This window comes from Salarias fasciatus, chromosome 17, assembly GCF_902148845.1.
Source record: "Salarias fasciatus chromosome 17, fSalaFa1.1, whole genome shotgun sequence".
NCBI classification, from domain to species: Eukaryota; Metazoa; Chordata; class Actinopteri; order Blenniiformes; family Blenniidae; genus Salarias; species Salarias fasciatus.
Window position 1 is genome coordinate 12,733,268 of NC_043761.1, and position 142,586 is coordinate 12,875,853.

Below are 142,586 nucleotides of genomic sequence, written 5' to 3' on the forward strand. Positions count from 1 at the left end.
CTGAACATCAGTGTGTGTTAGCATTGTCAGTGTGAGCACGTTAGCACGCTGACACAAACATTTAGCCGTAACCGCCGCTGTGCTTTAAGAACTGCTTCACAAAGCCGCTGGATGATGGCAGTCTCCGTAGGGGTGGGTCATGCTTTAACTTTCTTTTCGAAATCCTTTAAAAGTACACAGAAACACATTCATTTTTGCACATTGCTGAATATTACGGTTCCCTGCTTGCTTCGGGAAACTTCGGTCACCTTTGTCCACGATAGCATGAAAGGAAAAAGCTTACAAAAACATGTTTTTTTTTTTCACTTTAAAGCCATCTTAAGACCTTATTTTTCTGCTTATCTGCTACTTTTCGGAACAGCCATGCAAAAGCTATTTTAAAATCCTTCCCTTTTCCATAGGACGGATACAACATACTTACTGTGAAGCTCTGGCTGTCATTCATCGCAGCACACGTTGGAGTTTGTCCTCGCTGCACTTCGATCATCAGACGATACATGCAGAGACAGATCTTAGATCTGCACTGGTATGTGTGTGAGGGGGGTGGGGGGGGGGGGGGGGGGGTGTAGTTTTTTTGGCTGTTACATTAGAGTTCAAGCTCTGCCAGCCCGCACTTCCATCTGCAGAGGTTGTAAACTATTCAGCCCTCAGCCATTCTGGCTTAGTCAGACCAGATGGTCGAATCACACAGGAATTTTCTGGAATTGTTTCACATTGATCTGATTTATTCTTTTATGTTATTACCATATTAATTCATGGTTGGAATACGCTCCCATGAGGGGACGTGGAGTTTGATGAATGAACTTGATGGAAGGTATTTCAATCTTTAAAGCCAAGAGAAAGTAGTTGTGTTTTAATGGGGTGTGCGGGAGTTGAGTGAGGGCAGATCTCTCTTTGATGTCGCGCTTATGAATTTGCACACGCTCATATATTATGCACGGGCACAGACAGACACACATGTATTCCGGGGCATGTGCAGATTAACAACCCCACGTAAAACATAACAGCTTGAGTGTTTTACTGTGTCTTCGGTAATGTGTTGAATATGTTGCTGGTAAAATTTGGAATTTGATTGCCTGCATGCAACATAAGCAACCAAGGCAACAGTGATGCTTAGTTGTATGACTGTTGTCACTCATATTTTTAGCACGGTGACCATCAAAGGTCATATTTAGGGTTGCTTTTTTCATAGTACCTCAAATGTTTTGAAATCCATGTCTTCTCAACGTATTTTATCAGGTCTAAAATGGCACAGACAGGTGTAATAAACGATTAAATATATCATATTATATGTCATTTATACATAAAGCAGGAAACATCCAGGCGCGATTGAAGTTTCTCTACCATCTATGCATCATTTCAGAAGATGCAGCTTTGCAGCCGACCTCTTCAACTCTAACTCGCAGCATCCTCTGTCAAGAAACAAAACAAAAAAAAGAGCAGGATTTCTATTTCTCAGAAGGTTATTTCGCCTCTATTTGTTGTGGTGAACAACTGCTGCTCTCTCTCCATTTAGTCTGCTTTGAAGATTCCTGTTGCTTTCACCCCTGAGGTTCATCTGTACGTCAGGAAATGAACCTGCTCCGCTTCCATTCATTTGAAATGCTGCCAAAGACCATCTTCTCTTTTCCACTCATTCACAGCTCTACTCTGATAGTGTTGATTTTTTTTAACATCCCGTCTGCCTCGTAGCCACAGTGCAAGTTTATTTACTTTGTCTCCTATTCCCTCGTATAATACGGGCGCGCCGGCAGACTGCCAGCTGCTGTCAATCAAACACAGACAACAACACACCCATCCAACCAATGAGACGATAAAAAAAAATTCTGATATGTTGACAAAGATCTTTCTTTTCATTTGACTTAATAAATAAACATGTCTGATTCTGCAGAAATGTAATTTTGATTCTGGTTTAAAATGAATCTTAAATCTGCAGGTGACCTCTTCTTCCTTTTGAACGCCTTCACGTTTGATTGTGGGAAAGCCAAACCTGCACTTAGCTGGGTTTTTCTTCTATTGTAATCTTCACGAGATTAGAATTACAGAGTCCAAACTGTGCGAAGCGCAACTGGTTCTGCAATGAGGAAAAAACTGAAAAAAATCCAAATCTGAAAGGCTGACTTTCCATTCTGGTGTCTGTTTTGACAGGAAACAAAAGCAGCTTTCAGGTCACTAAACAAATACAAAAGACACCATATTTGGCAGAGGATTTTCTTGGTGTTGTTGTTGTTTTCCATTTCTAAACAGCTGTGAACAATGTCGATACAACCAATTTCACGCATTCATGTTTACTCAGATGGCGAGTTAGTAGGAAGCTCTGCCGTGATGTGTGACAACAGATTATAAATATCTAATGCAAAGTTATTGCCGCTAATAAATGTATGTTTATCTGACAGTTTAAAAATCTCTTTGGAGCTTTAATTTCATTGGAATCAGTGAGTCTGCTGTGAAATGGTTTATTGGTGGAGCTCCTGTCTGGAGGTAAACATACTCATCCTCATCAATTCATTTTCTGTACGATGACTGAAGGAGTAGCAATCAACAGTCACCAAAGTCCCACACACACACACAGGGAGAACATGCAAATTCTGCTTCTAAAGGCTCAAACCCAGACGGCAACCGAAGATATTCTGACTCAGCAGTGTTGAACTGCTTAACTATTAGGAACAGAAAGCTTGACCTTCACAGAAGAGATACAAACACATGTTTTACAAATTAAAATGTGACTGTGTTTTATCTTTTGCGAGCCTGTAATTACTTTTTCTTCCCTGTGTTCGTTTCTGCTTTCAGATAGGACAAAAACAGGAGCGGGAATTGATGATTGTGGAGTGGATATTCAGGAAGTGGACTTGTGAAGAGAAGCACTGTGGGGAGGGGGAGGAGAGGAAGAGTATGGGCCCTTCTTCTCTTTGGATTTTCCTACTGTCCCTTTCTGTCTCTCACCAAAGTGTCGCAGCACAGGCTGAAGGTAAGTGATCACTCATGCTACTCTTTTTTTCTACATTTTTCTATTCACACGAATATTCAGGAAGACTCAGAGATTCTAATTTATTAAGTTCTTTTTTTCCCTCTCCCCTCTTTAAATTAAATGCGCCGTTATGCTGCTACCAGTTGCATAATTCTGTGTCGGGACCATATGTCGTATCATCAGTTATGTCAATTTGAAGATGATTTGGCTGCTCAGTCACAAAGAAAGGGCAGGTGTTGAGTTATCACGGTCTGTGTAAACGCTCCCGTCATTAAATCTCCACACCTGGATCAGTACGCGGGGCATACAGCAGCCCGGCTTACCTCCTCTTTCCGTCTAGTCAGGGAGTTTAAACATCTGCTGGCCTCATGTACAGTATGGCTCTCTGTCTGCCAGCTTGTCAAAACCATCCCCCAGATACTGAACCTTCGCCTCGGGCGCCGCTGAATGTCACTGAAAGGTCAATCAGCCAATCAAAAGTTAGACTTTCTCCACCTGCAATGTGATTGGCAGAGGGTGATTGGTGAAGTCGTTGAGCAGAATTGTGGAGGGATATAAATAGCTGCAGTGCTGCTGGTTGCTGCAGGTGTTGCTGTTGTATGTTATTGACTGCGAATTATTGAGTGTTAATTCATATGCCGTCGCATCATATAGCTGTCCGGAGCCGCCCCGAGGGCTTAGTGTTTCATATTACACACAAGAAGGAGCAAGCTGTTAACTGAGAATCTACTTCAAGCCTCATTAATCGATATTTTTAAATTAACGGTGAGCGTTGTCAGCCAAGTCTGTAGCGCCGGGTGGCTTTTCGGCGTGTCAGGTCAGTGTATTACAGCCTCCAGGTTTACTGTAGCAGCAGTCTGAGCCTCATTTGCAAGGATCCCTTTCAAAGCCTTTATTTTTGCTTTAATAAGCTCAACACACGCGTGCATAACCGGACCATCCGCAGCAACATGTAGAGAAAGATTGAACAACTGCTCAATTAAAGTGGTAAAGAATTTCCCTTGAACATTGTAGAGTTAAGACAAATAACACTTGAGGTTGTATAAATGTCTAAACTTTTCTCCCTACTACTCCAAAGACTGCAGTCCTAAGTGACTGCACTCAATTAATTGTTGTTCGTAACTTTCTCAGCATGGACAATGAAAGGTTAGGGTTTGCACTCCAAGGGAGTGAGGCAATGGAACAAACAGCGCTATAAGAAATTGAAAACATCAAACTGGGCGGCATGAGTCCTTCTGATTGACCGGAGTATCAGCTTAGCGGCTGCCAGCTTCACAGCTTGCGACAGAGGAAATCTAAGCTATTAATTTTAACAACTCACGCTGCATAAAAATTACAATGAAAACCATAAGAGGCAATTATTTAAAGAGATTTGAGACAGAAATGCAGAAATGATTGGCTTTCTTTGCCATTCAGATCCTCTGGAGGTTTGTGCCTGTCAGTTTACTCGTGCAGAAACTTGGTAGAGCAGCTTTGATGCCTGTTTACTTGGAAGATCATGAAATCTGACCCTGATGGCCCTTTGAGTTTCTTAGACATGCACCCTTTGATGGTTTACATCTTTTTTTCTTTTTTTCCTTTCTTGATCTGATCGCATCAGATTTGCAGCAGAGCATCATTATTTCTATGAGCGCATTTCTTTCCTTGGCAGAGTTTTCTGCAGCATGTGCTGAAGCCAGTGAGCTACATCTAATGTGCAAATCAATGGTGGTCCAACTCAGAGGTGGATGCAACCTTTGAGATATCAGCATAGATAACCTTCAAGAAAGCCTTTCCTAATCCCTCAGCATGTGTTGTGTCCTTATCCCGGGGATGTCGTTCTCGCCAGCCGGCCCAGACAGACAAACTTGCGGATAATTGATCTTGTTTTCTACCGTAGTCGGTGTCTATCTGACAGACACCAGCCTCCAGCTGTTTCCTTGCTCAGAGCCTCCACTGTGTTTTATGTGCTATTACAGAAATCTGTGAAGTATAAAATATCCTAATAAATGGAAAAAAACCACATGTGTATGCAAGGATGGCTGGTTGGCTGTGTGAGGCCCGAGCCAGGATGAAGAGGAGGAACGTTTATGTATCTGTAATTGCATCAGTGGTTTTAACTCATTACTGATGGTAATATTACTCCCAAATGGAGGGTATTGCAGCTTCCATCTCAGCACTGCACAAGCTTCAAAAACAGTATTTCTACAATTTTTTTTTTTTTTTTGTTTCTTTGTTGCATGGTCAGCGATGTATAGGCGTGTGAGGAAGAGGATAATGTCGGGTCGCCGTGGACTGGAGACATATGTCACCCCCGGTGAATCCTGGGACAGCAGCCAGAGGAAGAATGGGCGAGATAATAGATGAGAGCGAGCATGATAATGAAATAGGGGACAGCGAGAATCACTTATCACTTACGGGACAATCAGCGGTGCCTATCGCTTATTCACTGGCCTAATCAATGCTGTCCTCACTCTGGTTTATTGCATATGTAATGCTAGCATATTGACTTGAAGGGTGTTTGCAGACACGGCAGATTGTGCGCGTGTGGGTGTGTGAAAGTGTGTGCATGTATCCAGCGCTCCAGCTTTGTGAGTGCCTGAATATTTCCTCTCGACGAAATCCCACCAAACTCAGCAGATCCTTATGGTGAATGCATTTGTTTGCTTGGGCAAGGGGACTGACCCTGATTTTGGGTGTGTTTACCTTATTATTCTAAGCATTTCTCATAGCTGTACTAAAGTTTTATTGCTGGAGTGCTCAGAATATTGATAGTCTCTTTGGCTCACTTGTGTCTCATTAAAAATTCATAGGGATTTGTGCTGCTTTCTGGCTGCATGACAGAAGCAAATATAAGGAAAACCCCCAACGTGGTAGAACAAGACTGCTATCTGGTGGTCACAGTGGGAATGGAGCGTGAATGTGCCGCACATAGAGGAATTATTGACACTAATCAACTGGAACTAAATGAATATTTGAACATACAGGAGGGTGATGTGATTTTTTTTTTTTTTTTTTTTTTTTTTTGCCCACACACTAACTGGTCTTCCTCTCCCTGCAGCGTGCAGCACAGTGGTGCAGGCAGACATAGTGTTTCTGGTGGATGAGTCATGGACTGTGGGTCAGACCAGCTTCTCCCGAGTCAAAGACTTCATCTCAGCCATCGTCTCCTCCTTTCAGAAAAGTGTTGTGGGGGATGAGGGGCTCCGCTTCGGCGTCACTGTGTTTGGGGACATTCCGAGGTAAACGTCAGGCATCGAATTTGATGCATCTTGTAAAATTATGAAAACCTGTGACTCATTTAATCGTTGTTATTCCTGCTGAAAAATATCCACAAATGGTACCTTTTTACAGTGATATTCACTTTGACAAAGCCCAGATTTAACTCCTTGAAATGAAACCAGAAATGAATGTGCCAGCTCAGTGTTGTAAAGAGAGATGGAGCAAGGTGTATGAGCTGGGTCCCTGGAGGATATTGCATCAAATACAGATGGAAATCAAGTCAAATGTAAATTTCTTCCTCATTAAGTATGTATAAATGTACTTCCATTAGTTCCTCATCATTATATGTCTTTTTTCACAGAATGCGAATTGCTTTGACAGACTACAGTTCACTAGAGGAGGTGCTCAGAGCCATCAGAGACCTACCCTATGAGGGGGGATCCAGGAGGACGGGCGAGGCCCTCCAGTTTCTGGTCGACACTGTTTTCAGCCCTGCCATCACACGGGATCTTGCCCCAAAGGTACAATACCCCAACCACTGAGGACTCATTCAGAGAGGACTGTTTCTGTCTAAAAACGTGATTTTTGTCTTGTTTTTGTGAAATCTGATCCTCGTTGCTTTCAAAATCGAAGGTCTCAACACTTGTTAAATGTTGGACGATATGCTAATAACGCACAAGCAGCCGGGAACAGATTCATTTGAGATTACAACTCACACTGCAAGGATATGCATATTCTGTTTGCTCTGGCCCTGCGAGGAAGGAAATGACGAGTCGGGAATCTTTATTTCTACTCTGCGGGACAGTCTGGAGAAAACAAACAGAACAAACTGGTCAACAAGTTTTTTTACACCACCGCGCATCTGATCAAAATACACTCCAATGCGCCTGGAATACAAATTGTTGACAGAGCTCCAAATGCCTGGAAATGTTTTGTTTTGCTGGAAAAAAAAAAAAAGTTTTTAATGCATAGACACATGTTGGCCATGTGAAATGGCTGTTGCAACAGTTTCACAGAAATAAAGCTGAAATGAGCGTACTTAGCAAATCGTGTCTTCGATGGGTTCTTCTGGATTTCTCGAACCCTCAACCAAACCTCTGAAGTCAGCTACTCACTAAGCTCATCTCAGAAAAGTCTGCTATCAAATACACAAACGCCTTTCCCACTCCCAACTTTCCATCTGCTGCATTTTTTTTTTTTTTTGACAGTCCAATACTTTGGTGTAGTCTCAGTGTAGCACAGCTGGTTAGCATTCCAATCGTCTCTCCATCTCTCTGTGCACGCGTGAATCATCTCACAGCGGCACGCTCGGTGTGGGAAGGCAGAGAATTGAGGATTAGGCTGATATATTGAATTGTACAGCCTGAGCACATGCAAAGGAGCGGCCACGTTCTCATACTGATGCTTTTTAGCTCCCGTCTTCATTGACTGAGGGATGAACTTTGAATGAACTGAATACATTTTCCTTAATGGGCAAATTATCACTCTCAGCTGGCAGCCTGCATCCTTGAATTCCACTTTGTCTTTGGGTTTGATTCATTTAATTATGTATTCAATTATTAACTAAACCATGTCAAAGGCCCATGGAGCTTTCTACACTGATATTACAGCTGGGATGGATTCTCTTTCAACCCAAACAAATATTGCTTGAAGGTAGATTGAAGCCCACACCACAACAGAGAAATGGTTACTAAACTTGACCTCATGCACATTAACTAATATGTATTATTAGCTGAGTATTGTGCAACGATGGTAATAAAGAGATTGCAAGCATATCATTTTTTTAATACATCATTCCCATCAATGGAACATATAGTGCCACAGTGCATCATGTTATGAAGATGAAACTGCACAAATGTAAAATTATAGCTGCTAATGCTCCATTGAAGCTCCTGAACATCATGTTCTGTTTTGTCTCCTCGCACAGATTACTGTTTTGATCACAAACGGACCCTCGGACGACCAGGTTGATGCTGCAGTCACAGCAGTGGCTGACAATGGGATTTCTCTCTTTGCAGTAGGTGAGTGTACCAGGCGGTATTGTGAATTCCTTCAACATCCCCACTGCAGCGACCCGTCAGATTTTATCCCAGCGCTGCTGGCTTATCTGCAGTGTTTGCAGTTACAAATTCATGTCCTGTATATTTGAATTCATTGGATTCAGTGTGGGTGCTTTGTGTGTATGCGTGACTGTCTTGTTTGCAGATGTGTGCGTGTGTAGTTGTGTGTGTAAAGGTGCACTTTGTGAATGTGTTGCATCAGCTTCTGTTCAACCACATACCTCAACCCTTTTTGTTTTCCACACCGGCATATGCACACAAGCCCACAACTTACTCCCCTCAGCCGGCGGCGGTGCAATAATTACTGCTCATTAGCTGATGGTGTGCTAATCGCAGCCATTTTTCATTAGGCGATTCAGTGTGCCCCATTTGCCCCCCCTGACACTGAGGCCGCCTCCTCTCGTCCATCACTGCAGCAGAGAAGCTCCACACACGTCTTGTCCTCTCATGCAAAACCAATAAACCTGGGCGCCCTGTTGTAGCATGGATAATTCGAATGTCCTTCTGTGCGTGTGTGTGTGTGTGTGTGTGTGTGTGTGAGACATGATTTTTTGCACACAAACATAAGAAGCACAGTCACGTTCTAATTTAAATAAACAAGGATCGTATTAGATCAGATAAATGAAGGTAGGTTATTCATCTATCCTCCTCTTCTGCTATGAAGTCCTTTATTTTACCTAAATATGATATTATCAAGTGGTTTTCAGGAACATAACTCTTCAATTTAAAGTTTTAAGACCTTTACCAACCCAAAAAAAAACTAGTTAGTGAAAATATACTTGCTGTCATAAACTTCAACATGATACTGTACATGTGTTAAGGGTGTTTTCATGCTTCCATGACTCAAACTTCTCAAAATGCCACAGCTCCCCCTGGTGGAATTAAATATGTTGACATGATTGTGGGAGGAAACCGGCGCATTCAGATAATGCACTCATGCACAGCAAAACATGGAAAGTCTGCATTAAAAATACACATCTGCAGCCAAAATTATATAATTGAAAGACAATACCACACAATTTTTGGCTTTTTTGTTAAAATTTACATGCATGTCTTAATGTAAAAACATCTGGAAACCACAACTCATCCCAGTCTGCAGAAATCTAGTTATTCTCATCATTAATGACTTTTAATCCATTTTACTAGCTCTGGAAATTCCAGTCGACTAAATCTGCCCTGTCCTTTTTATTGTCTTCGTATTGATCTTGTGAGCAGGCGTGCGAGGAGCTGACGAGTTAGAGCTGAGGAGGATAGTGTCGGAGCCGTTCCAGGAGCATCTGTTGCTGGGCCCTGACTTCTTCCTCCTGGATACCATCCTCCCCAAGCTGTCCAGGAGAGTTTGTTTTACTGCCTCTGAACCGCCGCGTCCCGTGAAAACAGCCCAGACCCGTGAGTCTTTTAAAAAGAGTTTCCACTCAGAAGTTTCTCTGTCAGGTCTTTGCATATTCATATTTATGGGCTCTATTACAACCGAATGCTTAAAATTAATAATACAACTCAGTAATAGTTTAGTTTTATTTCACTGAGCCCTGCAGCTTCCTCACAGACATCATTCATCTCTGAGACAAATTTTATATTAAATCCCACGGAAACTTTCCGGCTCTCTTCCTCTTCTCCCGCCTTCTGTTTTATTCATTTCGTGTCAATGGCAGGGGAAGAGCGTGTGGTGGGTCCCAGAGACCTGCGGGTCAGTGAGCTGGCCCACAGCTCCCTCAGGCTGACGTGGAGCGAGGCCACGGGGGACGTCACCGGATACCGCGTCCTGGTCACTCCTCTCAACTCCAAGGGACACCTCCTCCCCCTGCAGCAGAAGCAGGTACTGATCACTTTCTTGGGTTATAGAAAAAGGAAGCTTCAGTTTCTTGCATATTGACGACATGCCGAGGATTCATAACAGCGGGTCGTCACTGTGACCGCTACATGTACTAAACCCAAAATGCAGTGAATCATCTCTCCTGCAGCCAAAGATATTTATGCTATTCCATCTCTGCAACACTTCAGAGACACTGTGGCATCTCTGACTAATGGAATCAACATGAAACTGACTTCTTTGCTTGGGCTTGTATATGTATTTTCATGATTTCACAGCAGACGAACCTTTGGCCAATTAAACTCCAGATACTTTGACGTGAGCGCCATGCTGTCACCACAACACACCACCTAATCTGAAAACAGTGGATAAAAGGGTTTTAGATTGATGTGTAAACAAACTATAACCATGATGATGGTTTACGACACGCATTCGTAGAAAAGTGATGATATGATTTTTGTACTGAGGACAGGATATGAAATACATCTACTTTCTGTGTATCTCTGTCTCATCTTCATCTTCATCAGTCATCCTCTTCACATTATTTACTTTCAATCTTTCTGTCTCACCCTCCTCTTTTTTCTCTCCACGTCTTGTCCTGTGTGTATGTGTGTGTGTGTGTGTGTGTGTGTGTGTGTGTGTGTGTGTGTGTGTGTGTGTGTGTGTGTGTGTGTAACAGATGGACCTGAAAGCAGATGTAAACACAGCCGTGGTGACGGCGCTGAGCCCAAAAACAGAATACTCACTCACTGTGTATGCCATCTATCCCAGCCTCATCGGAGACTCTGCATCCATCACTGTGAAAACAAGTGAGCGTCACATACATCTTCCAGATACTGTCAACACGTGTGCACGGATTGGACTTTATTACGCCTTCTTGTCTCTGTCTTTTAGCCCCTTTGCCCCTGGTGTCAAACTTCCGAGTCATTGAGGAGGGCCTGTTCTCTCTGCGCCTCGGCTGGACGCCTCCTATCGGGAAGATCAACGGATTCAAGATCCTCATCCCAAGATGTATGCGGACAGATCTCGACATAATTGCCGTTCTTCTTGCGCCTGACTCAAAGCATTTCGCACCAAACGTTCGATTGAAATTTGTATCGATTCTCCCCGGTTTATGATTCTCCTCTAGCCAACAGACCGGGATTAACGTACGAGCAGCTGCTTCCTGCAGAGACCTCTTCTCACGTGATTGACAGCCTGGAAGAGGATAAGAAGTACACTATCACCATCTACACCATTTTCCCTGAAGGGCCAAGCGCACCGGTTTCATTAGTGGGAAAGACATGTAAGCACATTGAATTCAGCTAAAATGTCATAATTATACTAACTGATACACACAGGATGACGGATCAGGAAGCTGCAGTACCCTTATTCTCAAAATGATCAGATACTTTTGCACAGGAAATGTTTTATTCTAATCGTATCTGATAAATCGGCTTTTTTTTTTTTTCCAGAGAATACTGTATGTTACACAAGCATTAACATGCAGTGCCAGAATCTGTCCACAGCAGGGTGATGTTGTTCAAAATATCAGTGACTATTTCCAATTGTAGAGCACTCTTTTATCTGCTCTTCATGGTAATATTAAAACAATATAGCTGCAGGCTTCACTTTGATATGAGCTGAATTAAATTAATGAGTTGATTGTGTTCATTTAAAAAATTTTAATAATATCCAACATGCTCCATCAAGGTTTAATGCATTTACTGTTTGTTTGAATGTTGTGCGTGACTTAATGAACTGACTGTATTTGTGTGTATTTGCGTGTGTGTTTTCATTTGCAATGTGTTTAACAGTGAAGCTGGTAACAGTTCAGCACTTCCTGGTCCAGAATGCCACCACTGACACTGTCCAAGCCCGGTGGGGCTCCGTCCGGGGGGCAACAGGATACCGCCTGACGTGGTCGGCCCCAGGTAGACGGGTTACAGGCTGTCTCACAGCCTTTTACACCGTTAAATCCATCATGCACACACACACACACACACACACACACACACACACACACACTAATACTGACCTCCACCAGGTGTTTAGCGTCTCACTATGCCACAGTAACAGTTTCTGTTTGTCTTGTAGATGGACACATAGAGAACATAAACCTCGGGGACACCTTCAACTTTTACATGATCCAGGGGCTCCACGCAGGCTCGGAGTACACTGTCACCATCAACCCCATCTTTGGAGACATCGAGGGTCCAGTCACCGCCACCAAAGTCAAGACATGTAATCCACTTATTTGTCTCACTTGACATTCGTCCTGTAATGTCATTTTATTCTTTAATTTGTTGGATTATGTGCGGATGCTCTGTTTTGTTTTGTTTTTTTTATTTCACAGGCTTGTGGAACAAATGGTCCCACTTGGGAATAATTAAGATACTTGAGAAAAAAAAAAAGCTAAAATTGCAACCATTACTGATAAAAGCAAGTTTTGACAGGATGCGTAACAGCTCTGTCTGTGTTTGTGGTTCCACAGTGGAAAGTAGTGCAGTCCAAACTCTGAAGGTGTCTGGCGTGAGCACCAGCGCTGCAGTCGTCTCGTGGAACAGCGTCCCCGGAGCCACGGGATACAGGCTGGCATGGGGACCCACCCCAGGTGACTTACTCTGTCTTGCCCGCTCATTTTTAACCTGCCGGCACTCTCACATGCACAACTGGAAGATCAGACTAGTCTCGCTTTAATCTTGGTCTTAATTTCCAGAGTTCCTTGGCCGGGATCGTCCCAGGCAGTTGGCTCTGAATGGCAGCACCACTGAGTACCAGCTGAAGAACGTCGCCCACGATACGGAGTATGTCCTGACTCTGTACGTGCTGTTTGGATCGGTGGTGGGGCCGGGCATCGCCACCACCTTCAGAACCTGTGAGTACAAGCACAGAATTCCTAAAAAGCAATTTGTATTTGATGTTTCTTCTGCATGTTTTACAGAAAGTAATGTGACTTTATAAATAATTACAGTTTGACTTTTCTTCTTTGTTTCTCAGCTCCTTTGGGTTATGTGTCCAACTTTAAGGTGACATCTTACACGAGTACCTCTATAGATTTAGAGTGGAGTCCCATTGTTGGAGCCACTGAGTACAAACTCTCTTGGAGCACAGGTAAGATTCATCAAAAGTGAACTGCGCTGATCAGACTTTATGTTTGATAATTATATGTGTTTGCATTCTTGCAGATAATAGCAAACCACAGTCGCATTACCTGGAACGCAGTGTCCTCTACCATCGCATCAAAGAATTGAACCCAAAGTCCAACTACAAAATCACCATTTGTGCAGTGTATGGGAACTCGGAGGGACCAGAAATCTCCTTATCTCAGATTACAGGTATACAACTGAAGTAGATCTGAATTTATTTACAATTTTTCATCAGAATTTCTGATTAAGAAGAAAGAAATGTAAGAGTTCACCCTGTGTCGCTGCAGCCCGCTGCTCCCTTCTCTTGACTGACAAGTCTTGCACTTCGGTCTTCCCGGTCTAACCGCAGATCTTGTCGCTGTCACTCGTACGACACGTCACAGAGTGAAAGTCGGCAGGGCTACTATCATTTTATCACCGTCACTGTCAAAGTTAGTCTGTTACACCAACCTCCAACCGCCACGTTTATTACACGGTGAAATGATAGGCTGTGCGGATCAGGTCACAGCAGCTCAGCTCAGAAAGTTTCTTCATTCTTTAGATCAATGTTTGGGTTTTTATTGAAGCAATTGATCAGAATGATAAATTGTGTTAACATCATTCCTTAGCTGAAGTCTCCGACTCGGAGCCCGTCCAGGCGGTGAGGGAGGTGAAGGTTGTGGACATCGGGGTGAATTCCTTCACACTTTCATGGAGGAAAACCCCAGGGGCTTCTGGGTATAAAATCTCCTGGATCCCCTTTAATGGTAAGAATCACACAAATGGAAAGCTCTGAGTTATGCTTTAACATTTACCCAATAAGTCATCAAATACAGTACAGTAATGTTGTTTGTCCCTCGTCGTCACTAATCGTCTGGATTTAATTGCTCCATGTTGCCAGGAGGTAAAGAGAAGTCCCAGGTTGTGTCTGCGTCCTCCTCCACCTTCACCATTCGTAACCTGCGTGAGAGCTCGGCCTATAAGATCCAGGTGTCGGCCGTGGTGGGCGACAGGGAAGGGAGTGCCGTCCTGGTCACAGCGCGAACCTGTGAGTCCTGCCGACAGCGAGGAACCGTATAAAACCTGTATCTGATCACAAGTGTCAGTCATCAGAAATACCTTGTATCCACCTGCTCAGCCGCTCTCATTAATAATCACCAAGTTCAAGACTTTGTGTTTTGTTTTTGTTTATGTTATAATTCATATTCAGGGGTTTTTCTTTGCGCGTTTCAGTGGATCTTCCAAAAGTGGAAGGATTTGCTGTTCTGAACACGACGGACAGCAGCACTGTTCTCAACTGGACGCGTGTGGCCGGTGTGTCCGGATACCTCCTCTCCTGGAGGCATATCTCAGGTCAGCGGTTAACCGCACCAGCATGAAGGCAAATTTAAATCTAGTCTGAGGAGCTCAAGCATTAAGTTTGGAAATGAGCCTCATGTGAAGCGAACCTGAAGCTGATAAACTGATTAGTGAAAGGACAGCCTCCTAATTCCATCTTTGAATAATCACACCTTTGTGTCTTCTCAGTGTTGGAGACTAAAACCGAGATTCTGGGCCCTGGTTTCTCCTCTTACAAGATCAGAGAGCTCCTGTATGGCAGAACGTATATTTTCACCATCAGACCTTTGTATGGAGAAGTGGAGGGACCCGTCAGCACAGTGTATCAGAGAATATGTAAGTCTTCATTCCACCTTCTCAGTTATCCAGTCGACAAGTTGAACACACGCTTTAAAGAACTATGATCACCTACATTACGGCTGTGTGCTTCGCAGTGGGGCCGGATCCTCCTGCGGGAACAGTCCAGCCTGTGCCGGTCACCGTGGCCCCGCTTCCCCCGCAAATCACGACCGCCGCCGCCGTCATCAACACCACCGCCGCTCAGACGGCCTCCAGGACCACTCGACACCCCATCGCCGTGCCGCCAACCGGATCCTTCACCACCAGGAAGCCTCCAGCTCCGCCTCGTGTCACCGAGGACAGAGCGGCTGTCACACACCTCCGGAAAACCACGTCCAATGTCGACGCAGCAGCTCCATCGCAACCAGGTATTACAGACACACTGTCTCCTACAGGTTATCATGTTCTAGGTCTTGATTTGTATGTTTCTGTCCTGTTTTCGCAGTGTGTGGAAAAGCCAAAGCAGACATCGTATTCTTGGTTGACGAGTCCTCAAGTATCGGCGCCAACAACTTCATCAAGATGAAGGAGTTCATCTTCCGAGTGGCCACGTACTTCCCTGTCATTGGTCCACAGGCCACACAGGTTAGCCGAAAGCTCCGTTCCTCTTGTGTTGCGTTAGTATCGTGTGGCGGTAACGGATCAGTGGTTTGGGAAGTGAGCGACCGTGTGTTCTGGTGTTGATGTTGCATCTCCTCTGTCAATCTCATCTCAGATAGCCGTGGTTCATTACAGTGACGAGCCTCGAATTGAGTTCCGTTTGAGCGACTTCAAGGACAGAAACTCAATGCTCCGAGCTCTGAGAGCGCTACGCTACGTGGGCGGCAACACCAAAACAGGTCAGTGAGACGAAAGCAGAGCTTTGTCTGTTTGAACCCTTTTATTTCACGGCTACTTTAACATGGCTTCGGTTGTAAGCTGCTCCGGCGGCTGGCGTGCTGATGGAAAGTGCTGTTCTTCATGCTGCCATTGAGGTGTGAGATTCCCTCTTTTCTGGGTGTATTTTAAGCTTAAAGAGGCCAAATCCACAACAGCGTTTTACTTTGTGAGCTAGTTTTTTATTGTACATTTTTTTTATTGAGCCCTATTTTAACTATTTCCTTTTTCAAAAAAATGATTTTTATGTAAAGTATTTTGGTTCCAGTGTTCTGAATGATGTAGAGCAGTACTCTAATGACTTCAGCTGACTTATCCGAGTGTCGTGGAACTGCCTTGATTTGCTCTCCACAGGAAAAGGCATCAGCTACGTTCTGCAGGAGCTGTTCCAGGAGTCTCTGGGCATGAGGCCGAACGTGGCCCACGTTCTGGTTCTGATCACAGACGGCAGGGCCCAGGATAACGTGGTGCCACCCTCAAGAATCGCCCGTGCTTTGGGTCAGTTCTGATGAACGTGAACCTCACCTTTAATGAGACGATGGCAGATCCGTTCCGAAGGCGTTTCTCTCTGCAGGCGTCAGCGTCCTGGCGGTTGGAGTTTCCAATGCGGACATGGAGGAGCTGAACAAGATCGCGGCTCCCACCAGCTACAAGAACATTTTCTTCTCGCCGACATTCGATGACTTCCCGTCCGTCGAGAGAGACTTTATCAACAGCATCTGTAGCGAGGAGCTCCTCTCTGAGTACAAGCTCAACGACGAGGTGAGACAAATGGGATGAACTAGATTATGTCTGCTGTTTCTAATTTAAACCCTCAGCAGTAGAGGACATGACTGCATGTTTTTTTTGTCTTTCATTTGTAGGATACTCAGTTGGACACTCCGACCGAGGATCCAGAGGAGACGCTGAAGCCTCAGGGTCCCTGTGCTGGCCAGTGTGTGAAGGTTGGCGCAAAAACATATTCAGATTAACAAAAAACATACAACTGAATTATCGAATTAGCCAGCAGATTGTTAATGTGACTCTTATCTGCTCTTGCAGGGCCAGAAAGGGGAGAAGGTGAGTTGATTTGTGCAGAAAGACTTCATAATAGAAAACGCTGAAACGGTTTTGTTTTATTCCACGATCTTTCATTTCCTCAGGGAGATGGATTTGGTCTTGGAGGTCTGGTAGGTTTTATCTCTTCTTTTTCATTCATGTTTTCTTTCTACTTTGTCAGATATACTTAATTTACTTCCAATTAAAAAAACATTTGGATGTAACAGTGGGATTTTGTTTTTCTTTATTGATACAGAGATTCAGGCAAAGTCCTGGACAGTTTGATCCGTTCACGTCTTCCAAAGGAGAACCAGGCGAGAAGGTAACGCCATCCACTTCACTGTTTTACTTTAATCAGAGCATCTTTTACAGTTAACATCAATCATTCTATGTAGGATTACATTAAATCCTCTACAAACTCCAAAATGTGCTGTGTTTTGTGAACTGTGTTGTCTTCTTTTTCCACAGGGGTCTCCTGGAACAGACGGCGTGCCGGGGTTACCGGGGCGACCAGGAAGAACGGGACCCCCGGGTTCTGCTGGCCAACGAGTAACTACAGCCAGAAAAATCCAAACCTCAGACGACCTGATCCTGAATCTCAGAGCGACATTACTGACTGTGTGTGTGTTTCTTTTTTTGTTTAGGGGCCTCCAGGTGTTCCGGGTGACATGGTAGGAAAACAGTTCTGATCAGGCACTCCGAACCTTTTAACTCTTTTCTTTATCTTTGTGCGATCAGACGTGCAGATGAAGTGATTCCACTTTTTCCTGGTCTTTTAAAATTACACTCTTTTCCACTGCAGGGTCTTCCTGGACTCACTGGTCCGAAGGGGCAGAGAGGAGAAAGAGTAAGTCTGCCTTCGGTGGTTCACATGCAGCCGACAGCAGAGCTGCCCGTGTTCGAGGATCTCAGTCCGTCACTGTTTCCCTTCAGGGGGAGCCGGGGTACGTCATCGCCGGTCCGGATGCAAACTTTGTGCCTGGACGAAAAGGAGAGCCCGGATCTTCAGTAAGTCCCCAAAAAGTCTTTTTTTTTTTTTTAAATTAACATTTAAACCTGAATTTTTGAACAATACACACTGCATAATGTGTGTTACAGGGTCCTCAGGGACCTTCTGGTGTACCGGGGGTTAACGGAGCTCCAGGCCGACCTGGCCAGCCGGGACCACCAGGGTCACCTGGGATATCGGTCAAGGTAACACAAGCCTGTCTTTTATTATGTAATCCTTTATTTATGTTTTTCTGGTACGTAACGTGACTTCAGAGATTTAAATTTGAAGTGACGTCGACACGATGAAGCAGCTGCTCTCATGTTTTGCAGGGAGATCCTGGAGAACCGGGAGAGAAAGTAAGAGCAGAAGGCTGTGGACTTTTTAATTCTTTTTTTTTAACCTGATGCCAATTTTCAAAGTTGCTGAACTTGATGTTTAGCTCTGTTTAAAAGAGTAGTTTTTTTGTTGTTTATATGTTTGTACGTGTGTGTTTTTATAATTTTCTTGATTGTTGAAAGGGTTTACGTGGGAAAGCCGGGTCAAAAGGAGACAAAGGAGAACAAGGAAGAGATGTAAGTCAAGAAATCTAAAGTCATGATTATTGTTAAAACTTGACTTTGACATAAAAATCCAAGTAGTTTCTTTTTGCTCACGTATGAACATTATTATAAATTATTGCAGGGCATTGCAGGCCTGCCTGGTCCCATTGGCATCGATGGCGTGCCGGGATCACCAGGCCAGAAGGGAAACAAGGTAGCAAGCAAACAAAAAAAAAAAAAAAACAGGCTTTTTGCACTTTAACTAGTGAACTTAAAATATGTGCATGTCAAAGTTTATGTGTGGCGCGGTGTCATGAGTTCGTCTTCTTCTCAGGGTGAAGAGGGAATTGGTGTACAAGGTATTCAAGGTCTTCGCGGGGAACCGGGAGAGAAGGTAAAACGATAAATTAAAATTATAGATTAATTCAGAAGCTCTGAAGCTGTGATCGTCTGTTCTGAGATTTAGAATGAACGACCGATATGTGTCGGAACCTTTCTTTTTGCAGGGTAATATGGGCTTAATAGGACCTGTTGGCCTAAAGGTATGAATAAAAATGGATTTTTTTTAATGTTTTTTTAGTGATTGTGGCGTGTTATTGACCTGAAGAGTTTATTTTGTGTGTGTAACTTCCTCTTTATAGGGCGAGCGTGGAGACCAGGGTGTCCAGGGAGTCGCTGGACCGCGGGTTTGTATTTTATCATTACTCTGAGTCTCTAAAACATGTGAATTAAGACCAGAAATTAAATCAAAGCTGTTCTAACTCAGACCGAATGCTGTGTGAGATCCGCTGATGAAAGGATCGGGAGTAACCGATTTATTCTCACCTGCAGGGGAAAAAGGGATTGAAAGGAGAGCAAGGCGAAAAAGTGAGTTCAGCTACAGAGAGATTCATTCAGTCTTTTATTAGACTGGAAATAGTCCATTTATCACACAGTTAGTATGATGAAGAGAATTAATCTGTACCATTCAGCTAAAGGTGAAGCTGATGACATTATATAATATATATAAAAAGAAAAAAGCTGAATGTGAGTTAATGTGCAGACGTGTTTTTCATCATAATAGTATTTATTTTTTCATTTTTAGGGAAACCAAGGAGCGACGGGACCGATGGGCCCTCAAGGACCCACAGTGAGTGACCCTTACAGCTTATGAAATAGAAATATTCTGGCAAATATTTCATATTTTGTGCCTTCAGGTCATTTCATAATGCCTTACCTCAACCAGCATGTTCACCTTGGCAAATTAAATTCAGTTTTCCTCACAAAATAAGAGAATATTGATCCATATTTGCTTGTAAACTAGCAAACTGTACACAAAATGCTCCATAGTATGTGTCTTGTAATCTCTAAGCAGGTGATAAATTAACATGATGCAGAGTAACATTGTTCAGTCGGCGCTCTATCAGAGATGGAGATGATTTCCTTTGATTGTGAGCCACGCTTTGTCGGGATTTTTCCTGCTTCAGTGGTTTTTAATTTGAAGCTGCGGCTTGAAAGTGGTTATCACGAAGAACGATCATCTCCAGGTGGCTCAATAAAACAAAACAAGAGAGATCAGTTTTCATTTGTTGGAAGCCAAATAAAAACAGGTTTGGGGTTTTTAATTTTTCCTTCTTTCTTTCTGTAGGGACTGACGGGACCCATTGGTTTGAAAGGAGATGAAGGTCCGAGAGGAGTTCCCGGTGATCCAGCGAAGGGTGTAAGAAACACTCCCTCACTTTGTTCTTAGATTCGGTCACCTGTTGCTCCGCTCTGAGCTCCGGTTCTGTTTCACTACAGATTCTTGGACCAACTGGGAAAAAGGGAGCCAGGGTGAGTCCTCATTTCTGTTTTCACCTCAGATTGTTTCAGTCTATTGGAACACATCCACTCTCTTGAGGAAAGTATAGTTATTTTTAGAAGAATGTTCAAGAAGAGGGTTAGTTTTTCTTGCTATACAATAAGAAACAATTAGAATTTTTTTTTGTATGACAGTCTTTTTGCCATGATAACTAAAATATTGTAACATTTTGAGAGATATTCTTGTAAAACCTTCTTAAAATTCAGCCCAAATCTCTTTTCTTGCCATGCACAGCACAATTTAACCCTGAATAAACCAGATAATAGTCAATACAAATTCATGCACAATTCCACCTTTTCTACTGGTTGTTGATGCTTCCAAATTTGGACTCATTACTGCCACCAAATGGGGAAGAGTGTCATTACATCAAATTTGCACACTGCAACTTTATTAAAATAAAACACGCATTCAAAAATCTAGACCTTGTACTTTTTTTTTCTTCAGAGATTCTTGACTGAAGAACGGAAAAGTTTTTCTTTTTTTGAGGTATTAGTAAAACCTCACCGGAGTTGAACCGACAACCTTCCTGCAAGAGGCAAAGCCAGAGGCAAAGCATTTTTCATGTCACCTGAATTTACTCTCAATAAAATGGGCAGGATTCCATATGGATAAACTGACATAAAAAATATATATATAAACTTCTTGAACTTTGGAATTCTGCAGTGACAGAATGTTTTGTCTCACACTGACGTCCGCGTCAAAGTTATTCGTGAGCATTTATCTTAACTCGCGCTGTAAAAGCCAGCGCGCCGGCGGGAAGTGTTTCCCTTCATGTTATTTATTTTTTTACCCCACAGAAACATTTTTAATTAATTGTTTGGGTTGTTGACGCTCAGACTCAATCCTCTGGGTCTGTTTATCAAATGCTATTAAGATTTTCTCTCATTAACCTTTCCAGAGGGGCTGAATGGCGGATTGGACGGGTTCACTTTAATCCCCGTGTGTGTGTGTGTGTGTGTGTGTGTGTGTGTGTGTGTGTGTGTGTGTGTGTGTGTGTGTTAATGTGTGTGTGACAGGGCGACGTTGGTCCAGTTGGTCCAACAGGCCCACAGGGAGTAAAGGGATCGCAAGGAGCCAAAGGAGAGAAGGTTAATAGTGAGAAATAATCTTCATTATTTTGTCTGGAGTCATTTCTAATGTTCTAATATGGCCGTGCTGCCTTGCCATGGGTTATAGGGTAGTCCCGGATTTGGGATTCCTGGACAACCGGGACCGAAAGGAGAAAACGGCGAGCGGGTGGGTCATTTACTCCTCCTCTTGTTATCCTGGAGAGGCAGGAAGCGGTGGTTGATTTCTGTTGTGTGTTTCGTAAATGATTGTGTTGTGATTGGGTTGTGTGTGTCCTTCAGGGAAACGTCGGTTTATCTGGAAAACCGGGACCCAAGGTCAGCCCTCAGCGCTTCATTTCATTTAATCCGTCACCCGAGTGACGAATAACTAGCTGAGATTGTTTTCCAGGATCATAATCAGTCTGTCGATGTCAATAATCAATCATCAATAATCAATAATCGCTGTGTCTCTGGGTTCAGGGGCTCGACGGCTTCAAAGGAGACAAAGGAAGCGCCGGCCCCCCCGGCACTCCGGGAGATCCAGGATTAAGAGGTAAAGATGTAAGTAAATCCTGAGTGGTTGTTCCAGAAATGATTTAAGCCGGTCTCATAGCGAGGCGTGGCTCACGTTTGCTTTTTCTCTTGGGACTTTTATTTTGAAAATATGACGACGCTTCGGGCGAAGCTCAGGAGAATGATGTGCTGATTTATCCATAGGTTTTGTGCGCTGATCATGTGGCTACTGGTGACGTTATGGATCGTGTGTGTGTTCGTGTGTGTGTGTGTGTGTGTGTGTGTGTAGGGTACACCTGGGGCTAAAGGAGAGACAGGATCAAAGGTACAATCTGATTTTTTTTTTTTTTTTTGCCATTTCGCCTGACTGACTGACTCGGCCTCGTCGTGTCCAGAATCACGCGTCGCTTCTCAAATCATTGAAACGATTCTCACCTATTTTAATCCACTCACAGGGGGAACAAGGACCAGCTGGAGAACCTGGCGACAGAGGAATAAGGGTATTTCTTTCAAAAATCATCCATTTATTCTGTTTCTTTAGCAGCTTTGAATGTAGTTGAGGAGAGACAACCCCATGGTCTGCACACACACTCACACACTCATATTTGACCACATGCGGTCCCGAGTCTTCAGTCTTTCTGCCTTCGGCCCCTGAAATGCCTCCAGACATCAGAAGTTTTCACTCGCAGATCGATAACATTTGATCTGAATCCTTCACATTTCATGAAAACACACTGGTTCAAACCTGTTTGCTTTCTTTGATGGTTCTAGTTTTACTGCATATTTCATCATTTTGAATTTTGGTTTTCAGTTTTGCTTTAACTGCCCTTTTATAATGTCCTTTGGAAGGAAATCTATCAGTAATGTGATTGAGAGGCATTATAGACTCAGTTTGATCAGATATTCTGATTTTAGATCTTTGTGCTGTGAATATTTTGAGGAAAAAAATAGATCAGTTTGATTCGTAAATTTAACGTGAAAAGCAGGTGGTCAGTTCTCCCGTCGTGACTGTTCAGGGTCCGCTGGGATTACCAGGAAGACCAGGAGACCCTGGAGAGAAGGGGGGCACCGGGATCTCCGGCCTGCCCGTAAGTTCACTGAAATAATCACGCAAATGAACTGAAGGAGTATTTTTTTTTGGTAAATAACTACGCGGCTTTGTAATTAACTGATTTTTGTTGTTTTCTTTCGGATCTGAAGGGTATTGGTGGGAATAAAGGGGACAAAGGAGAGCCGGTAAGTTCGCCTCTCGCACCGATTCTCCTGCTTGGCTGAATCCCGATTGCATCTTGGAATCATCTTTGTCTCTCTTCTTTTTGTTCATTCTGCCATAAAGGGGAAGCCTGGACCTCCCGGAGCACAGGTCAGTAAATCTGTTAATAAATCAGTTCAGCCACGTTTCAAGTGACGCGTGTTTTTAAAACGAAAGGAAAATAAGTAGTTTTTCCCTCCATCGGCTGGTCGGCAAGCTAAGTTTCGGTTTGATTTCTTCACCCAGATTGGCGTCGACAACAACGTCTTGACCAGAACAATTAAGGTAAAATAAATAAGAGTATAGAAAAGAATTTTCAGGGATTGTTTCAATCTGTTTTATTCTGTTTATTTTTTTTTTCTTACAGGGTGATCCAGGAGAGCCGGGTCAGCCTGGTCTGAGAGGAGAAACTGGTCTTCCTGGACCAAGAGTGAGTATGGAACTAAAATAATCCCTGGAATATAAAATGGTTTTGGGTTCATAACCCAAGAAAATCCACCATCTGGAAATACAGCGTCATACAGAATGAGTGTGTTGCAGTTTAGCCGTTTCAATCTGGTTCAACCACACTTACAATTCACTTTAACCACAACCCATCCTCTCTGATCTTTGTCTTTTTTCCAGGGTCCAGAAGGGAAACCTGGATTACCAGGATCATCTCGGGTACTTGTTTTAATATTTTCAAATTTGCTCTGCTTGGTTTGGATGAATCTCAACAAAAAGAATAATAAAGAAGTGGGTGAAATATGAAACGTTTTGCTCTGCAGGACGGTGCAGGAAGAGACGGACTTGACGGTTTACCAGGAAAACCAGGGATTAAGGTGAAGCACGGTCACACAACATGTTTCTCAGTTTAAGGAAAAACAGGTTTTGATTTAAATTAGATTGATTATCTTGGAATATTTGCATGTTCACACGTCCACAGGGTGACCAGGGTCAAAAGGGACAACCTGGTTCGGTGAGTGTTTTATATAAAATTATAAAAGTTTAATAAAACAGAATGAGGAATAATGAATTCAAGATGTAAACGTTTGTGAGCAGAAGGGCGAGAAAGGAGATCTGGGCCGAGTGGGGATCGCGGGGATGCCGGGCTTACCGGGGAGTCCTGTGAGTGTCTGTCTGAGTCACACTGCCTCCACAATCCGAGCCCGTGTGTCTGAATGTATTTAGTCACTGGCCGTTTGTGTCGTGTCGTCTCTGCAGGGAAGACCGGGGATTGATGGGAAACGGGGACTGACGGGAAAAGATGTGAGGACGATTTTTATTCCACTGTCCTCCGTGACTGATCCTTATTTTATAATTGTTGAATATAAATGCAGTTTTCTTTCCACAGGGAGAAAAAGGCCCAAAAGGCGACGACGGCATAAAGGTCAATCAAATCAAACTTTTCATGAAGCCTTTTTTTTTTAAATTCATATATAAACTTTACTTTTACTTTCAGGGTGAAAAAGGAGACGCTGGTGAGAATGTAAGTGTTTCTGAATGTCACACATAAAATCTGTAATTGTCAGAGATTACTCATCCCTTTTCTGATTTTCAGGGTAAAGATGGGAGTAAAGGGGAACCAGGACCTCCAGGTCTGCCTGGTCAGCAGGTTCTCGTCACTTCAGAGGTAAAAATGCTCTCCTGATGCAGAAGGATTACATTTCTGATCTATTTTCAAAGCAGTGCTCTCGTAGTTAAACCCGTCATCAGTATCAGTTTGGCTCATTTCCGTTTTGTGAACATCAAACAGGTCCACTTGGACTTAAACGACACTTTGATTTTATGTGGATTTGCTCTCAGGGCGCCACCGTTGACGAGATCCGACAAGCGTTCCCGCTTCCGATGGGTCCTCCAGGAGCCACTGTGAGTTTAATACCGAAAATCAGCGCGTTCCTGGCTTGTTTATAGCGATCAAATAACGGCACATCATTCCAGCTTTTTGCGTGGCTGAATTCCCAAATCGCCTGCACAGAATCTGAGTCATCAGTCAACAATAGTGACTCCGGAGCTTTATGTTTGTGGGACGCCGCGCGTCGTGCCGTTATATCTGCAGAGAGATACAGCAAGCTTCATGCCATGCATCATAAATGCATGTTCAAATGTGTCGCTCCTCTGTTTCTGTGTGCTTAGGGTTCTCCAGGAGCAAAGGTAAGATGAACCCGACACTGAAACTGAAGCTGAGTTCTTAAAAAAAACAGAAAATCATTGACATGGTCGCTCATTTTTCTTTTTTTTTGTTGTCAGGGTGATAAAGGAGAAAGAGGCCAGAGAGGAGAGAAGGTAAAATACAGTTAAATCTAAAAAAAACAGTGCAGTAGAAATGAAAATAGCAACGTTATTATCACTCCACCTGCTGTCACGTTTCTGCAGGGCGTCGCTGGAACGCCTGGGAAGTCTCTGGAGATGAAGGTTGAACACTGGAAATAACAAATCCTCCCTCTGGGACGCATCGTGCTGTTTTAACTCTCTGAACAAACATTTCCTCTTCTTTAGGACATCGAAGTCATGTTTGAGGCCTACGGGATCAGGGTGAGTTCAGACAGCGAATCCTGAAGTTTACAGAATCTTTACCAGCGCTGGGGTTTGATAGTGAAAATCTTTTTGTTTTCTGTTGTTCAGCTGCCTTTGCTGAAAGCTCTGATCGACAGGCTGCTGCAGGACGGGATCGAGGAGCTGCTGCACGTGCTCGCCACCTCCAAGAAAGTGAAAGACAGCGCAGAAACACACACCTCCAACGTCATCTCTGACGGCGCAGTACGTGAACGCTGGGGTTTCTGTATATTCTAATTAACAAGTTCATCCTTGATGGATTCAAAAGACCGTTCAGTGTTATCTCATCATGTGTCAAACATTAGAGAGTCCAGGTTGAACTAGAAGTTACTCTTTGATACGATATTGATTGGTCACAGTATGATCTGAACTCCTCGTCCTCGTCTCATGATTGTGTTTTCTCTCCAGAGTTCTTTAAAGTTCGATCTCAGCAGTCAGTCGCTGTCTGAAATGGACACCGTGGAGGAGGATTTAAATGGCCAGCTTCCTAAATCTCTGACAGCTGTACGTTTTATCCTGTATCTCCGAGTGTCGCATTCACCAAATATTTAAGATCTGTGCTGTAAAGATGAAAATAATTACCCTGTGTTCAACTGTGTTCATCTTTTTCATTGTTGTGACGTGAAGGACCCATTAAATGAGACAGCGGAGGATCCTTCCTTATTGGCCGTCACCAATCTGAAAGGAGAGCCGAAGTTCAACACGATAAAGAAAACTAATCGGACTGGGAGCAACTCCACTTTCAGCCACACATCGACCAAGGAGGTAAACACTTAAAAACAAACATGCATTTTGAGCGTTTATAAGGCTTTAATTGAGATTGTTGTCGTGTGAATGTGTGTGTCAGACGGTTTCAGGGCTTCCTGAGTCTGTGGTGGAGACTGTTCTCCTCACACAGGAAGAGTCGGTGAAGTTTTCAGGACCAAAGAAGAAGAACAGGGAACGTGGGAAAGTAAAGCTGCTTTGACTTTTTCACATTAGACAAAGTTTTTATAAGAAAGCTAGAATCAACGAGTCCACCATAATGTATTATTATCATACCTTTGTGTTTCAGCTCACCTGTTTCACTGGAAAACTGTATCTTTATTATTCAAAGTGCTGAATGAAAAAAAATGATACATTTAAACCAGAACCTGGAAAACTTTCTGTATATTAAGATTCCATTGATGAAGCGATTTAAAAACAGCTGAGCTGAAACATTTAATAAAAAATCTGGTGTGTCCTTGTAAATTTCCACAACACTCATCTGAACTAAATGGTGTTTTTGTTTTTTATAACCATTAACTTCTTATCTCTCTTAACATTTCAAACATAGTTTATTAGATCAACAACTTCTGAGGCATGAGAAACTTTTCTTTCTCTCTCCCTTGTTTTTCCCTCTCTGACTGTGAACTTCTTAACCAGGGCAAAGGAAATAAAGGACGACATAAGAGGCAGAGACACCGCCTGGTAAATGTCCTTTGTAGGGTTCAGACTCACGAAACTAACACGGCTGCCTCATCAATACTGATTCTAACGACACATTAACATACCATAAACTGTGCATATATTACTGCTTTCTCACTGAAATTAAACATAAAGATGCTTAGCAAACTGAATTAACCGGTAATTACGGCTCATTTAACTAAAAGCGTGCTTTACTGTGGTGGCTACATGCGTCCTTTTGTATGAATGGCTCGCTTTGTAACTGCTTGGCTTTGCTGTCCGTCCATTTTCCTGTGACGTTACCTTTCTGTATTAACTGCCATTTTTCTTTATTTGCTTTAAGACAAGTGAAGATGGGGAGGAGGAAGAAGCGGAGGAGTTTCCCAACACCGAAGGAGAAGAATACGATTATGAGTACAAGGTAGGCAGCTGCCGCCAATAAATGACTAATCCAGGCTCTGCTGGAGGCTTCATTTCATTTCTGTGGTTGTCACATCTGCAGCAGTGAGCGCCTCCTCGTTAGCAACCCTGTCAAACTCCTGATCGGTTTTAGTTTTGAAGCGTGATCTCCGGGGACAGAAACGTATCTCTGTCCCGAGCCGATTAATGACACACCCAGTGGACGGATTTAATTATTAGGAATTAATGAGTTTGTCACTGCAGCACGCCGCGTCCTCTCTCTGCTCAACAGCCGTCATGTTTCTAATTGTTAGAAGTTACAACTTTATTTCTTCAACAGGAGGAACTTTTCCCAGATGATCCCTCAGTCTCTGAATCCAGGCGGGAGTACAAAGAGGTACATCTGCTTCAGACAGAATGCCGGGCTACGTTTGAGATCATGCTTCACTTTTAATATAAAATGCATTTGATGGGTTTTTTTTTTCAGGTGCAGGTTGAAGTCCAAACAGATGAATCCTCTCTTCTAGTGGATAAAAACGTAAGCATTTAAGATTCTGCAGATTAAAGTATGATTCACTGGAGCAAGAAATGAAGATGAGCTGAGCTCAGGAAGGTCCTGTAACGTTTTATGGGATTGAAGATCTAGTTCAGTGTGTTCCCACTTCTGAGAATCTTTTTTTTTTTTTTTTTTTTTTTTTAATCATTTTGTATTCATAGTATCAAAAAATGTGGTTATTGTTGGACTTCCTAAGAAGTCCTGACCTTTTTGTAGCTCCATGTTCAAAATAGTGTTCATATAGAATTTAAGTCTAATATTAACACACCAGTTGAATTAAAAATTGGTGCATGTAAATGTTGCCTCAGGTCTTGATGACTCAAACTCTGGCTGATCCTCCTTTACATAATAATCTCTCGGAGGTTTGATGGTGACTATTCATCAGCTGCGTTATTTTATATTCTTAATGTTAAAAAATTGTGGCATTTTTCGTTGCATTTCAACCGACAGCACATACAATCGGTTTAAGGCCACTTCTTGTTTTTTAGGCAGTTTTGACAACCGCAGTTTCTCTACCTCAAGCTCTGACTGATGTCGATCAGGTGAGAACAGGGCTTTGTCGGTGTTCATTTGAAACGCGATCTGCACGTTTTCACCGATCGTCACCTCTCCTTCTCTCTCCCGACCAGGATGACTCTTCACTGCCGACACCTCCCGTCCCGACAGAAGAAGCAGATGAGGTACAGTTTGGTTTCTGCTTTACGTTAAGTCTTGAATGATCCCTGCATGCCTGCGAATGCAGCGTTCTTTCATTTAACACAAGGGGGCTGGAAAGTGTCGGGCAGGTGCTTGAATAAAATCAATTCAAGCGCAAAATAAATCAGTTTGAGTGATGCAGGATGAGCTCTTGGCATCGTGCTCTCAAAGCTTCTCTTTCCTTCTGCTTCCTATACTGAGATTTCACCAGTGCGAAACAGTGTTTGTACAAGGCGAATGAGAATTCTCTGGGAATGGAAATAGGGCATCGCAATTACCGAAGCATGAGCGTGGACTGCATTTTTGAGCAGCATGCATTCAGCATGATCCCTCTGAAGCTTGTCTGAATGGAAATGAGCAGATTTAAGCTGATTTAGTGAGAAGCACTTCCAGAGAGTTACTCTTAATACTGTCTCTGTCTCTCGTTCTTTTAAACAGGGTGTCTCTTAATTCCCAAGAGACTGAGACTTTTACAGTCCTAATCATTCATAGGGAAGCACTACGACGGGGGACGTCTTTTCCACACGTCACGTCACCCTCGTGTTCTGATTCATCAGTGGAAACACCAGTGTAGCCTTGACATAACTCGTCTACAGCAAATAATTTATTTATTACAGATGTTTCTCTGTAACTGATGCAGCTACAAGCTTTGTCATTTTAAGTCCTAATGTCTTGTGTCACGTTGTATGAACTTTTTATTTATTGAAACATGGAAATGCTTCTGTTTCTGACACCAAATCTTTGTTATTATTCAGAATATAACGGTACTATTAACCATGTAGCCAGGTCAAGCACTCTTTTCACTGGTGAAATTTTCTTTGTTGCGACGGTTTAACCTCCCTGTGCATGTGTGCTTCAGTAAAAAGAAAAGACGTTTTGAATCACTTTCTCAGAAAGTCTGTGTCTTTCTTTCATCACTCACATCCACACGCCTCTGCACTGCATTCAAATCTGCTCATAAACATTCGGCGGGTAATTAACAGGAACCGCGACCACAGATCAGAGTGAGAAGAGGCTCTCCGTGGCCTGACTCCACGGTAAGTGGCATCTAAATTTGTAGAGCACGGGTTATATATATGGTGGCTTGACATGACCGCAAAGCTGACCTTTTTATTTTAGGTGTTCATGCCAGGTGCAGGAGGAGGAAGAAATCGCTTTAGAGAGGCAGATAAAGTAATTGTTTCCACAAGATATTTGCTTCAGATAAGTTCGATTCATATAAATTCTAAAAATGTAATATTAGAGTTTGTTTTGAGTGGAGATTCTGTTTTATTTATTCTAGCATCCATCCTCTGGAGCTCAAGGTTACAACAGCTGGATTGTAAGTCTGAAAATTTAATGTACAGAAAAAAAAAAACAAGATGGTTAAAAAATACACTGATTTTATGTAATATACTGTGTTTTTCTAGAAAAGAAAGCAAGACATTCTTGGCCTTCAGACAATTCCCAGAGGCCAGTGGCAAGAAGGAAGACAGAGTGAGACATACAGTCATCCAGAAAAAGACATTCATACAGAGACACAGGGTGTGGGAGAGGTGGAGGAGGTGGAGGAATATGCAGAAACAGGCCCGGATCCAATCTATGAGGAGGAGGGGAGTGGAGACTACGACTGGGAGACCGAGGAAGACGTGGATCGAGAAAGAGACAGGGAGGAGGAGGAGGAGGAGGAGGATCTGGAGATGGAGAGAGAGAGGGAGAGGCTAGAGATGGAGAGGGAGAGAGAGGAGCTGGAGAGAGAGAGGGAGAGGGAGCTGGAGCTGGAGAGGAAGAAACTGGAGAGGGAGAGGGAGCTGGAGAGAGAGAGAACAGAGGAGGAGAGAGAGGAAGACCAGGAGAGAGAGAGGGAGGAAGACCTGGAGAGAGAGAGGGAGGAATGGGAAAGGAGGAGGGAGGAGATGGAGAGGAGTCGAGCGGGGGGTTATGATGAAGAAGCTGGACCGCCCTATCCATATCCTCCACAGTATTTTTTCCTCAAGGTGAGACTGCAGAACTCTAAACTCTAGAGTTTATTTACAGTGAGCATCTTGAACGACTGCAGAGAGGGAAAGTTCATTTAACTCGCTTTTTTGTGTGTAACAGGGACAACCTGGAGAAAGTGGAAAACCAGGACCAAAGGTGAAAAATCAGGTTTTCAAAAAAAGAAAGCATTAAAGCATTCCTAGACAAGCCTTTTATGTAATAAACAGTTTCTTTGTATTAATATATACAAGTGTGTGTCATCAGCGTAACTGTGAAACAAAAGCTGTTTAATGAATTAATCCATTGTAGGCATTTTTTTTTTTTAGAAATTTGATCAATTATGTCTTGAAAGATAGAACAATTAGTCCTCCCAGAATCATAATCACGACTGTATGGAGAGTTAGTTTTTCTACTGAGTCTCTAATAGACGTCACATTAATTACACCAATTAAAAGCATTATTGTGATCATCCCACCGTCACGAAGCGGGGCTGACAGTCGCCACATGAAACGCTCCAACACTTCATGGCAATATCACGGCTGCTGTCCTGCTTTTTACCCATGTTGCATCAGGAAACGGCTTCAGAGCTCAGAGGGAACTCCTCCTGCCTGAAGTCCAGACCTCTGATATTCACACTGATCTACTTCCTCATTACTGTAGATGGAATGTTTAATGAACTGCCACATCTGACTATTGCTTTACACACTTTCCAGGGTGAAATTGGTGAGAAAGGACAAAAGGTAAACATGTTCCTGAGTTTTTCCTCTCGGTGACTGTCACTGTGAAGCCATGTGTCGGTCTTCGTGTTGCAGGGAGAACCCGGCATTGGCTACAGAGGACCAGAGGGACAAGCTGGGCCTCCTGGGCAGAAGGTAGAGTTTATCTCCCTTCAGACTGACTTTATGTGTCCTTACTAAATGAATTAATCACCAGTTTCCTGTAACATCCACACTGATTGACTTTAGACACAATTAATCAGAAGTAAATGAGGAGCTGAAGGCGATTGGCCCGTGACCGTTGATCTCTCATTCTGTTTCATTACATCCCCTCAGGGTGAGCCAGGTGAGCCGGGACCACCCGGTGCTCAGGGCATTCAGGGAATCCCCGGTAACGTCGGCATGCAAGGCTCTCCAGGCTTTCCAGGCCCCCCGGGGGACCACGGAGAACCAGGCAGAGAAGTACACAAGCTCGTTTTAGATCTGAAGCCATGATGAAAACACCCCAACATGATGTGAAAAGAAAAAGTGGATTCACTGAAAGCTTCTGCTGTGTCGACGCAGGGCGATCGGGGTAAGAGAGGGAAGAGCGGGTCATCAGGAGCTCCTGGACCTCGAGGAGCGGCAGGACCTCTGGTGTGTAAATATTCCCCACTTCTTCTGTCTCTATTCTACAAATCCTAAATACAGCTTAACCATATTTTTTTCTGCTTCATTACGTTTCTGTTTTTCTGTTGAAGGGTCTTCCTGGCTTACCTGGAGCAAAAGGGGAAAAGGTGTGCGTGAATATCAGACATTGTTCGATTTTTTTGGATCAAAAACATTCTGACAAAATCTCACTGAACCTTCTGGTACGGACTCAGGGTGACAGTACTCCAGGTGAGCCCGGTGCCAGGGGGATGGTCGGCCTTCCAGGGAGAAGGGTGAGCTCCTTTTATTTATTTACTCCAGGCCGGGAAAATCATACCCGATGCTCATCGTTCAAGGTTTTGCTAAAAGACACTCAGTCACATCAGGATGGTGTTCACAGGGGGAAAGAGGCCCTCCGGGCGTGAAAGGACTTCCTGGGACTTTAGTAAGTTCCTGCTATGATTTAATCTGCTGGAATTTTAAATTTACTTTTATTTTACCAATTCTTTTCTTTCCTTCAGGGTCCAAAAGGCTTGCGTGGCAACAAAGGTGAAAAGGTGAGTCACACTTGCTGTTATTTGGATGTTTCATCCCTGTAGAGATCAATATATTGATACTAGATACTGTTAGGTGTGTTCATCTCCTCACACACTGTCATGGTTTTGTGTGTCAGCCGTGTGACACGATGTCTGACTGAAGAGGTCAAGAAAGGCATTTAAATGTGAAGATCCGAGCTCGTGCTCCTCCCGGAAGGCAATCTCCCCTCCTTTTAGACGTGTCAGTGAGTTCAGGTTGTCATTTTTCAGTCGGCGCGGTTTTATATTTGCTTGTTTATCGAAGCGTCACGACCGAGTTGCCGCCGTGTGATTTGTTTATCGCGCCCGGCGGTGTTTGTGTCCACGGCGTCCTTTGATGACACTTTATGGATGACGCTGTTAGAAGAGGGGAAATAATTACACTCGCAAACTGGGCCTGAATGTTAATATCCTTTCCAGGGAGATCGTGGATTACCTGGACTCAGAGGAGAAAGGGTAATTATTATTTTTTATGTCTTCCTGTCAGTTTAAACTGCTGTATGAACAGTGAAGGAAAGAGTGTTTCCTTCAGTCAAGTGTGCTTGATTTCAAGCTGCAGAAACACGTGTGTAAATCCACTTTCTTCCATTTATGATCTGATTCCTGAATCCAGGGGAGTGTTCTTCAGATCGAAGGGCCTCGGGGATTTAAGGGCTCTAAAGGCGATGCGGTGAGATCTTGAAAGTGGATCTTAAAGTAAACACAAGTTAACAAAGCTGTGAAGGACTGAGCGAGTGTTTTTTCTTCAGGGTGAGCGAGGTCCTCCGGGGTTTGACGGAGATAAAGGAGAAAAAGGAGAAGACGGTCCTCCAGGAGTCAAGGTGATGAAGCCAGACGCAGGAAGAGAAAGGCTTACAGTGCATAGAATCTGTTAAAAAAGGTAAACTCTGTGGTAATTATCTTTTTTTTTTTAATTGTAAAAAGGGTTTAAAGGGAGATGCGGGCACAAAAGGAGCTTTAGGACGGTTTGGAGCTCGAGGACCAGTTGGCCAGAAAGTAAGAAAGTAATTCAACATTATCTGAAACTGGTTTTTTACATGAATCATATTTATTTATCTGTGTGTTTACCAGGGAGATCCAGGAGAGCCGGGACTGAACGGAGTCATGGTAAAGCCTCCAGAAATATTATATTATATATAATATCATATATATATATATATATATATATATATATATATATATATATATATATATATATATATACAATATAAAATATACAAATGTTGTTTATTTTCTCCTCGTTTGGTTGTGAATGTGTTTCATGAACGTCCTGAAACGTGTGTCGTTACGTTGGTGTCTGCAGTAACCAACTGCTACTCTGCACGTCAATGGTGGATTGGCTATTTCAGCACCATGGACAGCGCCTTTTATTTATTTGTAAACAGCAACCCAGTGTTAAACTTCACCACAACATTCAATTGGCTATATCAGCAGCATGGACAGCAATTGGAATTCATCAGTGAATAAAGACCCACTGTTAATCTTTACTAAAATGCTGCATTTCAGTATTTCAGCACCATGGACAGCGTCTTGGATTTTTACCGATAAAATGACCAACTGATACTCTGCACCACAATGGTGGATTGGCTATTTCCGCAACATGGACAGCGCCTTGGAATCATCATGAAAGAGCGAACTACTGATATTCTGCATCACAATGGTGGATTGGCTGTTTCAGCACTATGGGCAGTGCATTGGATTTATCTGTAAACAGAGACTTAATATTAATCTTTCCCACAACACTCAACTGGCTATATCAGGACCATGGACAGTGAATTGGAATTCCTCAATGAATTGAGACCCACTTTTGATCTTAAAGTGGACCTATTTTTCAGTCACGTCATGTAGGTCACAGAAGCCCAAAAACATAGTATATACATTTGTTTGCTTCAAATTAATCTTTTGTTCGGAGTTTGAGCGGTCTAAAAAGTGGCTCTGAGGAGCCCTCCTCCGAACAGCCTGATTTTCACAGCCTACTTTACGGAATGCACTTGGACGCATCTGGCCACTACCACTTTCTCCCACGGGGTGGGGGGGAATTGGAATTCATCAGTGAATAAAGACCCACTGTTAATCTTTACCAAACGCTGCGTTTTGGTATTTCAGCACCATGGACAGTGCAATTCCAATTCCACTTCCTTAAAAGTGGAGTGCGCAATTGGTGACTGAATTTTTCACTTCTGGGGGATCATACAGAGACTCTGGGAGCTAATATGACTGTAAAGACACCTTTTTAAAGTGAATTTTGCATAATATGATTCTTTTAAGCAAAACGGTGGATTGGCTATTTCAGCACCATGGACAGTGCCTTGGAGTCATCATGAAAGAGTGACCCACTAACATTCTGCACCACAAAATTGGATTAGCTATTTCAGCACCATGGACAGTGCCTTGGATTTTTACTGATACAGTGACCAACTGATACTCTGCACCACAATGGTGGATTGGCTTTTTCAGCACCATGGATAGCGCCTTGGATTTATCTATAAACAGTGACTTAATGTTAATCTTTACTACAACAGTCAATTGGTTATATCAGCACCATGGACAGCAAATTGTAATTCATCAATGAATCGATACTGACAAATAATCTTTACCAAATCCGTGGTTTGGCTATTTCAGCACCATGGACAGCGCCTTCAAAAAACATTTTGAAAGGGTGAACTACTGATATTCTGCACCACAACGGTGGATTAGCTATTTCAATAGCATGGACAGTGCCTTCGATTTTTAATGATACAGTGATAAAGTCTTTGAATTGTGGGCTTGTTCTGACTGCAGGGTCGTAACGGGGTCGACGGGGTCGACGGCGCCAAGGGGGACAAAGGGGACGTCGGGCTGCAAGGCCAGAAGGGAGATCAGGTGCAATGGAAACTTAAAAAAAAACTGCATTACTTCTCATTTCAAATATACAGAAGTTTTATATTAAATCCACTGTTTACTGTGTTTATCGTGTTTTCTTTTTTGTTTTTTTTTTCAGGGAGACCCAGGAGAACCTGGCATACCAGGAGACAAAGGAGAGAGAGGAGAAAAGGTGTTGTTGTCCCACTGATGGCTTCTAGTGTTTTTATTTTTTTTATACCGTTTTTTTCATTTTGTCTGTCATCATTACTCTCAGGGTTTCAGAGGTTTTCCTGGTCGTGTCGGGAGTCCTGGGCTGGATGGAGAAAAGGTAGTTAACACAATTTAAAATTGTCTGGATTTCTAATAAGATTGATTTTCAATCAGTGTTGTGTTATACTACCAGGGAGATACGGGGCCACACGGAGCTCCAGGCATGCCGGGACTCAACGGACTGACTGGCCGTAAGGTAATGGCTCAGGGTTTCTCCCTCGGTCAGCTGCATTTGCCTCAACTCTTTTCTTACTGTGCGTTCATGGTGTGAGTCTTCAGGGTGACCGGGGACAAGCAGGGAACGATGGCGTGGAAGGAGACCCGGGACAGAAAGGAGACAAGGTTTGTCATCAAATCAAATAAATACTTCTTTTTTTTTTTTAGTCTGATAAAAAAAGCAGCTACAAACTGGGTGTCTCCACTCAGGGTGCGACAGGCTTCGCAGGTTTTCCGGGGTTTAAGGGCTCGGCAGGACATCCGGGACGGGACGGTGACGAGGGACCCCCGGGGCCACAAGGTGCTCGCGGTGATGTGGGGTCAAAGGTGAAGTCAACCTCAGCGTAACGCAAATCTGCTAAAGCTTCTCAGCCGCTGGAGAAAATCCTTCAGCGCTTTTAAAACAAAGTATTCCTCCCAAAAAATGTGTGTATCTCCATTCAAACTTCAGCAGAGGCTGTAATGAGGATGAGCGCAGCTCCTTTATCTTCATCACTACGTCTTTGTGTACACACACACATGTGTCTATTTCTGACCACGTCCTTTCAAGTGTTATCTAAGTCAATTAGCGCCTTTCAGCCACAGTTATCACACTGTGAGTGTCGACAGAGTGGAAGTCTCTAATGAGGAGATTCCAAGGATGGACTCAATTAGCTCGTCGTCCTTATTGTTCAGAAGTGATGAGATGAGCTGCAATACACTCTTCTTTTTTCATGCGTGTGTGGTCACACAGGGGGAGAGGGGCAGAAGAGGCAGATTGAAGCCGTGCCAGAGGGGAACGCCGGGAACGCCGGGGCAGAAAGGAGGCGCCGTGAGACTCCATACCTGCTTCCCACATCTCCACACACACCTCTTCTTGACAGTCCACTCTGTTAATCAGAAACATCTCCGTCGTCGTGTTTCTCCTGCAGGGCGCAGTGGGCAGTGAAGGAGTAAAGGGGGAGAAGGGAGAGCCTGGACTCTCAGTGCGTCTTCATCACGCCAAAACACAATTTAACTAACTAAAAGAAACTCTGGATGTGTCATTTATTTGATTTTGTCTGCTTCCAGGCAGAAGAAGTGAAGGAAATCGTCACCCAGGAGGTGACAGAAAAATGCGGTGAGACTCTTCGAATGATTTGAAATCGAGGATAAACACGTGCCTGCGAGCTGGCCTACATATTGCCCGTGAGCGTGTGGTTGTGCCGCTGCCGCGGAGCCCCCCGTGGCAGCGGCACGGCACCCGTGTGTGTGGAGCCATCTGTTGTGTTCTCTCAGAGGAACACACACGCCGCGGTGCCGGCAACAGGAGAGTCATTCACAAACACGCGACCGCCATTAACGCGGGGGACGCTCGGCCAAAAACCACGAGGCAGGACGCACCGAAGGCTGCCGGTCAACTGGTCTGCAGCACATTAAACTAATCATGATTTAAAAACGTATTTCCTCTCGTGTCTTTTGTTGTTTATGTATCCTTTCAGGCCTGGAATACAAGTTTCTGGTCAAGTCCGTCGATCCAGACGCAACAAAGATGGAGGAGAAAAGTGAGCAACAAGAAGTAGTGAATCCCTTCACCCATGACGCGCATGAAAAAAGGATGAAGGAAGGAGTGGAAGAGGAGCGGTACGACCCGGGAGAAGTGATAAACCCGGCCTCTGTGAATCCTGAAGAAGAAATCCTAACAAACCGTACTGGTAGGAAATTAAAGAAAAAAGGAAGAACTGCTCTCTTCTCTGAATGGTCTTTATAAATTCACCTCTGACCAACAGGAAGAAGCATAAAAACACAACTCCAACTTTCTGCAGATTCTCATAAGGAGGGGGCTGTGAAATGGGGGCAGAGGAAGAAGAGGGGGGTGTTTGGAGCGCTCCAGTCTGGTGAGTGGGACAGTTTATGATGGCCGAACCATCTCATTTATGAAAAAAGAATTGAAACGATAGAGAACTCAAAGTAGCGTCAAAAGAGCAAAAATAATAATAACGGTTGCTGTTTTATGCTGGATTTTCAGCAGTTTTTTACTATAAACATATAGTGAAACATGGCAAATGAAAACTCTTCTCTTGAAATCAACACCACCGAGGAAGGCGCATTAGGTTTTGTCTGCGTCAGATTTCACCGGGCATATTGGTGTTCGTACAGAAGTCCGCAGCCTTAAGAGGCAATCTGTGGGCGGCCCAAGAAGGAAAGGATGGAAACCACTTGTTTGGCTTCACAGTGATGTTTTAGAAAGTCAGATGGCACAGCAGGGGGTCGGCAGCCATTCTGAGAGGCAATGTGTGGGTCAGGAGGGCAGTGAGTCAATGAAGTGTGACTTTGAGCGTCTTCCTCCTTCCTGTCATGTGATTTCAGCGGCGGCCCGCTGCCTGCAGCCCATGTCAGAAGGAGGCTGCTCGGACTTCGCTCTGTTCTGGTACTTCCACGCCGGCTCGGCAGAGTGCCGGCCGTTTGTGTACGGCGGCTGCGGAGGCACCCAGAACCGGTTCTCCTCCAGACGGGAATGCCAGAGTTTGTGTGAAATCGACCGCAAGACTAGAGGGAATCAATCCGATCACGTAGGAAACATACCTTCTCACATTTAAACGAATGTATTCATTCCCGTATCCACAGGAGATGAAGCCAAACAATGTTTGTACATATCTGTATAAAAGGTTATTGTTTTGCATTTTGTACTTTGTGTATTTATATATTTTGACATAGCAATCCGCTCGTGATGAAATTGTGAATACATCATGTCAGCACATCCCTGAAATGGACTGGGTGTGTTTCTGAATGTCAGCAGTGATCAAAACAAACACCACCGAAAAATAAATCCATGCGTCACTGCATTTGAGTCACGCCTGTCTCTTCCCTTCCAGTTCATCTCTTTACATAACAGTCACCTTTCTTCTCTTTCCTCAATTGTCCTGCATCCTGTGTGCTGCGAGGATACGGGGCTGCGAGCGGATCGCCCGCTGACTCCTCCATCACTGCATATGTTTCTCCGGCGGGGGGTGTCAAGGGTCAGGCTGGGAGCCAGATGAGGGGCCCACAGGGGTCCTGAGCGGGAGATCACACAGAGGACTCTCCATCAGACCGGCTCAGCGGTCGCTGGGGATTCCTGCGTGGGTGGTGATGTGGGTGAATCGTCAAAAGCTTCTTCTTTTTTTTTCCCCGTCTTCTTCTTTTTTTGTGACTGAACTTGGACTTTGAAGTAGCCGCAGATGATATTGCAGCATTAAACCGAGTCGCAGCTGAGTGCTCATGGGAGTGATATTGTCTTCACTGAATGCATCTTCATGTTGTCTAAAGTTCAACCGACAATCACCAAGGATCAATCAGGGGCCGTGTAATTCCACTTCTGAGATCAACCGGCGGAGGGGGGAGTGGGAGGACGTCTCGCTGCAGTGTGTCACAGGCTGTGATTACTCCTGCTGTGAGGGCCGACGCTCATGTTAATGAAGTTGAATGAAGTTGCTCATTAAAGCTTGACCCGACGCCTTTGATGCCCTCTCTCTCGCTCTCTGCTCCGTCTTCATTTCTATATATTGTAACGTATAATCGTGTGCAGTTGCTGTGAGCTTTATACAATGCTTTCCTGATGCGTCCAATAACACCTTTTCTCTTTTTAAATAGCCATATAGCCGGCGTGTCAATTACAAAGAATGCATTTTCTATATGTCTTTTCCTGGATTTCAAAGGACACAAAATCACATCTTTGCATGAAAGTGGTGAAAATGTATTATTAACACCCAACAAAATGCATCATAAGGGGAAAATTCACTGTTGTCCTGAACATATTTCTATTTAGTGGCAAATATTCTATATTTTCTCTGTAGTTAAGAAGTATAAAGACATGAAATCAAGAACCAAAAAAAATGTTGCCAATGTCTTTTAGGTCTCTCTGTGTTTCAGCATAACTCACTGTAACGCTGAAGCCCAGTAATGAACCTCTTTTTGCGATCAGGTGTCCTGAAACTGGATACAGGATGGCTGTCAGTTGGTAGGACATGAGACTCCTAATCTCGGGGTTGTGGCTTCAAGCCTTACGTTACTCCCAGCATCCCCTCTTAGCACAGACTTGCTTCCCTGTGTTTTGCCGTCTGAATTCTCTCTTTTATGTTTGTCCACGGAAAGCAACCGCTTTTGATCACTCATCTGTAGCATGTTGCATGAAACCCGGCATCTTCTGGAATCGTTCGACGCGCTTTTGACAAGTTTCTCATCGATTAACAGTAAAACCCTGTATTTGTTTTGTTATTACATTTATCAGCTGCATTTAGCATACCTTAGATAGCTTTTTGAAAGTTTTTGTCATGTTTTCCTCATCTGAAGTGCTTGAAGATTGTGTCGTGGTCGCAGCCGTCTTGGATGTTTTGCGCTCTCTGATTGGACCAGCAGGTTACACTTCATGTAAACCAAATATTACGCGAGTGAAGCAAGTAGTACCAACTTCAAACACGCATTTTATAAAAACTGCAGGATTATAAACGGAGAACGTTTGACATCTAGTTCAGCGCCTTTGTCTTTGTAACAGTGTAAAAAGAATTCAGTGAGTCAGTAAGTCAGAACAGGATGAAACGATGCGTCTTTCACCTTACGACCTATACGATACTGTCACTCAACGTCACGCAACTCAACATCGAGCTTCGATCCAAGGCTATCTAGAAAACTGCTGCTACCGCTGCAGAGCAACTGAGCGGTGAGGCATTTATAGGGAATAGGAAATTTGAGCTCCACTAAATATAACCATTCGTTCTCTGGATACAATTGCAAACTCAACAAGTGATTGGGTGCAGACGTTGAGTAAGTACAGTTTTTGTGTCGCCCGGCTAGCTCAGTCGGTAGAGCATGAGACTCTTAATCTCAGGGTCGTGGGTTCGAGCCCCACGTTGGGCGTGGCAGTTTTGAGATAGCAACAGCAAGCTTTCTAAGCTTGATTACATATCTGTCGAGCATTTGTAGTCACGTGACCCTGAAATTGGCAACCGGAGGACCGCTGCCATGTTGGAGTGAAGATAACCAGTGATACGCGGTTTCATTACATACAGTATTTTGTGTTCTTTAAAGTTGAAAATATCGACTTATAAGGAGAGCAGGGATATTGTTGTGTTGTTAGATCAAGTGGACAATCTTGACGTAACACACAAAGACCGATACCAGGAGAAAATACGGATTTCAGGCTTGCAGCAAGACCCGTACTTGATGCCAGCCGCCTGTTCCAGCCATGCACGGCTGACACTCAAGAACCTCCCGATCTGGATTACACAGACATTTACTGTTATCTAATAGACAGTTCTTCTGCATACACGAAAGCAGCGATGAAGGCGTACAAGAGCCTGGATTCAGAAAAGTATTTTTGTTTGCGGCTTTGTGGGAGCACTGACACAACACGGACAACTTTCTTGTACAGTCTAAGGTGCGTAGATCTGCTAACTTATATGTCAGTGTTAAACTCCAGGCAAAAACGGACTTGTTCATCATGGAAGTCATTTAACCCAGACCCTGTACCGGATCCAACAGCTGTCTGCTCCACTTCAGTGTAAAAAGTGACTAAAATGCTGTGAGGAGGATTTCTTTCAATTGTGTCTCGAACCATAAGCTTTAATCTCACTAACTGAACGCTCCAGCTGGACTTTGACGATCTGTTTTACAACAACTTTAAAATCCAGATGCAACACTTCGACACGCCCCCCCTCACCCGCACCTCCAGACACAAAACGCTACACGACGTAGGATCCGTTTGCTCCACTCCAACATATTGGATATCATGTGAAACTAGAAAATCTACACTTTAAGATGACAGCAGGCAGAACATTCTCTGAACCGACTAGCTCCCGTCAAAACAAACCGAAAACCGATCTTCACATTTCACAGCCAGCGCCTCAGATCGCATGTTTCTCACACACTTCTTCACCAAATCTCAAAGCTATTGACACCAAACACGACTTATTTTATGTCCGTACCGTTTTGTGGTCATTTTCCATCTATTCACGCTCTCCTCCAACCAAAATTAGCCGCATAATCCTCTAGAATAGTGAAAGAGAGTCATACGCCTGAATGTTTGTTTTCACTCCAACATGGCGGCGACTACCCGACGTGCATTGTGAGACCGGGTGTGTGACGTCAGGTGCAAATACTCTATATATGCCCAATGGTTTCATCACAAAAGTTGTTGTGGAGTTGCTCCAGCAGTTTTTAGTTCTTCGGGTGAAACTGGGTGAGAATTAGACGATGCAGGATACCGGTCACTGTGACCGGATTGTAACAATCCATTGCATGCTGCCCAGGTTCAAAATCGGATTGGCTGATACTGCCGCTCAACGTCACACAACCCAACAGCAGCATCTTTGATCCAAGACTATCTATGAAACTACTGCTGCCCCAGTAGAGCGTCGGCGCTGTGATGGACATTGGAAATTTGAGCTTCACTAAATATAACCGTTCGTTCCCTGGATAAAGTTGCACACTCAACTAGTAATTGAGTCCAGACGTTGAGTAAAAATGATCTTCATGCAGCCCGGCTAGCTCAGTCGGTAGAGCATGAGACTCTTAATCTCAGGGTCGTGGGTTCGAGCCCCACGTTGGGCGTGGCACTTTTGGGATGGCATCAGCAAGCTTTCAGAGTTTGAGCAGTTATCCACAACAGGAGATGGAGAAATATGTCTGACCAGAACCTCAGTATGTTATGGATATGTCAGGATCGGCCCGACATACTGAATGTCTTCGTCACTGCAGCAGCTTGGGGTAGTCGTATCATGACAGATGTGTATGTGCTGCTACCTTCGAACTGCAGAAATAACTCAATAGAAGCTTGACTGATTTAGTCATTTCTACTTTAGTTTTGTATCTCTGAAAAGGCTGGGAAGGACAGGTTGGTCCTTGACAGAGTAGTGTCTTATCATTCCAACCATATCTATAATATATATATATATATATATATATATATATATATATATATATATATATATATATATATATATATATATATATATATATATATATATATATATATACATATATATTTCTCAAATTAATTATTAAATAAAACTGAAGTAATTAATATCCTCTGGTAATCCTTCCCTTTTTAATTTAAGGCTATAAATTAAGGAATATTGAAATAATCGTAATAAAAGAACAGTTGTGCACGTCTGATCTAGTTGCCATCAAGCAACCCGCCCTGCTTGTAGCCATAAAAAAAAAATTCCTCATTTGGCTCATCCATCTTCAGACCTTACTTAACAATTATATAAAAGATTTAAAGAGAAACCTTAAATATCCATGTGTTAAAAAACCACACTTGGAGGGGTAGACCAGACTACTCTGTATTTTCTCCTCAAAACATTGTCAAGACTCAGACAGTAAAAATAAAAAAACAACACAGTTTTACTGGCATGTGCATCAGGTAGGCCTGTCCTGTCTGAACAACATCCAAGGTTTCCACGGTCGTGACCCTCCTGTCCAACAACAGGATGTCACAACTTTGTTTTTTTATATTTTTCCACCACTGACTCCATCGTCAGTGCGTCCCAGCCAATGAGGCGGTTCACCGCAGAGCGGGTTGTCTCCGGAGTGACGCTGTTGCTGGCGTATGGCTGCAGCTTTAATGGCTCCTGCTCAACGAGTACAGCGGGGATGGACGAGGGAGACACTCTGCTGGGCAGACTGTGCGCAAAGTTGACCTCTGCACAGGTTACTGGTCATTTCTCATCAGAAACACACCGGAGGAGTTCTGCTTTTTTTCCCCCTTTCTCCTCCTCTCTGCAGGGAAACGCGTCTCTTCCACTCTCACTGAGAAATTCTTTATTATAGGACGCGAGTGGTAAGTTGCATAAGAAGAACTGCTTCAGATTTGTTTTAATTTAATCATTTCTTAAGACAAAAGTGGAACCTGGTTTGATAGAATAAGTTAAATTAATTTTTGCAATAGTGAAAGAGCATGCTTCAAACTATTTATACAAAGTTTAATTGACTTGTTCCACTCAGCCTGCGCATCCACTGTGCGTGTGTCACTATTCAACTTAATAAATGATCAACTCAATTCATGTTGCCTTCCTCTCGTTCTTCGCCTGCTCCGGAGCCAGAGGACAGCATGCTGTCGTCCCTGAAGACCCTGCTGCTGCTCTCGGTCCTGTGCGCACCGACCTCCAGCCTGTGCGTGCGCCTCCACCAAGCGCGCCCGGACCTCCTCTGCAGCGACCAGCGCATCTCAGACCGGAGAGAGCCGGATTACCCCCCTGGGAACGACTGGGACTCCCTCCTGCAGTTCACTAACTATCTCAGCTCCTCCTCATCCTCGTCCTCCGCTGAGTCCAGTCGGGAGAAAAGGACTTCCCATCCCGCCGGTTACCGCATCCTGAGCCGGACCAAGCTGAAAGGACAGATGCTCCGCAATACCAGCAAGGGGGAGCGGAGGAACAGGCTGACCCTGTCCCTGGACGTCCCCACCAACATCATGAACGTCCTCTTCGATGTGGCCAAAGCCAAAAACCTGCGCGCAAAGGCGGCGCAAAACGCGCGTCTCCTGGCTCACGTCGGGCGAAGGAAATGAGGCTTTGAAAAACTCTTCACTTACCAAACAGCCTCACCTCTCAGAATGCATTTGTTTATTTGGAGAACGTGTTCTCTTTAAAATGTATACTTCATGGAAAAAAAAAAAAAAATCTGACTCCTTCTGAGTTGAAATCCTTACATTTTCCCGAAGTTTGTCATTCATGTTCAAGCAGAAGATGCAACATTTTCCTGATAAATGGTCAGAAAAGCTGAACATTGAATAAATGCGCTTTAGTAATTCAATAATTATATAATAATTTATGATAATTTATAACAATTTATGTTTCATTTATATCAGTAGAAGAAAACTCCCTTAATTGTTCCTGCAGGATCTCTTTGCATCAGTGCCTTTATTTGACAAAGACAGGTTAAAGTTGAGAACAATGAGGATTAAGTAAATAAACTCTTAAATCTAAGTGGTAATTTCGAAAAAGGGTTTTTTTTCAATTCCAGACAAGTGAAGTTTATATGGAATTTCAAATCGAAATACAAATGAGGCAAATGGATTGTTTGTCTCAAAGAAGGAATTTATTGTAAAAATGTTTTTGTGTTGCTATTGGACACTAAACAAGAGGAAGAATTGTTATTAGATGTGTTTTCTTACATCATGATCAAATCTCCATTGAATAGTTTGCTTGTTGTTTGACACATTCGTCTGTTTTATGTCTTGTTTTTATATAAAAAAACGACTATTTTTTTTTCTTTGTGATTTACTTGTGTGCATTTATGAAGTATCTATGAAACACAACTAAAACATTCACAAACTATGATTTCAGATGAAAGTTCAGAGTGGCAAAAGCACAAAAAAAACACTGTACAAATAATCTGCAACATTCTGAAATACAGTAAAGTGCTGCATGGGAATGTAAGTGTTCATCAGATTTCTCTTATTTTTATACTCCAAAAAAAGGATTATTTTTTCTTCAAATAAAGCAGATGTAACCACATATATTTGTCTCTGTATGAATCAAGATTCAGTACACTGTCCATGACAGTAATGGACAGTAATGTCATCAATAACCAATTCTGCAGTTCTTGTGTTTGTCTACCACGGTGAAGATCGTAGCTTTCGAGCTGTGGAGGTGTAGTACAGTGGTATTTTGCACAAAACAAATATGAATATTTTAGCAAGCGTTCTAATCCTAGTCCTATATTCTAGTCCTTGACAATTCCTCAACAAATCAGTGCCTGAGGTAAAGTTTCATGGACACATTCACGTTTTTTTCTGCCGTTTTATGCATTATATTTATGCATAAAAGGAGCAAAACCTCTAAGTTTATTACATGTCACATTTTATCACAATAAAGTCAATCTCTTCAATAAAGTTTACCTGATGATGGACTCAATACACTGAACACTTCTGACATCTAGTGGTCATTTTATGTAACTGCAACCTAAAGTTTGTCATGGATTATTTTCAATTTCAAGTAAAAAAAAAAAGAAGCTTTTTTCAATTACCTTTATCTGTACAAAATGGCATATCAATTTCTACAGAGAAGATGTAACTGTTGTTTATTCTCAAACATTTAAACAACATTTCAACGAGATCTCTCGTGCTCATCACAGCGCCTCCAGCCGCAGGACCGCACGCTCGTGACGTGTCGTCCGCTGACGTGGACGTCGCAGCCGGAAGTCAGTTTCTCTTCTGGCTACGTGGAAGTAGCTCCAAACATCCGAGCCGAGAGAGACTTCTACCCTCAACTGTCACCTGCCTCCACACAAAATGATTAAAAAATTCGATAAGAAGGACGAGGAGTCTGGTAAGATTGCAGTCGTTTTACATTAAGCTTTGAATTTAATTGTCAGCTGAATGCCAGACGTTCGGAAGCTAGCGCCGAGCTAGCATGTTAGCCGATCAGCTAAATATGAATAAATATATATATTATGTTATTCTAGACTAGTAATGAAAACATTTCCAATTGCATGCTGTTGTTGACACTAAGCTCCAAGTGTTTGTTGACTGTATAAGCTTTACAGGCTGACTTGTGTCAGCTGTGATCTTGACATGTTGGATTCATTTATGCATTTAGCGTAAAGATGATTTCAACCATAAAGACAAGTTAATCTAATATGAATTATGTTCAGTAACTGCGTGTTATGTTTGAATGAGATCCAGTGAAGTTTATGGTAAGTCTGACTCTGCTTCTCCTCCTTTAAGGAAGTGGATCCAATCCTTTCCAGCACCTGGAGAAAAGTGCTGTACTGCAGGAGGTAAAGACAGCCCTGTCTCTAACTCTGTGAATAGGATGGCACATGGGAGTGTGATTGTATACTTTTGTGTCAGTGTGTGCATGATTATTTTGTGGTGGGGGTCTGAATGAATCCAAAAGTGTCTCATCTATTATATATCATTAGAAGATATTCTTCATTACGAAGATCATGATGCTTTTTAAATTGGATTATTGAATAGTTTTTACATCTTTCTTCAACTCTTCAGACATTAGGAATTTGATATATGTGTGTATGTGAGTAAATATAGGATGTGTGCACACTATAGATGTATATCACTTATTGTCCTCAGGCACGTATCTTCAATGAGACTCCCATCAACCCTCGAAGATGCCTCCACATCCTCACCAAGATCATCTACCTCCTCAACCAGGTATGAGCTGGTTGTTTAAACACACTGTCAGCTCTGATGTGTTCAGCTGCCGTCCCTTCAAGAATCTAAACCCTCTGTCACATGTAGGGGGAGCATTTCGGGACCACAGAGGCCACGGAAGCTTTCTTTGCAATGACCAGACTCTTTCAGTCCAATGATGTAAGATGTCCTTTTTACTGAGTCACAGTTAAAATTCTAGTGTATTGATGCATGTTGGTTTGGTATCAATGTAATTTCAGTATAATGCATTGTCATCTTTTTTTTTCCACCAGCAAACCCTTCGAAGGATGTGCTATTTAACCATCAAAGAGATGGCCAACATCTCTGAGGATGTCATCATCGTCACAAGCAGGTTTGTATCAAGACAGAAAATCTGTATTGATATTTTATTGCATTCTTTAATGTTACATTTAATTTATTTTCTGATGTTTTACAGTTTGACCAAGGACATGACTGGAAAGGAAGATGTGTACAGAGGACCGGCCATCAGAGCCCTCTGCAGGATTACAGATGTGAGTTCCGCATATATCTGTTCTCTTTATTGATGCCTGACTGGAATAGCCTCTCTTTTATTGTAGGGAATGTGAGTTTTCTTGAGAGTACCTGCAATATTTTCTCTGTTTTGTCCGTAGACCACCATGCTGCAGGCCATTGAGAGATACATGAAGCAGGCGATTGTTGACAAGGTGCCCAGTGTGTCCAGTTCGGCTCTCGTTTCCTCATTGGTACGAAATTCAACTTTTCTTTCTTATTTCGGTTCTATGTGCAGATAATTTTTTTTTTTTTTTTTTCAAAATGTATAGCTGGATTACTGATTTCACACTTCTGTGTGTGATTTCTGCTTTATAGCACATGGTGAAAATGAGCTACGATGTGGTGAAGCGTTGGGTGAATGAAGCCCAGGAAGCAGCTTCCAGTGACAACATCATGGTCCAGGTGGGTGGAAGGATCTTCAATGTTTCTTTAATGTGTTTGAGCTGCTGGTTCTTTTGCTTGCTTTTTCTCATTTGAAAGTTTTGCCCTGTCTTTTTTCAGTATCACGCGCTGGGCCTGTTGTATCACCTCAGGAAGAACGACCGCCTCGCTGTGACCAAGATGCTCAACAAGTTCACCAAGTCTGGCCTGAAGTCTCCCTTTGCTTACTGCATGCTCATCCGGATCGCCAGCAAGCTGCTGGATGAGACCGAGGGAGGGTGAGTGCCCCTCACGTCCTGATTTTGGCTTTTTATGAACTAAATTTAACACATTGAAGGCTTGATGTCATGTTTTCATGCTCTTTCCAGTCATGACAGCCCCTTGTTTGACTTCATCGAGAGCTGTCTGAGGAACAAGAATGAGATGGTGGTGTATGAGGCGGCCTCTGCCATCGTCCACATGCCCAACTGTACGGCCCGGGAGCTGGCGCCCGCTGTCTCAGGTGACCGCAAAAAAAAATAGTGAATAGTGTCAGCAATGCTGTGCAGACAGAGAGTGATGTTTAAAATGAAACGTGTGTGTCTCTGCAGTGCTGCAGCTGTTCTGCAGCTCCCCTAAAGCAGCTCTGAGATACGCTGCAGTCAGGACTCTCAACAAGGTACAGCCGCTCTCACCTTCCAGCACCGTTATAGCACAGGGCAGCTGATACTCAGATTAAACGATTAAATGTTGGTTTCCTGGCGCTCGCAGGTGGCCATGAAGCATCCGTCAGCCGTGACGGCGTGCAACCTGGACCTGGAGAACCTGATCACCGACTCCAACCGCAGCATCGCCACGCTGGCCATCACCACTCTGCTGAAGACCGGCAGCGAGAGCAGCGTGGACCGGCTCATGAAGCAGATCTCCTCCTTCGTCTCTGAAATCTCCGACGAATTCAAGGTGAGACGCTTTCGAGCGACCGCCACGACTCCGTCCTCCTTTTTAAATCTATTTTTGTTCCGTTCTCAGTCGTCCTGAATCTGTCTGGTGCTTGCTTGTTGCAGGTGGTGGTGGTGCAGGCCATCAGCGCCCTGTGCCAGAAGTATCCCAGAAAGCACAGCGTCATGATGAACTTCCTGTCCAACATGCTCCGAGACGACGTGAGTCCATCATTCACAGAAACGGTCTCTGTATCGAACGTGAAACACGCTTCGCGCTCACGTTTTCGCCCTCCCGTCTCGCAGGGTGGCTTCGAGTACAAGCGGGCCATCGTGGACTGCATCATCAGCATCATCGAGGAGAACCCGGAGAGCAAGGAGACCGGCCTGGCCCACCTGTGCGAGTTCATCGAGGACTGCGAGCACACCGTGCTGGCCACCAAGATCCTGCACCTGCTGGGCAAGGAGGGGCCGCGCACGCCGCAGCCCTCCAAGTACATCCGCTTCATCTTCAACCGGGTGGTGCTGGAGAGCGAGGCGGTCCGTGCAGGTGAGGCGCAGGTTATCAACTGCAGAGCGTCCTGATTACCGACAGTTAACTTCACTTCATTTCTGCTTCCGCCTCCAGCTGCCGTCAGTGCTTTGGCTAAATTCGGAGCTCAGAATGACGACCTGCTGCCGAGCGTCCTGGTTCTCATGCAGAGGTATCCCGCCGCTTTCTCTTTTCGTTTTTGACACTTTGAAACGTTTCACCTGCTGCAGAATAAACGTGTATTTTCCGTGCCTCGTCCTTGCAGGTGCATGATGGACAGCGACGACGAGGTGCGAGACAGAGCAACGTTCTACATGAACGTCCTCCAGCAGAAGCAGAAGGCTCTGAACGCTGCCTACATCTTCAACGGTAAACCCACACACACACACACACACACACTGTCGTGTTGCGAGGTTGTTCTGCAAGATAAATCCTCTGTATGTGGCGGAAATTGAACCGTTTCTCTCGTGTTCCTCTCAGGACTGTCCGTCTCCGTCCCCGGGTTGGAGAAGTCCCTCCATCAGTACACGCTGGAGCCGTCGGAGAAGCCTTTCGACATGAAGACGGTGCCTCTGGCCACCACGCCCATCACAGAGCAGAAGACCGGTACAGTCAACACGCCTGGAGGTTTTATTGAAACTGTGCAGGGATCAGACTCAGGAAGATTATTTTCCCCTCGCAGAAATCGCTCCAGTTGCCACCAGCAAGCTGCCGGAGAAGCTGGCCCCGTCACGCCAGGACATTTATCAGGGTGAGACGAAACTCCACCTGCCTCTTAAGAGAAATGAGATACTTTACTGATATAAATACTAAAATATTGTGTTTTTTTTCCACCTCTCTTTTTCCTCTCCATCTTCCAACAGAACAACTGGCCGCCGTCCCAGAGTTCCAGGGTCTCGGCCCGCTCTTCAAGTCCTCAGAGCCGGTCCAGCTGACGGAGGCCGAGACAGAATATGTCGTCCGCTGCATCAAACACACCTTCGCCCGACACATGGTGTTCCAGTTCGACTGCACCAACACTCTCAACGACCAGCTGCTGCAGAAGGTACCGCTGTCTAACAGTCAGTCAGTAGAATGTGGGGAACAGAGAGAGAGGCCGTCTTGCAGTGTCAGTTTTCACCACCAGGTGGCGTTTTGAACGACTGAAGGAAGCAGCTGGAGGAATAGTTCACACTGGAGTTTTGTAATGCGTAGATTTGAATCTATCTAGTGCCGTGTAAGGACTGAGTTCATAAGTTCAGTGTGTGTGTGTGTGTGTGTGTAACTAGGCCCGTCCTTTAATGCTCCAATCATTGGGTCACAGTTCGCAGGTGATAGTTGCCGTGGAGACGACCTCCACTGCAGCACACCAGAGGGAGGGAGGGAGGGTAGAGAGAAGGAATCCTTTGGCAATGAATTTTGTTTTCAGGTTTCAGGTGGGGGGGAGTGGGGGGGGGGGGGGGGGGGGGTTACAGAGAATGACAGGAAAAGAATCCACCTCGTCCAAGAAGAAAACAAGAAATAAAAAAACAGGAACCCGTGAATCCAGCCTGACGTGCGGCTCTGTGCTGTAGGTGGTGGTGCAGATGGAGCCGTCGGAATCCTACGAGGTGATTCACTACGTCCCCGCCGCCAGCCTCCCCTACAGCCAGCCCGGCTCCTGTTACACGCTGGTCCGGCTGCCCGACGACGACCCCACCGCCGGTAGGACCGCCGGACAACCTGTGACAGTCGAGCCTTTTTCCCCGTTTCATCTGCAGCCAAACTGAAGATGTACTTCCTGCTTCCAGTGTCTTGTACGTTCAGCTGCACCATGAAGTACCTGGTGAGAGACTGCGACCCGAACACAGGCGAGCCCGACGACGACGGTTACGACGACGAGTACGTGGTACGTTAAACGCAGCGTCCCGGTGAGCGTGTCGGCGTCTGTTCATCAGAATCGGCCCCTCACCTTTATCCTTCCTGCTCCAGCTGGAGGATCTGGAGGTGACGGTCGCCGATCACATCCAGAAGGTTCTGAAACCAAACTTTGGAGCGGCGTGGGAAGAAGTGGGAGATGAAAATGAGAAGGAGGAGACGTTCGCTCTGGCGTCTGTACGAACTCTGGACGGTACGAGCAATCCGGATGATGATTCTACTTGAGCAGATTTGCTGGTTGATTTGTGGCTTAATTCTGAGGAAAAGTGAAGAAAACTTGTCTTCTTCGTGTCTCCCTTGTACAGAGGCGGTGGGTAACATCATCAACTTCTTGGGGATGCAGCCGTGTGAGCGATCTGACAAAGTCCCAGAAAACAAGAACTCACACGTCCTCTTCCTCGCTGGTGAGTGTTGGAGTCGCACTGTATGCACATAAATTAATCCGTCATTCCGGATTAAATGTAGTGGATAACGTAATGGAATGTTTAACAATTGAAATGAAAAGAAAAAGAATATCACTATAAGCGGTCTACAGGTCACCAGGACCCAGTGTTGGACGCTCCTAGTGACTTAATGGAGAGTTTTCTTTCTGAGGTTAATGATAAACCCAGATTTATATGTGGAGATTTCAATATTGACCTTTTGAATCCAAACAACCACAAACCCACCAATGAATGTATTGATAGGCTGTATAGTATCTCACTGTTGCCATTAATGACTAAGCCTAACAGGATCACAGGGCAACCTCAGTTGACATTTTCACAAATGATTTGATAAATAACACAAATAATGGTCTGTTTATCTGCAATGTCTGTAACGTGAACGCTCCTTGTAATGCAAGTTATAGACAGAAATGAAAGAATGAAGCAATTGATGCTCCCAATGAGGACTGTTTTATGTTTTCAGTGTGTGAACTGATAAAATGTATTTTTCTAATCTCCTCAGGCGTGTTTCGCGGCGGCCACGACGTGCTGGTCCGCGCCCGCCTGGCGCTGGCCGACGGCGTCACCATGCAGGTGACGGTGCGCAGCAGCGAGGAGACGGTGGTGGACGTCATCCTGGCCTCGGTGGGATAAAAAACGGTGCCAACTCTTCCAGCACAGGACCTTTTCCTCCTGTGTTCCACAGGAAAATGCTACCGCAGTTATAAATGTTTGAATATAAAATGTTTCCTCTGTCTCTGCATCTTCTGATCATCATGTTTCTTTAAGAATGTCTCAAATATATAATAAAGTCTGTCACTTCACCAGAAGAGTCATTGTCAAGACGCTTTTGTTTTTATAAAACTAATTTTATTTGAAGAAAAGCTGACATTAGATTTAGTCAACGACATCAAGATGTAGAAAATTATATCAAAAGTCATTCAGAAGTGAAAATGGACGGGAATCTAGACTGTCCAATGAACCACACAGCTTCAAGTAAAGTAAATTTTAAAGTTCCATTCATCAACAGGAGAGGGTCTTAGATTAAAAAAAAAAATTGAACGTGTTTCTGGCTCACATTTGACTTTTCAAGGATTGTTGCTGGTAAATGAACGGACTCCGAGGCTGGGACTCTCACTTTGGTACGAGGCGACATGATCGCTCCTGAAACTTGAGCACCTCAGAAAGAGTGAATGAAATTAAAATATGCATTCAGGAAGCCGGTGGGGTCCTCCAGCTGAGGGTAGTGACTGATGTGTTCGTCCAGGACGGTGATGGTGGACCTCCGCACCAGCTGCCTGCAAGAGCAAAAACACAATTTGCTTAAAACGGTGGAATTCATCTGCTGCGAAGCCGGTTTAGGAATTAGAGGAAGCGGCGCTCACTGGTAACGACGGATGAACTCGGGATGAGGGTTGACTGGGTCCAGAGGTCCGTAGATCATGTGCACTGAGGCATGGAGAGACAGACGACACGATGCTCTTTCAGTTTTGTTTCTCTTGAGGTTGAAGTCAGAAACAAAACGACCCCCTCCCCTCCCCTCGGCCCTGAGTCACAGATGGGCCAAGTCGCCGCTCCTCAAAGGCTAAGCAGCTTAGCTTCAGCAGCGGCGAGCGCCTGGCTTGAGGCTAATACACTCCAGGGAAGCATTTGTCCCCGGTCAATCCCGCGATTCAGCCGTAAACTTACGTGGGACGGAGGTGGAGGTGAGCGCCCCCACCCATCGGTCCCGGTGTTTCACCCTCTGGCTGAGGTACTGCAGAATACTGAGGGGGGAAAGTCAGAGGAGGAAGTCAGATCTGACCTCACAGGAGGAAGAGAGAAAACCGCTCTCGACGCAAACCTGTCCAGGACGAGGTTCCCGTCGTTGTAGCGCAGGGCGGTCCACATGTCCCAGAACTCGGCGTCTGTCGGCTGCGTATACGGACCGAACACATCTCCAACCCTACCAGCCAGAAAACAACCAAAACAGCTGACGTAATCCAGTTTATGTCCAACGTTGCCACAAAATCCAGCTTCCTTTTACCCTTTCTGAAAGATGACGTAGTTGATGAGACGCGTGAGAAGCGGGGCCAGAAAACTGGAGTCCTTCAGCAGCTTTTTGGGGGAAAACAATAACATAAACAACCACATGGTAAATTCTGATCGGATTCTTAAAATCTTTTGTATTGCATCATTTGTCCTGAGCTGAAAAGTAGGCGGAGGTCAACAAAGGTGACTCACCGTCTGCACCAGCCGTGGGTAGTGCGTTTCTGGGAATAATCCTGTAGGAAGCAGAAGTTCTTAGTTTAACAGGAAGAATAACAGAAAAAAAACAAGTTTTTACATAAATCCAAAGTGCAGAGTACCTCCATTGGAAAGACAGAGGCTGTTGAAGATCAGGTGACCTGTTTGATTGTGATCACTCCTGTGAGGAAGAAAGAAAACAATATTCACTTTGGTTCCACAGCCTGTGTGAATCATACAGGCGCAGCAGAGACTTCACCTGTACAGCAGCTCCAGGGCCACAGTGTCTCCATAATCGTGGGACACCACGTTCACCCGCTGGTTGCTGAGGCCCAGGTGGGCCGCCAAGGCCTCCACCACGTTGGCCTGCTCGAAGACGGAGTACTTGTGGGGCCGCTGGAGAGACGAACAAGTAGGTGAGTGACAGGGGAAGCGTGGAGGACGCATTTAACAGATTGGCTTTCACTCACCGGCTTGTCACTGAAGCCAAAACCCAGGAAGTCCAGCGCGATGACTCGATGGAAGCGCTGCGTGAGAGGCTCCCAGATCTGCAGGAAAACCAGGAGACGAGACACTTTGTCACACCCCGACACCTTCAGGGCAGAACCAGAGAACAACCCAGCAGGTAGAACAGAACGGTACCTTGTTCCAGTCGTGGCTGGATGTGGGGAAGCCATGCAGCAGGATGACCACATCCGAGCTCCCCAGAGCGCCGTAAGACTCTGAGAGAAAGAAAAAAGATATAATAAGTGGCTGAATCAGTCTGTAGAGTGAAGTGAACAAGATATGAAGGATACTGCTGTATAGCTAAAGGCTCAAATACATAATAAATACATAATTATACAAAGTTATTAACAGTCAGTGTGGCTGTTCAGGTTGAGATGAGAGGTCTTCCACCCCCTGCTGCCCTGCTGGTCCTGGCTCTGACCCCGGACCCTCTGACCTCTGTAGAAGATCCTGCGGCCCCTGAAGAGGAACTCCTCCCCGGCACTGTGCCACTTCTGCAGGGCCTGGGACAGCTGCGGGGGCGGGATGTGCAGGTAGACGGCCAGCAGCGGGATGCAGATCAGACCCACGTGGATCCACCACTCTCTCATGATGGGCTCAGCTGGCGGGGGCTCATTCCTGCCTCTAAGCAGGAGGCAAGAAGGCAAAACAAAGGTCAGCACCGGAAACACAGCGAGCACCTGGCTGAGATAAGCCCACCAGCCGGCAACTTAAGTAAGCTAGAAAAAAGACCCGAGCAGCCCCCCCACGTCCAGAGCGCTGTACTTACAGACACGTCGCGGCTGGTCAGTCGGAGACCTTCGCCCTGTGCTTCACACCCATTCCTGTTCAGGAGGAATAAAGGTCCAAACAAACCACACTGAGCGGACACGACATCTCACTCCGAGCAGGAATTAATCTCGGACAATGTGCTGACACGCAGCCGAGCAGCGTGTTTGTTTATTAAATCCGCGTGGGTCATCTTTCTGATACACGAGCTTTGATGAGTCTCCGGAAGCGGGCAGGAGAGGAGAATGCTTCCACCTGCTGGTCTGGATGAGCAACTGCATCCTTAAAAAACAACATCCAATTTATCCAAATCTATTTATCTATTATCTATTTATTATTTATCGATTCTGTTTACATCTATTTAGATCCAAGATAGAATTAAATAATACTAAATACAGGTTTAATTTAATAAAACTTTAATTAATCATAAGTGTAACTTTCTGACATACAAAATGCAAATCGATGAACTAAAAAAGATGTATCAGTGACGAATTTCTGCGTCTTATCCATATTTCAAGTTTTCAGACTCTAGTGCTACTAGTAGAGTACTAGTACTACTAGTACTACTACTAGTAGAGTGTGTACTAGTACTAATGAAGTGCTGAACTTCACTTCCCAAACTCCACAAACATCGCTGCAATAGCACCATCTTGTGGTCATTTTAAATACTGCAATGTATATATGTATAGGAGTATATGTATATAATAATGAATACTCAGAAAAGGTGTTTTTGTCTTTGTTGACTGGGATAAAGTGAGTCAAATCAGAGCTCAGTCAGAGAGAGATGGATTCAGTGATGTCTCTTTAAAATAGTCTGAGTCTGCTGCTTTCTTTTTTGTTTGTTTTCCAAACTTTGAAGCATACCGGTGCCAGACATTTGTAGGTCTGGCATATCATTCTATCGATCTTTCCCTTTTTTTTTCTTTCTGGGTTACTTCTCGGCCTCAGGGAATGGGCAGCTTGCTCATTCAACTATAAATTCTGCATCATATCAAAGTGAGCTCAGAGACTTGGTGTGGCCATCTGCTCCACATGAAGCTGAAGTCAGGGAAGGACAGAGTCGACGGAAGTCGTGACATTCCTAAAACTTATAAACTGCTTCATCCTCCTCCGGGTGAAAGGTCAACCTGGACAAGATATTCACTTCAGAGACAACGGCCAGCCTCAAATGCATCGTTTTGGACCTGACGTGGGAGAAAACACACAAGAAGAACATGCAAACTCCACACAAAAATACCTCAAGCACAGAGAACCCTGGGAAGAGCCACCCATGCACAGGGAGAACATGCAGCGGTGACACCTGTCGTAGCGACGCAGAGCGACAAATGAAGAACATGGTCCTGCGGTTAGGCTAAATACATTTTTTATTTTTAAAAACCATACACATTACTCGACAAGTTTCAAATGTAAATCCAATCACGATATCCATTTAAAATGCTCAAGATAAACAGACATGAAGTATTATTGTTTTTTTTTTATTTCCAAATGTTAAAAGATAAAAAAATAATAATCCATAAAACAGATGGAAAAACATTCATTCCCATTACAGGAAGAAGCTACAGAACAAACTCCTCGACATGGATTCCTCATCTTTTTTCGAGTTCTCATTTATACGCCGTCCTAGCTGCTATATTTTTGTCATCTGTGAAAGAAAAGGAAAAAAAACAGAAACATATTTCCCTCAGAGAAGGTTGCGATTGAACATTTCCGCTTCCTTTCCTGTCGGCTGCAGGAAGAATCTGCAACCCGCCGCCCGAGTTCCCCCCCCCCCCCCAAGAAAAACATCCCAAACAATTAATCAATTGTGTTAATATGCAAACTTAAAAGAGGCCTGTTCTCTTTCACATCATTTGCACCCTGAGATGAATATTCCAGAACAAAACACATTTTTTTTTTTTTTAGTGGCCAAAACCCTCCCTCTATAGAACGTGGTTGGTGTCAAATCATCCAAAATTGGTTTAGTTCGATGAAAGGTATCATCAGTGTTCTCATAAAAATACAAAGGTACATATTATTTTTTTTTTTTAACTATGATTTGTATCAAAACTCTTATTCCCCCTTAGGAACGCTATGAAATAAAGTACCCTGTGCAGATAGATACCAGTGTAAGCCTATAGTCTTTATTCTTGAAAAAAATGCACATGTCCAATTTATTTAGCGTTTCCAGTACATCAGGTGTCAAAAATATTTTACAAACAAACCAAATGCAGCAACATTTTATTAACGGTGAGAGGAGTCTTATGAACAAGGTCCAAGGCAAAACAAAAAGACAAAAAAAAAAAAAAGAAACAAGCTTTTTCCCCCCACCTTAGAGTTTCATAATTTAATTCCAACAAACCAGAACTTGGAGGAGAATTCAAACATTTTTGCTAAAAGAATGAGTTTTAAGTGAATGAAATATGAAAATAACTCACTTGCTTTTTTCCGAACAAGACGATGTTTTGCTATCTAAATACACAGAGTCTAAAGTTAAAAGGTTCTTTTCATTATCAATTCCTTTAAAATTAAATACTTTTCTATGCCTGAGTAAACAAATGTCTGTATTGTACATTGGCAGGCGGGGAGCTAAATGTTTTTGCTGAAAAACAAAAGAAAAAGAAAATTACTATTTTCTTTTGAAAATAACGACCAGGGTCCATATTTACCAAGCATCCAGATGGAGGAAATCAGACCTAGCCGACCTAAAATGTTGAGGTTTATTTGGTCCTGCGTTTAGCTGAAGAAGTCATTTATTTATCTGAGGAGTTTTTTTTCTTCTTTTTTTTTTTTTTTTTCCTGAAGGCGACGGATAAAATTAATTCTTGAAGCCAAGGCACATTCATGTTGTCTGTATGAACGTTGTGCAGAGAAATAAATAAGATACAACTCCTTGGAAAAAGCTTTGCAACACGGCGCAAGTTTTAGTGCTTTTGAGTTTTGGCATTAAAAAAACAAAAACAAAAAAAATGCAATTTTTATTTTCTTAAACCTAAAATTAGCATCTCATACAAGGACTTTCTCCTCCCTGTGGTGAATGGGATTTATAAATCTATGAAGGAAAACTGCTTCCTGCTTGAAGGCGAGCGTGGGAGGCTTCCAGCTCCGAGGTAAGACTTTGTTTCCTCGTCCGACTCTCATGCTTGCTAAATACGGGCCCGGGCGCCAACGACTGGAACCTTTCAACATGTGGAAATTCTTCAACACAATAATGAAGAAAAAAAAAAAAGAAAAAAAAAAAAGAAGAGAGAACCCAAGAACTCCAGAAGGTTTTTGTGCACATGAAAACTATCGAAGAAATGGAAGAAGTAAATATTTATAGCGGATGTGAGTGGACAGAGGCCTCGAATCGTCTTTCCCGTCCTGAATCCTGTGAAAACCTCCGCGTCCCGTCGACCTCTTTTCTATACAAGCCTTAGTGTTTGTCGGTTTGGCTAGAAGGTTCTATATTTATCTACAAATATATAACAAATAAAAATTGCAGGCAAAAATAGTTAAGTTTCAATAGAAACACCCTTTTTTTTCCTGAAAATACAGCAGTATCTGAAATAATCCTCTCATTCGTTTTTCTATTCTGTCCCAGTTTTCTGCATCATACATCAGGAAGCTCTTTTGCCTACAAACAGAAAAAAAGTATCTACAAACTTTGTAAACAGACCTGCTTTTTTTTTCCAAAAACATAAATAACTCAAAATATTAACAGCCGATGGAGCAGAAATAAGTTTTGAATGAGCAAAAAGGGCCAAAGAGATAAATATACAACACCATTCAGATAAAAGAGAAGCTAAAGGTTCTTTCAAAAAAAAAAAAAAAAAAAAATCTTACAGACGATCTTCAAGCCGGGAGGAGCTCCTCCCCTTCTCAATTCAAATAATAGCAATAATATTAGAATAATAAAAACAGGTCACTTTCAATCTGAGTTTATAGTCACCCCTTGTTACCGAGAAAAACAAATGTTACCGAGGAGGAGGAGGAGGAGGAGGGGGGTGTGTGTGTGTGTGTGTGTGTTTGTGTGTGTGGGGGGGGGGGGGTTGAAGACGGAGTCTCTGTGTCGCAACGGGGGTGTTAATAGGAACCAAAAAGAAAAGAAGAGCAAAGAATCCACACCAATCCGTTACATTCCTCTGAATGTCTGCTGTCCTCGCCGCCGGGGCTCGCCGCCGGACGCCGCTCTCCGTCCCTCCTCCCCGAGTGTTCCCTCTCCTCGTCTGAGTGGCGGGTAGAAAAAGAGGTGTTGACGTGTGGAGCTGGGGGGCGGGGGGAGGGGGGGGGGGGGGTCTCGCTGGGATCAAAGCGAGGTCTCCAGGCTGTGTAGGGGGCTGCCCGGGGCCGAGGGGGTCCCCGACTTGGGGGGCTCTGGGAGGAGGTGGTTGCTGCTCTCCACAGCGTTATTGTTCTGGTTCGGGGAGGGGGAGACCGGCGTGCTGGGGGCGGCGGTGGTGGCGGGCGAGGGCGTGGGCGAGGGCGGCGTGGGCGTGGCGTTGCGCGGGCTGGCGGAGTTGCGCTTGGTGGGGGCGTCGTCCTCCGCGTCGGTGTCGTCGATGAGGGGGATGTGGGGCTCAGAGTCCTCTATCCGGAATTCGGGGTGCGTCATAAAGTTGTGGATCGATGTTCGCGACTCGGGCTTCTCCAGCCCCTCATAGAGGGAGATGGAGCTGCGGAATGCATTCACCACCCGGATCTGGAGGGAGGGGGGAGGAAGAGACGGGACGGGGGGGGGTGGGACAGACACACCGTTAGCCACAGCCAGTCGGGGCGAGCGTCCACTCGCTTCCGATCGACGACACTACAGATAAAATCCACGGTTTTACGAGACCAAAAACAGGTGAGTTTTAGGGGCTTCCAAACCACTGATCTGTGAGGGGGGGGGGGGCTCTTTCAGATACGTGCAGTTATTTCCAGATGGAACTTTAAAACCTCATCCATCAAACTGAGGGAGAAAATCTACCTAAGAGAAACTAAACCTGGCAATTATTTAAAGTTCTGTAGTTATTTGAGGAGTGTTTTCGGGGGAGGGGGGGCAGGGTACACACCAGTGTCAAACCCACTGCAATATGTGTGTCTTTTCGTTGAAGGGGGGGTAAGTACAGTGGTAGTATTTCACAAAACACTTGGTCAAAGCCTGGATCTCATTAATCAAAATGCAAGAAAAGGGAACCAAGAATCTAAGAGGAATGTTGTTCTTGATATAAGAACACATCCGAATAGAAGAACGAGAGAGAGAAGGCTCGACACGAGAGATTACCGTCGTTGGACATGCGAGAGAGAGACAGAGAGAGAGAGAGAGAGAGACAGAAAGAGAGAGAGAGAGAGAGAGAAGAAAGAAAAGAGACAGAGTGAGAGAGAACAGGCAGACGGACAGACAGAAAGCAGGGGTAGAGGAGGAGGAGGACAGGAAGACCGTAGAGAGAGGGGTGGTCAGTTTTAGGCTTTATGTTCGTGGAGTCAAAAACAAAGAAGCTGCGGCAGCCAAGCATGTCTACAAGCCGGTTTGAACAAGTCAAGAACAGCACAAAGTGGAAGAAAACTCACAAACGAGACCAGAGACTTTGAACCCATGCAGAGCGCGGCGCTACCTTGTGTTCAATGGTAGTAAACCTTTGAGTATAGCCCATGACACATTTCACAGAATCTAAAGAAGAATATATGCGGGGAGTCAGTGGGATTCATCGCTTTGGGGGTTGGGGTCATTTTTTTTTTTTTTTTTTTTTTTGGAGAAAAAACACACACACTGCCACGTGGAAACATTGTGGCAACAAACAAGTATCGACAGGGAATCAGAGAGATGAACACAGTGAGGAGAGCGCCTGAGGAGAAAAGAACGGAGTTAGGAGGGAAGAGGCTGCCGGTCCGGAGAGTCCCACCTGTGAAAAGAGACTTCATAAGACTGCAGCACAGTGGAAGTTCAGGTACAGTGTGATGGGAAAGTCCCACATGTTTACATTCATGGGTCACATCTGTAAGACATTTCAGACGCGCTGCCGCTCGGACGGTCGGTCAGCTGAGATCTGGAGGAGGAAAGACGTTCACGGGGCACGGTCCTTGTACGGGCACGGCTGCAGAGGAGAGGCCTTGAGGAAATGCCACCGTCAAATGGTCCGTGTCCGCTCCCGACACGCTTTCAACAGCCCCGCGTCCAAACACACACACCCAACAACCACAACAACACCCTGCTGCGGCTACAACAATACCCGCCTACAACCGCACGGCTGGAAGCGAAGAGGTTTGTTATTTCACCACCGACTTGACAAGACATCCACGGACGCTTGACACCGATTTTTCTCACTGAGGTCCAGGTCAAGGTTCGTCTCGAACCGTTTTAGGGAGTGATCATGGGCATATACTCAAAACATTTACCCGGCTAGGCGCTAGAGAGCTGCGACAAAGACCCATGGGTGCTACAGAGGCACGGAGCAGACAAACCTGGTGACTGTCAGTCCTGAATGCAACGTCTGATCAAATACGTGAAATAAATAACACAACATTTCCCCCCACCCCCCCCACCCGAGGTAACAGTAAGAACCTTTTCCATTTTCAGACCGAAGCAGAAGCGGAACAGAAAACATGATGACACAGAGAAAGAAACACCTTGACGCTTGAAGCGACCTGGTTACAGGGTACATATATATACAGCAGTGTTATCGAAGCAATATGGAAGATGTGGTTTGGTGTCTTTTTTTTTTGGAAGAAAACAGAGGGGAACATTAGGAAAAGCATGAGAGAGTCAAAGTGTCAACGTTAGGTGAGAAGAAGAGTGGAGGAGGAAGATGTTAGAAAGAGAAGAAGAAATAAATAAATTTGAAAAAAAGTCTCATGCACTAGAGGAGAACACGCACTCACACCCCACAGTGGCAGAAGCGGAGTTGGCGGCAGTGGCAGTAGTGGTAGTAGTAGAAAAGGCTACATGTGTAGGGCTAGAAACATTGGTTACATCGTGCTGCTGTTGGCTGGAGTTGGAGGCCTGCCGCCTCAGAGCCCCCTGAAAGGAAGTTCCACTCTGGAACGCACTCACTACATCCATCTGCAAAGAATCAGACAGCGTGACAGGAGAAAGCCCAGAGGAAATAAAACACAACACAGCCAGAGGACAGAGAAAAGAGAGAAAAAATAAAGAAAAGGCACCAGTATCCATAGAAAAATAAATGAAAAATTGTCACTTCCACATTGGGTTTAGGCATCGTAGTTAAAAAAAAAAAAAGGAGGAGAACAGGGGGGTGGTTGGGTTTAAAGGCACTGATCGGAGGGAGGTTTGACTCCACGCTCCGCCCTGACTTTCACTCTTTTCTCTTCCAGACTTTGCCGTTCAAGCCGTTCGGTCATGCTCTCCATCCAATCCAAACTCACTTGCTTCTCATCAGTACCTTCAAACTAGTCGGGTTTTTAGCGGACAGATTCAGACTGAGTCAGAAATAGGCAGAAGGACCTGCTTTTAGCTCAGAAGCAGAACAGAACAATTAGAGGAAAAGGCCTTTTGTTTTTAGGGCACAAGCCATTCTTTTATTAAGAGTGCCAAGAGAGAAAACAAAACATAGATTTTAAGCTGGAGGAGCAATAGAGAGTTAAAGAGATTATGGCTTTTGATTCCCTTGGTGTTGGGTGCGTTGTGTCGCGTGGCACGCGGGGGAACTCGAGGGGACGGTTACCTGAGTCTGGATGCGGTTGAGGCCTCGGAACCAGAGGATCTGTCCTCGGCGAAGCTCCCGCTCAGCGTGGTCGATCTCGTCCATGTCCTCCAGCTCCTCCAGCTCTTCGTCGGGGATTTCCTCTTTCTGGGTGCCGTGGCCCGCCGTTTTCAAGAATTTTAAGCGGCTGGTGGGTATTGAGGAGATCACCTGGAAAACGTGAAGGCAGACGTGAGCACGGCTGGGGTTTAATAAAACGTCGGACATCGAGCTGCCTGCGATCCTGAAATGCTTCCCCTGTGTCAAACTGTAGATGTTAGAAACTCATTTTAACGATTTCGAGCTCGTTCCGCAGCTCCAGTCTCAACATGAGGCGAATCTTAAACTTTAATACAATAACAAAATGAAAAATGGATACTTTGTCAGCGCTGCAGAAAGAGAACAAACAGTCCTAGACGAGCAATATAAATGATCTCTTTGGAATTCTGGGAAATTATCTGCACAAGCAGAGAAAACAAGTGAGAATCGCCAGTAAACATGAGGCTTTCTAACAATCTGTCGAGAGGTTATTGTCTCGCACTTTTCATCGCAAGACAAAAACCACTGAGCCTCGGTGAAAATCCACCTATTCAGTCGCAGACAGACACAAAGACGCGAGCGTGGATTGTGGGGAGGATACGACCCTCCGGGGCAGGAGTCTGGTTTGGAATCTGAAATGTTTTGTTGAGCTTGTGAACTTGGGTACGCTCAGTTCCGTCTCATTACTTGTGTTTTGTCAGGGAGTGTTGGCGATGTCGGTCCTGTCGAACTGACGAGGGAGGGGGGGGGGATAATAACGTTTTATATTTACTGCTCTGTGGGATGATTGTGGGCTGAAAGAACAAGCCAGAACAACATCAAACATTTATTATTAGCTACAGTTGTGAGGGGGGGGGGGGGGGATTTTATCCTTTTTTTTTTCCTCAAACAAAAGCAACAAAGAGGCAAAAAAACCTTGTGCTCTAAATACACAGCAGTTACAAATAACAAGAACATCTCACTGTAACTACAAGCAATTGTACAATAACATGAGATAACCTCATTTCTATTTTTGAGGTCTCCTCATAAAAAAGAGCGAATCATCACTGCTTCGTAGTAACAGTTAATATATCTGCAGAACATCATGTACCGTTGCAGGTCTCTGCCTCCATCAAATCAATAGAAACATTTCCAACACAGGGGGGCAGTGTCAGCCCATATTTTTCCCACCATGCAGAGCAGTTTCCTACCTGTCCCCAGAGAAGGGATCCAAAGCCTAAGAAAGTGCACCACAGCCACTGGTCGATAGACAGAGCCACGCAGCTGAACGGCTTCCCTCCGAACTGCACGATGACGATCTGGAGGAGCACAGAGGCGAGCAGGAGCGGTCAGGGAGAAGCAGGCGTCGGGGTTAACCGCCGATCAGTCAGCTACAAGCTCCACTTCACCTGGATGACGAAGGTTCCAAAGACGATACTGCAGAAGATCATGTTGTTGAAGATGCCCTCGAAGACGTTCCTCTCGCCGTGGATCTTGCGCGCGTTGATTTCGTTGAAAAGCTGCATCAGGACAAAGGTGTTGAAGACGATGGTGTAGTGCTCGGAGGGGGGCGCGTGGAGGGGCGCGTCCCTGCCGCTGTCGATGTCGAACAGCTTCTCTCCTGCAGGGAAACGAAGACGGAAGGCATTGAAGTGAACGCGCAAGAGAGGCGCACTGGTAAATCGAAGTGCAGGCGAGACTCTCACCGGCAAAGAGCAGGGTGAAGATGATGATCAGCTGGTACACTCCCTGGCCCAGGATGTTTTTCATCATGGTGCGGGAGATGAGCGGCTTGTTGCGGCCGTACGGCTTCCTCAGCAGCAGGGATTCTGTGGGCGGCTCGGTGGCCAGCGCTAGCGAGGCGAAGGTGTCCATGATCAGGTTGACCCACAACATCTGCACTGCCTTCAGCGGGGAGTCCTGCAGGCGGAGCGGGGCACCGAATTAGATTTCTTGCGTCAGATATGGAAATTTGGGAAGATTTAATCAAGATGTTGGAATCGAGGCAAGGCAACAAGCATGTGCGAAAACAAATGAATTTGCTGTCTGCTGCATGTTTATGAGCTGTGACAGAGTGAGGATTAGGCATGTCTTTCCATGAGGTTTGAAACTGATAACTGGCGGAGAAGGAAAACATCCCCAGACAGAAAATGAAACCACAGACGAGCAAACGCCGTCAAAGAATGAAAACTCACGATTACAACAATTTTATGGAAATCAAGACAATCAGGGATGAGAAACACGCTTCTTGCTGGAATTTAGTTTGGCTGTGATGAACTCGCAACTTCACTTCTCTCCTCTTTTAAACCGTTACCATTTTATTTACAACTTAAAGCAGAGAGAGATGGTTGAGCTTACTTGTGTGATGCAGGCTCCTGTAAATGCTACAATGACAGCCACTACATTGACAGTTAACTGAAACTGGAGGAATTTCGAGATGCTGTCGTAGACGTTTCGTCCCCACATGACGGCTTTGACGATGCTGGAAAAGTTGTCGTCGGTCAGAATGATGTCAGACGCCTCCTTGGCGACGTCTGTCCCGGCGATTCCCTGGAAGGAAAAAAAAAACAGGACGATCAGGAATGTGTTTGAATCTGGCTTCAAGATATTTAAAGTTCTCGAGTTTCCAGCGGATTCACTCTTTCCCCACATTGACCGTTTCCCAGGTAGCCGAGGCAGTTCAGACTCTTTCAGATGAAAACTCACCATGGCGAAGCCGACGTCGGCTTTCTTCAAGGCGGGACCGTCATTTGTACCGTCTCCTGTTACCGCGACCACTTGCCTCTGTTCTGCCACTGTGCTGTCGATTATGCCTGGGATTGAGAGTCAGGAAAGGTGTAAATAAACACTCTTCCTGAATCAACAGACAATCCAACAGCAAAACTTTGTTGTCATAGTAAGAAAAACCTAACTACCTTTTACTAAGGTGTGTTTGTCTGTGGGAGAAGAGCGAGCTAGTACTCGTAGTTTGGGCCAGATCTTGTCAATGCGTTCTTGTTCGATCTATAAAAGACAGAAAAGAATGACAGAATTTTATCAGCACATTTCATGAATCGTCTCGGAAAGATTTTTTTTTTTTTTTTTAAATAATGACTCACCTCTCCTTTCTCATTACGTATCCTCCGATTGAACTCTTTCCCCTCCAGGCAGAGGAAGTCATCTCCAGGCTGGAGGATGCCACACTTGGTGGCGATGGCTCGAGCTGTGTTTATGTTGTCCCCAGTCACCATCCGCACCGTGATGCCAGCTCGCTGGCATTTCCTGATAGCGTCTGGGACCTGAAGGAGATGGGAAAATAGAAAGAGGACGAGAAATCGCATGATTGTTTTCAAATCCCCAGGACTTCAAATGTAGTGTTCATCAATTGTGTGTGTATCCAAACGCTGAAATGAATGACTTGCTATTTTGCGAGGCGGTCCTGAAGGACGCCATTCTCTGCTTTTATGGCGCAACTCTTTCATAACAGTGGAGCAATTCTCTCCAAAAGCTCAATAAGTCCAGCAAAACGGCTGACAGTGCATCACTCAGTCTCCTGGCTTTGCTTGGAAAGCCTGCGGAGGTCATCATTCCAGTGCGGGAAGCGCCGTTAAAGTGCATCTGCCTGCGCGCTCTTTAAGAAATGCTCGTCAGATGACCTTCCACTTGCTGCTTCGTGCAAATGTTTCCTCAAGCTCAGAGCTGAACTCCGATTAGGCGTCAAGCCGCGTACCTCCGGCCGCACGGGGTCCTCGATGCCCACCACGCAGATGCAGGTGAGTCCAGTGAGGATGTCGTTTTCGTTGTCCCAGTCGGGCTCCCCGTCGGCGGTGGAGAAGTCCCTATAAGCAAGGCAGATGGTCCTCAGGCCCTCTGAGGCCATGGGCTCGATCACCTTCTTCACCATGTCGTCTCTGTCGCGCGGACGGAACACCTTCGGCTCGCCGTTTGCCGTCAGGATTTTATAGCACCTAGGAGGTGAGGAGAAAACAGAGAGATCAAGTAGAAGCCAAAACAAGGAAAATACAACTATATGAGCTGTGATGTTGAGGCAGGAAATTAAACAAAAATGATGATAAAGAATAAAAACACCACCGATGTAAAAATATAATTCAGATCTGATAAATAGAAGAGAAGACAATGTGTCTGAGAGCTGAACTGCGACAGTAAGACGCTGCGCTGAACCCTCCGAGGGTTAAAAAGAAGCCTGCTTGGTTAAGAGGCTTACAGAACTGTTAACGGCTCATTTTCTCACTGCGTGTTTTTAAGTCGGAACCTAAGGGGCTTGGGTGGGAAGCGGTTGAACTGCTTAGCCGTTTAAGCCATTAAACATATCATTTACGGCAGAGGCCGGCCAGCGCCGGCACAGACAACAAACTCACTGTACAAATAAGACATGAGGAAAATTATTTATGTGAACGGAAACGCTCACATGGAAAAAAAAAAGCACCAGTGCTGTCAACGACACAACAGCAAACCCATAAATAAATCAGATATAATTACTTTTTTAGGAGGATTTCCGATGCTCCTTTGCTGAACATGCGGTAGCTGCCATCGGCCATCTTCAACACGGTGCTCATAGATTTGCGGACCGAGTTGAAGGTGTAGACTTTGTAGAGTTTCTCCTCGGGGATCTCGTTGCGGATGCTCTGGTAGTCCCGTTTTAAGTCATTAGAAAAGCCAAGCAAGGCACATTCGGTCTTGTTTCCAACCTGTCGTGGCAGACCCCCTTCCTTCTCCGGGGGCTACGGGGAAAAACACACAGTGAGTTAAAAACTTCCACATCAGTTCCTACACAGGAAGTGTAGCTTTCATCAGCTTACCATGATCTTAGTAGTGTAGGCGCAGTTGACGGCAATGCCCAGAATAAGCATGTCTAAGGAGGAGGAGGGGATGTTCTCCGGCTCGGGGATCTTCTTGTAGTGTTTCTCGGCTATGTAGGCCTGCACCACCGTCATGCGGTTCATGGTCAGGGTGCCGGTCTTGTCGGAGCAGATGGCGGTGGCGTTGCCCATCGTCTCACAGGCGTCCAAGTGACGCACCAGGTTGTTATCTTTCATCATTTTCTGGAGGAAGAATAAAAACAGATCGTTACCGATGAACTGATTGCGCTGAAATGCTACAGCACGGATTTCTGTGGATTCAGATTGAGTTCATGATAAAGCTTCTTTTGTTTAACGCCTTCTGGAGACGAGAGCAAAGCTCGGCTTAAATGTATCACTTAGCAAAGTCCCAACGACTCGCCCTGCTAGTTTTAATAGGCTAAAGAGTAAAGCTGTAGAAGTCAGCGTCAGCCTCGGCAACAGCTGCCGTACCTTAACAGAGTATGCCAGGGAGATTGTTACAGCGAGCGGCAGGCCTTCGGGGACGGCCACCACCAGGACAGTGACGCCGATGATGAAGAATTTCACAAAGAACTGGATGTAAATGGGGGTGCAGTCCTTGACCCAGGGCAGATTCTGGATCCAGAACGTGTCGACCACGAACAGCACCACCAGGATAATGACAGTGATGGCTGACATGACCAGACCTGAGGGATAACGGGGAATTGTACGTCAATTTAAGTCACGTAACCCAGATGAACGTATTAGATTCATTTGTGAGAGCGAAGCGATGTGGCCGGACTCACCTGCTTTTCCAATCTGAACTGCTAGCTTGGTGAGTTTTCCCTGCAGCACAGACTTCTCCTTCTTCGGCAGGTTGGCTTTCTTTTTCTCCTCTGCGTCGGCTCCCTCATCGCTGTTCAGCGGCTGCATCTCCATGGCAGCGCCGTCCTGTGCTTTAGCTGAACAAAACAAGACAAATGCTTAACAATCACGAAAAGGTATCGGCCTATAAGACGCATCAGTGTAGAATAAAATCTACAATTTTACAGTAAATATTTCAGTATAATCCGAGAGATTACTTACTACATTGTTGAAGCTGATTAAAAGTGAACAAGACATTTGATGTCAAGTTATTAAAAAAATTATACTAGGCTTTGCTGCTTCCCTTTTCTCCACGGACCAAAGGAAATGTCAAAGTAATTAGTTTTGCAGTGATGCTTCTACGCAGTAATTAGCTGAAAGATTTAGAAATATAATTGGCGTCATCACACCTAAACATTTAAAGGACGGGTTAAAGGTTCATGCGACTGGGATCTGCCCGAGGAATCACCTCCCGCTTCGGTGGAAACCGCGGCAGTTGTTACCAGTTAAATTCCTATAAATCTCTTCCTGGGGATCTCTTGGGGCTGAGCTGTGGACTGACGCTGCTGCTGCTGCTGCAGGACGGACGCTTTGGAATATTTTGTAATCCTGATTTCAAAGAAATGGACGGGCCTAGCATAATTTGGCTAATTTGACACTGCGGACGTTATTTATGGTTCAGACAGTAGGCTGCTATTGTGTGTGAATGTGTGTAGCAGGAAGCGGGAACATTAGGCTACTGCAGCTGTTTCAGACTGTGGCTCACTCTGCACTTACATGGTCGATGTAATCTCAGTCTAAAGGATTACTGTTGATTCCTGGCAGGCAGAGGGAATCTGTGCACCAGGGAGCAGTGCCAGAGTTGTGGTCAAAGACCTGAGCGCTATACCGATCATACCGTCCCAGCGCGACGAGGAGCCTGGCTCGCTGGCCGAGTTACCAATGAACAGCTTCGTTATGGCCGTCTGCTGCGGACGCAGCGTTGAAGTTTTGCTTCCGAGCAGCTCAGTTCGGGACATCGATAGAAATCAAATTGCAGGGGCTGGAGGGCGGCGTCAGAGAAGGAGATGGGTGGGAAAGCAGATGTTCTGGCCCCAGAATTGTTGCATGGCTTTAATCTCCTCATCACTAATCGCTATAACTGGATTCAGTAGCACCTGCTGCTCAAAGCGCAATGTGCCAGAGAAGGACGACAAAAAGAGGAGAGAGAGAGAGAGAGAGAGAGACAGAAGGGATGGGCCAGACAGTACAATGGATAGGCCGGAACAGCCCGTACTAAGTATATGCTGACACAGGGTCGTGTAAATATATGCAACTCCTCATTACTTGCATAAAACCACTGTAGCCAATTATTAACAGATTGAGGCTCTAACCTGTACCCTGCACCGGTAAATGGGAGGGAGGGAGGGAGGGAGGGGGGGATACTGATAAAGCCCAAGGCTCATGCCTGAAGGTAAGAGCTAAGCTGCAAGGCAATTATCTATATATGTATAATTGTGTGTGCGTGCATGTGTGTGAAGCAGTGATTCACCTTTCTTGCGATTTTCCACAGAGCCATCTTGCTTCTTATCTATGTAAAAATACAACACGGTCGTGAGAAATATGGCATGTTTAACATACACAGTGAAAATCCTGCACCCCTAAACCTCCACAGAACACTCACTAAAATAACAAAGAGTGGATAGTATTCCCTGCAGGGACATTTAGGAAAAAAAATTCAGGAGTGAATTTTTACCCAGGACTTATTAGCTGCTCTTATTTCTGAGGGAAAGAGTGAAACTGACTGAAATTCCACACATTCCATGATTGATAGATTTAAAATCTGAGTTTTGAGTTCGAAACATCATACTGATAAAAGTTTTGGTGAAATCTCACACACTATTCAGTGTGACTGCAGCAAAAGTTACTTAGATTTCAAATCAAATTAAAAAAATCTTGCACAAGAAGCTCCTATTTCAAACGATTCTCCCCTGAACAGATATGAGCAAATTACAAAACATGACCACTGGTTCTACAAACAGTTAATGTAACTGTCCAATCTTATCGTTTTGAATTTTGAAACTGAAACCAGCAGAAAACTAACATTCGCTGTGTTTTCATCCGTCTCATCGGAGGATGGGAAATCTCACAGTAAGAGGAGACTAAAAAAAGAAAACGTCTGTGCAAACATGCCCATCTGTGAGCGCGCTCCTCGGCCATCTCTAACAAAAGCAGACAAACCAACATGTCGTGGAGCGCACTAACTTTTTTTCTGCTTCTTCTTCTCTTCTTTTTCCTTCTTCTTTTCCTCCTCATCGTCCTCGTCATCCTCGCCGCCCCCGAGTAAAGTGAAGATAATTCCAGTTTGTGAGTTGACACCCACAGCAGTGACCACCATTTTCCCTGAGCCTTCCATTACATGGGTGCCTTCGGAAAGAAGAGGAAAACAAATGTCAGTAAAGGAAATGAGGAATGGGTAAAAGCGGTACCTCGCAAAATGAAATGCATTGTTCTGATGAGTTTCCAGGCAAAACTTTGATTAAACACTAACACTGGTTTTCTCCCTCAGCAGACATACATTTGTTAGTAGCTTAATTTGTTGCTTGGGCTTTTTCATTTTGTTTAAGACACAAATGTTGAGCTAAATTTCTTTGCTGAGAAATTGGCTCAGTCGGGCTTTTAAGTGGTAAGTTCAAGACGGAGAAAATAAGAGCAGCTTTTCAAAGGCGGGCAATAAATGCAGAGGACTGATGCAGGATAAAGTAAAGAGAAAAAACACACACGAGCACTAATGCAAATACCCTGAGAACCTTTAATCAACAGCCTTTAATCAAAAGTCAATTGTCAGTATGGGTGAAATAAATGGGATTCTGAGAGCGCACAACAGGCCTGCATCTCTGGCTTCTCCCGAGACACGAGGAGATTTTGTCGATTTTTACGGGGAAAAAAAAGCAAATAACAGAAGAGAAAACAAGCTTAAGTCAGAGTGACACACAGAGAGGAACCCAGGAGACAGAAAGGAGAGAGCGTTTAAAAGTTCTCCTGCGCTGGATAAAATTAGAAGATGCTTTCCCTTTCATTTGTGAGAGCGAGGGGAGAAGGGATCGAGCCTGTGTTTGGGAAAATGGTAGTGAAGTGTCTAGACACACACACACACAAAGCCAGGTGAACTTCACAAAATGTTTCTCCCCTCCCCACACACACTTTATCTGGAGGTCTGAGGGAAACAGCACAGACAACGCTGACAGCACAAACAAGGTGCTGAAAGGTCAACGTGCAAACCGGAGAGACCCTCCACACAGGAGCAGCGCTGGACGGCTGAAAAGATTACACCCAACCGGTCAGCCACCCATGTTTTTCAGCACTGAATAATGATCATCATGACGATTTTAAAAAGAATATATACGACTGAAAGATGAGCTCGGTTTTAATGAATTGATGAATTTAATGAATCTTTCATAAAATCCTAAAATCTTGTGATTTTTAAATGATCACCAGTGTTGAGACAATGACAAAGCAGATGTTTTCACGTTACCTGATAACAGCATTGGATCTTTTTCTTGTGTTTTCTTGACATGGTCGGACTCCCCTGTGAGCGAGCTCTCATCGATCTTCAGATCGTTGCCTTGGATGAGGACTCCATCAGCAGGCAAGAGGTCACCTAAAACAAACAAACACAGGACTTCAACAACAACAAACTAATTCATACTAAAGACAGCGCATAAATGATAAACTCTCACCATATTTTATTTGTGCAATATCGCCAACCACAATCTCAGCCACAGGAATTTGAATAACTTGTCCTCCACGGACGACAGTAAATTTCTGTTCCTGCTCGATGCGGCTCTGGAGGCCCCTGAACTGCTTCTCTTTACTCCAGTCGTTAAACGCCGTCACCAGCACCACGCAGATAACTGACAGAAGGATGGCGGCGCCCTCGATCCAGCCCGCCTCGGACTCGTTCTCGTCCTCCACGCCACCAGCAGCTTTTCCACAGTCTGCGCGCCACAAAACCACAGGAATATTAGGAAATTTAGAAAAGAAACAATGCTAAGAATTTAACACAGAATTCAACAATGACTGATTTATTCAGGAAAAAGTAAAGGTTAATATTTGAACATTAACGTGGCTTATGAAATAAAGATAAGATTGCAAAGGAATGTTTCTTACGATCTCTTTCAGCATCTGGAGGTCTATAAAAAGAAAGGCCTAGTGAAACTATGGCTGCCACTTCTAGGATAATCAGCGTGACATCCTGTAGTGCTTCCCACACTAATTGTAAGAAAGTTTTGGGCTTTTTGGGCGGTATTAGATTCTGCCCAAACACTGTTTTCCGCTTCTCAATGTCTGTAGGCTGTCCGCTTAGACCTGGAGTGGTGGAGAGAGAGAGAGAAAACAAAAGAGTTTCATTCATAAAATGCATAAACCGTCTCACAATCACATATCACACATATTCATGATACTCATAATTACAGCACAGATGAATGATGAGTTGGTGCGAATGTTTAGTTGCTGTATCGAATTAAGACTCGAAAAACATCCTTTTTTCAAAAAGGGAATCAGCATTTCTTCCCAAATGCTGAGGAGGAGACAATCCTGGGGAACAATGACACACATTCTGTGGGCACGTCAAACACTTTCACCTCTTTCAGGCATGCCAGAGAATATGAGCGCAGGGGTCAAATCTAATCCCGCGGACCGCCTTTTTCAATGCGACGACCGGCCGACCGAGGGCTGAATCAGCTTTAGACTCACAGGTGCTCGCGCACGCTACTGTCCCGTCACGGAGTCATCCCCCCTCTGACACACTACTCGTCTGGCTGGCCGGCGACCCATTCACCCGTGTGCACGGGGCGTTTTTACAGCGAACCCGTTCAAATGCCTCCACATTCCAGGCACAGTCATATATTCAAAAGAGCTTTGGCACAATTGATGATGCATGACAGTTTTTCACTTCTATTCATGCTGACGGCGTGTGGGTGACTGTGCAGACTGGATGGAGGTCTGTCTGCGCGCACGCGTGTGTGTGTGTGTGTGTGTGTGTGTGGCGGAGAGGGGGTGGAGTAGAATCGGAGGGCACGGAGGAGTGACTGTGTGAAAGTGCTACTGACAGGCAGATGGGGGTGGGTGGGGGGGGGGTCGCGGGTGCAAAAGACTGGGACTAATAAAGAGTGCCGTTTGTGATGGGTGAACGGAAGCCGCACTCGGAATAGCAGGATCTCAAACGGGAAGATGAGCAGCGCAGCTTATGGACAGAAGGAGGGGATTGATGAACATACACACACACACACACACACACACACACACACACACACACACACACACACACACACACACACACACACACATACACGAGGTAGATTGAAAATCTTCATACAAGGTTGGGTGACGGCTTTGTGCCCTTAAAAACAGGAAAGAGAACCAGGTGGGGAAAAAAACCTTTCTGCACAGAGTTTGCATGTTCGTCGGTCTTTTCCAGGGAGCTGAAATTATCTCCGAGTTTTAGAAAGCAACATGGAACACCAACGTTAACACAACTTCACCGGTTTCACGTTCTGAATCCAACACCCATTTCCATCTGAGCTGAATTTATAAAAAAAGTGCATCAAGAGTTGCGCGGTTAATTGACACTACAACCAAACACCACTTCCTCTAAAAGGGTGGCGAGGAGAGCGGTGACTCACCCACAGAGCACATTAAAAAAGGTTACTGGGTTGATCCAGCATAGCTGCCTGGTGCTGCTCCCTGGTTGTCTCTCACCATCTCCTTTAATTCTCTATGCCTCTAATGAAAACATGCTGACAGGTAATACCCTCACTTTATTTTACGCCGCGGTTTCCCTTTGTGTGAGGGCAACAAACGAGTGACAGAGGACAAGGTGTCGTCCCCACACTGGGTACACAAACAGAGAGCCGTCCGGCCTTGGCCCCATCGTTTCAGCAGCCCCGGTGTGTTCCGAGTCAAGCAGCTAATCATTAACCGTTTAATTTGGAGGCTTGTCCCAAGCTGACCCATCTGAATACTGTCATTTCAGTCACAAGTACAGGTCAAGGTAGAATGTCTCGGTGAAGGCCGCGGAAATGCTGCTCTCCGTACCGGAGGGCCAAATCCTGCTGGATTATTTGTTGATGAAAAAAAAAGATTGAAGTGAGGAATTTCATGGAAAAAAGCAACCTCAACTGTTGTATATGAAGCTAAATCAAACAAAACGCATGGATCTGATCATTTCAACTTTAGGTTAAATTTGTTTCATAACATCAATTCATCTTCCATTTTATGTGCTGCTTAATCCCATCCAGGAAGAACATGACTTGAACTCTGACCCTCACGTCCTACCGCAGCAGCACTTTCACTTTATGTGAAAATGAAGGTAGCTGATGCTGCTGCATCACTCAGTCCGGTGGTGTGGACGCACCATGTTGTTTTTCCTTTTAGAAAACTGGCAACAGAAATAATTTCGAAAATGCTCACAATGATCCAGATCTCTCACAGGAGACTGCAGCCCTGCGGAGGATTTTGTTTTCCTTTTCATTTCAAGAAAGCAGTTGTCCTTATTGTTGACAACAACAAAACACCTTTAGAGATTGTATGTTTGCGCTTGTATTGTGGTGTAAACAAACAAAAATAAAAAAAATGTCAGAGTATTTTATTTTTCACTGCAGACAGGCAGCAATAACGTTTGTAGGTTTATAAAAGTCTGCATTGGGAAGAAACTAAACATAACATTTTCACATTTTTATGTTAACAGAACATGAAGTTTGTATTTTTGCACTTTACCATAAGTTGCCTCAAAACTGAACATTTAATTTTATATTTTGAAGAGGAGAATGGAAGAAGATGGCACAATATTTGATTGATTGTGCATATAGTTAAGAGACTGAACAACAAAAAACACCAGCTTTTTTAGCCTTAATTTGAACCAAACATATAAAAGTACTACTAACCAAATTTTTTAATGATGTTATCATTTATGTTGAAGAAATAACCAAAAAAAACAACCAGTGAGATTGGTAAATTTAATATCAGATTTCATTCTTTCTTTATTTTTGCAGAGCAAAACCGTTCCACTGTCCGATCTTTGCAGTCTAATTACTTTTCATCAAATTCATTATCTTCATCAGGTGATTTTCTTCTTGCGGTGAGCCCTGTATCGTACTTCATATCGTTTCGGGAGCTGAGCATTTCGTTACTCCCCTACTACGCAGCCATTTCTGAAAATGATCTCCTGACTGCGAAGAAGACAGACTGGGGCCATATGTGGCCCGCCAGCCACCTGTTACCCACACCTGATTTACAGTATGTCAAGCCTTTCATTGCCATAAAGACTTTTAGGATTAAAATGGCAAGCAGGTGGACTTATATAGTGTAAGTCGATGGATTACATTTGTGTATTGCATTTGTTTTGCATGGATTAATGCAATAAAATCTGCTAAACTGAGACAAAAATGATTCTGTAACAGAGATTAATGAGCGAAGCCTCTAATAATTTCCGAATGAAATGTCATCAAATTTATCACAATTTGATGGTTTTATCAAAATTTACATCGACATTTTCTGAAAATTGAACACTGAAAAACATAGTCGCAAAACAGTTGACGGGGAGCTGTCTGACGCTTTTGAGTGATGGATGCTTCAAGAGTGCACATATTGGCTGATTGTACAAATCATGCAAAAGTGCTTTCCAGAGGAACCGGTTATTTCACCCATACGACACTGAGCAGGAACACACAATCTGCAGAAAACAACAACAAAAAAAACATGTTTGGGCCAAAGTGGAGCTGTGCACCTCTGACAGGAGGGAGTGTTTCCTTCATATTTTCTGTCATTGTTATCAGTTCTGTCAAACATATGGTCCGTGGGCCAAACTTGGGACATCAGAGGGCCCAGCCCAGCCTGTGAGATGACTGTAGTTGAGTCAAAACAGGATTGACAGAGACATTTCACTGTTTTGCACCAGAATAGTTTAAAATTAGCATGATGTCGAAATGGTACTGATTTTGAATGTACTATTTATTTGAACTAAAACAATTGGACTGATGGGTGTTTGTGCATTATTGTGCACTCATTTCACTGGTCTGACCCCTTCTAGTTTCTCCCTGAAATAAAATGAATTTAACACAGCAGGATTTAACCCTGCAAAAGCATTTTAGTTTAGTTTTTTTTAACATAACACTTTTTTCCATCATTTCTTCTGTAGAATCTGCATGATTATTTTGTGCAGATGGCGGTAAAAAAAAGTGCCTGTGTTGCAGTTTGTTTGTGACTCTGACTCAGAATTGTATTTGTGGTAAAGCTTGAAAAAAACAAGAGTTTATATTATTTATCACAATTTTGAGAAAAAAATATTGAGATATGAATTTTGGGCTACATCGTCAAGCCCCATTCCAAACTGCATCCATCTCCAAATGTGATGCATGTGTGTATGCATGTGCACACACACATAATCATTTAATATGGTTGTTTTTTTTTTTTTTTTCAATTGTTTGAAGGTGCTTTCTAAATAAATACAGATTGATTTTACTTCCAATCACTTTTAACTGAACAGAACTGAAACTAGGGATGTTCCGATACCATTTTTTGCCTCCCGATACCGATTCAGATACTTTTACTGTTGGTATCAGCCGATATCGATACCGAGTACCAATCCGATACCAGTATATTATAAAATAATACCATGCCACGCCTGCATGACTGCATGACATGATTATCATTCTGGTAAGGCCTGGCTCAGGTTAAACATGAATCAATACAGCAAATTCAAGCCATTTATTTTTAAATAGAACAGTATAAAAAGCAGTAGTGCAAATGCAATTGAACTAAATCAATCTAGGAATAATTATTTTCAATAACTTAAAGTGCAGCCCCAATATTTTTAAATCAAAAGGGAATTTAAACAGAACAATATAAAACAGTAGTGCAACGACAACTTAAATAAGTCTAGGACTATATGTTGTCGCATTTTTAAATTAAAGTGCAGACACAATATTGTAAAAAGAATTAATTTAGATAAAACAGTGTAAATAACAGTAGTGCAACAGTAACTTAATAAACAAATCTAGAAATATTTTTTAATTAGGGTGCAAACATAATATAGTAAAATGAACAGGGCATTTAAATCGAACAGCAAAAAAATAGTTCAACAGCAACTTAAAAGATTACTTTCCAAAATGCTATAGTCCAAAACCACCCTATGAAGTTAAATCCAAAGAGCAGAAGCTGTACTCTAAACATAAAAATAGGCTTCTTTAACGGGCGCTGTACGTCTGTCACGTGATCCATTCTTCTTCTTCTCAAGAACAGCAGCTGCATCAGTGGCACGGCAAAGAACTGTGTCAGAGCCAACGACCAGCAGATGGCGGTAGTGCAACCAACGGGATGCAAGCTGCCGAAACACTACAGAAGAAGAAGTGTCAGTGCTAACGGAGCTAAAGGAGCTAACGGAGCTGACCAGTAAATAGATTACTAATTTAATGAAAGACGTGGTATCGGATCGGTGTCTGGACACCAGTACTCGCAGATACCGATGGCAGCATTTTCGGCAGTATCGGTGCAATTTCCGATACTGGTATCGGAATCGGAACAACTCGAACTGAAACATGGAGATGTACTTCTGAAGACTGTCGGACAATTTTTTATGAATTTCAATCTGAAAGGCATCATAGCTGACTTCTGACTCAGGAATTCTGTGAGGCTTATACCAAATGAGAGCATACATTCCTAGTTCAAACGGAAGAAACATTGACAACGAATTCCAGAAGCACACAGCGTCTCAAAGGCCCTAGAAATACGTGCTGCGCAAGGAAATCACTTCAAGGGACTGAAATTCTCCACACAGATTGACATTCTTAAATCGCCACAACAATTAGAGTTATCAAGAAAAAGGAAAAACACAACACCGATTGTGCTCAGAAATGGCAGCTCTCAAGCCAGAGATTACTACAAGTAAATCAGCGTGCTTCCCCGTTACTCTGCGAGCAGCTCACCAATGGAAGCAGGCTCCGGCCAGATGGCACATCCACTCGCAGGCCTTCTAGCTTATCATTTTGTCATCATGTCAGCCCCCTGAATTACCAAGAGCGAAGTCTTGTTAAACAGTCTGAAGCCGAGCGCTTGAATGAGGAGGTGTGGGGTCTGGAATGATGGAAACAACCCATGCGTCAGCGCTTATGGACTGCAGTACAACTGTCGGTGAACAGCGGTGAAATAGAAAATAAGGGGAGGAATAGACACACCTCTGCAGTAAAAGCCTGTGGATATATGTGACTCCAGTTCAAAATGATTGACCTCTAAACAAACATAAATCTGATGACATTACTATTTCTAATCCTCGGGCTTGTCAAGCCGGACATGCAACAGAGAACACTACAGATTTTGATTAGCAAAACCCACAAGGTGTCAATAGACTCTGACGTGTAAGCATGGCGTTTGTCCTTTTAATGCTAATTATATTTTGATATCCTACTAAACAACTCAGGAAACAGAGGGAGACGCTAAACTGAAACCTTACTGGCAGTTACTCTTTGACAAGCATTTAATGAAGCGTAAAAAGCAACTAAAAAAAAAAACCCTCAAGAACACAGAGGAAGTCAAATCGTCCAGGAACACCAGGCCAACTGACAGAGCTCGCTCTCTGCTAGAAAAACGTTCTATGAAAGTCAGGCAGACGCGAGTTCAAACAACTTCTCGTTCTAATTAATGCTTCTCACCTTTAAATCAGCACAGTTCAGCGCTGTGACTGGGCTAATGGTTTACATTTGTCAAACAGTTACAATGCCCAAATAAGCTTTTGGCATTGCTGATTGTCACAATTTACAAAGCAGTTAGCATAATTACATCTTTCTAAACTCACACGACTGGCGTGGTAATTACCCAAATCAATCTGAATTACAGGGAGTTGACATCCAACTCAATAGGAAGTTCTTTAGTAATATCAACTTTTACAAGGACAACCAGAAAAATAGTAATAATGCTGACAGATTGAACCGCATCCTCATCCTTAAAGGCCATGCTTTCAAATCATGTGCTGAGTGAACTGTACTCCCAGGCAGTGCTAAGAAAGAAAGAAAGAAAAAAAAACCCCACTTAGAAATGTGAAGGATTAGCAAAGGATTGGCTTAAGAGGTTCGAAAAATGACCAACCAGCTAATTACAAATCCCTTTTCAATTGTCAGGCCTCTAATCTTAAATGATGACTTAATTTCCCGAGCCAGTGAAGAATGAGCCGATTGAAACCCAAAGTGTCAAAACTCAAGCTGCTGCGCACGCAGTGAAACAGCATCTGCTGCGAGAAGAAACACATGTGGACCGGGTCACGGCGGCAAATAACTTAACGAGTGGCGAGAAAAAGAAAAAGAGCGAATATAGGCAGACGGTTCATCAAAATCACTATTTTCTATATGAAATCTATAAATAATTCACTTTCAGTTTAAACTTTTCTTTCATAAAATCTTGTTTGATGAACAAAAGGTATGAAGAGACTTTTGATAGGCTTAATATGGATTCAGACGGAGCAAGAAGCTGAAGCCATGTTTGATGTGATTATCATATTCTGTTGACTTTGCTATTTTCACACTGGCAGAGCATCCCTCCTGAATAAAAACCTCTGTGTGCTTTATAGTAAAGAGCACTGAAGAACAAGCAAGTCTTGACTCACCACATTCTTTTTAGCGTGTGTGCATGTGAGGCAGAGAGGAAGGAAAGCTCTTAAAAAAACTCTGTCATTCATGCTACAAGAATGACAGGACTCCACATTCAGTAACCTGACAGCCACATGCATGTTTCAACAACTCACGCTTTCTCAACGGTAGAATTCCTACTCTGCACCGTCTCCCCAAACCAAAAACAATGGCCATATTTGCTTTTGATGACACAGAAAGTCACCTGATGCACCGCCGACCATACCGTCAATAAATCAAAAGGTCAGAAATTAAACGGCGCGGTCATGAGTGTTGTCAGAATGACTGATGGTTTGCACAGCCTCGAGTACGGCATTCATGACATTCTGCTTGGCTTGATGAAGCCTGGGAGGCATTTTTCTTGCTTTGTGACGGCGCATACAGAGGACTGCTGCTGTTACAGTGAATATGTGGTGCCGTTTTAATCTGGGATCAAACTGAAAATCCCCTCCCATAAGAGTTCAGTCAAGGTCATACGAGCGATTAGGCAGACTGTCTATAGAGACACGATGAGACGGAAAAGAGTCGTAAAAACACAAAGAAAGAAACAGAAAAGTGGAAAACAAATACATGTTCTGTCAAAAAACACTCAGCGGGTTTTTCCATATTTCTTTTTCGTTGCTTGCTGTTAAAGATTCCTTAACAAAAGTGCATCGCAAGAAGAGCTAGATGAAACTCAAGCTAACTCTGGGGCAAACATGTTCAAGTAATTTTGCCCGCCACATGTGGGACGATGACCTGCCTGCAGACTAGTTCTGTGCCCAGGCAAACAGCTGGTCTGTCTGAATCCTACACACACACACACACACACACAGACACACACACAGAGGTGAAAAGGGAGAGAGGGAGGGTGTGAGGGACATATCCACACGCCCTGAAATAGAGCAGGATTGGCCCAGGTCACAGTCAAGCCTGCCTGGCCACCTGTCTGGCATATGAGTTTTTCCAAGGAAGTGATGTCAAGGTATCCACAATGTGGAAGACATGGTCAATGACACGCCTCCTAAACTATGTGTGCACCACATTATCATTCCAGCAGCGCTCATTGTTAACACTGCTATAAAAACATCCTGGACGTGTTCCAGGTTCACAAGTTGTGTCAAACGTAATAAAAGCGCTACTATACCGTCCACAGCTGATGTTTTTAACCGATTGCAGAGTCCTTGAATATCCCCATAAGATTCCCCAATTTTAGTTAGCGCCTCGGCGCCTCTCAGTTCCATTAAGGAGCGCAGTTCTTTGAGTGTGCAGCCAAACTCTCCATCGTGGTTGGCCTCCACCATGGAGTTCTTCACCCCACTGTACGAGTTGTTCGCCATTGTCTTGCTGCTTCACCAGTCTACTGCAAAGCGTTGCTGCTTTGACTCGACAGCGGGGTTTGGAGGAGGGGGGGAAAAATAAAAAGGTCCGGAAAACTTTAAATCCTCAAGACAGCGAACAGTGATAATTCCAATGAACAGCTGACGGGCCCTTTACAGGCAGGTGGAGTCATACGCCGGGTAGGAGGGATGGGGTTTTATGAAACAAGCCATTTCCCTTGGAGAGCTGAGTTCCTAGTCTCTCATGGTGACGAAGGATCACCCACAGAGCCAGAGATCACCATGCATGAAGATCTGCAAGAGAAGAACAAACACACATTACAACACGGTTCACAACATGTACTCATAACACACTAACGTGAAACGACTAACAGGAAGAATAACCAGACAGAAGGAAGAAGCCCACATGCTACATTTAGTCATACATGATTATAGCAGTTTGATATTTGAAGCACAATTAAAATGGACATTCATCATTTAACGCATATTAAACACAAAGTCACCATTTCAATTTAATTTTTCTCCAAATGAGATCAGGTGTCTATAGACACCAAGAAAATCCTATTTGCATGAAAGGAGAAACTGGAAGACCTTGACAAAACCACTTGGCTGCTGAACGAAAAGCAAAGTGTTTAGTACAACTGCCTGCAGTCACCTGCCACAGCTTTTGATTTGCTGCACTTGTCTTGCACTGTAACCATTTTTTCACTGGGATGAAACTCTTGTCGGGTAATGTACACCGACTTCCAGTTAAAGCACCTGAGGAGAGTGGAGCATTAGCATCGCGTTGCCATTTCCCCTGTGCCGTCTCGATCTACTATTAATGCAAACTCCGCACTTCCTATGGCTGTTTCATAAGGACTTCCAGCAGTCTGTCCTGTTTCCTGTGTTGGATTTACTCAGACCAATAGTGTTGGCAGTGCATTTATTTTTGATGGGTAAAGGAAATGAGGTATGAAGTGACCTAAGAATGATAGAAAATACCACAACAGATGAACTATTATGCTGGGTAAACAATGGGTGGCTGGGGGACATATTAGGCCACTCTCAAGCTGTACAGACACAAAGCTCACGCAGAGAAATTCTACCTTCACTTTAACAGAAAGTATATGTTCCTAATTGTGTAAAATTCATTAGATAACCTAATGAATTCAATGTAAACTTCTACTGTATCATAGACTAAGGGACAATGCTGACAACTTATTGACTTAGTGACTCCATATACTTCAGCACTTTCCATTCCCTTAAAAAAAATATCTTAAATTACTCTCTATTATACAACTTGGGCAGTCCATTTGCACAGGTCTTAGGTTATCGTTATTACTTTCTATATGTATAGTTCAGATTTTTTTTCATTTTTTTTTTTAATTATTCTGCCACAATTCAATATATTAGCAGCATTATGAGCCAGAATATCGATTTACATATATATAATTGTCATGACAGTAGCAAATTTTGTCTTCTGCAACCGCACAGTGTAAAAACTGGAGTTTCACCTCTGTGACTGACTGTCAGGACGATTCACTCACTATAGTTCTCATCTCCGCTGTTAGAGCCAGACAAAATGTATCTTGAGCCCATCTGGACAAATGGTTCCTTTAAAAGCCGTTGAGCAAAGTTTAAACTTGCAATTTTGTGCTGAAGTGAAAGTAAGGGTTAAAGGCATTCGCTGTCCTTGACACCATCTGAGCTGTCTCTGAAACACTGATTTCCACCCAGAGCCCCAGTGCCAAGAAAGAAGCACTTGTTCCTTTGATTGTCAGAACTAGACTGAGGCAGGGGCACACTGTCTGTGGCGCAATCTTACAAGGAGGGCAACGGCAGCCCTCATCTGTGGTGCAATTCCTCATTTTATACTTCCTTAATAATCCTGCCACAAGGTTTTGATTGATGGTTAACTGATCTATTTTTATGTGTATCTTTTGCCTTACTTGTAATGGCACTACAATTTCTTCAGATCACAGTCCATATTTATGGTAAATCACGTGTGAACTCATTTTTGATGCAAGGAATTTGTCCTTAAGGTCTGTGCTTTCAGTTAAGCCACTGTAAAACATGCTATTCTTGTTAGAAATAAACAGATAAATATTGTACTTGTGCACATCACACAAATTAACTTGAAGCTCAGTTAACATGATAATGAACAGCTGTTTCTCTTTATGTGATCATAAAGCTGGTAAAAAAAACAAACATACTGTAAAGTGTTATTCAATGTAGTAATCCACAGATAACCCCACAGATTGAAAAAAGGAAACCAGATTCCCTGCAGTGTAGCTCGTGGGGGGAACATGGTGAGCAAAGACCAACTGACTGATTACCTCAGGAAAAGCCTTCTGTTTAATCTAATTAAGACTATCTGTGGCACGAGGGAGCTCCATGGTGCTCTACATGGGAGACTCCATTCTAATGAGAGTCTGCTGTCCATTCAACTTTAATCCGCCAAACACAATGAGGCTGAATCTTTCATGCTGGCCAGGTTGACAGAAATTTGTCTTGGAGCAGCTCAGACAAGATGGTAACATCATCACAATATAAATAAACGGGGCTAAACAAAGTGCAAGTGTCAACATATCTCAGGGATTACTTGGTTCCCTGAATTTCAACCACAAGGGACTAAACTGGAATTAGAGCAAAGACTCGACTCCATAAGGTTGATTTAGAGTCCAAAACAATTCTGCAAGGCACTAAACACAAACTGTACTGTAGGCTGTGCAGACTATAAAATCTGCACTGCACAGGAAACGAGAATCTCCTGTGACTGATAGGTAAAAAAGCCCATTGCACGCACACACTCAGCCATGTCTGGAAGTGAAGTCAGTTCTCTTTCAGTTGGGGCGGGTTACTCACTGACACTCGCTTTCTGCATTTCCGGCTCTGAGAGAAAGATAAAATCATGTTTCTAGTAGTCCTACACCGATCGGGTGTTCAAAACTTCTTACAAACATCCAAAACCCACAAAATGTGTCTGAATTCCAACAGACACCATAGAGTGAAAATGTAGCATTTATTATTGCTAAGTGCAAAAGTGAATACTTCCATTCCATTAAGATTCTTGGAAACTATTCTGTCACATGTTGAGATGCTATTTGGAGCCATCTGCCATGGAAAACGGGACACAATTTATTATTTATTACACATCATAATTGCAGAGCTGAGTGTGTGGTTGAGGTGAGAGGGATCGTAGAAATCCCTTTTTCCTTTTTTTGAAAGCTTAACTTGTGCTGAGCTAAGATTTATGTTTCAACACATGTTGGCGCATGTATTTAGAAGTCGTCATTTCTCAACTTCAGTGACAGCATCTACAGTGTGAAGATCATCCATTTTTACCCCTCTAAAAGTGACACAACAAATATTAGTTTTGTCAACGATGTTGACATGTATATGTATAACAGTGAAACCAAACATTTAGTCAAGCTTGTGTTAGTAGCTAACAGGAGTGCTGCTCTCTTTCAAATAAACACAAACATAACTGAAAATCACAAATCCAACTATCATATGGCTTTAACAACCTTTTAAAGAGAGACTAAAAAGAGGGAAGGAGTAATGTTTGCAAAAAATCTGGAGAACAGTTAGTATTAAACACTTTGAGATCACTAGTGACAGAGCAACTGGCTTTTTTTCTTGAATGAATCTTTAGTTGAAGATATTAAGACAACGCTTGCAAGCTTTTCTGTCATGACAATGATATGTACTGCAGATTTGAGTTAGTTTTTACACTGGATTTACGCCTTGTCACAAACAGGATCCAAATTGGTCCCCCAACAGCCAATGTCAAGATTAACCCGGATAAATCAATTACTCATAACAAAAAAATATGGCAAGAGATGCAAAAATGATCAATGCCAAAATCTACACAAAGAATGTCTCCCTTTTTAGGAGTCGTTGGGAAAACGCATGTCGTCTGCAACTTGCACAAACAAGCCGCTTTCCTGATGTGCGGACGGCCTCTGTGAAGTTCCCACAGGCATATGACTAGCTTAAAAAAAACCACAAGGAGAGAGTGCACATGCAACAGCCAAAGTAATGAATCTAATTCTCTGCTTACTCCTTTCCTTATCTTCACGTCTTACACTAAATCCCTTCTCCCACGTTCACAGCCCCCCTGACCCCCTTCACCCACCCGACCAGCTCCACGAGCAGCAACAACGCCAAGATGAAGGAAGTGCCAACATTTGCTGTGCCACGCCAGTTTCAGGTTGCGGAGCAGGTCACATGTCACAACAGTGGAAAATCATTGTGATTGGATCTCCAAGCCAACAGCTGGCATGGTATGGTTGAATGACAGAGGGGAAGGTTAACCCTTTCCACGCGGCGGCAAAGCCAATCTACTGCACGCCATGCTGTTTGACCCAAGGACCACGGACTTGGGAGTGTCAACTCCTTCCTCTGCCCAAGCTATTTAAGGCTGCTATCACACATTAGGTGCACACCGAGTCCTCCACCCAGAAGGCTGCGGCGAGTGGAAACAAGTGGCTCGGACAACGGCAGAGGGCATCTCAGAAATATACTCATGTTCTTTGTTTCCACGCGAAGGAAAACCCTCTGGCAGTTTGAACACCTCTACGTGCCAACAACTTGATGCAAGTCAAGGATAGCAATTCTAGGGATCCCTCTGCAACGGAGCCGCCTAATGCGAGAAGCGGTATTTTTAGCTTCCCCTAGACTGTCCCCTCCCCCAACAGCTAGCCACTGCTGAACTGGGTCAGGCCGTGTAAATGTGGAGGGTACAACGCAGAGACACCCAGCCATCCTTGTGCTGCATGGCTCGCGGCTGAGGCGACTTCAGACTGGAACCTCTGCGCAGCCCTCAAACACTGTCGGGCTGCCAGTATGTGAGAACGCACAGTCAGAGGTGTCACAGTCACACTTTGCCACTGTAGCTTCTCTTATTTCTTGTACGACGATCTAAAGCCAACGTAACTCACTTTTAAACCAAAACCATTAGTGAATATTGGAACATTCACTTAATACGATTACTGCATATTCTCTGCAAGTATTTTTTATCAATATTTTGCTATGACAGAGCTGTCTTATCTGACTTTTGGTTTTATAATTTGCGTGAACAAAGGTGCGTTTTCAGTGTGTTTTTCAGACGTAACATCAGACGATGAGGAAGTACGTCAGAATATCCATGCAAGCGAAGGACGCGCCGGCTCTATTTCATGCTTTTCCACTCAAAGAGTAAAGATGAATATTCTAAAATTGGCAGCATTGTGGGATCCAGATACACCCAGAATGACCAAAAGTTTATTCTTGTGTGTTTGTAGTTATATAAAAAGGCCCTGTAAAATTATGATTCAGTTCTTACATGCACAAGTGAAGATGACTAAGATGTTTCTATTCAGTGCGTCCTTGTGAAACTTGAACTTCACGGACGATGAACAAAAAAAAAAACTGCCGAAGTAAAAGCTGCACTTTCAATGGTAGTGCGCTGAGTGTAGGAGTAGAGGTCCTCATCCATCAACTACTCCGTTTTAAAAACCTGAACGCACCATTGAAGGCGTCAAACGAAGTGAACAGTGTTTCAATATCTACTCACATCATTACGCCTTCCAGCCCAGCCTCTGTGGATACGGTGACAGGTCAGATCATTTACCTCTGGTTTGTTTACCAATTTAGGCGTTTCCAAGTGCTTCAACACTACCCTGTTGCTACGGTGGAAATCGGACTGACACCGTTTTAAAAACCAGTCGGTGTGTTTCATGAAGCCATGAACATAATGTTCATCTTCAAATTGTAATCAAGGGAATCAGCTAACATTCCATTCTGTTGTACATATTTTTGTGTGGCAGGCATAAAAGATAACAGTAAGAGGTTTTTTTCTGTTCAAGAGACAGATTTCTCTAAAGAGAAGAGAGATTTTACTGAGATGTAAGTCTGTCAAGAACATAGGATGAAAACATTCCCAAAAGATGCATCATTGACTGAGCCACTTTGAAGATGAGAAGCTTTCTGTGTTCTTTGTTATGTGTGAATCCACGCAGCCTCTCAGCGGCCTCAGGCCCTCCAGCCCTGCCATTTTCTGCCACAGTCAGCCCTTACTGTCCCAAACATCTCAAATGCTGAGCGCAACACAGCTTGCATGCAAACCTACGCTCAAAGATGCAATTCATCTTTTTCTTACCCAAGTATTTCAATGTAGCAGTAACAACTGTAGAAAAATTTAGAAGAACTACTCTTCTGAAGGGGTCAGGAATGACTGTACATGCTGGGAGCAAAACTATAATCAATTACACTAATCTGGGTGCATCAACAAAGAGCACTCTTCTAAAGACAAAGTTTTGAAACTATGATGATTAGATAAAGTGCAGATTTTCCTCTTGAGTGAGAATGTTAAGATTGCAAACGAAGATTAAAAACAACTGAAAAGGGTTTTCAGGCTGTTATTGTTTCATGAAAATACATTTAAGTGTTTGTACTGTACTTTGCATGAATGTGGCCTCTCAGGCTTTCATCTACTGGGTACATTTCCCCCTTAATAATAGTTCAAAAAAAAGAAAACTGCTTCAATGAAAAATTAAATGTGTGGAGAGCTGTGAAATTTTGAGTGACATTGATGCTGAATGGATTTGAATTAAATGAAAAGATGCACACAAATGATAGAAAAGCCAGTTAAAGAAAAAACTTCTACTGTAATTACAACCATTAGCTTCACAGAAACAATAAAACTACTTTAAAAGCCTGAGAACTTGACTCCTCAAGACTGAAAACTATCAGGCAGCATCTGCTGCAAAGTAAAAACACTAAATTACTTAAATATTAGGAGGGGTTTTTTTTATTTCTGATGTAAATAGTTCCATTACAGCCTTGTTGCTCCACCGAAAACCATCAAAGGAAACCTATTGAGGTCACTTGTTTGTATTTACTGCTCAGTTCAGCAAAATTAGATTGATCATGAATGACTCAAGCACCATGTAACCTCAAACTATTTAACCTTTTAATCAACCCAAAAAAGAAGCAAAGTAGGCAAAACTGCACTGCAAGTCAATAAGATCATAAATGTATTCTCCTTAATATGTCAAAAACAGACTATATTTAGCTTTTCGTATTGGTTAACATGAACCTCGATGTCACCTCAGATCGATAATGTTCAAGTGGCACCCTACTAAAATAATGCTTTGTGATATTTTCACAGACAGTAATTGATGCCATCCATGATATAATTTCCTTTGTGAAGCTCTACTGACATCTTGTCAGGCAGCTGTTAGACGAACGTGATGAGTTACGGACAGATTTGGCGGCCAAGAGCAGTCTAGAAGAAAGTATACTGTATTACTTCGGTCTTTTCCACATATGAGAGATTAACATAACCTCCACTCTGCAGTACGACGAATGAAACAAATCTGTACCACATAAAAAGGTGACGACAGGCTTTAGGTCTACTAGTGAAAGTAGGGAAAACGAAACCTGCCTGAGGTCACATACAGAAAGAGATCAAGCTATTATGCGCATAAATGTTTTTTATTACTTCGAATTTCAAAAACTAAATCTAACAAGTACCTATACTTTTTATAAGAATGAACAGTACTGTAGAGTCAACCATTATGGCAAGATTGTATAACAAGGAATAAGAAAGGATATTTTTGTCATTCTTGAGTGACAGCAACAGTCTGAGTTCAAAGGGCTGAGACAGAGCAACAGATTATGTTACTGTTGATTTCAGTGAATCATTAAACAAATGTTGCCTTACTGTATGTTAAGCTGCACAGACATTCTGATAAATTAGTCTTTCGAGAAGACAAATGTTTTTAAAAAGGAAAGAGTTGAGATTCCAAACTGAGACTGAATTACATCAAAATATCACAGCATCTGGCAAATACTCTGCAGCACGAGCAAGGCATTGTGGCCTGGTTGTCATTACATTATGTAATAAGATAATGACTAAGGTGGCACACATGTTCAATCAATTACACCAATTTACCTCAAGCTTAATTTTATGTTCAAAATGCATTCAGATGAATCTACTATGCAGATTGCGATCCTTTGCGAAGTTAAACCCAGGAAGGCAGTGCTGGCTCTGCAGCAAACCCTGTGCCATTTAATTGGATAAGGAGTGATCCCTTCAAGTGGACACTAAAAAGGTGCTCAGCTGGCTGTATGAGACACTAACCTAGAAACTTGCAGGTAATATGGAAATTAGTGTTAAGACTGTCCTCCTTAAAAGAATAGGGGAAGTGTAGCGTTTGCATGCAAATGATCAGACAGTGAATGCAGAGCTTTAGAAATACGGTTGTATGGAAATGGTAATCCAAAGCAGCATGATGCATTCAAGGTCTGTCTTTTTTTTTTCTCTCTCTTCCTGAATGTCAGTTTTCATCCGGCATTATTCGTCGGGAAAGTACAGGGTTTATTCCCGGTGTGCATTAGCTACCGTAAAAAAAACAGCTAGTACACTGAGGAGTTCCGGTAAATGTGGTGGAGGTCAGTTTATGTCTCAGAAGGTTCACATTACTGCCAAGTGATGTGTTCAGACTATAGCGGTGAGGGGGTGACACGAACAGAAGGGGAAACCGAATTAGCCATAACACCGGCAGATGATATTCCCTGAAGGGCTGTTTAACTTTGACAGCACGGGGGGGAAATATTACCGGCAACTTACATTAAATTAAAGCAAAACACTGCGTGTACTCTGTCGTGACAGGCAAAAAAAATGAGAGAGAATTGATTACAAGGTGTCTCCTTTAGCGACTCGTTGGGCTAACGAGGTTAGAGTTCAATATTTTGACATTTACTCCACAAACGTTAGCTTAGTGACACTATCTTATCTCCGCGTTAAGCGGACTGAATGGCATGCCACCGTGTAACTGTGGAATTTCAATGAATGAGTGAAATAAATGGCAACTTTCTCCAAAACGACACGCGGAGTACAAATATATACATATGTATAAACGTGTAAAACGCCTTACATAGAGGAGAGACTGTGCTGAGACTGCTGTCCACCGGAGACGGGGTGAAAAAACAACGTACCGGGGCTAACGTGCACCGTTAGCCAACTAGCTCCCATGCGTTAGCTTATGCTGATTGTAAAGAGGGGGAATTACACAAAAGCTTATTCCAACAGATTTGTCAAGTAGAAAAAACTTAGCCCAAAGCGATGCACGTGTCTAAGCAAACTGGGAACGTGTAAATAAAATCTGGCAGCATCCCGGCTGGTGGGCTACCTGGGCTGGAAAACGAGACGCCCCGATGTCAGTATCTATCAAAGATATAACGCTAGCTTACGACGTTAGCTCGGTATACTGCTAACTACCCACAAGCGACTGGCCCTTCGCTGATCACTGCACAGACACACACACACACACTGACACACACAAAATGAAGACTTCACCGGGAAAGGATTTATATGCACTCTCCAAACCACTCACAGACACGCATTCCCTGTGCGAGGGTTAGTTGCGTTAAGCAGAGGAAAACATATCCAAAGATACTTACTCCGTTCTCTGAAGAGCACCCCAGGTCCCTTTCTCTCTGTAACTCCCCCTCAGTCTCACCAAAGACTAGACTCTCTCCCCCGATCTGAGGTAAAATCCCGCCCACTTGCGCTGTCACAACCACAACCAAAGTCTCCAGCCCGAACCGTCAAGATGGTTACCGCACCCCTCCCTCTGAAACCCGCAGAAACCTGCTCGGCCGGCGGGGAAAACCGTATGACACACGAGCGCAACAGCCACGTTCAGGGGAATTCAATAAATGTCCGTTTATTAAGGAACACATATGTTAGTAGTTCCACTCTGCAAGGATACACTGTGGGTCAATTATACCTAAATTATTAAAGAAATAGTGAAATACATATGTTATTATTGAAGCTACCATCACGAATCTCACAACTGAATGTGCTATAAGAGGCATTCGGTGCGATGTGAGTTAAAGGAAGCAGAAATATACAGCGTTTCAACGTGAGTCTGGCGAACAAGGAATCGCGTGGAGGGGAATCATCTCGCCTCATCCTGCTCGTTTCTGTCACAACACCGCCGGGAACATGTGATGCACGTCAAAAGGAGGATGGGTACGGACCGCTGGTGTGGATTCCCATTGGCTTAGCCAGCATATCAGTCGCCTATGGAAACGGTTACGTCATGATCTCCTACTACTCCCTCTCTGCCCCTGTGTCGCTTTATAATAACAGGATTATTCAACAGTCCCCCCCTCTCGCTCTCCATCATATGATGCTGCCTGCAGAACAGTATCCTCCGCACCGAAGCCCCTCTGCACGGCCGCCGCTGTCCGGCTGCTTGAACTCCACCTCGGCTACAACAAGACTCTTCCCCCGGCGCCTAATCAAACCTGACGTCATTCTTTCCATGACGTCGCGCGGGGCTTTTTTTCCCCCCTTCCCCAGGATTCAATGCTTGTATTATTCGCAATTCTCCACTCCTGTAGAGGAGTCACACACTCTGCAGTCAGCTGCTCCACTGCAGGGCACAACTGTCAGTGAAATGCAAAGTTCAGCACTGCGGGGCAATGCGAGCACAAGTCCGTCTCTGCGCAGGAGATCCAACTGCAGCACACGCTCACTGGACACAGGAGGCACGGACAGACGTGCAGCAAAAGTCAATCTATGCTGCAAGACATATGTGTGGATCTGTGAGTGACACTTAGGAAAAATATATAAATGTGTGACACAGAATCCTCAATATTCCAAAAAAGAGAACACTTTGGTACAGCTTTAAGATACTGAAATGATTCTTGATACTTGGCTTCACACATTCTGCACATCACAAATCACACCGACACAAGCAACACAGGCATTTACTGTGAAACGTCAGTGAATTTATTGTCATATAAGTTTTGTTTTATTTTCTTCATTTGCACTGTGAGAGGAGCAGCTGTACAATTGCTTTGCACATTGATGATGATAGTAAAGGTTTTCTGTTTCTGTTTCTTAGCATATTGAAAGTATGTCTCATTTGCATTGATAAGATGATATAAACAATAACTATAGTCCAGTGCATTGTTGTTTGTTGGTGCTCTCCCTGCCCTTCATATTGGACCAGAGGTTTGGCCTTTCAGTGGGACGATATAAAGACGAATGGGCACAGTTAATCTGACAGATGGGGTCCTGTGAAGGAGTCGCTCTCATGCATTCCTCAGTGACACCACTCAAAATCAGTGGACTGTAGTTCATTGCCATCTCACAGCTTGCTTGGCTGAGTAGCCTGACCCCATCCTCACCAAGTTGTCTATGTTGGAATTGGCACAATATAAATAAACCTCAATTCATGTGAAATGTGTACGTCTTTGTACCTCACAACGTCACAGTTTTACATTGAGGCTTATTTTATAATTTTGATTTATTTCCATAATACAAACATCAAATTTAGTACGGTAATAACGTGTTTTAAAAGGAAAATTAGCAGTTTGATATTTCTTTTATTGCCATGCTTTCACCTCAAAAAATTAGGTCAAAAAAAAAAAACTTCCCTGACCCTCGGAATTTTGGAGGTTGCCTCCATGTTGTCTTCATGATGTTTTATTAAATCTAAAAATTTAATTAATCCACAATTAATTACACAAAAGTATTCAAAAACCTCCAGAATGAATTAATCATTGAAATAAGGTATCTTCTGTGTAGAAAATCAAAATACAACACCAAAATAATATCTCTCATTTCAAGATTCACTTGAGAACTGAATCAAAAATGAAATGAAACACTTTTCAGAATTAGTGTCCTTTTTTTCTTAGGAAATCCAGTTTTAGGGAAATAGCTGGGAGGCTTTTTCCAGTGTAAACAATAAATCAGCGGCCTCACAAAGATGCTACTTAAATCAAGTTTTCAATCAGAGCTTGTGAAAAAAACCAACCATACTGTCAAGAAACTGTGCTTTTACAAATGTCTTTATCTGGAGCTTTACGACCTATAGGTGGACTCTATAATGTAAAGGTTCAGTCATGGTTGATGATAAACTCAACACAGCCCAGGCTGAGGTCAAACATCTTTGTAATATACTTGCTGTCTTGGCATAATGGGATTTATCATTAACACAAGCCCTGAGCACACAGACGCGTGCACTTTTCCAGATTTGTAAACGGGGGCAAAAGTTTAACGGGTTTATGCTTACGCGCAGCACAAAAGTTGGAAAATGTCACTTCAGAATGTTTGAGTTTGGTCGAGGTCAAGGGGGAAGAACAGTGATCTGGAAGGAAAGAGGAAGACAGAAAGCACTCGAAAAAAACGAGTTGACGTATGTAGGACTTGTGCAATCATTTGGTCCTTTTTTCCTATGAGATTTGAATGTGCAACATAAGGAACAATCACAACATATAGATAGATGGAAAGATGGCATCCGTCCTTATGTCATTACATTTTTGACTGTCAATGCTCAGCTTGAAACCTCAAACTTGTACTGTAGCACCAGCACTGTACCAGTTGTACGTTATCATTTGGACTTGGTTGAACCATCACCACCAAACACGCCGCCACTCTGCAGGCTCTCAAACTCTGAAGTGCTAAAGCAGAGACGAGATCTATTTTTACATCTGCAGTTTTTTCCAGTTCACTATCAGTGGTTTTGGTGGATTCATGAGTGGCAGCCTGCAGCGTGTTGGCCGACCCAGAGCAGATGTCCCTTTAAACGTGACACGGATTCTGCCCGTTTCTTTCTCTCAGTCCATCAGTGTGCTCCTCCAACTTGATCTCACTGGTTCAGCTGTGGCAGAGGCCGGGAGATCTCAAGAAAAAAACTCTCATAGAGTGAAAAAGGCTTGAGATATTCAGAACGGCAATGATTAGCTGGCTTTTGTTGCCTTTATCTGTATGCATTCAATGAGTCTGACTCAGTCTGAAGGTAATCTATTTTTTTTTTAAACAATAAGCCCCTGTTTACAGTTTTTGTGATACCTGCAAACTAATCAGCTGATTCTTTCATTTTACTTTTGCTTTAAACAGGCACACATCATTGATTGCGTACAAATGCACTTAAGTGTTCACACAGATGATTTCAGAGAAAGCCATTAGGGGAAGTCATAAAAGATTTAAGACGGGACAGAATCCTTCATGCAAAACCCTGTGACAACATTTTCCTTCCAGCCTGTGGCTGATGGCTGCGCTGCCTATTCTAAATTTGTCAGAAAATAAAGAGGAATTCTGTCTTGTGTCATCACAGCCTGTTTGTGCAGTTTGAAGCACTTAATCTCGGTTTCAATCCATTTAAACACTCAGGGACCGCAGAAGTGAGCATGACGGTGAGGCCCCACGTGGAATGTCTTTAAGCTGTATACACAACAATCTGGGAAGTGTTCGGGCTTCTGCTTCGTTAATGGGCGCGGTGAATTATTTACCCCTGGAAATTAAAAGGGAGCGACCACACGTGTCTACAGAAGCAGCTGAGCACTCCTGTTTGAGAGCAGAAAATCTCACCCCAAAAGGTCCCGCTTCATGTGGATATTACACCTCAGCAAATACTCAAACGCTCAGAAAACCATGTGGAGTTTTTCATTTTGGGAGACCAATCATTTTCCCCACAGCTGTTGTCTGAGTCTTAATGTTGACTCAGTTTTCTCGGTGGAAACTTGCCATATGCTCTGGAGCATCTTGTGAACTACAGTAAATGTCAAGTGTCATTAGCATTTGTGCATGCTAATGTGTTGTTCACGCTGTCTGAGTAAGCATTAATGATGAGGCACGCCAAAACTCTCCCAAAAGGGGATGTTGCCTTCAGGGCAACTTTTGCTTTTATAACAAACACTCTCGAAACAGAACCACGTTATTAATTAAGGTCGAAGGAGAACACATGGTTTCGCAGAGGGAGAAGTTCAGGGCAATGTCAGAACAAAAAGATGAAAAAAAAAAAAAAAAGTTGGAGAAAATGTCGCAAGGGAAAATAAAGAAAGTACTGGTAACTGTGTGTGTATTTGCTCATCCCAACATAGAACTTTAATTACAGGGGTAGAAGATCTACACACCATGAGACAAGATAACTTGACTAATAATTGCAGGTTAAGTCAAAAAGTGGCACCGCATGAACGTGTCTGCTGCTCCAACTGAGAGGAGCTCAGTTGCAGACTCGGCATCTTATCAGAGTTTCAGATAGCACGCTGCCACGAACTGATGGAGACATTTGCAGGACTAACAAAGCACGATGGAAAAGCCAAAGGGAATGGAAAACGGAGCCACAGAAACATTATCAGTTATTTCCTAAACATTTGTCCTTTCTAAATCAACATATGACTGCGCCTAAAGGGCGCACCAGTAGATCATGTGCCTCTCAAGCCGATGCAAGTGGAAAATGTGAATGTGAAGATGTCTCATTAGTCTCCTTGCACAACAAGGCCGCTATCAGTCCGGACACGCTGTATGAATATTGCTTCCTTTGGTCAACTGATCTTTCTACACCACTTTGAACGGACGCTGGATTTTCCACTGGCTCAGCACATTGGCAAAGAGTTAGACGTGGAGGGGTGGGGTGGAGAGGGGGGGGCTTCCTCCTTTTGAAGAGGAAGAGGGAAACAGTGTTGCATACTTCTGAGAAAGACTGCTGATCGAGGTTGATGATGTGTGAGAAGTTTCCAAATACACAACATTCTTCACAAGTCCAGTCCATTAAGCGATGCTCTGCTTGGATTTCTGAGTTTATACTGAATGTGTTGACGGGATTTCACCTGGCTGAGATCTGTGTTCAGAGGCCTCGCTCTCATGATAGACTGTTTAGACCAATTACTCAAATTGTGCAGTAGCTGTAATGAGACAAAGTTTATATTACCGATGGGCCTTGCACATTATAATAACAATCCCTCTTCGTCTAACACATTATTAGTCTGCCAGGATCACTGTAATCACAAATTCTGCTCAAATCCTCTGTCTAAACATGGACGTTACGTCTGCTGAAGGAGAACCCAGTTATATGATTAACATTCAGCCACTGCTGACTGACAGAAACAACCAGCGACACAGACCTGTGAATTATACCTGCCATGCAGGTGAACAGTTACGAGAAGATCCGGAGCGAGGCCTTGTGAAGTGGCCTCCCAGACAAAGAGCCCTTGTCCGAAGGTAAGCCGAGCGAGAGGTAGCGGCAAGGAGGGGTCTATCTTGCCCTGCGTTTGTGCATGTTTGTGTTTCCAGCTACCCCTGGAATTTACTGCAAGGCACTGGCAAGGGCAGCAACAGAGAGGTGAATGGCCTGCAGGATAGAGGCCAGAGTTGTTGGGAAAAAGTAGCAAAGGGGAAATGGAGAGAGAGAGAGAGAAGAAGGAGAACAGGCGGTTGTAGAAAAGGAAGAGAAAGATGGAGCAAACGCACAGAGACAAGGAGTTATTGTAAAAGGCAAAAAGTCAGCAAATAAATGAGAACTGGAAATAGAGATGGTAAAACAAAAGCTGTGTGTGCTGAGGAGGAGACAGTGGTCTTACTCAGCCCCTGAGCAAGCAGCACTGAGATTATCTGGCCAAGTTTCCACTCACAAACAATAATTCACCTCAAGTACCCATTGAGGCCAGACTCTGTAAGGACAGCGTCCCACCCAATATGAGGTTGTGTGAGTGGGAGCGTCTGTGTATGGTTATAGTACGCCATCGCCATATAAACTTATGCGTGTGTGAAGACAAGCCATAGAAGGGTGTTGGTGGGGATGCAGGGGAAGAGGCTGTGCCACTGCCCTCCAGGACATGTTTTCCATGGCCTGTTTTCCGTTGATATTTTCTGTATTTACATTTGGCCTAGTGGTGGAGCTGGATGGTGCATTTCATTCAGGCCAGTGAACATTCTACATGTCATAAAATGTAGGGCATATAAATAGTCTTGATTCAATTACCGCCAAGGCAGAGAAACCACCTGAGATTCCGCTTTTAGACTCGGCGCAGCGCTCATGGAAAACGCTGCCATCGTGATCTTGACAGGAATTAAAAGTGGAAAACAAAACTTATAGGACAAAAATACCGCGGAGTGTAACAGTAGCCGTGCTACTGTAGAAATGTTGACTGAGAGGAGAAATTACAAAAGTAAAGAAGCTTGAGTGTGTAACTAGATGATGGTAAGGGTGAGTTGACTTGCTGGCAGAGGTGACTTTGGATAAATTAATGGCAACAGGCAGTAATTAGGAATCATTTTCACTCTGCTTAGTTGTTCAGTTAGGCGTGGAGCCCGACAGCCCCATAAATCTGCTTTTCTCTTCTCCCCGAGTCTGAGCAGTCCCACCGGGGACCAGGCAAAACAATTAATGGCAACTTAATTACAGTGCCACATCACATTTTTGCTTAACCCACAGAAAAGTGCACTGAGCGGGAGAGAAACTCATTGGAAATACTTGTTTCCTTAAGCCGACTTATTAAGCTTTTCCAATGTCCAGAGCGGAGTGGCACAGACTGGGCACAGAAGGGGCAAAGAGGAGGAGATCCAATGGGAACTCGGTGCCCTTTACACCCCATTTCTTCCATTTCACATGGGGGCTTTCCCCTGGGAAAAGCAGGGAGGCACAAGGAGAAGGAGAGGCAGGGTTGCACACTGGGACCAAAGCTTCTTGCTGTCAAAGAATCCTTCAGAATGGATTTGCACACACTGAAAATGCACATACGCACACAAGTACACACCTAGCCCTGAGGTAATAGCCTTAACCTTCATAGGAAAGAGAAGGACAATCAGAGACATCTGAGGAAAGAGCAGTGGAATGACTTCTAAGAGAAGCAGAATCTCTTGTGAGCAGTGTTGACTGCAATACATTTCAACTGTAAATATTAGCAACATTTCAAATATGTTGATTTCTAGTGATTATGCTAGTGGCTGATTATGTCAAGTTTCAGGTTTAGACTTTAAAAAAAAAGATAAACACCAAAAACAAAAATGGCCAAAGAGGAAAATTAAGAATTTGAGGGCTTTTTCAAACTGAAGTCAAGCTGAACAGATGAAAATGACAGCAAGACGGTAAAACAGGGAACGACAAGAATCCGCGGACAGTAACAGACACAATCCACAAAGAAGCTGTCATCCTTGGAGAATAAAAGGACTTTATGAAACTCAACTGTCTTTTCCGTTCTGCTGCACAAAACCGAGCTGATATGACATGATGCTCGAGAGGACATGTAAATGTGGGCAAAATCATAGCCCTGCTTGGTTACCAAGCTGTGACCAACCCCATGATTACATGTCATGTCCCCATCATCGTTGCCACTGGCACACCCCTTTCCCCGATTTAGAGGGAGTGTGACAGTGTGGCAGATCCAGCATGATCCCAACACAGCAGATGGATATGTCAGATATGCCTGCTTGGGCTTATGGAGATGCTTAGTGGTAAATGTAATGACCTGTGGAGGTTGGCGTGTGTATGTGTGTGTGTGTGTGAGTGTGTGTTTGCTCACTGCTCAGTCCACCGTTACATTTGCCCTGGATCAGTCTGGAGAAAGGCAGGACCAAACCAGGGAGATTTATTAATCATAATGGAAAGGCCAGAAATGTTGATTTTTAGATAAACTGTGTCCATCTTGAAGCTCATCCTCTATGACTAATAAGATCCAGTATGTGTGAAGTCTGACAGCTTCAGTTTTGTGGTCCGGGCAACAAACAGAGCAATCAAACCCTTGCATTTGATGGCGGTGACCTGGTTTACCGCTATCCAGTAATTCAGCGTGGTCTCAAGTTTAAAACAGATCCAATGTGCCCCGCGCAATTAGATTACTGAGTGCAACAACAGGCTTAACACAGCTGTGGATCGATTTCTCTTCAAAGTAACAACCACAATGCTGACTAGTAGTTTGAAAGCACCCAGGCTTTTATCTGTTTCCATTTGCTTATGAATAACCATAGACTTTAGGAGATTTATTTATACTTTATAATATTTTCAATCACCTTAACAGGCATGCTTGTGAATACTTTAAGGCAGCATAAATAACTTGTAGGTTTAGTTTCTTTAATTTCACTGAGATGAAAATTCTTTTTTTTCCTATCTCGTCCTTCCTTTTTCTCCGAAATCACCATCTCCAGGTGCCGTCTGATGTAGAATGGAAATGTTACTCTCTGAAATCGTCATGTGATAGGATCAGCAGGAGTTTTCCAGAGCTCTGTCTGCAGGAAAACGTCTATCCCTGGTGTGATGCATCACAAGCCAGGAGAAAGAAAGGTATGTTTGTCCAAGCTCCTTTGGCGGTGCTTCCTGTTTTGACCTGTGGGAGTGCAGAGCTTTGTGTGTATGTGTGTGTGTATTCCAATGGTGATTGAGCATCAGGGCATGTTCACGGAGGCTGGCGGTGATGTAATGAGCATTGACGTTGAACCCTCCGTCGTCGTCCCTCTCGCTGGTATTTGTTAAATGTCGGCAGGTGCGGTCTATCCATTAGCCCCCGTCTATGTAAAATTCCAGTCAGATCTGCAGTATGCGCGAAACCATAGAAACAGGCTGGCCTTTGTTTCTTGTACTCGGCAAAGTGTCCTGTGAGCCGAACTGAGTAATACTGCTGTGGCAGATGACTGGCCCACTCACATGCGTACAGTGTGGAGGGGGGGAAAAAAAATGGGTGAAAAATTACATTAATAAAAGGTGCGACAATTTGAAGGGTTGAAGATGATTTTCTATTAACTTTTTTTTTTTTCTTAGATAAACGTCCTTGTCCTCTCCCAGACTCTCTTTGTGCCAGGCACGGTCGTGCTACGTTTGTGCAGAAATGGATGAAAAGCACTTTGTGCCTGTTCTGCACTGTATTGTCATCCTTCACAGAAATGCACTACCAGCTAATTATCGAAGAAACTTGGTTTGAAATGTCCTATTAACCAGATGAAGTTGATCCTCTTCTCATAAACTTGTGTTGAAGGCAGGCGTCAGGTTTGTTAAATCTGTTTAAGCCTTATGTTTCTTGTGGCGTCTCGCTCCATTACACTCCATTACTAAGGCTGAAAGCAGACTGATTGGCAACAAGTCCTGTGAGTAATTAACTTCACACACTGGAATACCTGGATGAAATACTTGCATGCACAGCTAGAACAAAGCCCTGGCTTTGCCCGTTTGAGATGAGAGCCTCCCAACCCACATATTCTGTTCCTACTGTATACATCAGATCAAGTTTCATTTAAGTAGCAGTGGTTTAATGTTTGTCCCTCTACACCTGAACCTAGATAAGCTTATTAACCCAAAAATATTCACATTTTCCTTTGGATGTCTTTATTTAGACAAATTAGACAAGTTGGAAGTTCAGTTTCTTCTTCTTCAGCGTTAGCCTCATTAGGCAGACCATGCAACATGAAACCTAGTTGGACTACTGCTACTATAACCTAGTTGAGGGCTACCCTACTTTCCACTCCAATAGCCCACTTACAAAAACACCCAGAAGAGTCAGACTCTCCACACCGACAGTCCAAATAAGTCATGGCAACTCTGAGCCGCCGCCGAAGTCTCCCTTGCCCTAGAACACACGAGGAAGACTGGGTGGAGTTGTCACGGTGAGCCAGAATTGGGATGGAATGTGACGCATTAATATTTCAGGCATCTATCTGACGAGTCCGTCCTCACTGACTTTCAGCAGCGTGCTCAAAAAACACCTTGGCAGGACACATGGCAGTAATGAGCGCCGGGCGCACTTGGAGGAGGAAAACCTGTGAATGGAAAAGTTATGGGATGTCGCCGCATGCTGAAATTACACTTCAGCTAAACAGACCCTTCTATAAACTAAAAAAACAGATTACTGAGGTCAAGCTGAGATAACAACCTGAGGAAAAAAAAAACATGTTCATGGGACAAACTGGAACATTTAGAATAGTACCTAGGCTTAATAATAACTATATTAGGTGATTTAGAAAATATATGAGTAAGACATTCATCTAAGCATATTAAAGGATTTAATGTACCTAGTTGTTGTTGAGAGTCGAGTTGGCAAACATTCGGCGGGACTGTTGACGTGCTCCAGGCTGGAACGAAACATGGGCTCTTTCCAGTTTACTTCCCAATGTCAAACAAGTGCCTCTCCACTGTCAGATGCAGGGGAGCAGTGACTAAATACATTCCCCAGAGCAGACGCATCGAGGAACTCCACGCTATAAAAGGAAAAAAAAAAAGGACAAGCGAGGAGTTGTGGAGGAGATTGGTTCAGGCCTGCAAGTCATCATTAGTGTTATTATCTGGAACTCGTTGGATGTGCTGCGAGCAGGCACGGTGCCAAATTTAGTAAATGCTAATTCCTATCATTATGTATGGGCTGTTTGCTTAAGGTATAAACTGTGCTGCCCCGATGTGGAATGGAAACCATCAACTGACAGAACTCGAGGCGAGACAGACTGAATGTGTGGCCATGTTTGGGGAGGTTTGAGTCATCATCATCGTGATCGCCCCCATTATAGTTTCTTCTTCGATCTCCCGTTGAATCAATGCCCAGCAACATTCTTCACGTTCCTCTTCATTCTCTTCCCCTGCTCCCGTGTTAATGTAGGCGACAACCCGGAGAGAGGTTAGAAAGGCTCTTTGGCGGTGGAGGTTTCAGGCAGGACGGCAGCCACAGCGGCAGCGGCGTTAGTGGTGGAAGGGGAGAGCACCGGGAGCATCGGTTCCCGAGCCATGTGGCATTGTACCTGCTCATCCATAATGAATGAGGGCCAGCAATAATGGATGAGGCTGGTGAGTAACCTGAGGATGCGGTGGGACATGGAGACTTGATTCGGCCTTAGCCTCCTTTTCCTACTCCTCCTCCTTCGTCTGTCGCTCGCCAGCGAGCCTTTCTCAGAAAACACAGAACACGATGCTCATCCGGACGCAGACGCATTGAAAACAAACATGAGGGGCACTCGAGCAAATCCATATCAACACTCCAAGGGATACATTTTTGAACTTGGAGTGTCATGAAGTCAGGTTCATATCCTATGATATTCTGTGTATCTTATGAAAGCAGCATGATGTCAATGTATTGATTAAAAGCTACAAAATGAAATGCATGTATATTTAATAGATCATTGACGTGTTTAAAGATATTAATTTTATACAGGCTTAAAAAACAATCCACTTACTTTACACATTCAGTGTATTTATCATAGCACAATCTGAGGAATGGTTTGTATAATATAGAAATGTATATTCTTAACAGAAAGTCTGTATTGTAGGAGGTGTAGGATTTAAACAAGATGTTGATATTGAGTATTTTACATGAGCATTACCTACGCTAGTAACCAAAAGCCAGATTATCACATATTCTGCATTAAAAGTAATGTCAAAGAGTTTATGAAAGGGTTATGGAAACTAAAGACATAAACCGTTCTTCATTCATTTTCTTTTTTGAGCTTTGATGACAGGCTAAATAGAATTATACTCCAATTACTTTCATGTCTTATAATCTCGCAAACATTAAGAAGCAAGCTGGAAATGAAGTGAGGGTCTCCTTAAATCAGCCTCCAGAGCTGGAATCGAGTGGGAGGATCTGACTTGTGATCAAGCGGCTAACTATTTACTGTTCATGACTGGATCTTCTCGACAGCTGGCCCCTACAAAAGGATCAGTGTCCCCAAACAGCTGCCGCTGCCCACACCAGCCTCATGCTTTACCGCAGTCATTCGAAACTCAATACCACGGCGCCCATCCCACCTTACAGTAGCAATCAATGACCAGCACTTCTGACAGGCGACACTGCTGTGTACTGAGTACAGGGTGACAGATGGGAAACAGGGATGGCTCTGTGTGTACGGTATGTGTGTGTGTGTGTGTGTGTGCGTATGGGTAGGGGGACGACTGAGCTAGTGAGGCTCTTCCTCAGTCACACTGACAATGGCATGCTTAGTCACACACCTGATGGACTGTGAGAAAGAGATGTGTGTATGCATTCGGGGCATTTCAGAGGGCGACTGACTCATGCCTTCGCCGAGGGTGGGCTGCCAGAACAACAGATTGCGCTGCCCTCCGCACTCTTTTCCCTTCCACCGCTCCGCTCTTGTCAGTCTCGCTCCCCTTCATCTCCCACAGAAACGAGGTGTTTCATTTATCTAATTCAAGCCCCCTCACTTCTAAATGGCGGTCGATTGATTCGCGCAGGAACACAAAAGAGGAAGTGATGTCTTTGGTGAGTGGACCAAGAACTGATGCACCTTTAGGTGTTAAAGTTAAAAGGATTCCCAACATACTTTCGCAATTAAATTGTAAGCTTTTTTTTTTCTTGAGTGTGTGGGAAATCGATCATGCATTGCTAGCATTATATCATGAGAGCATGTGAATGATGAGTCAGTCTAGGAGAAATAGGTGTTGGTACAGAGTGAGCGCGAGTATCAGAAGAAGAAGAAAAAAAACAGAGCGAGATGGGGAGAACAAGCAGACACATTCATGCCTGGGTAGATAAAAAGCAAACCTTAACAATGGGACAGTCATTCACAAAAGCCTGTGATGGTGAGCAGAGGAAGCTGTGGAGGAGGACTGTGACACCACAGACATGCAACCAACACTTCTCTAACTAAAAGATTCACAGCCTTTTTATTCAGTGGCATACACACAACATCAAAGAACTCAAGTGTGGCGTCCGATCCGTCCTGTGTGTACTGGAGAGTATTACACAAATGTGCTACATTTACATATTATACACTCGTCGTCCAGTTTATTAAACATACCTGTTTCAACTAGTTACAAGGGAAAATAGCAAATCAGACATGGTCAAGATGGCCTGCTGAAGTTCGAGCCATGATAATCAGGAATAAATGGGAATTAAGTGACTTTGGAGATGGCCTGGATGTTGATGCAAGACAGGCTGATCTTAGTAATTGCAGAAACTGCTGATATAATAAGATTTTCACATATAACAGTCTCTGGGGTTTTGAGGGTACGATCAGAAAAAGAAAAGAAAATCCAATGAGCTGCAATTCTCTGTGCGGATATAGCTTGTTGATGCCACGGGTCAGAGGAGAATTACTAGAGTGGCTTGAGATGCTGGAGAGGCAACGGTAACTCGGATAGCAACTCGGTACAAACAAGGCATGAAGAAGATCTGAAACTAACACTAGAATTTATATAGGCTCGCCAAAAATGGAAATGTAGCTGTGATGAACTTGATAGTGCATGGCTCTGCAGCAAAAGTACGATTATTATCAGCCATTTAGGCACCTTAGCAGTCTTCTGATTTACTAAACTTGCACCCAGCCTGTAGTTCTATCGATTGTAAGGCTACTTTTCTCCATAATTGGATTTCAAGCAGACGTCCTCATGAGTGATCAGTTTTATTGTCGTCCATACACAGGAGTTGTTGCTGTACCCAATAAACGTGTGTGCTGTGGCACGACTTTTATAGAGCGCTCCTTGCTTTCTGCTCCCACACATGCATGAGTGCTTCATGGCCATATGTGGTTCTAATACTCATGGGAGGCGCGGAAAGTCAAGGAAAGGTTGACAAACAATATAAATATGAAGTGTTATTTGCTGCAACACCGTGCTTGGATTCCACAGGCATTCACAAGCCCTTTCCACGGTGGTTCGGCACGCAACAGATTCCATCTACTCCAGCTGCACCCCTCAAAAAATAAGAAAACCTCGTTCGATTTCTCTCTCGCCACTGATAACACGAGGCCATGAAATCCCACTTCCATTTGACACCTTCAGATTGCACATGCAGTGTCATGTCGGGAGATGATTTCTTGTAAATCCATTTTTCCAGAGTGGAATGACATATTGTGTGTGGCTGCACCCCAATGGATACAGCGTGTGAAGCAATTTATTAGTACTTTTCAGCTGAATCACAGTTCACATTCAAAGCGTGTGCTTTCCCCAAATGCATCAATTGCGAGTTTCCTTGTCAACCTATTCTCCTGAAAACTTCCTCCTTTATGCTTGAGCCGCTGATCGACTTGATTCACAAATTTTGAATTCACCAATTCTGTCTTGATTGGAAAAATTATGGCAAAAAAAAAAAAGAATTAATGTAAAAACATAATTATATGACCTGTTGAGGCCAAAGATACCGTAAGTAACTTTTAATGTGTGACAGAAGTAATTTTGCTCTTTAATTTCCAACTCAATTACTGCTGCTTTGTGCACAGCATGACAATTACAGAGCCTCCCCGGATATCTAAATTAAGCCATTTGTTTCGGAAAAATAGTTCCATCAAAGGTGAGCCACTTGCTTGGCCCTGGAAAATGAAACATCCCGGTAGGAGAGATATTTGACATCTTCATTCTGATTACACAGCGGGATGAAAAATTTTCCCATCAATCCAGCGACACCTTGACACAAGCAAGGTCCCCCTGATTGGATGTTTAACTACTGACAATGATTGATTGGATATCATCAGCGAAGACAGACACTGGTGGCAGCATCCTCCGATTGGTTCTTCTTCAGATGAAACATGTCCAGACATGGATGTGACATCTCTGTTGGGAATTGTTGGGAATTGCCAATTTTTTTAAAAAAATAAATCTTATTCAAATGTATGCATTGGAAATTACATCACCCCCCCCCCCCCCCCCCCTCCCCACCTGCTGTAAATGAGCATACTTATGCACCCCCCCCCTGTGCATAAAACACACAGAGATACAGATGCAGTGACGCTTATACCCCTACAGGTCATTTCATTTCAGTAGTAAGAGACGGCTTAACATCCCCGGGCTTAACTGCTCCCTGCACAGCCACCTCAGCACGGCCAGCCGAAGCACTCACCCTCCCCCATATTCACGGATTTGGCACAGTAGCAGTGGACTACAATATAAATATTTTAAATAAGCATTAAAGGGCATGTGTAGGCTTGCTGAAGCACTCTACTGAACACTATAATGCACAAGTGAATCGGAGTGAAAAAACCAAAATACAACAGATTTTAAAGAATAAAATGGGATTTTAAGTGTGTGTGTGTGTGTAAGCATGCTGAGATGAGTGACAGTCTGCAGAACAACGGCAAATTCGTTTTGTCTGCGCGAGGTATTTAATCGCGTCCGTGCAATCTTTCACGTGCACCGCATGAGTGAAAGCTTCGACAAGCGGGTGAAACAGACTGCCTGTGAATTCTGGCTCTTTCAAGTCGCACATTGTCTCTCTGCGGAAAGACCAAAAACCACAGCAGAGTGCCTGAGCTGAGCACTATTGTGCCATGCGTGCCTACATGATGCACTCCACGGTCTGATTTTGGTCACAGCAAACAAACCAGAGGAAAGACTTTTTTTTTTTATATTATTGTTAGCAAATCCTCTGGTTAATTTTCAATATCTAATGTCCTGATGGGTTGTGGCTGCATCTGGTAATCCACGGTGATGTGATTGGTGAGTATCTCAATATAGTGACCTATTTTCTGGTAAGTTAACTGGCATGCCAGCATGGCTTAGCCGATCATATAAACCCAGAACTGAACGGTCTCTTGTGCTGTAATAATGTAATTTGTACAGCTGTATGGGGTGCACAGGAGCATCTCCAACCGGTGAGGAGCAGAGCGAAGTTGGGTCCGGCGTTTACTCCTTTTAAGTGCATGTGGAGACACGTGTGTGTGTGTGTGTGTGTGTGTGTGTGTGTGTGTGTGTGTGTGTGTTTATCTTTCTGTGTTTGTCTCAATGCTTATGGCTTCAAGGGGAAGAGTCACATGTGCTTGTATTGTGTTGCGTGTCCATGGCAACACAACAGGTAGCAGTGTGCCTGTAGAGAGGATGCGACCTCGGTGGTAGAATCAAAGGTAGCATCACTAACCGACATCAACGTACATCCGCTGTGACAGCCCAACACACACATTCACACACACATTCACACACACACACACACACACACACACACACACACACACAGACGCATGCACTCAGTGAAGATTACAATGAGTCTTGCTTCAAAAACTCCAGATGAAACAGCCCTAATAGGGCATTGAGATGAATACATATATGTGAATGTAGGTCCGCTGACAGACACAGGACACCCCTGGAAAGCAGCAGCAGTGTGTGTGTGTGTGTGTGTGTGTGTGTATGTGTGTGTGTGTGTGTGTGTGTGTGTGTGTGTGTGTGTGTGTGTATGTGTGTGTGTGTGTGTGTGTGTGTGTGTGTGTGTGTGTGTGTGTGTGTGTGTGTGTTGTGTCCTGACTGGACTGGGACGTAACAGGATAGGGAGGGAGCTGTGTGTACCCTTGAGCACAAAACACTTTATAAATAACTGAGAGACACATGCTCGTGGCTCATTAACATTATCATACCAATACACAAGTATGCACGCACACACGCACACACACGCACTGAAAGAACATTCAAGATATTATGAACTGTCAACATGTGTAATAAAAAGAGGCACTTACTTCAAGCAAAACTTTGTGTACTCAATCCTTGAGAAGCTCATTCGATATATTTGTGTGTTTGGAAATGTTGTCCTTGGCACCAGCTATCCGCTCTCTACTGACATTAAAACTTACGCACTAATACTGTAGGGGGGAAAGTGCTTTTTTCGATTGAGTGCGTGCCCACTTTAGGTGTAATTTGTGGAATAAAATGTTCAATCGGGCCTTGAAATTGGCTGATGCTTGCCAATAAACGACGTAGGCCAAAAAATGTAATTTGGATTTTTCTACTTTGCTATAACTCATGCTACTAACCAGAGCCAAATGGAGGGCATTTAAAAATGCGTGTCCTCGTGAAAGCACGGCAAACTAAGAAGTGGCAGTCTGCTCTCATTCACAAACAGCGCACTTCATTAAAGCGCAACCGTGTGTTCAAATCTGGACTCGAATTTGCCTGGGTGAAATGGATTAATCCAAAATACATCCGAATGTTCTGCTTCAAAAACAACAAGAGCAGAAATACAAATGGAAAAAGACTGGAATAAGGTAAATCTGTTAAAGAAAAAATAAAGCATGAGGGAAAACATGCTACATGTAGACAAGTGGGACTGAACCAACTTTAAAGCAGGACTGAGAAAAACTGAAAAAGATTGGAAGTCATTTAGAAATCTGTAACATCACTGTGAAGCAAAGATTGTTTGGAAGAAAAAATCTGAATGGTGGAAAACTGCAGTGGGGAATGCTTCTTTGCTAAAGCTTAATTCGTAATGAATGCTTCTGTGAGCGGCAAATAAACACCAGTTTCAGTTTACATTGTGAATTGAGTGCATCGAATGGGATTTGGCCACGACCACAACAAGCGCTGATGTGCGTCTCCCCCCGTGGTGAAATTAGATATGAGAATTGGCAAAAACAGGCATGCGACTGTGAGGCGAGGGGCGGCGGGTGAACGAGAGACAGTGACAGAAAATACATTTCAACATGCTGCCCGAGTGAGAAAAATGCTTATACGGTTTGAAAGAATCGATCCCTTTGGTTGTTTTCTGACCAGAGTTATGAGGAAAGTCAGAAACAGTCATCCTGTAGACCGGCAGTGAGTGTGCTGTACATTACTGATACTATAAATACTGCTGTGCTGCGCGGCGGTGTCAGTAGTTAGCACGCTTGTCTCACAGCGAGAAGGTCTCACAGTCCAGAAACATCCATCTGAGGCTCTCTGGTGCTGCCTGGAGTTGTGAATGTGGGCGTCTGCGCTTGTTTGTCTCCTTGTGTTTGCCTTGTGATGGACTGCAGCCCGTACCGTCTGTAGCCTGCTATTCCTAGTGTCCTGCAACCCTCAGCTGGAGAGAGCAGTCTGGAAGATTAATGGATGATATTGACGTTTTCTTGAAGGTGAAGAATGATCTGATTATGTTAAATGCTATGCAGACGACACCCAACGCTATTTGTCAAAACATTCAAAAGACGTCAAATCCAGACTGGGAATTTTCTGCTCAAGTGATGCAAAATCCACATCAAATCCTCCGAAATGTATTAAAATTAAATCTGCTCATGTGGTTACTCTGGTTTCCATCAACTGAACATACTGTCCCTTGTGTAACGTTGTCAAAGCTTGGAACATTTTGGCTCAGATTCAACCTGAAAAACTCACTCATTGCATTTGTTACTTCAACACTTCAACAATTCTTCATCACCACAGTGTCCTCAAAACTCTTTGAAAAGCATCCAAAACGCAGCAGTCAGACTTCTGACAGGAACTCTCCGTTCTTCTACGTTGTCTTTTTAGCCTAAAAGCTTAAACTGAATTTGACGTCCTCGTCCTCAGGGGCAACACTCAGAAATCCTGAGCTCCACCAGTCTCCATGAACACACCGGTCTGTTTGAAGACTGCTGGGATGCTGAAGATCTGTGGAGGATGAGCTTTCAGCAGCTTTCTGACCTTTTTTTTTTCCTTGACTGGTCTCTCCCTCTGTACTTTCCTCCAGGTTTTATTGCTTTGGAACTGCAAGTTCCCGATATGCGATTCCTGGCACCGTCAACCTGTGCTCGGCTGATTGTTGTTTGTGTTCTCTGTCTTGTTCTTTCCTCTCTTTGCTGTCCCCTAACCCCCAGCTGGTTGAGGCAGATGGCCGCTACCTCTGAGTCTGCTTCCACTGAAGGTTTCCTGCAGTTAAACGGAAGGTTTTTTTTTTCTCTTTCGCTCCCTTCGCTCATATTTGCTCACGTGAAACTGCTAGAGTTTTCTTGATATTTCTTGATCATAATATGTTAAGTGCTGTGAAATGATACAATCTCAGCAATTAAAAAAAATAAATAAAATGAAATACTCTTTAGGTTCTTAAGGAACTTATTACTAGACATGATAATAATTTGCAAAAAAAAAAAAAAAACTAGAATAAATATAACTTTGAAAATCAACAAGTGAGATTCATTCCGTCAATGAAAACGTGCAGCATCAACTTCAGGAAGAGTTCAGCCACCTGCTTGATACTTTAAATGGCAAATAATTTGACTTCTGACTAGTTGTGTTTGTGCATGTAGTCAAAAATGCACGCGTTTGAGCGTACAGTAAGTCTGCAGGGGTCTGTCCTGACCTGAACCCACCGTGGTGATAACATCGTTACTGTGCGGAGCTGCTACCTCCACCGGTCAGCCTGCCGTTTCCAAGGCAATGGACACGGCCACTCACATTCCACCCCACATCTGTGTGTGTGTGTGTGTGTGTGTGTGTGTGTGTGTCTGTGTGTGTGGTGAGCTGCTACGCCACACAAACATACAATACAAGTGAGAAGCAATGTCTGCAGCTTGTATTCAAGTGTGACTCTGTGTTTGTGTGTGTGTGTGTGTGTGAGCGTGTGTCCTGCAGCGGGTGGACTGTTTATGTTGGACAAACTTTAACGATCAACAAGTCGATTTTTTTTCTTTCGAGCATGTTTTTTTTTTTTTTTCTCCCCCGTAACGTAAGAGAGGGTAAACACACACCCGCGTGCATCCGTGTGAGTGTGACGGTCTAATGGAGGGTTGATAAGAAATCCATATCAACACAAGCCAACAGATTCAGGGAACCTCGAGGCAACAGCCACAAGCACACACGCACGCACACACACACACACACACACACACACACACACACACACACACACACCCTTAACTGCTAAAATACACAGTCCTGATAGTAATCCCCTTCTGTGACTACCTTCTCCTTTCCTCTATGCACGGTTGCAAGCTGCCGATACAAGAATTCAAAGGACATTTTACAAGCGGCTGTGCTGACAACGAGGATTTTCCACTCAAAAACCATTTCACCGAGGTTTCAAATTAGTGAGAAACCGGTATCTTGCGTGTGTGTATGTGTGTGTGTGTGTGTGTAGAGCGGGGTGGCTCCTGCGAGGTCTCCAGGTAATGAGAACCAGGCCACCTCAACTCGGCTAATGACTGTCGAAATATGGTGTTCTTATTATTATACACTTGCCGCGGAATCTTTATGATGGATTTAATTGGCTAGAAAAAGCAGGTGTGTGTGTGTGTGTGTGTGTGCGTGCGTTTGTGTGTGTGTGTCACGCCACAGATGTTTGGGTAGTTATTGATCAGTGGTGAACTGAGACCAAATTGATGGAGAACGCCTGTGGATTTGTGGATCTCACAGGTCACGTTCAGACTCAGCTTGAACCACAAGGATTGTGGTTAAAAAAAAAAAAAAAAAAAAATCTGTTTCAAGGGCAAATTTCATAACATCTCACGTCACAGTGAGAAGCTTTTGGTCTTGTTTCGATATGTGTGTTCACTCTGTGATTAGACGATTAGAGAAACAAGACATGATCTTCACAAGCCTTTGTGTTTCTTAAATCATTAAAGGAAAGATGATAACAAAAACGGATCAAAATTAAAATTCAAGATAAGACGCAGTGAAGCAGGGAGATGTGTGGAAAAGACAAGGCACGGTTTAATTTGTCTCCCAGTGACAAATAAACTCGGCGGTTGCACATGGCGCAGGTCGTGTTTCATTAAGCAACGGAAACGTGACATAAAGGACGAAGGCCAAGCAGTCTGTGTGTGCATGTGTGTGTGTGTGTGCAGTGGACAGAGAGGCGTGTGAGAAAAGGAAAAGCGAATGAGAAACAGCCGCCGACGTTTGATTGAAGAAACGATCCAAGATTAAACATAATATGTGATGAAGATTTAAAGGGAACGGAGGCACAATTTAGGTCACGTTGAATTAACGTGGGCGCAGGCCCCAGAGGGAGCAGCGCTTTGAAACACAAGTCATTCTTTAAACTTCACGTGTGTGTTCAGTGGCATCAACTCCACATGGTGGTATGGTGGCTGCGGTACGAAAAGTAAACATTAGAGCTGTGTTCAGGAAGCACGGGGCAGAGCGGCCCGCGGAACGACGTGGCAGCTCTCCACCAGGCCAACAGGTGCAGCGCGAGCGTGTGTCAGCTACACCGGCCCCAGTGAAACGCCAGACAGGTGCAGCTCACCCTTCAGACGCAAAAATGCAAAGACTCCCATGCAAATATCACGCATTTTTTAGAGTTAACAATGTATAGTGCTTAACATATTAAAGTAGAAGAGTCAGCAATATATATTTATATATATATATATATATATATATATATATATATATATTTTAAACACTGAATTGAAAAATCTACTTTTCTTCTATAAACATTGTAAAGATTCACTGCAGCTTTACAACAGCAGCTACTTCAACTTCCTGTGACGGCAAGAATTCCTCTCTGGTTTGTCCTTGCAGATGAAGCTCTTGTGTACATGAATGTACACACACACACACACACACACACACACACACACACACACACACAGACAAAGAGAAAGCAGTCTTTCAAAGCTGTCTCAATAAACTGCTCCTGTTGAACATTCATTATATTCTGTTTATCTTACGTAGGATATGTAATCAATAGTGCGGCACTCAAGACAAAAGGCAGTTCTTTTTTTTTCTTTTTTCTTTTTAAATTGAGAGAAGAAGAAAAAAAAAGCATTCTTTTCAAGTGTTTGCTGAAATGTGTTTGTGCCCAAATAGCTTGTGTCATCACACTGGAAATGCATGTTTATCCGCACATCAGCTCTGCACCGGCGTACATCCTCCCTATATAAACGCTGCAAATATGAGAAAGCGACGATTGGTGTGCAAACAAGCGGGCAGCAGGTAGGAAAAAAAAAAAAAAAAAAAAAAAAGACACATACCCAAGGTTGAACCACAGCCGGGCATCCTGGGATTGATAACTCCCCGAGCAAACAGATGTCCTTCCAGAACAACTGTGGTGCTAAATATACTGCTCAGTGAGGGAAAAAAATGTGCGAAAGAAAGTGAGAAAAGAAGGGAGGAAGTGATAAAAAAAAAAAATAATACTCTTGGGAGCTTGGGATGTCAGTGTGTTTAACATTGAAAGTATAAGTTTATTTCTGCTCAGCAAAGGGTGAGCTGAGCTCCAGGGGTCACCTTTGATTTGTCATTTTGTTTTACACATAAACTGACAGAGGTTTTCTCTTAAAGTACGTCAAAGAGCAGTTGATAGACAAAGGGCTTGTCTTTAAACGCTCTGACACATCAAAATAATCATTCTTACTGTGTAATGATTTGCGCACGCTTACAGATTGAACCTATTTTCTTGTTTTTCATCATTTCAGCTCTGCCGTGTGCTCTGTGTTTCAGATCCGATCTGGTTTCGACTCTAAAAAGCGCCAATAGGTGTGAATGTGAGTGTGTGTTTGTCCTCCGACTGGATCGCTGTTCCGGGTGTCCTCTGCGTTTGCCTGCAGTCAGCTGGGAATTGTTCCTGCGTTGGATAAAGCAGTGTAGATTTGCCCGTGGTTTGCGCTTTCCGTCTGTGGAAGTTTTCTCAGATTTACTTTGCAAACTTCAAGCTTAGCAATTTCTGCAGGAACCTCATTTATATAAATAGATAAGGGAGAGACAAAAAAAAACTGCAGAGATTTTAGATTTTAAATTCAATTTGGATGGCAGATCTGTGGAGACGCAGCCCGTGGCGGCGTCCTGTGGGCCTCCCACACAGCCAGAAGCCAACTAGCTGTGTAGGAGTGAGACAGGCTGATTGAAATTTGCCTCAAAGCGTCACTCTCCCCTCGCTGACATGCAGAGCGCAGACTCCGTCCAGATACTTTATTAGGTGAAAAGAACAGGCCGCTCTGCGCTCTCACTTTCACTGGACTGTTATGTGCTGCTATTCCGCTGGCTGCTTGATGCCTGCGCCTCGATGTGTGGGATGTAGTGCACGTTTCTGTGTAATGCCAGTTTGGGGAAAAGGCACTGATTCTCTATATTGTTCATTTAGTGAAACTCTTAATTGGCTGGGTGAGAAGACAGTGACTTTGACTCGCAGAAATAATAAAAAGCAGGTGATGAAGCGGTTCAGGAGCTACGCCGCCTCAGCGCAGGGTAGGGAAAAACTTAACCACAAACACTTGAAATACACCACCTCTTGGGACTTTTCACTCCTGAAACAATTAGGAAGTGTGAAATAGGATTGACCCTGGGAACCTCATTAAGCGTGTTTATTATCATCTAGAAGTGGTTTACCTGATTTCTGCGCGGCTGGATGAATAAAAGCGTTTTGTATGCGGCGTTCTATCTCACCAACTGGGAATAATCTAATTTCATCCGCCCAATTTATTTATTTTCTCTCAAGTACAGAACATAAACACCTTTTTATTGGTTCTGGGGAGTTCATAGAGGGCTCCCAGTAAAAGTATGGTTTATATTAAGAGGCCTGCGCGTGTGTGTTAGAGAGAGAGAGAGAGAGAGAGAGAGAGAGAGAGAGAGAGAGAGAGGGAGAGATGATGCAGACTGGGGTGGTACAGCTGATTGTATCACAGGGTCTACTTCCTCTCCACAGGCCTTTTGCTTCCTGTTGTGTTGCCATGGTGCCGCATACAAAAGAGGACAAGCTACTCTTCTCCAGGAAGCCATAAATAATTGATTGGCAAGTGGCTTAATCAGCCCTGAGGCTGCCTGGCAATTCCACAGCTAATTCCACAGCTGGCTATAAATAACTCATTACGCTAATTATGGTATGTAAGCACACAGCTAGCCTGCGAGCACAAACACAGCCGAGCGTGACGACTGTGGGTTAAAACGTGTCGTCCGTATGGCGAGTTGAAAAAAAAAAAAAAAAAACCCCGGTCCCGGCCGCTCCGGGAGCGAGCAGAGCAACTTTCACCGGTGCCTGGAAAGTTTTCGGATAGCTAAATGTCTCGTCTCCCTCGTGGTCACGGACGAGGGAATCCTGGCAGATTACGTTTTACTAAAGATAAACCGCTCGGATCCCTTCGTGCCTCGCAAGGACAATGAATGTGATTCTCCGTGACACCAGCCAATCGGAGCGCGGCGGCGGTGACGGGCATCTCCCGCTGTGACTTTGACACTCCTCGATGCCGCTCTGCGTTTGACGGAGCCTGTCTTTCAGCGACGAGAGGATTCTGCTGATGGTGAAGCGGCGGAAGAAGCACTTAAGAGACCTGGGAGAGGTCTCTCTCCTCTGGGCAAAACAATAACGACCTTACTGTCTCTGTCTATGTCAATAGCACTCCAGCGTCCATCTATCTCAACCACTTCCAGACGTCCTGCTAATGACCGGAAGTGTTGATAATGCACAGGAAAGAGTCGCGCACCGCAGCGTTTTTGGGAAACACTGCTAATTTCTGATGTTTATGGAGGTTCGGGAGCAGCTGCGGCAGAAGGATGGTTCAGGTTTGGAAAGCGATCGAAAACAAAACGCACGCAAACCTTTTAGTACAGTTAGTTCCTGGGGGCAAAGTTGTTCTTCTTGAAGAGAAATGGAGTGTTTGAGGACTTTCTATTATAATCTGCAGCCACTAATGCAGCATCGAGTTCTCTCATGGAATAATGAATTCAACTCTCCGCCATTCATTTCTCTTTTTTTCTCTGTTCACTAGCGAGCACAAATGATGCTTCAAAAAAAAAAAAAAAAAACGAGGCAGTTTGAAGATCTCGAGGCAGAATCTCTCTGCCGTAGCGGGGAAAGCAGGAACACGGCGTGCTCTGCTATTCGCTGCACTGGTCAGTGAAGCCTCAGTGGATTTAGTGAGGATGTAGAGTAGCGTCTGCCTGAACAGTATGTGCACCGAGGTCACGACCTTTTTCCAGAAGGACATTGCATTCTAATATAAGAAAACGTGTTTCCATTGTGTAAGTCCTTTTTAACTGTTAGAATTTGTGCTATTAGAAGGCCAGCGTGGCTTTGTGAAGGTAGTCCGGTGAAATTAGCCTCTCGAGGACTATCTAAATGCACTTTGGTGTCTATCAGGTGTGAAGCAAAGATAACAGAGTGCTCCTTCATTTCCTACATCGGCCTACGTGTTTGGCCTTTCCCATCAGTGAGTGCCCACTCTCAGGGAGGCGGTGGCAGCGGAGAAGAGGCAGCTCGTAATGCCAGAGAGGCAGTGACATGAGGCCGGCACGCCGCCAAGCACTAAGCGCCCACTTAGGCCCTCTGAAGTGGATTGAAACAGTTTATAGGAGTGGTCAGCAGTTATCATGTACACAAACGTCTCATATAGGAATAAATAAGGCTGACACCGACTGCTTATCAGGCTCTGGCCTAATAGGTTCCATTAAAGCAGCCGCGCACAGACGTTCGCTCCTCCACCGGCTTCATCCTCTGCCGAATCCCACACACACCGTATCAGCAGAGCCAGCAGTTCATTTTTCTGTATTTCAGATGAGTCAGGAGGCTGAATATGATCAGGGAGGTCATTTGTAAATATGAAGTGAATAGAATTACTTGCACAGAAAAACCTTTTAATGATAAATGTAAAACATATTAAATTCAGGAACATTAACATATACAAAAGGTTACTCATCTAAATGAATTATTGATGTTTTTACAGATGTTAAAGTGTGACTAAGGGCAAGTGAAACTTTTCACTCCAAAATCACCTGAGAAAGCCGTAACAAACTCAGAGAAAACAGGGGAGTTGTGCTTATCTGCTTTATTTACTGGATTCAACAGGTTTGTAGTTGATTTACTGAACTAAAATTTGTGTCTCTGAGCTGTTTAGAGGTGTTTATCATGCTTTTTGCACTTTTCTGAAATGTGTTGCTTTCCGTTGACACCTTTTCGATATCTTGGTAGTTTTAATGAAATGCATTAACAAACACACTCTCGCTAAGACACCTTTAATGTTCTAACATCGCACAACACGAGGAATGTCTCCGGTTCAGGCTCCGATTTAGAGGGCTCTCTCCATGGAGTTGATGAATGGATGGATGGACGCAAATGGGCCTTCGTCTGTGCATCACAAACTTCCCTCCTTTTTCAATTAACACAAAATAATAAAATGAAGTGCATTAATTTTATGAGGCATCACTTTGCTACAGGAGATTTCGAATTGTGTTTCAGTGTCATTAGCAGAACCAAGCGTCCACACACAGAAGCAAAGCTGTTGACTGTTTTGTCGCTTTGACACTTAATTTCATCGTTGTGTTTTGTTTGGGTGCTGAATAGCACAATCAGTGGTGTGATAATCTCAGAGCACTGATTTATTACTGCTTCACACAGACCTTAAGAGCAACTAAGAGCCAATTCAGTGTAATTATGAGAGCTGGTGTGATTGTTTGTACATCCGTACCCCCAGAGAAATTAAATAATTTTGCAAGGTTTTTTTTTTACAATTTTCAACAGTATTCCAGGTTATCTTTGGGAAACCATTGGAATGTGCATCAGTTTCAAATGAAAACCATCTCGCGGCTGACAGAGACGTTCAAATCGACTCCAGAAATGATGGGGAGCGACGCATAGCTGCTTTTATTAGAAACATGTAAATGATCTGACACAAACAGTGACCCTGTGGCTGTCTGTTTAACAGGAAGGAGAAGAAAATGAGCTGAAGACCGTTGGTGGCCTCACTATTCTCGGAAACATCAATCACAAGACCTGTTTTTAAATGATCCAGCTCTTATCCTTCTTTTTTTTTTTTTGTCAGCTGTAATGAATGACCCCCAAGAGTATCGGGATGGGAGGAATAAATCAGGATGACACATAATGCAACAGGGGATATATACATCTTGTCTATAAATAGACATTTGCTGTATGTGTAGTGCCTACAAATAATTATGCAACCATGCCCAATGACCTTATTTCACAATAACCCCAAGGCGGAACGCACCCTGACATCGGCTGTGAATAAATTATAACTCCAATGGTTAATAGGTTATGTGCCTGCATTTCTACGCTCATCACAACAGCTGGGATGCCTGAGATGTTTCAGTCCAAAATGTACTTTTTTTTTTTTTTGTAGTTATCAGCAAGAGAGCTCAGGAGCTGAGGGTTGAGGGAGTTGTGGTGAGAGGGTCAAAAATACCAACGAGACGAAGGGAGGGTGACATGGGTAAAGTTATTTCCTTTTCCTGAGGTCACGGCCAAATATGGTCATGCAGCTAGAAATAGGTATTTTTCAGCTCTCTGCAGTGATTGTGGCATCAGCCGCGTGGTTAAAGGTGCATTAGAAACATAGCGTATATACCCAGGCCCAGGGAGGGTTATTTTAGCCCGCTCGGCAGAGCGCCGCCAGAGAGTGGGGTACGAAATCACCGCCGTGCACCGTGCTCCCGACATGAGGCTGACCACGTCTCCATCTGGCATCACTGTGTCCGTCGCGGGATGCATGGCAGCAGAGGACGGAACGCTCAATATTCACAGATAACATGGATTGAGGAAGAAGAGCATGAAAATTGGGGCTTGAAGATGCACCCCCTGTTAACCCCACTGACCTTTTTACCCCCCCGCCGGTAACAGTTGCGTTCCTGCAGGACTTGCGACAGGCAATGTGCGCATTTCACTGTGTGTGTGTGTGTGTGTGTGTGTGTGTGTGTGTGTGTGTGTGTGTGTCTGTGTGTGTCTTTGTGTGACGTAACATAAGCCCTCACCATGCCCAGATTCTGCACAGCTGGGCTTCTCAGTATTCCAGATTACAATACGTCACCGCTTCGCTCTCAGCCCTCCCCGCCGCCGCCCAGCACACGCTCCAGTACACTCACATCTACTTTCAACACATGCATGCTGACACACACCAACTCCAATGATGTCATTGAATTTGCTTCTCTTTTCGTCTCTCTCTCTCTCTCTCTCTCTCTCTCTCTCTCTCTCTCTCTCTCTCCATCTGCCTCCCTATCTCGCTCTCCATCGTGCATTCAAATGTGTTTGCCCTTACTCTTGTCAGTCTCTGCATATTTACCCAATCTCCCCTCATCTCTCCCTATTTCGTGTGTGTGTGTGTGTGTGTGTTTTGTGTGTTATTTTGTTGTCTCTTTCTCACTAACCCACACAGCCTGTGTCAATACACCAAACCACGAGCCAGATGTGTGTTACTTGTACCACGATGCATTTCTGGGAGGAAAGCATAATTGAAGTCTGCTACATTCCATATTTAAGAAATCTTCCAAAATAAAACAAACCTTAAATTTTCCATCAACGCACTGATTTGTGTTATGATTTCTTGCTAAATTATATGACAGTGGTTAGATTGAGCAATCGCTGGATTAAACTGGGGAGTGTGGAGTTTGCATGTTTCTTTTGTGCACATGTGCGCTTTTCTTTCTCTGGTTTCCTTCCACGGCCGAAAAACCTCCTCGCTAATTCTAAATTTAGTGTAACTGCCTGTGACAGTCAGTCTCTTTTATGAGGTCTGTCACACTGTTATTACAGTGACGATAACATATTACAATACATTTTTAGTAGAATTGATGCATTTATTCCACAAATGTGCTTTTCTGAGTGTTGCAGTGCATCAACTCATCACCCCGCTGACATGCACACAATCCATCCAGCTTTTAGAAGTGATGCCGCTGACAGGTGCTGGCTGTCAGACGAGGCATATTTGTTGAACGCAGCATGTTTTTTTTCTGTCATCTTCCTCACAAATCCTCCGCCAAAAGTGCAAATCATATTGCCAAACACAAAAACGCAGGCACTCAGAATCTGCAGAAAATTACAAAAAGAAAAGCGAGAGAAAAATAAGCATATCTGTTGAGTCTTTTAAAACCAAAAATGGCATGCGTTTTCTACAAAGTGACTCAGAAATAACACCATCCAATTCCCAGATACCTTTTTTCTTTCACACTTTCTCTCCCCGTCTTTTTCTCCCGTGAATTTTTTCCCCCCACACTGATGTCCGTGGGCCTGTGAGAGAGCATCCTGCTGGACACATATATTTTCTAGATTACGCTGATTTTTTTTTTTTTATTTTTTATTTTTTTATAGAGGATATAATCAATTTAGCTCAGCTGTCATGTCGCTCGTCTTGCTCTCGGCTTGTCAAGCCTTCAGTTTTGGTGGGGTCACCATCCAGAGAACAAACACTGGGAGGGAAGGCAGAGAAGATGCGTGGAGGTGAGAAAATGAGGTGATGAATGAAAGAGGGGGAAGATGGGAGGGCGCTGCACAGAACCGATGGAAACGGCTAAACTGTTCACAGTGCCGGAGGATGGGGTGATCGTGGAATACAGGGGGGGGGCTTGATACACACATTTGGCTGGTTTGTTACCAGTGTGTGTGGAGAAGGAGAGAAAGGGAGAGAGAGAGCATGTGTTTCTTGTTTGTCTATACTGATGGGGATGTCAACTTGATTGCGCACCAACCGATGACGACTCCAGTCACCGTAGGGTCAAAAAAAAAAAAAAATTGAGGTTCCCTTCAAGAAATATCCACACAGCCTGTAAGGATGAAGGTCATGCTGAGGTTAAGGTTAGGTAAGTAAGAGTTACGCCCGAATTGAAGCCAATGTACTGTCTTTACATGAAAACCTACTTCTGTGTGTGTGTGTGAGTGTGCGTGTTTTACTGTATTTCTGGGTTCAAAACGCGAGATGCAAAACATTCGTTGGGACTGACTGAACTCCTCGACCCCACATTTTCCGAGGGTCGTGCGCTTTTGGGGCCAACGGGTCACAAAGCACTGCGTTGTGATGGCGAGGTTAGGCGTAACGTGATCGCGAAAGCATTATGTCAGAGAGTCAGAGAGCCACGCGTAATGCTGCACAGAAATGTGTACGAGCAAGAGGGTTTAGAGACACACAGACACAGAGAGTGAGCATTGCACTCAATCATGGTATGGACTACTATCATCCCCACACACGCACACACACATACACACACGCACGGCAAGCAGAAAAACGCACCCACACATGCTCATACGGATAAGCCCTACACCATCAGACACACCAGGATTAGAGCGCCCCCCCCCCCGCCTCTCTCCGTCTCTTTCACAAACACACACAGACACAGAGCAGAGATTACGGTGCCTCCACAGTTCAACTGGCTTCTAATGGTTTTCGAGGCATATGAGAATCATGACTGTCAAACTATGATGTCATCCGCTAAGTGCAGGAGTACGTAACGCAGGCCGAGACACGCAACGGAGGTGAGCGAAGTTCAGACGGCTGCTCGTCGCTCCAGTGAAAAGAGGCCGAAAAACATAAAGAATTGAAGGAAAAACTGAGTCAAATGTTAAAATGAAAGTGAAAAGTTGCTTTCAGTCATATCTAAATCAACATTTCTGTGAAATAAGACCGTGGATAGGAAGTCTTGCTGTTCTGTCCGCCGTCATTAGAGCTCTGATTCACTCTCGGACAAGGCCTTCGTTTCACAGACATCACATTTAACAGGCTCATTTTCTCTGTGGTCAATTCTTTCTACTTTTTCTTTAATTTGAGCACTTTTTGTGGCTTTTTACACATTTCACACTGGTTTACACTGACAGATTTACCATTATGAACTGCTTTTACTTCAATTTATGTTGACATTGTTCAGATTTAAAAAAAAAATCTATATATATGTATATATACATATCTTTTATGCTCTCTTTGCCAATGAAATAAAACCCCGACTGCAGCATTGTAATGCTTAAACAGCAACATATATGCATGGATTAAAGTACTGAGAGTAATCAGAAGAGAAGGAGCCACTCCAGTGCTGGTGTGTGGAAGAATAATTTGATTTGTAGAAAGGCTTCTGCACAGGTATGTATGGTCTGTTTTCATCTGCACCGCCTCATATTCACACGGCCTCGTCGGTGCATTCACACCTGGGTGCTGTCAAGTACAACCGCAGCCTCGGGTTGGCCGCTGTGCTGTACATTGGCAATAAAGGCTTTTTATTCACTTCAAACCACAATGTCAAAAGCGTCACCATGAGGCACTAAACTGTGTATTCCTTGATGAAAAAAATCCAATGGTAGCAGGATCCTTCGGCCTTTTTTTGCGGCTGTACGCACAGTCGATGTACAGTTGTTGTGCATGTACCAAGCATTAGTGTTTAATATGCATAAATGCATTCATACATACACACAAACGCACTACCGCATATTGAATTTAACATTATGCTGTCAAGTGCATTCCCTCATATATATGCTGGGACTGAACTGTTCTGGGTCAAGAGCGAAAATGAGCGACTCCATTACTGCATAATGCAATGAACAAAAAAAAAAAAAAAAAAAAACACTTTAGTGCGAGACAAATTGCACAAATATACAACCTTAAAGAACCGTGGCTACTGAAATACTTCCACATACATTTTCCTCAAATAAATAAGATTGATTGTAGTCGTCTAAAAGCCTCAGCTGAACAAACAAAGCAGCTGACATATGTCTTCGATCATATTCTGCTGGGTTAACGCTTCATCACATGTTAAACACCCTTCCATAAATACTGAGATCGAAGGGATGTTACAGCCTTGAGCTGCGGCCAGAGAGACCGTGGACAGGCTTATATCATTACCTGCCTCAGTCCCATGGCGTTTCCCTTATAGGAGCGGCGGCGAGTGTTAACGCGTTGCCACAACGCGGTATCGCTGTCTGGACATCGGGGCTGGCGAGCCTGTCGCGCCCCGACGCAGGCGAGCGGCTGAAGTCTGAGTGCCGAGTGAGTGGAATGCCAAGGTCCATCAAAACCCCGGCGGCAATTATTGAGGGAAACGGAGATTCTCCCAGGGAGAGAGTGTGAGCGGCTGGGTGTTAGCGAGCGTTGGGGTACTCAGCGGGAGCTCCAGAGCTCATTGTCGGCAGCAAGAGGAAACCGGCGAGCCAGGGAGTTCGTGTGCAGTCAGGAGAACGAGACGAGCGGAGTGGCCAAGTTTGATCCGTCCGCCCGTAACGGTTCTCCTCACGGCGCGCCGGCACAGGCTCTCTAATTGAACTGCCAAACCAACACACATGCATGCTAACCCCGTCCCCCGGGGGGAGGCTAGGCACGCTAATTATCTGGAATATCTGAATCCTTTTTTATCTTCACCACATGTCTCTTCGTCGGTAATTCGGCTAATTTGGTCAGGACTGAAATATCTGAAATCTGTGGACATCGGCGGGTCTCCAGAGGAGGCTTCCAATTAATTCCAGTAGTCCGCTGACTTCTTACCTGGAGTCACAACGACTCCGACTACTTTGTTGTTAAACCGGCATTGACTGGATTGGGTTTTTTCTTTTCGCTAAACAGAGGCGAGTTGAAAGCGTCAGAAGTTACTGAACAAATGGAGCCTGAATACACTGTGGCCGGGGGCAAAAGGATCATTTCTAGAAATTACTTTGGAATTTTTTGTCATCTGTTAAGTTGGAATAAATGCTCTTAATGCACAAAATATATTTAAGGGTGATATTTATAACACCTAACTGTAATACACTGGAAAATTTGATTATGTTCTGAGCATTTTTCTTTTTTTTTTTTTTACTTGTTGAAAAGTCTTAAATAAACTTTCCGTTTAGTCAACAGAGGGATCAGTCGTCAGGAACAGCTCTATCAACCACAGCCCCAAGGGTGATTATTTTCCTTCTAAACAGATACTGCAGAAAATATGATTGCATAAGCAGCGCTAGCTCAGTCGGAGTGAACTTTAAACATTGAGGTTCCACAGATGGTCGTCTGACTCCTGAGTTTTAAAGTCCCAGTGAAAGACGCTTTTTCTCTTTTTCAACAGAGTGAAAGAGAACACTTTGATGAGACTTCAGAACTAAAATGGATCTCCTGCAAAGTTAAAATTGAGGTTTGGAAAGTTAAAAATGAGTTCATGGCGTTCAGTCACATATTAAGACTCAGCTTCTCCCTCGCCTCGCGTACAGGAGACCTCGTCATCCTGCCATGAGTCAACAGCAATTGGAGCAGAGGGATATTATGCACATGGTTAACTAGGTCAGCCGAGGACAAACTGTGGCTGTCTGGTCAATTCACTATAGAATCATTACCGTACTGATTGGGGTTAACCTTCTGTTGACTCAAATACACCCACTTGCAGATTAAAACTTAACCAACCTTAACTTACGCCAAGAGACAAATCTTTCACTTGTTGTATGCTTTTTTTTTTTTTTTTTTTTTTTTTTAATGCTTCATAAGTTATGAAGATTAGAGCTTGAGCTTTTAAAAGCTTATAGACGGTACTGTATTAGCACAACAAGGTTATTTAGCTCGTCGGCTTAGGCCGGACTCGCCGCCCCATCCCCCCACAATGTTCAAAGTTCAAAGGACTCATATAACGGGTCTCTTCAATAAACCAACTCCAAATAGATGTCTCAGTCATGACTAGAGGTTTGAGAGGGAGCGGGCAAGGTCAAGTATCTGCAGTAAATTTAGTGAGCACACACTCACCGAGCTGGACTCCTTTTCTACTTTAGACATTTTTTTTCACCATTAAGAAAATATTTTCCTCCTCCACACTGTTGGAACAAAATAATGAATAAGACAAATTCATTTCTCAAATATTTTATTGGCTGCTAAAAAGCCCTAAAGCATATTCCACAGCAATGGAAAGGAAAAAAAAAAAAAAAAAGAACTCAGATTTTTCCCCGAGCCACACTCACTGCACTGCAACCTTTGGTCTCTCAGGCTTTCATAAGAACAAGATGGGCCAAACAAGTCAGAACGGTGTCATGTGTGGTTGACAATTTACACGTCCCTTGATTACAGCTTGGCACAACAGGAGAGGTGAAGCTTGTTTATAGGGAAGGAAGGAAACTATTGAAGAAGTGGGACATGGGATGAAAGGATAGGATTGAAGATCGGACAGATAGCAGGAGCTATTTTGCTTTTGGCTGAGGGCCAAGAAGTAATCACTTTTCCATTGTAAAGCAATAAAAAGAGCTTTTATCGATTAGAAACAAAGTAAGAAGCCAGGAAATTGTGTTATCATTTTTCTAATCGAGTATATCTTTTTATAGCCGCTGTCTGCCGTGGTTGAAGAAGCGAAAGTAGGATGAGCCTCTTGTCCCGCTGCAGCTCACTTCGAGCTTACAGATTTCCCTGACCGACATACAGACACTGACCTACAAATCAATCCACACAGCTCAGGGTTGAACAACAGCAGGCAACAATTCAACACAAGTTAGTTACCCACATGACCAAAGGACCTTAATCGTGGCATCAGAAGTTTACTTCCTATTGGATGGATGAGTAACTTTTATAACTTTTATAATAACTTGTCTTGCAGAGCTGCAGAATATCTGCTTTGCAAATGATTTTGTTCCATTTCCAATACGTCGGAATTGTTTCAAATAAAATTCAACCAAACAAAGGGCATCATGGGTATCTGGAGCAGGAAATATTCATCACGTTGTTGTGTCTCCTATTTTATGGGTATATTTTATTGCCGTACTGTCACTGTCCAACAGCGTAATCACAGTGACCCCATGTGCACTGCATGTACTTGGCACACAGCAGTTTCAGGTGGAGTCATAAAATCATGGTTACCTGGGACTGGCTCCAGCAAACTGTGACCCCCGATGGGATAAAGCAGACTCTCTCAGTCAACGGAAGTTAATCAGTGACTCTAAATTGACCGATAGAGCTGACTGTAACCGTGTGGGGTTGTTGGCCCTGTGATCGTCTGCTGACCAATCCGAGATGGACGATAAACCTGTAGCGCTGATTTTAGCTCCCAGCTTCCAACTATCCACAGTTTCCATTTAAGGATCAAGCTTTAAACATCAGACATTTTTTTTGCCATGTTACCCCATTAACTGTACCACTATGCAGTAGAGTTTTGAAGTGTGACACAACATCCAGCCCCCTGCCGCCCCAAGGCTGTAGACATAACAAGGCCGCAGAAGGTAATCAATCATGCCCTCTGTGGTATCCTTTCTGTCAAAGTGAGGAAGCACAAATTATAAAATGGCTATTGAGAACAGATTCTTCTGCCAGCTACAGTTTGGACAGGTTTGCAGCCAGGCCTTGAAATCAATCATCACGGCTGAGTGAAGAAGGGAAGTTAATTCCAGTCAAGGCACAAGTGGTAAAGCGTGCTGAAGGTTTCACGGCGAGCTGCAAATTGTTCGCTGAGGTTTGTGGCCCTGGACCTGAACTCCTGCTGCTATAAAGACGATTCAGACTCCGTCCCAAATATTCAGTGTTATCTTTATATGTGTGTTTCATTTCTTCTGACAAAGCCTGTTCCCTGTTAGTGTGGCTGTTGGTTGAAGGGAAAATAAAAAAAACACAACTGGAAATAGGCTTTTATTCAGATGGACATCTGGGCTCAGGGACTTTATTACCAATCTGCAAGGTCTCTCCAGATTTATTCTCCTGTTCTCTCTGCTGCTCTCCCCGCTGTGCCTCCCATCTCCCTCCTCCATTCTCGTCCTCCGCCTGCCGCCCTGTATCACGGCCTCTGCTTCGGCTGTGCCCTCCAGCACAGGCACAAATTGACATGCTGAATTCTCAACTGGGACATTAAACCCCAGGGATCAGGCATAGAGAGAAAGCTCTTTGGGAATTGTTCATGTTCACCACAAGGTGCACGGGGCGGATTTTCTCACAAAACCACCAGCGTCCCTCCCCTCTAATCTGAAAGCGGGCTGCGGGAGCCTGACAGGGCTTTCTCTCGGGAGCAAGAGTCTCATGAGGACAAATCATGTAAATAAAACCTCATAAGAAAAAGCACTTTAAAACACTTCATCATTGCTTATAAAGGACGAATGAATTGAAGGAATCAGTCCAAAGAATCCTTCACAAATAAAGCAGATGTTACGAGTTTCAGTTGGCATAAACTCACATTTATTTTGTCTTTCAAGCATCAACTTTATTACTATTCTCCCGCTGTTCTTCACATGACTCCTTCTCACCTACCTTCTCCTTCTGATGCTTTATTTATATGCTACTGGGGGTGATGATTTATCCAAGTGGAGTGAAGGCTAGCTGCAACATAGAGAAATATATCCTCAACTGCAAAGAAAAAAAAAAATCTCTTTGATGATTCAATTTGCTGGAGATGATAGGTGAAGGAGTGCTGGGATTACGACGCTCCAAGGATGTCTCTTGATCCCAGAAATAAAGGGGGGATGTAATTAGATCTGGATGACAAATGCACACTAGCGGTTTCACACACATGCTTGTTAAAAATGATACACGGGGAAACATTAATATGACATTCTTATAAAAGTAGACGGCGGCACACACAAACACGCCCCTTGTCTTTTCAGGTCAGCTCAGTAGAGAGCACTCTGTGATAATGAGCTGCTCCACTTTCATGACAGATGGAAAATGTGCAGCACGCCGCGCTCCGCTCCTCCCTTCCCTTCCCTCCTTCGCTGCACTTAGTCCACCCCGTCCGGCCAATCTGCCCGTCGGCCCGCCGCCGCCGCCGCCCCGGCACGGCGCCGTATCAGATGATCGGGATGCGGCGACGAAAGGGGGAGCCGCCCGGAGTCGAAGCGGTGGAAAAATCGCCTCACACTCTTCATCAATATTGCAGCCTCACCTGGTGAAAGCTAACACCAGGCTAACATATTCCATCATGTCATTGGAAGGGAGGATCAGGTGCCTTGGCTTGACATGCCAACATTGTTACCTGTACAAATGATGACGCAAAGGTCGCTTTATTATTCATGGTCTCTTTAAAAGGAGCGGGAGAAGTTTGAAGGCATCGGAAAGCGGAGTGTGTTCAAGAGTGCAATTATCGACAAGGAGGCTGCGTACGTTCTCGGCCGAGGAGGTGAGAAGAAGAAGAAACATGAGGCCCGCGAGCTCCGCCTGGTGCAACAGGCTTGCAAGAAGAGTGATCGCAAATATGTCAAGCAATCACAAATATGAATATTACCAAGTTTTTAGCTGTTAGCTTTCCTAAATGACTAACCAGTCTATGCTAAATTGGAATCCTTGTTTTCGTCCATTTCTTTAGCTATAGCATGTAGAAATATGTATGTAAGCTGAACTAAAACACTGTGGCTCACTTGTTAGAGCAGTTTGTTGGTGGTTCATTGGCCCTTGGGGTGGACAACAAACCCAAAACGACTCCAAGTACAGGTTGAGCACCTTGCACGGCGTTTGTTTATTGAGTGTGTGTGAGAATAGGGGAATGTGACTAACAGCGTGAAGTGATCTGAGACTGCTGAAGCTTTGAAAACACACTTCGCACCGTACATAAAACACATTCAGCGTTTCTTCGGTTTTACAGTTTCCCAAGTGTATCGGATTCCTATTTTCTGTTAAACATATTAATGTACGGTAAAGATTGACAACTTTATAATAGAGATCAAGTTGGACAGATCCTCTCAATCAACAATGAAGGCCTAAAACAGGCTCTCAGTCACGATATCCTGCCGTGAAGCCGCAGCACTGAGCTCTGATGACTCTTCTTAGCTCACTGGCCAGCAGGAGAGTGTCGTCATTCCAGCAGACCGTATGCATGCATGGGATCGTGTGCGTCCGTTGGTGTGCGAGTGTGTAACATGGTCTGGCTGAGGTCAGGCTTGGTGCACATTTAATCTGCTCACTGTTTCCAGGCCACTCCAAGGACTTTGACACATTGCGCCTGTATCTATTATTCACAAGTGGCCTTCAGATGCGTGCATGCATGTGCGCTGCAAAACATTCCTTCACTGGCACAATACAGCTACTCCTCTGCTTTTATAAAAAAAAAATAAAAAAATAGATATAATATTAACCTTGTTGCATAATCACAGCATTTTTACCACATACAAACTTGCACTCAAACTGCAGTTGCACAATCCCTGAATTTTGGGGATAGAATGGCCCGATTTCATAAGCAGTCTGCAGCCTACTGGCAGCTGTGCTGTCAAATGAGGTCATTACTCGGGGCGGGCCATGAGCGCAGACAGGGCACAGCGCTGGGCACAACAGCACAAACCCACAGAGTGTAAATGAGCCTGACAGCCAGGGGCGACCCTGGAGCTGCGATGATCCTGTCCGGGGAGGTTGTAGGGCAGCTGCATTGTTTCTGTTTTGAGTTGTATCCTCGCCGGAGGTGCAGCCATGCATTGAGGTAAACAGGGAAGCGAGGAGTTGAATGATGCTTGTGTGTGAGTACAGGCTGGTATTACTATCAGCTCAGTGCCAGGGCGGGGTGAGAGTCCGCAGTGCTATCTCTGGAGCACAGCTTGTTTACCCCTAATGAACACAAGTCCAACTCCAGTCCAGCCAATTGCGAAGAGCGCCTTTTGCCTATTGATGCTGCTTCAGTGCAAGAAATCTCCGGGGGATATGAATATACATGAGAACAATGACTGAGCAGCTCATTGTGGTGCAGTGAACAATTTCTGCGGCTGCTCGCACGCCTGCTTAAACAAACACCAACACTAACCAGACATTGATGGCTCTTTTTCATTCTGTAATCCTCATTTATTTTTGTAAAAAACTCGCTCACAGATCATTTCCTGTGTTTCTAAGAATGTCTTTGCATGGGTGATCCGGGTATGTAGCTACAAAGTACCGCCCTGTCAGCTGAACCACTTATTTTGACATCTGTACCAGGAAATAGTTTCCTCTCTTTCCATGAAAGCAAATTCTTCATTTAGCGTCAATATTCAACATGTCCCTGAAGAAGACTTCTGCTAATACTGCAGGGGAGTAGAGCACTCAAATCGTTTCATCCAGTCGCTAAAGCTTCTTTAAATCCCTGCAAACATGAATTTCTGACCAATAGGAAAATAGTTTATACGATGGGAGTAAAACACTATTCTGTCCAATAGTGGAGCACCTCAGCTGTTTACCCAAATCTCTGAAATCCCTCCGCAAATGTTTGTCCGGCCAATGCCAGGGCAGTGGCACCGGCGCACAAGGATGAAACGTCTGCGGCCGTGGCGCGCCGCATAAGGTCGCGCCGCGGCGTGCGTGTGACCATTACATCATGGCGAGCCCCCCGACTGGTCTGCGCCGCACTCAATCACGTGACCTCCCGTCGACATCCCAGGAGCGCCACCGCGCCGATCTGATCATGACTTTTTGTGGCGAGATGATTTCCTGCCGGCATCCCGCTGCGAGCGCGTCTTAATCCCCCCCCCCCCCCCCCCCCCCCCCCCCCGCCGCCGCCGCCGCCGCCGCGCGGCACGTTATTGTGAAGGAGTGTGACGCACATGTTAAAATGTGCTCACGCCTCACTGCTTGCACCCGTGTGGTGACGTGACGAATTAAGTACATGAACGTTCGTTTGTGGATTTGTTTTCAATGTCACCTCTTTAACCTCCAGCCTCCCCCGCCCCCTCCGCCCCCGCCGCCCCCTCCGCTCTGCACCCCACCAAAGCGGCTTTCAGCTCTTTGCTCTGACATCACCGGAGTCATCATCAGTCGGCACAGGACGGACCATTAAGGGACCGACCGGGGGGAGATTACACACAAATCACAGCTTTTTTTTTTTTTTTTTTTGTTCAGCCTTGGCTCACGAGAGGCTCTGCAAACCCGCCACACAATAAAACAATGGCGAATCTAAGCTTCTAGACTCTATTCTACGGCGTCTTTATTCCGAACGTCTCGCGTTGGCGGTTGACATTTTCACAAGCTAACACAGAAAAGAAACATCCCTCGGGCACAGAAGGGATGCTCCAAAAAAAAAAAAAAAAATCTCTGCATCAGCAGAATCAAACTGCCATTCTTTCTCTGGCTCACTCTCCATCTTTTGTTCATGATGAGTGAGAGGTCGTGACCCGGGGATCTGTGCTGAACAAGAGATAAAATGAAAGAGACAGACAGAAAGAGTGGGAAACAAAAAGAGATAAACTGTACGCCTCTGTGAGCGGGTGCACTGCTCGGGCAATCTGGGTCCTAGTGCCGTGACACAATGACACTTTGGCACAGAGGGCGACGGTGGACGGCTTAAGTTTCCACACACTCTAGAAACCCGTCATTTCTTCAGCTGGATTCACTGAGGTGTCACACTGCCTTCATTCCTCAGTAAACTCCATTTTTTTGCACATTTTCTACACTGACTTTGCTGCACGTTACTCCAATTTATATTTAAGTATTCAATGCTATGGGACTGGAATATAAACAACTAAAACACTTTTTAGCTCAACTTTTAAGCCAAATTAGTTCCCACTGAGTACAAAAACTTCCAAATAGTTTTTACTCACAGAAAATTAAAAGCACGTCGGATCTGACAAACAAGCTTCCTGAGGCGCCGTCGCTGGGAGAACCTTTGGCAGCGCAGCCTCGGCATTAACACCCGGGTTATTAAAGGAAGTGGAAACACATCCACAAGCTGAACCAACTGGACAGCATTTTTAGACGGCTAAAATCCCCCATCTCCAGTTGTAGCTGAAGGACTTTCCAGGTTCCGGTGTGCGTCCAGCGCTGACTGACATAATGTTGCATTAACAGATCAAGTGGATGGATGGTTGGCATTCCTGGTAGGACACCCTTGGCAGGGTGTTGCTGCAGCTGGGAAGCCCCGCTCTGGAAGCCCCTAAATGTCCCCAGAACTTCCCCGAGCGCTTTGACTTCAGCGCCCCCCCCGCTCATGCCCGCTAAGCTGGCAATGACTGCGGCCGGGCGGTTAAAAATAAACCACAGTGGTCCTGATGACATGCGTCTCCACGGCAACCTGAGATGACAGGTTGTCGGAGGTCAGAGGTGGGATCTCAAGAGAGTCATGTGACCTTGGAGGGGTGCAGGAACTGGAAGGGCAAAGAAAAGAAAGGCGCCAACTCAGAAGGACATCAGCTGCGACAGCAGGAGAAATCCCCCTCAGAGGGAAGAGAGGCTTACCTGTTTCTGCCCTCCATCATCACACATTAAGACACAAAAACAGGCGCCTGTCAAGACAGCTGAAATCACACGGCACAGTCTTTCACTGGAAAATTTTCAGTTATGTGTAATCCATTCTGTTCTCCCCTTCTCCAACAAGGTATCATGTTTTTTTGTTTTTTTCAGTTCGAAATTTCCTGAGAGGAAATGAAGCCCAAAACCTAAACAACCAAAATGTTGCTGTTGATCTCCGTTTCCTGAAAAAAGTGCCCACAAAGTTCAATTTAACTGTTAAACAGAAGAGTATTCACCTTCATTTCACTTTATAAATTCCAACTTGTCAACAGATAAATAGTGAAATATGGCATACATAATTTTGACAAACCTAATTCCTAGAAATTCCTTAGAAATTCCAAAACTACTAGAGAGTAGAGAAATGCAGATTTGCACCCACATACGTGTTTTTACTGAATATTTCCAAAATATGATTGTCCAATCACAAATAAGATTCAAAGCATGTCGCACATTTGGAAAAATATACTTCAGTAATCAAGAAAAATGATTTAAGCAATAAACAAAAATACAGTAATATAGAAGAAGTGCCATGTATTGAAAGTAAAAAATTAAATTGGAATAATGGGCAGAAGTATTAATTTATTGCACAAGTTTTGAGACTTCTACGGTCATACAATCTGGAAAAAAAGGAAAATCCAGTTATACTTTCCCCTTTTTTTAGTTGGGGAAATCCTACGGGAGAGGAGGGTAAAACCCCCAAGAGGAGCACGTGAAGGAAAAAAAAAAACATAAAATAGGACACTGGTAGAAGAGACTAACAAGGTAAAGGGAAAAAAAGAGATGGGGAAATTACAGTACATGAGAGGCTGGGTGTATGAGTAAGCTGAGGGGAAACCCGAGGCTACGAATGTCACTCTTTTAGTTGCACCCGCCACTCAACCACCCACCCGCCCCATTAGACATTCCCAACCCCCGGCCTCCCATACCATCGCTCCCCAGCCGGGAGATATTTTGAACTTGTGTGGGTGACCCCGGCACTGTGGTAAAAAGAAAGGGATCGCATGTGTCGGTTGTGTAACGCCTGCACCTTTTTTTGGAGGCGGCCGAAAAGCAAAAAAAAAAAAACCAAAAAAAAAAAAAAAAAACGCTCAGACTGCTTTATTCCCTTGAATTCATCCACAATCAAACATGCTCAGATTTTTCTTTATTCTCCGGATATTGTGACAACATGATAAACAGCTATGTTGTTGTATGAGCTGTATTTATCTCAGATGTGGTGCAGTTTAATTTGGATTAAGCCCTGTGTGGAACTGCACTGCAGCCGAGAGGCTGCAACTGTCCATGAATCGAAAGAACACCTGCAAGCAGCACATTAATGTCTATGTGTAAATTACCTCTGCAATAATGCACCGGCACGCCTTAGAAATCGATTCAATGCGGCGATCAACAACCCACATATTCTATCACAGCTTTATTGATCTTGGTACACACAGGTTCAGGCTATATAGCAGATAATATCTGAATCCCAGTTACTTTCAAGAGGCTCAGAATATGTGGAACTGTAGCCATGCTCAGGCTTTCAAATGGTATTTTCTCCTGACATAATGCCAGAAAGAAGCTTTGATAATTGAAATAAACTCAAATGTAAATGAAATATGATGAGAAGAAAATAAAGAGAGCGTGCAAAATGTTACGATAACCAAGGATTCAGTGAAGATTAGTGTATGATGAATACTGAAATGTTGTACTGATGGGTTAGGGTTAATCCAAACCCAACCCCCAACAATCCTTAATTAAACACTTGCACCTTATATCTGAAATCCAAACACAATCAAATACAAAAGAGTCCCTGGAAAAATGTTGGTATGCAATTACTAGTCGTATATATAATATGCCCTTCATCTGATGGATCTATCACATCTTCTCCTCTATTTCTATTTCATGTCGGAGCTCAAAGTGGGTTAGACAGGGTGCAAGAAAACCTGGTGGCAACATTCAGGTGGCAGAAGTTCAGGAGTTCTCATATTAATACTTCAAAGGAAAATGGCTGCAAATAGAGAGGAGGGATCTTCACGGTGCGAGTGTCCGGAGGTGTTAATGACCGCAGAGGTCAAAGGTCCTTCATATCAGTTTGGTCTGTACACACAGACATGCGTATAGATGGTTTACTTTAGATTCCCATTTGTTTGCGGTCTCCATACTTATGCAAATCAGAAAAACTATGAATATCTACACGCAGGATCAGAGGGGAAAAAAAGCAGAGAATTAATCTGCAAGATGCACAGACACGTAAACATCCCTTATATTTATTCATACCATCAAGAGAAGGAACTGGAGCTTAGCCTGGTTAGATAGCTTAGGAAAGTTCCCCAAAAGGCAATTTCGCTGTCTAATTTAAAGCTCACAAAAGCAGAAGCGAGAGGCAGAGTGGGCAATGTCTTGCCGTTGTTAGCGCCCTAAAGTAATTACCCCCCCCCCCCAGCTATAAGGTAAGGCTGCGTAGGCCGGCAGGATGAGAGACGAGCGCTGGAGGGGGCGCTTAGTTAGATTTAGATGCAGAGAGATGCATTAGAGGTACAGACTGCAAATCATCAGCGGATGAGCAGAAGTACGACACTCTGCCATCAAAAAACATGAGTTAGGATGCTTCATGTCAGAAGGTTTGACCATGTACAGTAACAGTAGCAGTATTACTGCGGCGGTGAGGAGCGCGTTTCCCAACTGCCGGCGAAATAACGCCGACAGCAACACAGTGGAGTGCAGTTTAAATAAAGGAGGGAGGACTGCAAAACCCTTCAAGACGATGACCCACTTCAAAACCAATTAGCTTAACCGTCACTTATATTCCGTGAGCATAACCCGGTGGGCAAATGACCAGAGACAGTGATTTGGTGGTCACTTCAGTAAAGCAGGAGCCATAAACAAAGATGCACAGATAACGCTTTTAATTTAACCACTGAGTATGACGCTTTCTCTTTCTTTTCTCAATTTCAATTTCCATCCTTAAACCTGGATTGAATCCCTAGAACCCACATAGGGGCATGTATTTATAGCAGGGGTATGTGTTCAGCAGACAGGAATTCACACAGGAGATGAACCAGGTCCTTACCTCTGAACTTTGCTCTGCTTCTGCTCTCGTCTGACCCACATTAAAAGATGAAAGCCTGTGCCTGAGGCCTGAGAATCTGTGAAACCTCTTTCCTCAATGTTAAAGTAACTCTGAAGGTCAACAGGCATAATTAAAAAAAAAAAGTTCCAACTAAGACGTCTTTATTTCATTTTGTGTCGTCTTTATTGTTGCCACCTTTCAGTAGAAGGAAGTATTTGGACAAAACAATAAAGATTAATCACTGTCTGCCTGGAGGGACTCAGTAAATCACTGTTTCCAGGAATCAGCATTTGTGACCTTTTCGGATGCAACAACGTTAGTTCGACCAGCCTCAAATAAAAACTTCATTCAGTATAATAAAGGACGTACAACATTCATTCTGAGTTGATTGATGATAATGTCATGCCTTTGTGTTCGTGTACACCTTTGTTTTGTTATTTATTGCTGAAAAGAACATCTTTGCCTTTTTTCCTTTCAGAAAACTTTTACATTTAGGCTACACAGCGACGAGAGAGACGCTAGCGCATGAAAACATTGTGCAAACAGAATAAACAAAAAATCTGAAGAAATGTATTAAAATGTCTTCGCTGTGTCAACTGTGTTTTTGGTATCAAACACAAAACATCATATTACCTCAGGAGAGAAGCCAGCGTCTTGTAAAAACAAGAAAACATGAATAAATGATGAAAATTGATCAACGCTCTGCAGATGGTAACTCTATACAGGGAGAGTAGACTGTAGAGAGTTTAGCTTTCCGATGGCTCTGCATTTCCTTTCACCGTCACAGACAGTAAACACACAATGCATAGATTGTGGATCGAAAATCCTGCAGTAACAACGTGAAATACTTCAGCTTTATGAAGGGGAAAACGGCTTGTAGCGGAGAAAAGCATATGAAAGGCTACAAGATGTCTGCCTCCATTCCGGTGTGAGGGAGTGAAGGCAACGGACACAAATTGCATTTGATGGGAACATCCACATCTGCCACGCTGCATTCATCATTTTAGGTCATGACAATATAAGCCACTCACCAGAGTCCGGCTGCACGCATGCTTTAACAATGCAAGCAAATCGCAACGACTCCCTCAGGCTTTGTTGCATGATTACATGTGCAAAAACAAAATCTTCTCTATTATAATTCTATAAATCTGAATCAACGTTTGCGCATGTACCTGAATTGGGGAGATCAGTTCAGTAATAACAAGCGTCGGGGTTGAAGGAGATTAAAATGCAGAGAAGACAATAGGATACTGGAGCAGGGGCAGTCAGCCTCTCTCCTTCACACACACACACACACACACACACATTCATTCCTAAGACTGAAACCATTTCTCGGCTGGCGACAGCACAGCGTCGGCCTTTTGGTCACTGTGGCATCCCTCCCTGATTGGTCGGCCCCGGCACCGGCCCCTGGGGACCCGCGGGGTTGTGAAGATGAGGTGGCTGCTAAGAGACTGAGTCACAACATGCGATGCTCTGCGCTCTGCAGCATCTCCCGTGCACACCAGTGACAGTTACATAAAGACAGGAGGACAGATTCAAGGCGAACACTCTCTGCATTTACACTTTGGGGTTAGTCCTTCGGTTTGCGGTTCACTCTTTCATGGTTTTTGGAAAATGCTGCTCAAATTAACCCTGACAGCGATTTAGTTCAGAAATAATCGCATGAAGCAACAAGTCTCCGAAACTGATCTGTTCTAAGATTAATTTGCATGATTACATCGTATCTTATCATCCAATATTTCACATAAATATACAGACGAGAAATTAAAAACGCCATAGGTGATGCTTAACTTCTTGGCAGTGTGCTCATACTCCTGAGGATGAGAAGTGACTCAACTCATCTCAAACCAACTGTCACCCTCACTTAGAGGCTGTATTTATCCATTTTTGGCAGAAAGTTTAAAGGAAGAGTCACTTTGCATTTGGCTGCAGTTTGAATAATGTCAGTGAAAATGGCCTTTTATGAAACACTTCTCTCCAACCCACCAAATTATATTTCAGCGGTTGCCATTTTATATTTTGGGAACAGTAAATCTGATTGCCTACCAGAAGGATATAAAGTCACAAGTCTTCTCATCAATAATATGTTCATTTTTACTTTTTTTTTTTTTTTTTTTTAATTTTGTCTTTGTGCCAAAATTTCAGCCAGTGCCAGGAAGTAATCATTTCAGTCACTCTCTCAGGAGCGATTCGCCCATTTCCAGTGTTAATGCTTATCTTAACTGCCAGTTTACGAAACAGGAAACACCCCTGACCGTGCAAACTTTTACCAAAGAACAGAAGAGTCTGTCAATATTTAATATCTCCGAGGAAAAGGAGGCGATGAACTTCTTGCATCAGTCTGTGTGTCTTTAATGTGATTGTGTGTGAGGGTTCTCCAATCTCTACCCAGCTCCATGATTGGACAGTAATTAGAAAAAGGCCCAATCATGGCATAAACATGCACGCACTCGCACGCACACGCACAGAAAGAGTGCACGTGGGCACACACAGTGCAGAAGACGGTCCACTCTTCTTTCTTGCAGGCATTTCCTATTCCTCCCTCCATCCAAACAAGCCTGTCGGAGCTGCAATTATGGGAAGGAAACCATGTATTTATAGCCGGGCGAGGATCAACGGCAGAACGACTAGTTGCGCGGCGCGGGAGGCGGGTTATATTTAACACGCTGTGATGTCAACACGTGGCTGGTACGTTGCCATGGTTTCCCCTCCGAGACAGGGCGGGCACGTTCTTATCAGTCCGGCACAGAGACAGACCAGGCGGTACGAGAGAGAGAGAGAGAGAGCGAGAGAGAGAGAGAGAGAGAGAGACTGAGGGGAAAGAGTAAGAGAGAATGAAGATAGTGGTGAGATGGGGTGAAAAGGCAAAACACAAAAAACACTGCGGCATAATGGACAGTCTGCATAGCGTCTGGCTTTCAGTGCACGCTACAGGTCGTTTATTGACTATGCACGCTCTTCTTCGACCGGGTCATCCTTTCATCCCGCCTCTCTTTAGTGAAGTCGTGTCAAAAAGGCAGCAGATAAAACTTCACTCACTACTTTTCAGCGCCTCTGGAAGAAACACTCAACAGACTCTTCACTTCGTTCTGTCTTTACTTGCTGCGAAGTCGTCTTTACGTCCCTCCTACACACTCCTACTCCTCCCGCTCTCTGTCTTTCGAGGCTATCCGCGATGCTATCTGCAGCTTGATAAAGGTTAAAGAGGCAACGCTGGAAGCATCTTCAGTTTCAAGCCTCCGTGGCGATAATCCCCTCCCTCATCAAAAGCACCGTGGATGGCGGCGTGTGCGGAAAACGCTCACGTCCAAACTTATCGAAGCTTTTCAAATATCTGTTTTCCATTCAGGGAATTGATCATTATGACAAAAAATATTGAATCCTGTCAGAGCCGAGAGCTCATCGTTATTACAAAATTATGCAGAAAGGCGACTTCCCCCGGGGTGATAAGTCATGAAAACGCTGAGAACTGAGATATTGCTCACTAATTTTCAACTCCCTTTTCTCAAATTGCTTAAATAAACAGATTTTCCGCAGGGTAAATAGTCGTAATGGGAGCGGACAGTGTTGATATGCGTGCTGTAATGAACCCAGGCCCTCAGCTTCCTTTAACAGCATTTAACAACAAGCCTTTTAATATTTCCTCCTGTGCGTAACTCACACTCCGCATTAAACGGGCCTACAGTCGGTGTCATGGCTCGTGTCACGGCTGCACATTATGCATTCTGTAATGCCGCGGCGACGGATCCCCGAGACTCCTCGCCAAGGCTGTGTTATCTACAATAGCACAGAGGCTTGTGTGGATTTAGTCGGAATGGGCAATAAACCGAGCAAGGGAATCGGAGCGCAAAGTGAGGGAGATTCAGCAAGACGGAGAGGGGAATAAAAACCCAGGAAAATGCGGCGATTAGCCAAAGCTCCTTAACCTAACCGGTTTCATTAGCGGGATGCTGCAGAGGGCCGGGAGGTGTCAGAGCTGGAGGCTTTTTTTTTTTCTACAGTAGCCACCAGACGACGGTGGAGGGATGAGGAGATGTCCAGTGCATGTGGCGCAACGCAAACAAACTGTCACAAACCATAAGGCCATGCAAGAAAGTCATTAAAAACTGAGATATTTAATAAAATTGAAACTTTTGAAACCTTTTCAGAAACTCAATTTGTGATTTTTATGACTCAAAAAATTATAAATACCTGAATTATCCCTGTTTAAATGTAAAACTCTGTTAAATATTCTCCTCTTGGTTAGATTTTTGGAAAAAATGACCTTCAGAGGTGGACCTGTATGTCTAAACCTAAGCTGTATTGATGGAATAACATTTTCAATCCAGCCTACATGATTTCAAAAGTAAATAGTATTTCCTGACACAGTTCCAAGAGGATTAGCGTGGCCTTTTATAGAGAATTGCTTGAACTTGATGTTCCAATCATGCATTTAAAAAGACATTGTATTCATTCGGGTTTTTAAGTCTTAAAGTTGTGAAATGCAGCTTCAAGTTGATAGTGCAAAAAAAAAAATCAAAAAGACTGGTGTGAGAGGTGTTGAAAAGATGATAACACGGAGCCCTAAAACCATAACAAGCGGCGGTGAGAGCCCTCTTCCTGCCCCTCACCTTCCTGTCGGCACGCCGCTCCATTTCTGCCTCTAATCTCCTGCTCGGGCCCGGCGACACGACTCCCACGGACAATCAGGGTGAACCCGGACGAGGGGACGGGCATGGAGGGCAACGGAATTCAGGAGCAAGTGGAAAGTGTGTGTGGAAAGTGGAGCAGAGAGAAAAGCGCCGTTTGTCAGGAGAGGTGAAATGAAAAAAAAAAAAAAAGGAGGAGGAGAGGCAGAATGTGACGGCAGAAGAATGGAGAGCGTATTGAGTGAATGGATGCTGGAGAGCAGCCACGCTGAGCGATTCACGTCTATTTTCCACCGGCAGGCAAACGAACCGCGCAGTCAAAAGAAAGAAAGAGCAAAAAAAAAAGTTATCTCAAAATAGTCCCCCCCCCCCCCCCCCCCCCCCCATACACACACACATTATATATGCATGTGTGGCTTTTCCTCCCTCTGTGAGACAAAGGGCACACATCAAGGGCGTTTTATTACCCGGCACGTGAGTCCCATGTGCTACGGCACAGAAATAGATCACACGTCTTCCTCCAGCGGGGCTCTTGCCTCAAAGTGAATCTTTTCTCCCATAAATGCTGATCCATAAATAAAACGCCGCGCTCGCCAGAGACGTGGAAACGAGGTGAGAGGGAGAAATGTGAATGGAAACGGTTGAGTGACAGGATCTATTTCGGGGGGACTTCATGAATAAGTCAATTATGTATTCGCCGGAATGATTCAGTTATTCGCTGACCTTTGGGCTGACAATGCATGCAGACGAGGAGGCGGGGAAACGTGAGTAAACACAGTAAACAGGCTCGGCGAAAAACATGGAGTAGAAACGACTTTGAGGAGGATGAGGAACCAGCGCACGGGCCAAATGTATGTAATAACGTCCCACGGTTTAATTAGAGAAAAGCCCTGGATTGCAGGTGTGAAACCACAGAAACAATCATTTGGGCGGCCGCGGTGGAAGTTTGTCATCTCGCAGCTCCCAGACGGCACAGGGCCGGACGGGTTATGTAAGGATGTTGTTAAGTCAGTGGATAATTGAGCTGATGAGGCTGACATTTGGAGCCTGGAGACGAGGGTGTGGTGTGTGTGTGTGTGTGTGTGTAGTGGAAAGAGATGTAATTACTTTGTGTGCTGCCGAAGAGCAGGAGGTAGGATCCCAGCGCGAACACTGGTGTCATCTTACTCCGACTTGTACGGCGGTATGAATAGACGACGACGCGCAGATAAAAATACACATATTTTTGCGGTACCTCAAAATAGTCCGCACGTAGGAATGTGTGTGAACTGTCTTTAGCTGCCGAGTGGATGCAAGAGGAGCTGCAATTTATGAGCATCTTTTAATAAAACTGACAGTGTGTGAATCTGTACAACTAGAATTCTGAATGTTCATCAAGCATTCTGTAAAATCTAAAATTGGACCCATTAGAGCTCAGCTGCATGTAGGTTTTAGCTCTATTTTATCCTCCCTATTTATGTCAGTTTGGATTGGGAACTAAAAGATGATCAGACATCATTAATTTCCATTAATGATGTGGTAATGGTGGCGGTAAAAACATGATGTGACACTATTAAAGTTAAACACTGCAATCAATCCGCAGTTGACGGAGTTCGCCGTTTCATCTCTTCCTCGCGACACCAGCGACACCGGGAAGACGACTCTTCTCATTAGCCTCGGTTGGACTTGGTGTCCAGTGACAAATCAGCCCCCACTTGTACTCAGAGCTGCTGCTCGGTATCGCATTAAATCAGCACCCGAGCATGAATTCTAATAAATCCTACAGATGAGGGGGAGATGCATTTATGAGCAGTTTATCACAGATTACCTGACACGTGCATTAATTCATTAAACATCAATAATTATTCCATCGTGAACGCTCATGATGCCAAATTGTTGAGATATTTCACAACAACAGTTCTGGAGCGGAGTTGCAGTTACAGGTGTCCTTTAAAGCTTGTGAGGATTTACTCACTTTGAAGCCTCTTCTACTATCCACAGACCGTGCACGTGGTGGAACAGGATGAATGCTGCACGTCTGATATGCATGCGGCTAAATAAATATGCAACATGCAAATGATTCTGCATGTGTGCTCGCAAAATCACATTAGTGCACACGCTGTGTGTTGATCAATTATGTGTGCATAGCAACATGCACAGTGTCACACGCTGCAACTGGGGCATGGAAATTTGCTTTGTTTGCATAGCCCCACACACACAATCCCAGGAATATATATTTATATTTCCTGCGAGACATCAAACTGATTCATCTGTTTGATGCCCTGTGAAGTGGGAGCTCAAACGGACGCTCTCCGTCACGCAGGCGCATCTCCACCCACAAACCGGACATCATCTTGGAGAAACTTCAGGACCTAACCCTATTATAGTCTTCCACAATGGCCTCATCAGTGCATGAAAAAAAAAAAGCGTAATAATTACACATGGAAAATTATGCAAAAGCCACAAGTGTTGGAAACAGAGACAGAACCGTATCCATTAGTTAGCGCTACTTCAACATAAAGACTCCTATAGCATGCTTTCATTACAGCCAAGGACTCGGCTTTTAAGCGAAGCACTTACGGTATACAGCTAATGCAGCCTTTGCATACTGTGAGTGGGAGCAAAGACATGAAACTGTCTGAGCAGGGGGGGATTAACGCTCAAGTACTGGAGTGAGAAAAGGCGGCTGGATGTACAGGATGACCATTAAGAAAAAAGAAAAATTATGGCTAAAGCTGCTCTCACTGCTTCAAAAATCAATTTTAATATTTAAACATCCACCTGCATAATAATGGGAAAAGTCCGGTGTTAAACGGTTTATTTACATTTATCAGATTAAGCTGCTGACTAGTAATTCATTAAACAAACGTGCAGTACATCTGTGTGTGTGCGTGTGCGTGTGGCGTGTGCGACAACGGCGGCGGGGGGGGGACGCCGAGCTCGTGATATCCTTGAAGGGGCAGTGCGATGTGATCGTAATCAAATGTGAAAGCCACATTAAGTCACAAACTGCCTGCAATCTTTGCGAACTTGCATCAGCGTCACGGGAGTGCAGCCGCACAAACGCACGTGCACGCATGAACACACAGATGGGTTCGGACGTGCGGCCCACTCTGCCCTCCCTGCTTTGTTTTACCGCACGAGGCACAGCGTGTCGCGAACTTTCTGAAATTCAAATTAATGATGGAATATCAGAGAAGGACTTGTTTTTTTTTTTCTGCATGATTAATGATCAGCCTGAGGGAACAGAAATGACGTCTGTTTTTGTATATTACGTCCGAACATGGGTCCTCATTTTCTCATTGCTCGCAACAGATGAGATGCATTCTGAGCTTTTTTCAGACACGAAACAGGTAGCTTCAGTGAGCTGATATTGGAGGGTACTGCTTAAAACTAATGGGTTTGCATTAGAAATGTTCACAATTAGGCCTTGTTTATACTACAGTGTTTTCAAGTGG

At 44.0% G+C, this 142,586-nt stretch overlaps 5 protein-coding genes and 2 non-coding genes across 9 annotated transcripts; 5 read left to right on the forward strand and 2 right to left on the reverse strand.

Annotated features, from left to right (window-relative positions):
* The first annotated feature begins 2,891 nt into the window (after positions 1–2,891).
* col7a1l (collagen type VII alpha 1-like) lies at positions 2,892–38,563 on the forward strand. The gene is made up of 108 exons (XM_030114053.1): positions 2,892–2,968; positions 6,009–6,189; positions 6,531–6,690; positions 8,097–8,190; positions 9,445–9,618; positions 9,882–10,045; positions 10,719–10,848; positions 10,934–11,050; positions 11,169–11,324; positions 11,836–11,952; positions 12,116–12,262; positions 12,513–12,632; positions 12,738–12,896; positions 13,019–13,132; positions 13,207–13,356; positions 13,776–13,913; positions 14,048–14,194; positions 14,380–14,499; positions 14,674–14,820; positions 14,919–15,191; positions 15,269–15,408; positions 15,539–15,662; positions 16,054–16,197; positions 16,274–16,461; positions 16,563–16,643; positions 16,741–16,758; positions 16,842–16,868; positions 16,994–17,059; positions 17,206–17,286; positions 17,382–17,408; positions 17,540–17,584; positions 17,671–17,745; positions 17,836–17,931; positions 18,058–18,084; positions 18,247–18,300; positions 18,410–18,481; positions 18,602–18,661; positions 18,774–18,809; positions 18,909–18,953; positions 19,099–19,134; positions 19,352–19,396; positions 19,895–19,966; positions 20,047–20,079; positions 21,124–21,195; positions 21,284–21,343; positions 21,457–21,492; positions 21,637–21,717; positions 21,959–21,994; positions 22,125–22,169; positions 22,686–22,757; positions 22,870–22,905; positions 23,006–23,032; positions 23,168–23,206; positions 23,289–23,351; positions 23,546–23,584; positions 23,689–23,742; positions 23,847–23,879; positions 23,963–24,028; positions 24,125–24,169; positions 24,255–24,290; positions 24,363–24,389; positions 24,462–24,533; positions 24,707–24,769; positions 25,037–25,054; positions 25,151–25,186; positions 25,277–25,315; positions 25,400–25,435; positions 25,526–25,660; positions 25,865–25,960; positions 26,084–26,221; positions 26,304–26,408; positions 26,861–26,905; positions 27,225–27,302; positions 27,621–27,677; positions 27,768–27,818; positions 28,325–28,378; positions 28,466–28,516; positions 29,516–29,569; positions 29,652–29,705; positions 29,815–29,853; positions 29,942–30,160; positions 30,392–30,508; positions 30,612–30,647; positions 31,205–31,231; positions 31,304–31,363; positions 31,544–31,669; positions 31,772–31,843; positions 31,948–31,983; positions 32,071–32,130; positions 32,238–32,282; positions 32,359–32,394; positions 32,833–32,868; positions 33,026–33,082; positions 33,162–33,233; positions 33,337–33,408; positions 33,484–33,519; positions 35,194–35,274; positions 35,393–35,446; positions 35,531–35,584; positions 35,660–35,722; positions 35,806–35,868; positions 35,953–36,069; positions 36,476–36,553; positions 36,654–36,707; positions 36,793–36,841; positions 37,203–37,415; positions 37,491–37,598; positions 38,071–38,563. The coding sequence occupies exons 1-108, from the start codon at positions 2,893–2,895 to the stop codon at positions 38,298–38,300; spliced, it is 8,835 nt and encodes a 2,944-aa protein (XP_029969913.1). The 5' UTR covers position 2,892; the 3' UTR covers positions 38,301–38,563.
* A 1,960-nt stretch (positions 38,564–40,523) lies between these two features.
* Positions 40,524–40,596, forward strand: trnak-cuu (transfer RNA lysine (anticodon CUU)). Its single transcript has one exon. It is a non-coding gene; the product is annotated as a tRNA-Lys (tRNA).
* Positions 40,597–42,215: 1,619 nt separating this feature from the next.
* Positions 42,216–42,288, forward strand: trnak-cuu (transfer RNA lysine (anticodon CUU)). The gene has a single exon. It is a non-coding gene; the product is annotated as a tRNA-Lys (tRNA).
* Positions 42,289–43,478: 1,190 nt separating this feature from the next.
* ucn3l (urocortin 3, like) lies at positions 43,479–44,275 on the forward strand. Its single transcript, XM_030113713.1, has 2 exons — positions 43,479–43,519; positions 43,782–44,275. Exon 2 carries the CDS (start codon positions 43,790–43,792, stop codon positions 44,246–44,248), a length of 459 nt encoding a protein of 152 aa, XP_029969573.1. The 5' UTR covers positions 43,479–43,519; positions 43,782–43,789; the 3' UTR covers positions 44,249–44,275.
* A 1,594-nt stretch (positions 44,276–45,869) lies between these two features.
* copg2 (COPI coat complex subunit gamma 2) lies at positions 45,870–52,364 on the forward strand. The gene is made up of 24 exons (XM_030113711.1): positions 45,870–46,010; positions 46,409–46,461; positions 46,772–46,852; positions 46,940–47,011; positions 47,125–47,204; positions 47,289–47,364; positions 47,485–47,577; positions 47,702–47,788; positions 47,888–48,045; positions 48,136–48,269; positions 48,358–48,425; positions 48,518–48,706; positions 48,811–48,906; positions 48,991–49,234; positions 49,313–49,388; positions 49,482–49,585; positions 49,697–49,822; positions 49,899–49,967; positions 50,080–50,261; positions 50,770–50,899; positions 50,986–51,083; positions 51,167–51,305; positions 51,418–51,516; positions 52,058–52,364. The coding sequence occupies exons 1-24, from the start codon at positions 45,974–45,976 to the stop codon at positions 52,186–52,188; spliced, it is 2,622 nt and encodes an 873-aa protein (XP_029969571.1). The 5' UTR covers positions 45,870–45,973; the 3' UTR covers positions 52,189–52,364.
* A 29-nt stretch (positions 52,365–52,393) lies between these two features.
* On the reverse strand, positions 52,394–55,122 carry mest (mesoderm specific transcript). The gene is made up of 12 exons (XM_030113712.1): positions 55,037–55,122; positions 54,704–54,891; positions 54,403–54,482; positions 54,231–54,308; positions 54,020–54,156; positions 53,883–53,941; positions 53,758–53,798; positions 53,561–53,631; positions 53,378–53,479; positions 53,224–53,300; positions 52,920–52,983; positions 52,394–52,832 (listed from the first exon to the last, which is right to left on the reverse strand). Exons 2-12 carry the CDS (start codon positions 54,855–54,857, stop codon positions 52,715–52,717), a joined length of 981 nt encoding a protein of 326 aa, XP_029969572.1. The 5' UTR covers positions 54,858–54,891; positions 55,037–55,122; the 3' UTR covers positions 52,394–52,714.
* A 1,382-nt stretch (positions 55,123–56,504) lies between these two features.
* atp2b1a (ATPase plasma membrane Ca2+ transporting 1a) lies at positions 56,505–90,886 on the reverse strand. Of its 3 annotated transcripts, none has more exons than XM_030113710.1 (22): positions 90,759–90,886; positions 81,134–81,620; positions 72,503–72,700; positions 72,073–72,330; positions 71,868–71,993; positions 70,598–70,759; positions 69,885–69,923; positions 68,296–68,451; positions 67,982–68,196; positions 67,490–67,732; positions 67,170–67,411; positions 66,400–66,637; positions 65,789–65,968; positions 65,606–65,693; positions 65,397–65,503; positions 65,049–65,240; positions 64,397–64,610; positions 64,100–64,311; positions 63,902–64,009; positions 62,655–62,843; positions 61,943–62,032; positions 56,505–59,692 (listed from the first exon to the last, which is right to left on the reverse strand). In XM_030113710.1, exons 2-22 carry the CDS (start codon positions 81,324–81,326, stop codon positions 59,300–59,302), a joined length of 3,843 nt encoding a protein of 1,280 aa, XP_029969570.1. In that variant the 5' UTR covers positions 81,327–81,620; positions 90,759–90,886; the 3' UTR covers positions 56,505–59,299. The 3 variants fall into 3 exon arrangements, with proteins under 3 accessions (XP_029969570.1, XP_029969567.1, XP_029969568.1); XM_030113708.1 differs by having other exon boundaries at positions 59,545–59,692; positions 61,854–62,032; XM_030113707.1 differs by lacking the exon at positions 61,943–62,032.
* Positions 90,887–142,586: the final 51,700 nt, after the last annotated feature.

Bases quoted from the DNA above. Each gene is read 5' to 3' on its own strand.
- ucn3l (XM_030113713.1), top strand. From the start codon at position 43,790: ATGCTGTCGTCCCTGAAGACCCTGCTGCTGCTCTCGGTCCTGTGCGCA.
- mest (XM_030113712.1), bottom strand. From the start codon at position 54,857: ATGAGAGAGTGGTGGATCCACGTGGGTCTGATCTGCATCCCGCTGCTG. The intron at 53,480-53,560 runs GTAAAAGGAAGC...TCTGGCTGGTAG, and splicing joins TACGTCATCTTTCAGAAAGG to GGTTGGAGATGTGTTCGGTC. The intron at 52,984-53,223 runs GTAAGTTTACGG...TCCATGCCTCAG, and splicing joins CACCTCCACCTCCGTCCCAC to TGCACATGATCTACGGACCT.
- copg2 (XM_030113711.1), top strand. From the start codon at position 45,974: ATGATTAAAAAATTCGATAAGAAGGACGAGGAGTCTG. The intron at 46,462-46,771 runs GTAAAGACAGCC...TATTGTCCTCAG, and splicing joins AAAGTGCTGTACTGCAGGAG to GCACGTATCTTCAATGAGAC. The intron at 48,046-48,135 runs GTGAGTGCCCCT...TGCTCTTTCCAG, and splicing joins CTGGATGAGACCGAGGGAGG to TCATGACAGCCCCTTGTTTG.
- atp2b1a (XM_030113710.1), bottom strand. From the start codon at position 81,326: ATGGCGAACAACTCGTACAGTGGGGTGAAGAACTCCATGGTGGAGGCC. The intron at 72,331-72,502 runs GTAAGAAACATT...TGTGGCGCGCAG, and splicing joins TCCAGATGCTGAAAGAGATC to ACTGTGGAAAAGCTGCTGGT. The intron at 62,844-63,901 runs GTAGGAAACTGC...CACGTTTTCCAG, and splicing joins GATCCCTTCTCTGGGGACAG to GTGATCTCCTCAATACCCAC.
- col7a1l (XM_030114053.1), top strand. From the start codon at position 2,893: ATGGGCCCTTCTTCTCTTTGGATTTTCCTACTGTCCCTTTCTGTCTCT. The intron at 31,364-31,543 runs GTAGAGTTTATC...ACATCCCCTCAG, and splicing joins CTGGGCCTCCTGGGCAGAAG to GGTGAGCCAGGTGAGCCGGG. The intron at 31,670-31,771 runs GTACACAAGCTC...GTGTCGACGCAG, and splicing joins ACGGAGAACCAGGCAGAGAA to GGCGATCGGGGTAAGAGAGG.